This window comes from Trifolium pratense, linkage group LG4 (assembly GCF_020283565.1).
Source record: "Trifolium pratense cultivar HEN17-A07 linkage group LG4, ARS_RC_1.1, whole genome shotgun sequence".
In the NCBI taxonomy this organism is placed as follows: domain Eukaryota; kingdom Viridiplantae; phylum Streptophyta; class Magnoliopsida; order Fabales; family Fabaceae; genus Trifolium; species Trifolium pratense.
Genome location: NC_060062.1, coordinates 28,814,429 through 28,927,256, shown reverse-complemented (window position 1 = coordinate 28,927,256; position 112,828 = coordinate 28,814,429). Strand labels below are relative to the sequence as shown.

The following is a 112,828-nucleotide window of genomic DNA, read 5'->3' as shown; positions in this document are numbered from 1 at the left end:
TATGTTATAAAAGAACGGACAAACGTATTAATCATATTAATATGAGTAAAAAACATAGGCCCCGCATAAATCACACAGAAGATCGGGTTATCATATATTAATATATGAGTATAAATATAAGTTCACAAAAAATAGTTAAAAACTGTAAATTTTATTAATAAGAGTAAAAACATAGGCCATGCGTACGTGTATGATATAAACTGTTGTTGTTTTGTTTGGCACACCTTGTGCCAATCAGGACTCATTATTAATAATAAAATTCATTTTAGTTTGTTAAAAAAAAAAACAGGCACCGCAGAAATCACACAAAAGATTATATCCTTCTGTTAATGCATGAGTATAAATATATGTCAAGAATGAGCAACCTTATTAATATATTAATAAAAAAAAATATATGGCTCGTAAAAATGAACAAAATAATTACGTCCTTGTATTGATATTTGATCTAGTATAACCCGTAAAATTATAAAAAAATAAACAACTTTATTAATATATGATTAAAATTATAAGTCTCGTACAAATAAAAAAAAGGTTATCTTATTAATTGATGAGTATAAATATATATAATCCTACATAAATTATTAAAGAACATGAAATCTTATTAATAAGAGGAAAAACATATGTCACTTTTTGCTTTTTCATAGCCGCCCCACAACAACAACGTAGTAAACCCTACTTTTTGCTTTTTATTCTTGTTCATCTTTCAAAGAGGGGTGATTTTGGATCAATTTTGATCTAAAATCACCCATTTTTTATTGTTTTATATTTTTTTTTATTTAAAGGCTTTAATGCAGTTTTGGTCCCCCTATTTTCAATTTCTTGAAGTTTTGATCCCCCTATTTTAAAAACCAACTTTTTGGTCCCCCCTATTTTAATTTTTCTTGAGTTTTGATCCCCACTCCATTTTAGGGTCAATTTTGATGACATGTCAAGGTCATTAATGACATGACATTGCACACTTTGCAAAAACATTATCCATGTCATCAATTTGGTATTTATCTTGTTTTATGGATTAATGTTTGTTCTTCATTTATTTTCTGCAACTCAATATTAAAAATATGATCTTCCACTCTTTGGGTTTTAGGGTTTGTTGTTGTGGATGAAACTTATTTTGAAGGAAAGGTTAATAGTAATGGAGTGAATGAATGATAGTGTTGATAGAAACATATGACGAAGGATGGCGATGGCGTTGAAGATATAATTAAAGAGAGGGATAAAAAATATCAATCACTAATTAATATATTTAACTTTTTTTTATAAATTCTTTTAATTTTCTTAATATTTAAAATATATTTATTGAAATGGAAGAAAAAGTTTAATGACATGAATATTGTTTTGGCCAAGTATGTCATGTCATTAATAATCTTGACATGTCATCAAAATTGACCATAAAATGGAGTGGGGGACCAAAACTCAAGAAAAATTAAAATAGGGGGACAAAAAAATTGGTTTTTAAAATAGGGGGATCAAAACTTCAAAAAATTGAAAATAGGGGGACCAAAACTCCATTTAAGCCTTATTTAAATAAGTGATTTTTCACACATTCTTATGTTTCATTTGAGTTTTCTTTTGTTGTTCTTGTCTGATGTTGTTTTAATCCCGTCTTAGTGCAGAGTTTTTTTGTCTTGAGTTCGCGTCTTGGTACGGTGTCCGGTTTAATTCCGTTGTAGTACAATGTTTGTTTTGTTCAGATTTGCTCCGATTCAGATTCAGTGCAGATTCACATGTACTCTACTTACTTGAATAAATGAATATTGTTTGTTGTTAGTGTAACACCCTAACCCATACTACCCTTAAAAACGTAATTTTAAAAACTTTTCAACAAGTGTAAAGGCAGAGTGCCACGCGGTAATTAAAACACAATCATACACACAGAGCGTCATGAAATTTAACATGAAAAGCAACAGCGGATTCAAATCAAACCAAGCATGCATATATATACATATATATATACATAAGCCATATTCATCCCTAAGGATGTCACTTATACAAGAACTAGCATATCAAAAAGGTAACACCGATATACGATGAAATCTAAGCGTAATCCCCGACTCGATGTTACATTACCAGAGCATTTACTATTTACAAACTCTAGTCAAAAGCTAGTACTAAGAGGAGTAATCTATGCTAAGTCTCCTCACCAAAAGGTACTTCAACACCACGCTAGAACAGCAGTCTAAACGTCGGCACAATCCTCAGCCTGAATATCTGAACCCCCAAAGGTCCAGCAAATAACACAAAGCAGAGAGTTAGAAAACATAATCGCATATCATACGAGCATAAGAAAGACCTTACACTTTCGAACTACATCATACATATTCTAACTCACGCCAAAACATCGCACTAAACGATTATCAATTAATAAGGTTCAACACAATTCAACCAAATAATGTCACGTAACATTTATCAAATATATGCGCATTTACCCTAAGGTATCTAATGCCAATTAATTCACTGTCATGCCATCCCTAGACATAACTAAATGCATGTGGTACCAAGATGTCTCACCAACGGTGGACCAAGAACAGTTTTATATCATGCTGGATATGTCGGAACTTACCGAACCATCTTATCTCCCTTGGATAAGCCAAAACAGTTTTATATCCTGTTGGATAGCAGCTCCGGACTCATGGATTCATCTAATCCGATCCTCGGCTTCATTATGGACACATAATCCATTTTCGTTATTGGAACCCAAGTTTCCAATGTTCACATACAATCATGAATGCATGTATGCATACACATATCAACCATATGATATTCTCTAGCTCGAAGCTACTCTTTTATGAATGCGGGAACACAAATCCTAACACATTCACTTAACATTGCACATTAATGCCAAAACATAACATTGCTCATTTTAAGCTACAACTTATTGCATACACGTTTTTCATTCATATAACGATTAACAATAAGCATTAACAGTATCAACATGTATCAACAATCATGTAAGGATACTCTTAAACCATGTTACAAGTGCCTAACCACACTTACAAACATCAACAAGAATTGCTGTCACAGAGGCCTTCGCTAAGCGAAGCCTTAGCGAGACATGGCGAACCACACCAGGAAGTCACCTGCTCATGGCGAGCATTGGCGAGCTTCAACGAACTATTCGCTGAGCGAAGGCTTAGCGAGCCTAAGCGAACCTCACCCGGGAATCACCTGCTCATAGCGAGCTTCGGCGAGATCCAGCGAACCTGTTCGCTACAGCGAACTCCTGGTCGCTTAGCGAACTACACCAGAAAGAAAATATCTGTTCTTGAGTTTCTAAGGCGGTTTAACATTAAATCAACTCAAAAATTCATTCAAACATGTTATAAATTCATATAAACAGCCATTCCAAACATATATGGTATCAAGGAACATTAATCATCCCTTCCAAACATCCAAATACCTCTAACAATCAAAATCATGCCAATTACTTGAGTTTTAAGCAACTTTCATAAACTTTTTCAACATGATCCAAATACATGCATATTTTTCATGAAATCAAACTAGTGATTAACACATACAAAGTGATGATGAAGAACATCATACTCACATACAAAAGCTTAATCAAAGTCTAAAAGAAATTGAGTGGGAGAGTTCGGGAACGGAGACATAGACAATCTCCCCTCTCCTTACCACTCAAGAATCATGAATTCTAATCTCTTACCTTAAGCAAAGATGATGATCCAAGCCTTCTCTTGCTCAAGCTTTCTCTCTTGATCAAACCCTAGCTTAGCTCTATGGTTTTGCTCTTGCTCTACTCACTCAAAGCTCAAAGAAATGAAGTTATGATACTATTCATATGTTTGACTTGCTACTTATACTACTTCTCATGTCATGAACCAAGCCCAAATGGCTTAGGCCCATGCCTCTCACGCCCCTTTAAGCCCAAAACAAGGTTCTCGCGCCTAATAACTTACGTTCGGCTAAATAATTATTCGCCGCTCACTAAAATAATAAAAGCCAATTAATAAATAAAATAACATTTAATACAATATACGAATACGAAAAATGGGTCGTTACAATCCTACCCCCCTTAAAAGAATTTCGCCCTCGAAATTACCTAGAAACAGATCGGGATAAGAATCTCTCATCTTGCTTTCCAACTCCCACGTCGCATTCTCACCAGCCGGTCCTCCCCACACGACTTTCACGGATGCAATCTCTTTGTTTCTCAACCTCTTCACTTCTCTTCCTTCGATTCTCAAAGGCACAGTCTCGATGGTCAAGTCATCCCTCACTTGAACATCGTCCGATTCAATCACGTGTGTCGGATCAGACACATACTTGCGCAACTGTGATACATGGAAAACATTGTGCAAATTCGCCAATGATGGCGGTAATGCAATCCTATATGCAACTTTCCCAACTCGCTTCAAAATCTCAAACGGCCCAATAAACCTCGATGTCAACTTCCTTGACTTCAACGCACGTCCTACTCCAGTAGTCGATGTAACTCGTAGGAATACATGATCCCCCTCTTGGAATTCAATGTCCTTCCTCCTCTTATCATGATAACTCTTCTGTCGACTCTGAGACACTTTCATCTTCTCACGAATCATCCGAATCTTCTCTGTTGTTTCTTGTATAATCTCTGGTCCAAGAATTGCACCTTCTCCAGTTTCATACCAACACAGAGGTGTCCTACACCTTCTCCCATACAAAGCCTCAAACGGTGCCATCCCGATACTAGAATGGTAACTGTTGTTGTATGTAAACTCTACCAACGGCAAACAAGAATCCCAATTCACGTTTTGCTCCAAAACACACGCCCTCAACAAATCCTCTAAGGATTGTATCGTCCTCTCCGACTGACCATCTGTCTGAGGATGATAAGCTGAACTCAACCTCAACTTCGTTCCTAAAGCTTCTTGCAAGCTTTCCCAAAATCTAGAAGTAAATCTCGGATCTCTATCCGAAATAATACTTGTTGGAATACCATGTAGCTTCACAATCTGCTCTACATAAATCTCGGCCAACTTAGGCACCAAAGTACCTTTCCTGATAGCAATGAAGTGAGCACACTTCGTCAGACGATCTACCACTACCCAAATCACCTCGTTACTTTTCTTGGTCTTCGGTAAACCTCCCACAAAATCCATTGCAATGCTATCCCATTTCCATTCGGGTATAAACATTGGTTGCAACAAACCAAACGGCTTCTGATGTTCAATCTTCGATTTCTGACAAGTTAAGCATGAATAAACAAATTCAGAAATTTGCCTCTTCATTCCCGGCCACCAAAATAACTTCTTCAAATCCTGATACATCTTGGTTACTCCAGGATGAATACTCAAACCACTTCTGTGACCTTCTTCCATGATCATTCTCTTCAATTCGGGTACATCCGGTACACAAACTCTTCCGTGAAATCTCATGACTCCACCTTCGTCAATCTTGATATTGGTCTCCTTGCCTTCATTGATGAGTACCATCTTCTCCATCAATTTCTTATTCGATTTCTGACGTTCTTTAATATCTTCAAGAAAAGGATTCGTCAATCTTAACATTCCAAGCTTCACACTTGTAGAAGTAACCTCGCACACAAGACTCAAGTCTCGGAATTCTTCAATCAACTCTAACTCTCTCACCATCAATGATGACATATGCAAAGTTTTCCTACTTAATGCATCGGCCACTACATTGGCTTTTCCTGGGTGATAACTCAATTCAAAATCGTAGTCCTTTAAGAATTCGAGCCATCTACGTTGCCTCATATTCAACTCCTTCTGGTCGAATAAGTACTTCAGACTCTTGTGATCACTAAACACTTCAAACCTCGATCCATACAAGTAGTGTCTCCACACTTTCAAAGCAAACACCACTGCGGCTAACTCCAAATCATGCGTCGGATAGTTCCTCTCGTGAACCTTCAGTTGCCTTGAAGCATATGCTACCACATAACCCCCTTGCATAAGCACTCCACCAAGTCCTAACTTCGAAGCATCGCAATACACTACGAACGACTCTTTGGCATCAGGTAAAATCAACACGGGTGCAGTAGTCAACCTCCTCTTGAGCTCTTGGAAACTCTTCTCACAAATACCATCCCAAACAAACGCTTGATCTTTCCTCGTCAATTTGGTTAACGGCAAAGCCAACTTCGAAAAACCTTCGATGAATCTTCTATAATAACCGGCTAAACCAAGGAAACTTCTAATCTCTGAAACAGATTCCGGCGTTCCCCACTGTGACACAGCGTCAACCTTCGCAGGATCTACCGCGATTCCTCCACTTGAAATTATATGCCCCAGGAAACTCACCTCTTTCATCCAAAATTCACACTTTGACAACTTGGCATACAACTTCTTCTCCTTCAAGACTTGTAAAACAATCCTCAAGTGCTCCTCGTGCTCTTCCTCGGATTTTGAGTAAATCAAAATGTCGTCAATGAACACCACCACGAATCTATCCAAAAATGAATGGAAAATTCGGTTCATATACTCCATGAAAACTCCAGGTGCATTGGTCACACCAAACGGCATAACTGAATACTCGTAGTGCCCATACCTCGTCCTAAATGCAGTCTTAGGTATGTCTTCCGTCTTCACTCTAATCTGATGGTATCCAGATCTCAAATCGATCTTACTAAACACACAAGCTCCAACTAGTTGATCCATCAAGTCATCTATCCTCGGAAGTGGATATTTATTCTTGATCGTCACTTTGTTCAACTGATGATAGTCTATACATAATCTCATACTTCCATCTTTCTTCTTTACAAGCAATACTGGCGCTCCCCATGGCGAAACACTCGGTCGAACAAACCTCTTCTCAAGCAGCTCTTCAAGTTGCTTCTTCAACTCATTCAACTCAGATGCTGACATTCGATACGGCGCCATCGATATCGGACTAGTTCCAGGTACTAGGTCGATAGAAAACTCTACCTCTCGCTTCGGAGGCACGTCAGATATATCATCCGGAAACACATCTGGGAATTCACAAACGATCGGTAACTCTTCTATCTTAACTCCTCCTTCGAGTTTCAATGATGCAAACATCATGAACATCTCGGCATGTTCTTTCAACGCTTCCGATACTTCCTTCCCGCTCATCAAATGCAAGTTCTCCTCCGGCCTCGGAAAAACAACGGCTTTCTCACGACAGTTGATATGAATCCGGTTGAAGATTAACCAATTCATACCAAAAATTACATCCATACCACTAAGTGGAATACACACTAAATCCATACCAAAGTGCCTACCAAAAATGGTTACGGGGCAGTTACGACATACTTGTCGGGTAATCACTGAACCATTAGCAGGAGTTTCTATTTCCATCCTACCCGTCATATCCGTTACTGGAATACTAAGACGTTTCGCACAATCCAAAGAAATAAAAGAATGCGTCGCTCCTGTATCTATAATCGCAATTAAAGGAGTGTTATAGATGAAACACGTACCTCTAATGAGATTGTCCTCAAGGCTAGCATCCTCTCCACTCAAAGCAAACACCTTGCCCATCACCTTCTTGGGCTTCTTACAAGTCGGACTCTTGTGGCCTTCTTCACCACAATTGAAACACACCACTTTTACTCTGCAAGCCTCGGTCTTGTGGCCCAGCTTTCCACAATTCTTACACCTATCTCCCTTCTTCGGGCAATCATAAGACATATGACCCCTTTCTCCACAGTTGTAACAATTCCCATTCACCGGCTTCTTACCACCACTTGTATTCCCTTTACCGCGGTTGTCATAAGGTTTTCCGCGCTCTTGTCCTTTCCCTTTTCGGTCATTCACAGCCTTGTAGTAGTTCACCTTAGCTCTACCATCTTCATCACAAATCCTACTCTTGTTCACAAGGGTCGCAAAATCCCTTATCTGCGAAAATCCAATCATATGCTTAATGTCTGGACGTAGACCACTTTCAAACTTCACACACTTGTCGTTCTCCGCTTCCATAGTGTTGTAATGCGGGCTAAACGCACACAAAGTTTCAAACTTGACGGCATAGTCAGCTACCGTCATATTTCCCTGTTTCAACTCCATGAATTCCACCACTTTCTTGTTCTTCACATCCACAGGAAAATACTTAACCAAAAATTCTCTTTTAAACATTGCCCATGGTATAGCCATACCACCGGGTCCTAGCCTCAACTTGGCGTTCTTCCACCACACGTTCGCTTCCTCACGCAACACATATGTCCCAAGGGTTGTCTTCCCTTCCTCGGAACAATCCATTGCTTCAAAAATTATCTCAAGTTCCTCCAGCCACTTGTGAGCTCCATCCGGGTTGTAACCTCCGGTAAATGTTGGCGGTTTCTGCTTCATGAACCATTCCAACCTCATCTCTACCTCTCTTCCAGGTTGGTGATCTCTAACCACAATGTTGGTGAGTGCGGCCAAAGCCTCCGCAATCTGAGCATTCGTTCTCGCAGCAGCCATGATTCCTGAACGAATCACAACTAGACGTTAGAAAGTACTAACAGTGTTCCCTACACATGCTCATACGGGGAAAAGAAAAGTCCTAATTGGTTCACACGAACCGACCTGCTCTGATACCACTATTGTAACACCCTAACCCATACTACCCTTAAAAACGTAATTTTAAAAACTTTTCAACAAGTGTAAAGGCAGAGTGCCACGCGGTAATTAAAACACAATCATACACACAGAGCGTCATGAAATTTAACATGAAAAGCAACAGCGGATTCAAATCAAACCAAGCATGCATATATATACATATATATATACATAAGCCATATTCATCCCTAAGGATGTCACTTATACAAGAACTAGCATATCAAAAAGGTAACACCGATATACGATGAAATCCAAGCGTAATCCCCGACTCGATGTTACATTACCAGAGCATTTACTATTTACAAACTCTAGTCAAAAGCTAGTACTAAGAGGAGTAATCTATGCTAAGTCTCCTCACCAAAAGGTACTTCAACACCACGCTAGAACAGCAGTCTAAACGTCGGCACAATCCTCAGCCTGAATATCTGAACCCCCAAAGGTCCAGCAAATAACACAAAGCAGAGAGTTAGAAAACATAATCGCATATCATACGAGCATAAGAAAGACCTTACACTTTCGAACTACATCATACATATTCTAACTCACGCCAAAACATCGCACTAAACGATTATCAATTAAAAAGGTTCAACACAATTCAACCAAATAATGTCACGTAACATTTATCAAATATATGCGCATTTACCCTAAGGTATCTAATGCCAATTAATTCACTGTCATGCCATCCCTAGACATAACTAAATGCATGTGGTACCAAGATGTCTCACCAACGGTGGACCAAGAACAGTTTTATATCATGCTGGATATGTCGGAACTTACCGAACCATCTTATCTCCCTTGGATAAGCCAAAACAGTTTTATATCCTGTTGGATAGCAGCTCCGGACTCATGGATTCATCTAATCCGATCCTCGGCTTCATTATGGACACATAATCCATTTTCGTTATTGGAACCCAAGTTTCCAATGTTCACATACAATCATGAATGCATGTATGCATACACATATCAACCATATGATATTCTCTAGCTCGAAGCTACTCTTTTATGAATGCGGGAACACAAATCCTAACACATTCACTTAACATTGCACATTAATGCCAAAACATAACATTGCTCATTTTAAGCTACAACTTATTGCATACACGTTTTTCATTCATATAACGATTAACAATAAGCATTAACAGTATCAACATGTATCAACAATCATGTAAGGATACTCTTAAACCATGTTACAAGTGCCTAACCACACTTACAAACATCAACAAGAATTGCTGTCACAGAGGCCTTCGCTAAGCGAAGCCTTAGCGAGACATGGCGAACCACACCAGGAAGTCACCTGCTCATGGCGAGCATTGGCGAGCTTCAACGAACTATTCGCTGAGCGAAGGCTTAGCGAGCCTAAGCGAACCTCACCCGGGAATCACCTGCTCATAGCGAGCTTCGGCGAGATCCAGCGAACCTGTTCGCTACAGCGAACTCCTGGTCGCTTAGCGAACTACACCAGAAAGAAAATATCTGTTCTTGAGTTTCTAAGGCGGTTTAACATTAAATCAACTCAAAAATTCATTCAAACATGTTATAAATTCATATAAACAGCCATTCCAAACATATATGGTATCAAGGAACATTAATCATCCCTTCCAAACATCCAAATACCTCTAACAATCAAAATCATGCCAATTACTTGAGTTTTAAGCAACTTTCATAAACTTTTTCAACATGATCCAAATACATGCATATTTTTCATGAAATCAAACTAGTGATTAACACATACAAAGTGATGATGAAGAACATCATACTCACATACAAAAGCTTAATCAAAGTCTAAAAGAAATTGAGTGGGAGAGTTCGGGAACGGAGACATAGACAATCTCCCCTCTCCTTACCACTCAAGAATCATGAATTCTAATCTCTTACCTTAAGCAAAGATGATGATCCAAGCCTTCTCTTGCTCAAGCTTTCTCTCTTGATCAAACCCTAGCTTAGCTCTATGGTTTTGCTCTTGCTCTACTCACTCAAAGCTCAAAGAAATGAAGTTATGATACTATTCATATGTTTGACTTGCTACTTATACTACTTCTCATGTCATGAACCAAGCCCAAATGGCTTAGGCCCATGCCTCTCACGCCCCTTTAAGCCCAAAACAAGGTTCTCGCGCCTAATAACTTACGTTCGGCTAAATAATTATTCGCCGCTCACTAAAATAATAAAAGCCAATTAATAAATAAAATAACATTTAATACAATATACGAATACGAAAAATGGGTCGTTACAGTTAGTCTAAAAAAAATGAAAAACATAGGTCCCGTAGAATTCATACAAAAGATTATGTCCCCATATTAATATATGACTATAACTCGTAAAATTATAAAAAAAAAATAAACAACTTTACTAATATATGAGTAAAAATATAAGACCCGTAGATATATCCATAAAAATTAGGTTTCCGTATTAATTTGAATATAACCCGTAAAATTATTTAAAAAAAAATAGGCAACATAATATTTTAGTCCTTTTTTTTCTCCAATAATTTTCTTCCGCATAGAAAAATCTCATAAGAACGAAAGTCATATCTTTCTTATTATATCTTTCTTGTGTGATTTGTTTATGGTTTTGTTTCTCTAACTCTTTGTAAACTTTTGTAATCTACCTCGGTACGTCTTGTGTTGGGGAGGTTTTCAATGTTACTATATCTCATTTTGGTTTGTTAAAAAAAATATTAGTCCTTATATCAAAAACAAAAAATCTTTTTAAAAAAAAAACTTCTAAAAAATGTCATTTATTTTTCAACTATTTTCAACTTTGTATTTAATTTTTACTGTTTTTTTTAAACTAAATGTATCATTCACACGCAACTGTAGAGAATAATCCTCTTGAGGTAACTGACAATTTTTATTGTTTTTGTCTCACCATTTTTTTACGGGAGTTTTTCAGTTTTTCTCCCACCATATTCTTGTATTAAATTAATTAAATTTATTGAGTTGAACTACAAATTGAAAATTAACTTAATTAAATATTGGATTGAAGTCCATAAATCAAGTTGAGTGAATCTAAAATAACGAAACATAAACAATAAATGATAAAATTACACTAAAGAAAGGGTTGGACTCAAATAAAATATCATAAATAAATGGAAACAACACCGTGTACCTCTATATTGTAAAAAAAAAAAAAAAACATTTGTTGTCTTATTTGGTATAATGCACTTATGACGTTGAAATAAAGAATTTCATTGAATCTCTCATTTTATTTGTACATGAATTTTACTCTCTTATTATAAAAAAGAAAAAATATAACAAATTAATTCATATGGCTTAGTGGTAAATCTAATAAGAAGTGTAACTAATAGGTTAAGGGTTCGATTCCTACTAAGAAATTTTTTAGCATTTTTCTACTAACTTTTTTTAATAAAGACACAAAATAACCTTGAATTGATTATGTGTCAAAAAATGAAAAAAGGACAAATTAGGGATTTCATATGTACCTTCTTTTCTTATATAGTAGATTTTTTATCGTGGTTATATAATTTTATTTTAAAATTTTTATACGGGATTTCATACTTTTATTCATATATTCTTCATACATGGACCTATCTTTTTGTATTTTTTATGGGGACCGTGTTCTTCTTTTTTTTGTTATTTACATATGACCTATTTTTGTTGTTGATGTATATGACTATATATTTATATTTTTATATTAATACGGGAACCTGTTTTTATTTATGTGAGACTTTTGCACATGTATTATCTAGGGGATATACTTACCCGACGGTCGAACTCTGAATTATCAAAGAATTCTTCCCTTGTGAATAAGATGGTTAATACCTAAAAAATATATTAATATAGGGATTGTATGTTTGTTCATATATTAACACCGAGCCATATTTTTTATTTATAATTTATATGAGGTTCTATATTTATTATATTCGGAGGATATTGATGTAAAAATTAACTAATATAAAATATATTTCGATAATTTCTTTAGGGTATTTTTGTTTCATATTTATTTTACTATCGAATTTAACTTTTTTTGTTTGTTTGGGGGGTTTTTTTTTTTTTTTAAAGTGTACACACGAGTCTATATTTTTACATTGTGATTTACACGGGAACTACATTTATATTTATATATTAATATGGTATCATATGTTTTTTTTGTTGACTAATACGGGATCCTATTATTTTTTTATGTTATATTTTTTCATTCTTTTTATTTGAGAATTATGAAAATTATAATATTAAAATTTTATTTTTTGTAGTCTCATTTTACCTGTGTTTGGTACGAGTCCGGATAATAGTTATATATAATACGTTCAAAAAAAAAAGTTTAAACGTTGGTTCACCCAGTTTGACATATTAAAATATGAAATTATAAAATCTAACCATTTAACTAATAGACAAAAAAACCACGTTGCAATTATGACTATTGATAACAAGCTCCTAAATTTTAGAGGACAAGCTCCTAATTTTATTGTCTCTAGATGAGCAATTGTTAGGATTTTGAAGTTGAGATACCGTTGCAGAGACCTCTATATGTTTTTATTGTCTCTAGATGTGCAATTGTTAGGATTTTGAAGTAAAGGAGTTTGATAGAGTGGTTTGTGCATAAGTACCTTTAATATGATGACTGAAAAGTGCTCCATGCCATGTTATAGTTTTCCCTGTTTCACAACTGTTACATTTTATTTGCTGCTCTCTATGAAGTATTCTGAATCTTTTAAGTTTTAAAGGTAGCACAACTTTCCTGGAGAAAGTTTATTGGTTCAATTTGCATGCTTTCAATATGCATAAGCGGTCATACTTTTCATCATATAAGAAGTACAATTCCTTATTTATTAGTAAAAGAATAAATTAATTATGTCTCGATAAAACCTTCTCAATTTAAAAATTTGGTGGGAAAAAGTTTGAGAAGGAAAAAAAGTACAACATCATTATAATATATAAGTGAAAATAAAATTTTAGCTGTTACATTCTACAACTTGAGTATAACTTATTCATCTAATCTAACTACGAGTGTGATATGAAGATCCAGCTACCTATGCCAACTACAATATTTTTCTATGAAACACCGGACCCATTACTTTTCCTCTGAAGAGTAGAAAAACAAAAATTAACCTACTATCTAAAACATATGATTGTCCTCTTTATAAGGAAGGACAAAACTAACTACGGAGATTATGGTATATACTTTTTTTTTGTGTGTGCATTAATCCTCTAGTTTGTAGGGGAAGGGTCTCGGTAATTCAGAGTTCAGCCGCGTGGTAAGTAAAATCTGACCAATAATTATTCCCATCAGGAATGAAACTTGGGTTCTCCTGGACAAGTCGTTCTAAGGGAAGTTTATTAACCACTTGAGTCCAATGTCTCAGTTTATGATATATACTTTTTAGTCGAGAATTAACATTAATAACAATAACTTCGTATTAACTGTTATTTAATTTTAGCATACAAGATTGAACCTTGATTAAAAATAATAAGAATAATAATAAATCCACTTGGGTTGGTCTGGTGGTATTGGCTTGAGACTTGGAGGGAGTGTGCTCCTCCTTAGGTCTCAGGTTCGATTCTCTCTGGTGTCAATTTGGGTGGGCTAATTTAGCTTCATTGAATATGATCAAAAGTCAAAACCATGCCCACCAACCTGCACAAATAGGTTGTTAAATTACTCATTGTACCAGTCTTGTTTTTGAGCAGTGATTTTAGGATGTCTAAGGCCAAATCCATGGAAAAATAGTAGTTTTAAGTTTAAAAAAGAAAGTGTTAAGTTGACAAGGGAGGTTGTCTACCTCTGATGTCTGATCTATACGAATACCTCTAAGGTTTACTTCTTTCTCAATGTATGCTCTCTTAATTTAACACAACAAATAATAGTAGTGGATAATTTGGAGGCACTGGAGTTCAATGTTTTCACTATGGTTTAGTTGATTCGGAATTCACATTGTGTACTATTTTCTGAAGCTTGTGACCTTGAAGTAAGCACCTGCTGTAATACTACTTCAATGGCCGGAGTCGATGTTCATGACCATATTGAAATAAAGAACTCCTGTTGTATATTCGTGTCTCGACTTCTGGTAACTTCACTCTGTTATACATCTTTGCCACCTTAATTAGATGCACATGACCTACATATTAATAATAAGGTTTTGTTGTAGAAATTATGGAATCATACTGGTCATAGCGACGAGTATAAGCCGAAGATATGTCTGGAGTTAAAGGTAGAGTTCAAGAATGCGTGCGAAAAAGTGGTTAATGCTGTAAGCAACCTTCTAGGTGTGTCTGTACCTTCACTGAATGTAACTGAAGCTGTTCCTCCTAACCTTGGACCAATCACCTTCTGTGATCACTACTTGTTTGGACTACTGGTACCTTCACTCTCTTATTCTGTTATTCATCTTTGCTACCTTAGATTGATGACGCTCATGACCTACAAATTAATAGGTTTATGCTGTCTTTATTTGTTGTAGAAAATGATGAAAGGGTCTGGTGAAAGCGACGAGCACCAGCATAAGATAATTCTGGAATTAAGGGAAGAGTGTATAGAGGCGGTAAAAAGAGTGGTTGGGAAGGCTGAAATGGACGCGCAATATAACTTGGGACATGCTGGAGGCTCATGATGAACTTTCTTTCCTTGCATCAAATTTTGGAACTGCTGAAAGGGTTCGTAACTGCTTAACTCTGTTACTTTGTCATAACACACAACACAACCCAATTACTGCATATATAGCTTTAGCTTTATGATGTATTAAAATAATAAAGCTGCAAACTGATTTACTGTGGATATCTTTTATTCTTTTGCAGCCTAGGAATATTATGTGGGTACTTTCACTGCCAGATTTTTCCTTTGATAAAGATATTAAAACTTACATGGATAAGCTTAATACCATAAAGCAAGGAATAAAAGATTTACAGAACATAAAGAGGGAGAAAATGATGAAGATTCAGAGAGATATCCAAAACTTATGTGAAGAGATAACTGAGAGCATCCTTTGTGATGAATTTACTGAAGTTGAGCCAACTGACCTGTCCACCAAGAAGTTTCAAGATTATCTATCAATCCTTGCTTCAATCCTTGTTACCAAAATATATATGCTTTCAGTTGTTTGTAATTTTTGCATATTGTGGTTGTCTCACAATATTCATGTTTATCACACATAAGTGAACTTTACCTTTTTAACATTTTTTATTTCATTTCTGATTGGATTTTCAGTCTATGATATATAATTTTATTTTACTTTAACCTTTGCAGCTCCAAGAGTTAGCTTTTCAGTTAAATTTTCATTGGAATCTAATGGATATTCCACCAGAGAAAAGGAAACTGTTTGACCATGTTACTTGTAATATCTCAGCTTCTGCGGATGAAGTCTCTCTTCTTGAAGGTGCCCTTGCTATGGATCTGATTGAGAAGGTACTAAAGAACTTCTGAAGTTTAAAGGTTCTGGCTCCAAAAAAGTTATGCTAACTGATTTATTTTTTCTCTTCATGAAGGTTGAAGTGGTAGTTAAGAGACTTGACCAGCTTTATGCGAGCTGGATTGCTTTCAAGAGGCAAGCAGAACTCAATATGGATGGAGGCTTTACAAGAGAATGCTAAGGCATTTGTTGATTCTGGAGAAACTGAAACAACTGAGTTATTTGTCGACCCGGCCAATCTAATAGCGAAGCAGAAAGAAGAAAAACACAATATTGAGGGTAAGTTTCACAGATTTGATGATTAATTAGTATGAATGATTTTCAGATTAACTAGAGCATTTTCTAGTAATAAGATCGGGGGACAAAATTAAACTATCAGTTTACTGACCTGCTATAGCCCGTGGTTGGTACTATATAGGACCTGACGAAATTTCAGTAGAAACAACGACTATGGAACCAAAAAACGGAATCAGAATCAGAGGATATAAGCAGGTCCATACCAAAAGTTAGATAAAGAGATAATACCAGAAACTGGATTCCATGTTTCTGTGCTACATGTATGTATCCCAGCAACAGCATTACCCTAATGATAGTTTATCTTTGTTGCATTGTCATGTACATCTGAGTTGTGTATGATATATTATTTTCCATTTGGAAATATTAAGTGGTAGTTGTTCTTTTTCTTCTTCCAAATCTTAGCTTCTGTTAATTGGTTGTGACCATAGATGTAGTTAAATAGTGTTTGTGACCATTATTACCACAAAACAAACATCTAATGCTAGAATTTGTACATTTTGAATTAATAGTCTCCGACTCCGCTTTCCTCCCATCCATCTTCGAATCTATTAATAACAATACGCTATATACTAGGGGTTCTCCCGAACAATTCGTACTAAGGGGAGCTTAATAACCACTCGAGTCCAATTTCTTGGTTTATATGGTATATACTTTTCAGTTGAGAATTAATATTAATAACAATAACTTCATATTAATTAACTGTTACTTAATTTTAGCATACAAGATTGAACCTTGATTAATAATAATAAATAATAATAGTAATTATTTTTTTTCAGTTTTGTCAATTTCAACAAGTACAGTTTTATCAGGTGAAGAACTTGGTCCTACAACAGCAGTTGATTGAGCCTGAAAAGAATCATCAGTTGTTATGCTTGTTGATAATTCACCAGCTGCTACATTTGTTTGAGGCAAACGTGGTATCTCATTCTTTTTACCCCATAAAAAGAAATACAACCCCAATATGATCAAAACCATGCCAATCAACCTGCACAAATAGGTTGTTAAATTACTCATTCAACCAAGATTCCAATATCTCATTAGTTTCAACTTTGGTTTGATTTTTAAAACATTCACTAAATAACTATAAAGGAAAACTGAAATTGTTTATAATTAATTAATAAGAAGGAAAAGTATTCATACGTTCCAAGTTTTAGTGGTTCACCAAGTATGATAGCCGCTGATATGGCAACGAAAACTAGAGCCAATGGATTGAACATTGGAGGGTAAGTTGGTCCTTTGATTGTAATTGCCCATGATAGTAAACAAAATGTTGCAGCAGTAGCTATTGCTCCCTGCACAATTAAATTTAAGTCATTAGTGTTCATGGTCCTCATTCAGATTAGAGTACATTTTCAAAACAAATCTATTCTTAAGATATTAATTTATTGTTAAGAATTTCACATTGAATAGTAATATGGTCCACATTCATCTTCTTCTAAGCCAAATAGTTTTAATTCACTTGGTGTATACTAGTAGCTTCAATTTGAAAGGAATTCATAAATTGATCTTACCGAGTAGAGTATAGTAATGAGTTGTAGATTCCACTCCAATCTCCAAACTTCTTTTCTAGAATCTATGCATACACCTATTATTGATGATTGAATTGCTGCCATAATGCATGATATCATTGTTCCCCAATACCTCAATGGAAATACTTTGACCAATTTGACCTGGTTTAAATTCAAAATATAGATATACTTAATAAGTAGATAGCATGAACAGCTAGCTAGTTGTTATGAAAGCTTTCACATGACAACAAATTGTTAATTTGTTAAGTGGCAATTGACGCTAAATTTGGTAAAGACAGAATTGACCCCGAACTAAATTAAACTGATGATGAAAGGTAAAGACCGAAAGAAAAAAAAGCTTAGAAACTTTAAGTGTCACTAAATATTTCACATACCAATTTATTAATTCTAATTATGAAAACTAAGTACTCAATCAAATAGTACTACATAGACATTACTACTTCTCCTACAAAGTTTTAACGCTCTTATATTGTTAAGAATTAATATTCAAACTAAGGAGTAAACTAAAGACTACTATTTAAACAGAAAAAAATAAATCTAAATCATCTTATTCAAACGTTGTTAGATACATTCATTAAAAATTATGGAAAATGAGGTGGAGATACCTGTAGAATAAACCAAGATGTATAAGAGAAGCATGATGCAATCAAAAACAATGTTCCACGAAACATGTTGGTTTTATGTGCTGCAACAACGTTTCTCTGAGCAGAATGGTGAGCATGATGATGAGAGATATAAAATTCCTTTCCTTTATATAAACCAGTTACTAAGGCTCCACCAACACAGAGAAATGCTCCAATGCATTTTAGCTTTGCCAACCCATGTTCCAATCCTTACACTCTCCATCCTGCAATAGTAAACCAGAATTTGTTTTTTATTATTATATGGTAGATTAATTCATTTATAAAATAATTTTTTTCTTAATTTTATACCTGCATACTAGGGGTGGACAACGGGCCGGTTTGGGTCGGTATGGGCCCAAAACCTCAAACCGGCCCAATCCACGGTTGATGAACACTGGCCCATTTTGACCCAATTTCTCATTCGGATTTGACGGGTTTCGGGTCTAACGGTTTCGGGTCTGGTCGGATAGTTTCGTACGGGTTCACAAACAAGCTTTTTTTTAGCAAAAAAAAAAATTCAAAATCGAGCAAAATAAAAAAAAATTTGCGAAGATTAAAAACTTGGATTGAAAAAACCAGAACCTTCAGATTTGTATCATCAACTAACAAAAACATGAAACAATTATGATTTGAGAGTAAAAAAAAGTGAGAAGTATCTCTTAAATAATGATATTGAGATATTGAGAGAACATGTTCTTCTTCACCTATGAAATCCATATTCTCCTTCACCTATGAGAATGAAAAATAAAGTAGTAGAATTCATGAAAAAAGAAGAGAGAACATGAAAAAATGGTAGAAGATGCAGGACAAGTATGGTGTGAGATCTAAAAAATGTATGTAGGTAGTGGTTTTAACGGAAAGAGAGTTAATGGTAAAACAAGTGGTTTTATTTCCCCTTTTCAAGGGCCAATTTATTGTTATTGTTATTTTCAATAATAAAAAAAATTACTAATACTAGTTGTGTGTCTCGAGACACAGTTTCCACCACATACCACATATATTCCCAATGAATAAAAGTAACTTTATAGTACTACGTGTATTATTAATTAACAAGAATAAGACATGGGTTGGGTTGGTTCGGTTACCCATGGATGGAGAAAAATAAACCGAACCCGATCATTGCTAACCACAGAAAACCGATATTTTGGACTTTTGGACCCGTTTTGCTTGTTGAACCCGACCCGTTTCGGGTTTTTAATCTCGGTTACAGTGGTTTGGTTCGGTTTTTCGGGTCTTGTCCACCCCTACTGCATACGATGGAGGTCAAGAATGTGAAAATAGGAATCATATTTAGAAAATTGACGGAATATGTAGCTGACGTGTCTCGAAGACCATAGTAGAAGAAACCTAGAGCCATTGTCATCCTGTCATATGATTTTTATAACTTTGTTAAAAATTGATATAAAATTCACTTGATTGTTCACTACCATCACCAATCAAATGTTAAATACCAAAATAAAAAATTACATGATCTTGCTATCTTTAATTGTTCACGAGCGTAATACCCGTGTGTGTATTCGCATGCATATTAATATATGAGTATAAATATAGATACGTTAAGAAATATATGAATATAAATTTAAAATGATTATACATTGTACTAACATGATCACTTATATATATAATTAATTAATTATATATATAATTAATTATTTTTTTATCACTTATAAATTTCAATTTGTCGCATGTCCAAATCCAATACTAAGCCTTTCTCTAAAAACAAAAGTCTAAATCTTATATATAAAAAGACAAAACACATTCTTCTTTTCACATATATACACGGCATCAGACATGTTATTTTCCTATTTTATTTAGTTTTAGATGCCACGTAAATTTATATATTACCTCGTGTTTATTTTTTTAAAGGCCATGCTTGCGATGTTGTAATCTTTCTCACTAAATAATTTCTTTTATTTTTTAGAAAAAGTGATTTTTTTTAATTTTATTTTGTAATAGTATGTGGGTCAACCGTTTAAACCATGGACTAATGCGGACCTGACTTAGACCAACTTATCATAATGCGTTTTTATTTGCTGATGGGAGAGCCCAGCTCGTTTAAAGTGCAAGTTTATACGGAGTGAGTTAAATGAAATGGGCTATCCTGCATATCCAACTCTATACTTAACTAGTGTTCTAGAACATTATTTAGTACTATTTCCCAAATTTTAAAAGTGTAAATATTAACTTTTAAAATAAATATTTGCTATTTTTAAAATCTTTAATATGTGCCCTTACCATTACCCATAAAAAACAATAATTGTTAAAATAAATAATTATTTTAAGTATATCATAGTGAAAGATGTTTGAATTGCATGTAACTAAAACTTTGTAATGATAATAGTACTCGTAAGAAGAGACTTTTTTTTTTTTAGGATTGTAAGAAGAGACGTTAATCACAATATGATCGATTACTTGTAGGGTGCGTTTAATTCATAAAATAGCAAAGACTTGACAGAACAGTACAAGACATAATAAGATAATACATGTCAGGACAAATCTGTACCGGAAAGATATAGGACGATAATATTTTTATATTAGAAAATAAAATGGATATTTTCGTATTTTTTATAGTTGTGCTGTGGACAAAAGTTGTCCCGTGATTTAGTGAGGGACAAAAAATCTTGTTTTTTGTTCTGTTTCTTGCTACCTAATTTGTCTAGTCTCATAATCAATTTCAAATCAACCAAAGTATAACAAAAGTTGTCATGTACGGTCCCCTTATTTTTTAGCAAATCAAACACACCCTTATTCTTCTTCCACTCGTGTATTCTATATGTATATAGTATGAAACATCACATGTGCTTATAAAAAAAGTTTTTTATTACTTTAATTTGTCTTGTGCAATTCTTATAAATTTTTGTTCAACACATAAAAATGTCGTAATTGATAGATTTTCAATGATTTATTTATTTATTTATTAATATCTCAATCAATATACTAATTAATTTATTCAAAAAAAAAAAAGTTAAACAATATAAATTAGTTACTTTACAAACAAGTACTAGAACATTTTAATTTAGTATATAAAAGCAAGCAAGTTACTTTACAATAATATGTTTTTGTATATTCATTACTTAAGTATTGTTTAGACAAAAGAAACATTATTATTCTAGAGGTATTATTATTTTGGAGTAAACTTTCATTACTCAAGGAATGGGAAACTTTTCCTACCAATCTTCTATAAGAAAGAGTTTATAAAAAAGAGTTTTTCACGTCAAACTCACATGTTAGATATAGACATCTAATTAAATTATAAGTAATAGGGGAAATGAAGATTTGTTGTAAAAATTATAAAGGTCAAATGTATATTAAAACAAGAAAAAGTAAAAACAAAATAAAATAAAACAAAAAATAGAAACAAAGAATATTAAGCTTACCCCACTAATCCATTAAGGAAAAGCCAAAACCAAACTCTCCAATTGAACTTCTTCTCCCTTCCTCTGCAACCATAAGTAAACAAAAGTAGAGATTTCACTCATCATGTTAAACATTGTCTCGAGATAATAATTAATGAAACAAAATAAAGATTTTACATAGAAATTTTTTTAAAAAAAATGCAAGACATTAAATGTACAACTTTAAGATTATATTACCTTTTTTTTTTTTTTTAATTTCTTAACTATGAGCACTGGTTAACATTTCCCAAGCAAATTGATCAAATAATTTAATAAATTTTTTTTCCAAACAAAAATAAAATATTTTGACGCCAAAAAATAGTTCCTTTAGCACAAAATGTATCAAGAGACCATTACAAATTTACAAAACGTCAACCGATGTCCAAATTAGCCGATGCCCAAAAAATAAATAGGTTAAGGTAGAATTAACATTCTTTGCCTTCATCAACCATAAGGAGTAAAGTTTAACCTTATTCAACATTTGAGGTATGAACTTCGCGAATTTTGAAATAATTTAATATTGTTTAACTACATCTAGGCTTGGTTTTTGGGACCGCCATTCAATGCCCTACATTAAAAATCGTACATAAAATGAAAATGAATTAAGCTAAAAAAAAATCAATCGCTTACCTTTCAAAATATATTGCAAATGGAGCAACACAAATGGCAGCTACAATATGTCGATAGGCAATGAGTGAGAAAATATATTAGTGCAAGTTTTTGCAACTGGGATGCAAGTCCTCTCAGGCTCTTCTGAGTATGTTATTAGTGCAAACACTTGCACTAAGTGTGAACTTGCACTAATATATTTTCTCACTCATTGCCTATCGACATATTGTAGCTGCCATTTGTGTTGCTCCATTTGCAATATATTTTGAAAGGTAAGCAATTGATTTTTTTAGCTTAATTCATTTTCATTTTATGTTCGATTGAGAGGACTTGAACCACTCCTTCATGCTTACAATATTTGTCTAAAGAAAAAGATATAATAATAAAAAGAAAATATTCAAAACAAACAAAGTGTGAGGAAGAGTGACAAACTAAACTAAATCAAGAGGGGAGGGGTGTGTAAATATAAGATTGATATTTGAATGGTTAGCTATGAGAAAAACAAAAGAAAAATGCTTAACATTAATTCCACCCTTGATTTCCGCTTCACACTATTTGAATGGTAGTTATTTGGTGCTTCACACTATTTGAATGGTAGATATTTGGTGACAGATAACATGCATTATACGAGTACACTCTTTGTGTCATCATGCATGCCAATGGTCTTAGTTCTACTCTCAAATGGTGTCACTCCCTACTGATCACAGTTATGGGGATCGACATGATCGATTATTTTATACTATAGTTAAAAATTGGATAAAAGTATAGGAATTAGGATCCTAGCGTGGATGGAGAGTATTAAAAACTGCACTTAAGTTCTCCGTATTTGTGGTTCACCTAATCCACCTTTTGCGCCTCTCTCACGCTCATGTTTGTTTCAAGAACTGATTTCTCCACAAACCTAGTGTCACACAATTAACCTATCTCTTCCATCATCTTTTTTTTTTTTTTTTTGTTAAATCGATCAACCCTTTTTATTTGAACATAAATTTCTGCACTATAATTTGTCCATCTAACATATCTTTAGAACATAAAATCATTTTTTCTTAGGGTATGATGATAGTATACTATAATCATCAATGGAGTCATTATATATATATATATATATAGAGGATGTATCACATGAGAATGATATATTTATATGAGAATATGAGAATGAATTTTTAGCCTTTAGATTAAAATAAATGGTCCAGATTAAAAACAATAACATGTGCTCTTTCTATTCTATCCATTCTCCTTCACGGCAAAAGTTAATATCCATAAGTCCAAATTTATGTATGATGCATAAGTGAATTACAGCCACTTGATCATGAAATTTTTTTTGCCACGTGTTATGATCTCAAGTTGTCACACTGTGAACCTGAGTCACAGGATCCACACATCTCTCACTTCTCCACTTCCCCACCGTCTTTCTTCTCCACTTCTCTCACTTCTCCACTTCTCCACTTCGCCACCGTCTTTCTTCTCTTTGTAGCCACCGTGTTTCTTCCGTTCATCGCCACCGTGATTCTCCGTCGTGTTCTTGTTTCTTCTCTGTATCGTCACTGTGACTTCGCCGTCGTGTTTGTTCTGTGTATCGTCTTCTCCGTCACTCAGAAGCTGCGATTGAATTCTCGAAATTGGAGATTCAATTTGCGCCTAACTCTAACAATATTCTAATTTCATCTTGGGATTATGTAAGTTTCGTTTTTCCTTGTTAATTTGATTTTGTTTCTGATATTCTCTTAGCTTCTAGGTTTTGATTTTTTATTAATGTTCATGATTTTTAAAATAGATTCATTAGTGTTACATAATAGAGCAATGAGGAGTCACAGTGAATTGATTATCATCATTGAAATTTACTTGTCAATTATTGTATTTCAACCATCATGAGGAGCAAGAATTTCATTCTTCTCATTTTGATTGTTCATATAGCACCTTTCATATTTCATATCTAGATGAGATAGATTCAGAGGCACTGTTAGCTGTTTGAGCAGCTTGTGAGTAGAGACATGGTGGAGCAACTTGTTGTAAAATATCAAGTGGGAGGCTCCAAGGGATGGTTGTGGTGGAGTTTTAAGAGGAGAGCATGGAGAGTGGATTACTGGATTCTCAAAGTATTTCGGTGTTTGTTGTGCATATGTTTCCCAATTTTGGAGTGTACTTGAAGGGTTAAAGCTAGCTCAAGCCTGTGGGTTTCATTCATATAATTACCTAGTGGTTGTTAACAGTTAACACACTTAAGACAGCTAGAGGTGGATCTTCGGATGGCCGCACTTTAGTGCCAAACATCAAGAGGATTTTAGATTTCGATTGAGAGGTTACTGTACTATGAGTCATACTTATCCGGAAGTATGATCCACCTCAAGAGGATTTTAATCGAAAATCATGAATGCTTTTATTTATTAATATTGAGCTTTAGATCATCCTTTATGTTGAATGCATATTCTAACATAGTTCCTAAGCAACCTCTTGACGACAGGTTTGTTTGGCGCTCTTCCAAGGACGGTAATTTGACTGCAAACCAAGCCTATGAATTCTTTTTTCCGGCACAACAGCGGGTAGATTGGACTGCTTGGCTTTGGCATGTTTGTGTACCACCATCTGCATCATTTATTGCCTGGCGATGCTTCCATAATAAAATGCCTACAGAGGACACACTTAAGACAGCTAGAGCTGGATCTTCGGATGGCCGCACTTTAGTGCCAAACATCAAGAGGATTTTAGATTTCGATTGAGAGGTTACTGTACTGTGAGTCATACTTATCCGGAAGTATGATCCACCTCAAGAGGATTTTAATCGAAAATCATGAATGCTTTTATTTATTAATATTGAGCTTTAGATCATCTGTTATGTTGAATGCATATTCTAACATAGTTCCTAAGCAACCTCTTGACGACAGGTTTGTTTGGCGCTCTTCTAAGGACGGTAATTTGACTGCAAACCAAGCCTATGAATTCTTTTTTCCGGCACAACAGCGGGTAGATTGGACTGTTTGGCTTTGGCATGTTTGTGTACCACCATCTGCATCATTTATTGCCTGGCGATGCTTCCATAATAAAATGCCTACAGACGAGAACCTCATGCATGCACAGGGGCTGTGTCGTAGTTTCTGGCTGTGATCTCTGCCTTGCGCACAACGATTCCACTCCTCATCTATTTCAGAAAATTGATCACATTTGTTCTATAGTTTAAGGCGAAAATGGAAATGCATTTGTGAATAAGTGTGTACTATAGGTTGTGAATAATGGTTTGAATATTCAGGATTTAAAAAATCTATTTTACTCTCATAGTCAATATTAATGGGTTCACAACACTGAAACCATTTAACAAGACTAATGGTTTTAGTGTATAACGTACTGAAACCATTTATCAAGCATAATGGTTTCAGTGTATAACTTACTGAAACCATTTAACAAGAGTAATGGTTTCAGTGCACAAATCCATCATGGGTTAATAATATTCGAAATCAAGGTTATAATATTGAAAATCATAAGTATAAAAACCAAAATCAAGAGTTTTTTCAAAATTGAGATAATTTTCAAATGGGTCTGCTTAATAGTTAATGTCGTTCAAATGCCTTTATAATTAAGTTGAGAAAGATTAAAATGTATTGGATTCGAAGAGAGGAGAATTGTCTTCGAATCAACCCATGAACCTAAACCTCGGAAGAGAGGTGATATGTTGGATTCAAATGCACGTCCTTCAAATGGGTTGATTCGAAGACCATCCTTATCTTTCTCATGTTGGGAGACCATCCTTAAGTAGGTTTCAACTAATGGAAGTTCCTGAACCTTTTATCAAAAGTGTATATATAACTGAAACCATTTAACAAGACTAATGGTTTCAGTGTATAACTTACTGAAATCATTTATCAAGCATAATGGTTTCAGTGTATAACTTACTGAAACCATTTAACAAGAGTAATGGTTTCAGTGTACAAATCCATTATGGGTTAATAATATTCAAAATCAATGTTATAATATTGAAAAGCATAAGTATGAAAACCAAAATCAAGAGTTATTTCCTTTCACCGAGAGTGGTTAGAGGCACACAAAAGAAAAATTAAATTTCTAAAGTGGCGAGAGGTTTTTTCAAAATTGAGATAATTTTCAAATGGGTCTGCTTAATAGTTAATGTCGTTCAAATGCATTTATAATTAAGTTGAGAAAGATTAAAATGTATTGGATTCGAAGAGAGGAGAATTGTCTTCGAATCAACCCATGAACCTCAAACCTCGGAAGAGAGGTGATGTGTTGAATTCAAATGCACGTCCTTCAAATGAGTTGATTCGAAGACCATCCTTAAGTAGGTTTCAACTAATGGAAGTTCCTGAACCTTTTATCAAAAGTGTATATGTAACTAAAACCATTTAACAAGACTAATGGTTTCAGTGTATAACTTACTGAAACCATTTATCAAGCATAATGGTTTCAGTGTATAACTTACTGAAACCATTTAACAAGAGTAATGGTTTCAGTGTACAAATCCATCATGGGTTAATAATATTCGAAATCAAGGTTATAATATTGAAAATCATAAGTATGAAAACCAAAATCAAGAGTTTTTTCAAAATTGAGATAATTTTCAAATGGCTAGAAGCACACAAAAGAAAAATTAAATTTCGAAAGTGACGAAAGGTTTTTTCAAAATTAAATTGAGATAATTTTCAAATGGGTTTGCTTAATAATTTATAGTTAATGTTGTTCAAATGCATTTATAATTAAGTTGAGAAAGATTAAAATGTAACTGAAACCATTTATCAAGAGTAATGGTTTCAGTGTATAACTTACTGAAACCATTTATCAAGAGTAATGGTTTCAGTTAATATGAGTGCTCATCTTTATCCAAACTACAAGTAATATGAGTGTATAACCCACCAATAGATAAACACAACAATCGCAGAACTTCATCTTAAGTATATCACATTCCACAGTTAATATGAGTGCTCATCTTTATTCAAACTACAAGTAAAATGAAAATGATAGATTACTGATTTTCAACAATGTGAAAGTCAAATTCTTCCTTTTTGGTGTATAATAGTCATGCTCAATAATATCAAAATGACATAACTCATAATAAATAACAAATATGCTTTCTCCACCAAATTGGGAATTAAGACATGATCCACCAATTCTTCATACACCAACTCACATGTCAGAGACTCAACAATGAATACATAAAAAAGTTTCAACCTGGTCTCTGACTCTTGGTCACTCATTATATCCTCTAGAACCTATTTGAGCAAGGCATTTTCAAAAATTCAAAAATTCAGAAATCTATCATAAACTAACATAACAAGAAATTCAAAAATTTATCTATATACAAATCCAAAAACTTAGTAAGACATCATCTAGAACCTAGACATCATGTTGCAGCTTCTTGTCCAATTGCAAATGTGCAGCATTCCTCCAAACCCGTATTCGTTCAATACCTCAATTATCTTCTTTTTTGTTTTTTTCCATTGACAGATTGCATAATATTATACACTTTAGGTATGCTCAATTTGTGTCTCAACCTATGTTCAGCCTCGGTAGGTTTCTGCTTCTATTCAGTTGCTTTTGCAGCTTGCATTTTCCCCTTTGTTGTCGGGTAGTATGCGAAGATGAAGCCTTCGAGTCTGATGACTGCGATAGGCCAAGGCTGAAGCTTGGTCCTGACTCGTCAACCTGCATTGAATGAAACCATTATCAATCAAAAATCCTATACTAACAGATCAACAAACATTGTCATATCACATATTCCCACTGAAACCAAAATCCTTGCCTAATGGTTTCACTTAGATAGCAGACATTATAAAATCTAGATTGTAACTCAAATCATGGAGAATCAAATGATAAATCAAATAGATTCCATCAAACAACAACTTAACCAAGGAATTCACATTAACAACAACTTGTCAACCAAGCAATTCACATTAGAAAAATGGTTTCATAGAAATGCAGGTTGACGATCAAACAAACATAAGTAGCCAAAATACAATCATGATTACTGAAACATACTAGAGTGAAACATAATTAGTCAAACATTAAGCTTCAGGTCATCTGCATTAATTGAAACCATACTAACAGATCAACAAACATTATCATATCACATATTCCCACTGAAACCAAACACAGAACACATTCACTATACAAAACACCTAAAAAAAGAGAAATATAACATTGAAACCATAAGTATGGTTTTATGGTTTCAGCAAGTTATACACTGAAACCATTTACCAAGAGTAATGGTTTCAGTGTATAAACTATTGAAATCATTTTCAAAATCAAATTAGAATCAATACATACTCCAAGTATGACGGCACATCAGGATGGCGAATATGTTTCTCAGTATCAATAGCAGAAGCTTTCTGAAAGCATAAAATATCACCATTTTCTAACTGCATTCATGGAAAAACAAATCAATCAGAAAATCAATGGTACATTAACTTGGTGAGCATCAACTGGGTATGTACTATACCTGGTTTCCGTTAAATGTTAAGTTCTCGTCAACAGGCTCACACATGACTTTTGGGATAAACTTAATTTCCTGCACAACAATAATTAAAGTCACTAACACTACATAATTAAAGTCATCAGTAGAGTCAGAAGATTAAAAAATTGAAGAAGCCATTAGAAAATGATTTTTCCATTCTGGTAAGTCACATGCAAGAATGATAAATTTTTCATAGAACACGATGCACTTTATTAGCCATTCATCACCAGCAAAATTAGTTACTAAACAACTGAAACCATGACTGCTTCCCAAGCTTAATAACTTTTTTCATGCCATTAATTACTACTACTATCTATAAACATTTTCAAACATCTAGCCTATAACATGGATCTTAATTATTATATATGCTTCACTTATATATATCAGGCCCAAAAGAAGCACTAGCACTCCTATGAGGCTGCAATGACACCAGTCCAAAACCAAAACAAAATTAAGCTAGCACTCCCCTACCTAACACCTGCTCTAGCTACAAAAGAATCTTAACAATACAAAGCCAAGAGATACTGATAGCAAGGCTTGCACTGCACTAAAGGCACTCAAGTGACATAGCAATGAAAACAGAAAAACCAAGCTAGAGTGTGGCACAAATTAACATTTTAGCTTAAAATCATTGTCCAAACAATTGCTGAAAAGATTGTACCTCACAAGACCATTTCCAACCAACTAATTGCTTAAAATCATATACACATCTAGTTAGAAAATCATGCAACAACAAAACCATTTCCAACCAACTAATTGCAATTACTTGAAAGCATTTTTCAAACTCAACAACAAAATTAAGTACATCTAATGGTTTTGGAGTACAACTCTTTGAAACCATTTCACAGCAAAATGGTTTTGACATGATTTTAGTTTAAAACTACACTACTACAAGAAATGTTGAAGTCTTCATAATCAATACTACGCAAGCCTATTAAATTAAGTTCCAACTAATCCACATTTGGCATACATAACATCCTAAAACATGAACCATTTCCAACTAACACAAATTAAACTGTCAATTAGGGTTACACTTTCAAAACTAATTGCAATTACTTGAAAGCACAAGAAATTTGAGGAAGAAATTAAGTACAATAAGCTCGAACCTGTTTTGTTTTCATCATTTGAGGAAGAAACTTGAGGAAGAATGGTGATGATGATGATACCCGTGATGATGTTGTGGTTTGGTTCGCGGCGATGTTGATGAAATCAGTGATGGCGATGAACGGTGACGGTTATGATGATGATGAATGATGTTGTGGTTTGGTTCCCGGCGGATGAAATCGGTGATGGCGATGGCGATGACAGTGAACGGTGACGGTGATGGCGATGACAGTGAACGGTGATAGTGATGGCGATGGTTTCTGCGATGATGATGATGATGTTGATGATGTTGTTTCGTGTTGTTGTTGATGAATGATGAATGGTGATAACCATGTTGTTGATGAATGAATGATGAATGAAACGAGAGTTGGGAAGAGATCTGTTGGGGGTGTAGAAGCAATGGACGGGGTGTGATAAGCAATTATATTGGGCTTATGCACGGTGCATAAGCTTTGGCTTATGCACCTTAACCGGACCCCTCCTTCACACCAATTCTCTTCTTCTTCTTCTTCACATCGTGACTATTGTCTTCCGTCATCGACTATTCATTTCTGGCCGCCGTCTTCCCATCTCATTCTTCTCAATTCCGGCCACCGTCTTCTCATCTCATTCTTCTCAATTTCAGTCACCAATATTCAGAGCCCCTTAATACAACACCTGAATTCTCAAAATTCAAATTCAGAGCAACCAATTTTGCACAACCACACCAAATCTACGATGCATTAACTCTGAAATATGTCCAATATTATAAAAAATCAAATGAATTTCACAGGTCTTCATTGTAACATGATTTTTTTTTAATTAATCGTAACATGAAATTAGATTGGTTATTTATAATCTTATACAGATCCAAACTATTAAAAAATCCTCAACATAAAATTGGATTGATCAACAAACAAGAGGGCACGATAAATCAATTTTATTGGTTGAAACCCCACAATCAGGTTGGGTTCTTGAAGATAGAAGACAAATAGATTTTTTTAAACATTCAACACAAAATCCCCAAATCTCAAGAAGAAGTCGAGAAACTATAGTAAAATTGCAATCCAAAAGAAAAGAGGGCGGCGGTTGCCCGCCGTAAATAGAGAGACGGTGGAAGGAGGAGGAGCATAGGGACGCAAGAAAGTAGAAGAAGACAAACGATGGAGAAGAAGCGAATCCTAGAAACAAGATGGGTATACAAAAGGTTTTGTGATATTCACGTGAGGTTGGGTTCATTTGACACATAACTCACTTAATTTAATCTCAACCGTTCTTTTTTAATCTAATGACTATTATTCATTCTCACATTCTCATATATCTTTACCATTCTCATAATATACATCCTCTATATATATATATATATATATATATATATATATATATATCATCAATGGAGAAGATAGGTACTAACCTCTTTATCCAAAATTAGAATTGGGTAACTTCAAAAGAGGAGTGCTAGCAACACACATTCTAACACATTATCTGGGTCCATATTTTTTATGGGACCCATGTGAATTTCATCCGATAAAAGAGAGTGTGTTGGAGTGTGTTTATTAAAGAGTGTGTTGCTAGCATTATTCAACTTGAAAATTCTCAAGATCTTGAAGTGATGAATCCCAATTTTTCAAACACTAATTGCTTGAAGAATCAACTATTGATTAATCAATCTGTACTTGTAACAACAACAAAAGAATCATCAATAGAATAATCGGTAAATACATGTTGATTCTTAATTTCTCGAAATGTAAAATGATCATACATCAAGTATTTATAAAAATGAAAGAAATTTAGGATTAGTATTATTAATTAATTAAAATAAAATTATACCTTGAGACACTACTACAAAAATGAGTTTTAATAGCGTCCATTTAATAGCGCTTTATTAAAAAACGCTATTAAAACTTAATCCGGAGCCCTTATGATAGCGCTTTTACAAAAAGCGTTATTAAAGCCTTGAACCAAAGTACACTATAATAGCTCTTTGCTGCAAACCGCTATTAAAACCTCAAAGGCGGAACTCTATAGTAGCGCTTTTGAAATTACGCTATTAAAGCTTATAGCCTATAATAACACTTTTTACAAAACCGCTATAGTAAAGGAAATTAATAAATAAAAACCTGTGGTGGGCGGGTATCGAACCTTTGACCTGCTTATAATAATAAAAGTAAAAATAAATGAATAAAAACAGAGAAAATTTCACACACTTCTCACTTGCAATTTCAAAACCACTTCCCAGCAAAGGTTGAACTCAAACCCTAGAAATGAAATCAATCTTCTTCTAGCTTCTTCAAACAATTCCCAGCAAACATTGAACTCAAACCCTAGAATTGAAATCGATCATCTTCTAGCTTCAAACCCAAAGGAATCGAACTTAGAGAAATCGTTCCTCTATAATCAAACTCACAGCAAACGGAACTCGAAGTTAGAGCAATCGTTCCTCTTCTCCAATTACAATTGTTTCGTGCAGTAGATATCCTTCTCACACTATTGTCAATCCTAGCTAATATCCAAGAACCCAGAAACCACTGTGAACCCTAACCCATAACCCATAAATCTCTTCTCTCCAAGAACCTTAATCCAATTACCCACTACTTTCACTGTCAGAAGTTGTACTCGTTCGTCACCGTTCATCGCTGTCCGTCGCCATGCTCTCACAACTCAAACTGTCGTCATTAAGGTATGCTTAGGGATAAGTTACAGTATATGTTGCATTATAGCTCACATTATAAAAGTTTGAAAAAATTGAATTTGCAAAATTGATTTAAATTAGAAGGCTATATCATCTATTTATCCAGGATACAACAGAGTATAAGAGAATGGTCAAGCTACAGGCAAAGCAGTACCCCTTATTCTCTAGTACTACTATCAGCTTAATTAAGAAACTATATATTCTTAGTGTGGTAGATGTTTGTTGGTTCCTTCTATTGTTTTTGATTTATAGGTGAGAATGGAATAGGGATTATAGAGCTTGTAGGCTCCTGTTTTTAGTGAAGATGCTAAATATTACTTACAACATTTGATATCTAAGCTATCTCCATTATGAAATCATGAAATCTGCTATTTTGTTGTTAACCATTGCAGCTTTTCTTTTGTGTTAGAGTTATTTAATGGTGTCTTATTCTCATAATAATTATACTTGGCAGTTTAATGTGACCTGATCTTTAACATTTGTAACATTTAAGATGATATAGGGCAAGAATGGACTTTTGTGCAGGCTAAATCCGAAAATGTGCAAAATGTGTGTGACATAGTCAAGAAACAATTGTCCCTGCTAGAATATTCAAATGTTATCGGAGAGTCTAAATTTACTACACTTGTGAAGTTAGTTATCTACTGGTATTTCATTATCTCATTTTTCTAATGTTCTGAAGATTATTATCTCCTTTAAAATGAACTAAAATCTAGTTATTATTATGAAAAAAGGGAATAGTCTCCTATATATATTTGACAAAAGTGAAGTTACTTATCTCTTGATAAATTCATGTGCTTGCAGTACCCTTTAAATCATATTTAATAATTTTTATTTTTTTAAATTCTTCTACTTTAAGTATGTTCTTATATTCAGTATTACCTTATTATCAGATATTTTAAGGGTTTCTGAAAGAATGGATTGATGCAAAACCAAGGGCATAGTGACTATGACAGAGTGCAGTTTGGAAGTTTGAAGCCTAATCTTATGTCTTCTTTAGGCACTACAAAAAAAAATTACTGGCCGGAACAAATTGTCACATGAAGTCTTTTAATTCTGTTCTACAATTCTATATAATGATCATTGTTCTCCACTGCTCGTTCTAATGAAGCAACGACATAAACACAGGACATGATGCTAACAATATTAGTAACAATTTGAGAAAACAAAAGTGATTGAATGTAACTATATATGTCGGTGTCAAACAGCGACATGTCATACACTAGACATGCCTTTAATAAAAAATGTACATGCTACATTACATAATGTATAAACCATTGTAAAAAGACACAAAATAACATTTGATCCGTTTACCTACACTTTTTGTACAGTTTTTGAAACAAATATGCTATAACATGTTTCTTTTCATTCATGTACTAATATTCCCATTCCATTTCTTTTATATTCTAAGAGGTTAAGTCCAATCTTACATAAGGGGTTTGTTGAAGCACAGGGACTAAATGTGTATTGGCTAATCTTTTAGCTACTTGATATTTGAACTAGACATACACATGTCTTGATGATCCTGTTATTTTTGTTTCTCTTTCTCTCATTTTAAGTTGGAGCTAGAACTTATTTCTCTCTATATGACATACATTTCTTGAACTTGGAGAATCGTTCATTATGTTTGATGCAACAGCTGCACTGGATGCATTCAAAATTGTAAGGGGCTAAAAACTTACCATTTCCTGGTCTTTTATGGTTAGCAAATATTATCCTTTTGAAATTTAAGAAAACACTTCATGGTTCAAGTTTTAGAATCTTTTGTTGTAATCTAGATTTTGCAAATCTGATGCAGGCTCATACTCTTTTAAGAAAGGAGGTCAGGAAGTCCCAATTGAATTACTCAATAATATTGGTGTCCTTGAGTCTTAATAGCAAGAATTTGAGGTTTGTACTACTATTTCACACGCAATATTCCTCATGTTATGTCCCTTTCTCAGCTCACTTACCATAGTTAGGTTTCTTATATAGTAAAGTTAGGAAAGCTTACCATATTCGATTGTAGAAATATCCATGGAAGAATTAGCTCCTCTTTTTATGTATGTGACATTGTGACTCAAATTTGAATTTTAAACTATTAATTATCTTTGCATTCCTTAATATAATTCTCACATTATTTGTAGTCACAATCTTCTACTAAGAGTGGTCTATTTAACAAAATATATTACTACAATCTTCTACAAAATTTATTAGTGCCAAAATTATCATGTTATAATGTGGGGTGTTTTTGTAGTATTAAGTATCTAACTATTGTGGTTGCTATTTGAAATTTTTAGCCCTTACAACTAAATTTGTGATCTCAGATGCAACATTAGCTGGAGACACTTCTTTTTTTTTTTTTGGAACTGAGCTGGAGACACTTCTAGTTGAAAGAGCTCTCTTTTAGCTAATGAGAACGAGACATACTTTGCATTATGGGATTATAAGCATAATTTAAGAGAATGATCTTGATCCAATGCACAACCAGCTAGAGATACTTCCATTATTCATTACTAGTTTTCTGCTTTTTTCAGTACAGATGTTCGGTATTCTCCCTGAACTATTTGTGTTATGTGCTTGAAGTTAGCTTGCTATCACGCTTGGAACTGTGGACTGATGCTTCTGTAGTGTTTCTTGTTCCCTGCTCTTTTGTAGTCTATTGATATACATCATAGGTTTGGTAGGTGTTTGTGGAATGTTGGTTTGTTTATTCGAGTTACACTACTAGACATGTGTTATTGGGGTGCTTTTTCTAATTTTGGGGTAGATTGTTAATTAGTGGGGGGTCAAAGTAGTGTTCTCGATATGTTGGTTGTGTTCTCAGATTTGTCTTGTACTCGGATCAATTTTGTTTATGAAATGAATTAATGTATTTCAAGAGCTTTTGTTTATATTATAGAGTATGTATAATGGAACAGCACTAGTTTTTAGAAAATTAATAATTAATAATATTATATATTTTGAAAGTATAAAATAAAATTACAAATTACGGTAAAAAAAAATACAAGGACTTATCATAGCGTTTTTAGGCACGGGCGCTATTAAAGGTTGACATATCATAGCGTTTTTAGGCACGGGCGCTATTAAAGGTTGACATATCATAGCGTTTTCAGCATAAAACGCTATAAAACACCTGTTTCTATAGGCCCTAATGGTCATGCCAGTTTACATACGACAGCGGTTTTTTCCTGAAGCGCTATTAAATGTTGATATTTGATAGCTCTTTAAAAACGCTATTATAGGCAGCGGACTTATAATAGCGGTATCAGTAATAGCACTTTAAAGCGCTATTAAAAGCCAAAACAAGCGCTATTAAAGGCCTTCATTTGTTGTAGTGAGAATACATGCATTATGTTGGAGCGCATGCGCATAAGCTCATTTGTAACCGATCAAACACATATGTATGTACATGAAAATTGTGTGGGTGTACAATATAAAGGAAGAGATCATGTACGTCTCTGTTTAGGCTTTGTCTAATGTGTAAGAGTGACTTAAATCTTGCACCATGAAAGACATTATTTTATCCGTTAGATGCATCAAGATCTATCATACCATCTTGCGACCTCAATACCACATAATTTCTAATATTTTTAGTTTTTCTCTCATCCAATTATTTTCTTTCCCCTCTCTCATCCAATTAACCAAACGTCCACACCTCTCTCAAAAAGTCTCTCTCTCTCTCTCTCTCTCTCTCTCTCTCTCTCTCTCTCTCTCTCTCTCTCTCTCTCTCTCTCTCTCTCTCTCTCTCTCTCTCTCTCTCTCTCTCTCTCTCTCTCTCTCTCTCATCTCCGATTGCAACACAACACCTCACCAACATATGCCTCCAGATCAACAAGGAATATCAAGATTCACGAATGTTTTTTTTGAGCAAAAGGATAACAACGAAGAGATGAACTTTTCAAGTGACAGAGGAGAGAGAACTAAAAATTAATTCTTTAACTAATTAATAAAAAATTGAATAAAAAACTAAATAATATGATACTACGGTACATGTAACAATGTTATAGGTTAATTTGATCCAATGGACATAACAAGTCTTGCACGGTGCAAGACTTAACTTACTCTTGCACAGTAGACTTCGCCCTCTGTTTATACATGTTTTTTTTTTTTTGTAATAACCAGCTTGTAAGGTGAGAATTGCCTCTTACTTATAAATCATTGTCCAGACCATGGAACTTCTTAACAAATTCATACACTAATCATTCCAACGACTTAATTCTTTTTTTTTATTTTGCAAATATTATTTTTTTTAGGAAATGTTGCAATATTGGTTGTATTTATGTTCTTTTATTTATTTTGATAAGTGATAATTACCTATTAAATTTACATTGTGTAATTTCCATTATGTCAAAAGTGGTCTTTTATTTTTTATTTTTTATGTCAACATTAGGAGTGGCAAAACGGGCTTGGCCCGTTTGACCCGCCAGTTTTGACGGGTTAGGCTGAGGTTTTCAACTCGTCATCTTATATCTTCATATATTTTCTAGATTTCTAGATTTGTTTATAACTTCAATGAAAAAAATATTTTTAAAAATAAGATTATCAATGAAAAAAAAAATTCAAAGAAATTGTCTTAATTGCATATTTGGTCCTTTACGTTTATTTTAGATTTCAATTTAGTCCCTTACATTTAAAAATTTTCAAGTTAGTCATTTTAGTCAAATTTCTATTTAAATCATCAACGTGGCTAAGAAATTTGCATACGTGACAACTTAGCAGGGTACCACATGAAAATTTTAGATAAAATTAACTCAACTTAGCATGTGTCTTTGCACATACCACGAGAGAAAGCTAGTAAGGCAAGGTAATATGCTTAAAATAAAATAATTCGCCAAATAATAAATATAAAAATAACTAATCAATATATATATAAAAAAAATAACTAAACAAATAATTAATTAATAAAATCAAATCAAAATATTTAATAATTAAGCTTATAGTTATTTTATCATCGTCACATCAAATTGGTTAAAATTATATAAATAGAATATAATAGAATTGATTAAAATAAATAGATGAGTAGAATAAAATTCCTTAAAATCTCATATATAGGTTGCCTATAAATAAAATAATTATATTTTAGATTATAATAAAAAAAATTGGGTACATTTTTGGTTATAATAATTTACTTAGAAGAAAGGTGCTTCAATATGAAAGAAATAGGTTGTTGTATAAATAATAAATTAAAAAATTACTAAAAAATATATTTAATTTTTTTATAAAATATATAAAAATATTAAAATGTTACAATATGAAAGAAAATAAACCTGGAATCTTAAACTTCACCTTTAAATTCTTATTCGATCAACTTCTAAATTAGAATGTGTTTGCGTCTCACTTCTTCCTTGAATCTAATAGGATTTTTCTTTTGGAACTTTAGGCCATTCTTTATGGTTTGAAATTTAAGTGACAAAAGGGATTTACAAACATTGCAATGCTTCTTACTTAGAATTGTCTTTCATCTTATTTAGAATGGATGTGAACTTAATCATCCTTATAATTTTCTATTGTATGTTATTGTCACAACCAGACCATCCGGAAAAAAAAAATTAATCACAGTAAATATTAATTTGCTTATGAATATATTTTAGTAAAAAACCTAAAATTATTGATCTCGAACTAGAAATTGAATTTGCAAATGGATTCGCAAGTCGATTATGAGTATGGAAGATATTAGAAATTAATTGGTCTGTTAGAAACATTTGCCTATAATTAATTAATTGTACAAGAATTACATTATTATTTCTAACAATGTAGCCGATATATGGTGTTTGATACTACTTCCTTTTCTTTTTTTTTAGGAAATGGTGTTTGATACTTTCCATTTTTATTTTTGAATGACAAATTGTTGTAAGAATTAACGATTAGATATCGACATATTATTTGAGATTAGAACACACTTACTTGATAATGAACAATTGTGTTTACCGAAGAGCCGATATCGGAATCACCGATATGTTAGACAAGGTATTCCTTTGCATGATCACATGTTACAGTTTCTGAGGTTCTCAATGGGGCAAACCTCATACAAGCTTATTTTTCAGCGTGGCGGCTGTGATGACGTCGTGATGGCAAAGGGGACCTAGCCTATCTATTTATAAGATAACAACCCTAGCCATACTACCCATCATGTACACTAGAAGTTAGGCCTTACATTTTGTTTCTACACAAATCAGAATTAGTGTTCAAGCCCATTATTACTTATCATAATTATCGGGCTTAAGCATCATAAATGGATCAAAATAACATCAATCCGTTTTTTTAAAACCAAAATCCACAATTGATTGCAGCCCACACAATATTAGAAAACATTCTAACAATTGTTAGTATATATTACAATGTTATGTTAGTTTTCTCCTAGCGAGGACTTGAACCCTAGAACTTCAACTTCTTAACCCTTAGCTCAATTAGCTTAACCAGTTGAACTACTCATCCCACCCGATACTTTTCATCATATAAAAAGAGCAATTCTCATTTATTTATTAAAAGAATAAACCTAATGAGTACATAAGCCAAATATCCTGCTAGAACATATTGTTGCCCTCTTTATAAAGGAGGATAAAACTAACTATATAGAGATTAGTGGAACATAATTTTTAACTACCTTCTTAATTAATAATAATCAGCTTTTTTCAATTTCAAGATGTACAGTTTTATTAGGTAAAGAACTTGGTGTTATCACATCAGTTGATTGAGCCTGAAAAGAATCATCAGTTGTTATGCTTGTTGATAATTCACCAGCTGCTACATTTGTTTGAGGCAAACGTGGTATCTCATTCTTTTTACCCCATAAAAAGAAATACAACCCCAATATGATCAAAACCATGCCCACCAACCTGCAAATATACCATTTTTAAATTAATGATTTTTCTAGTTTTGATTATCCAATAAACTTTGAATTTAATTTTCCCTCTACCTTTATAATTATTTAGACACATTCAAATAAAATATTAATAGTTAGTTGGTCCAGTGGTGATTAACACTAGACTTGATAGGAAATATCATAGTTCGATCCCCGCTTAGCTCAGTTGGCAGAGACATTGTATTATACTCCCTCCGGTCCTTATTATAAGGAACAGTTTGACAAAAACACACAGACCAAGGAGACCTATTTTTTTTATTAAAAATTCTAAAATGTTATGTTTAATTCCAAAAATAACCTTGGTCTTAATTGATTGTTGTCTCTTGTAAGTATTAATATACTAAACCACTATTCTTAATTTCAATGTAACTCATACATGAATATATAGATTGAATGGTGGTAGACCATTTACGTGACTCTTTATTTACTAAAATTTGCCTCCAATTTTTTTGTATAGGAAATGTGTGTGTAATTAATGCTAAGCATTGGAATAGGTTATATTGGAGTATACAAATCAATTCAATAAGGGTATAAAAGGAATTACTTATTTAATAAAACATAGATTTAAGGAGTGTTCCTTATATAAAGGACTAAAAAAAAAATTCAAACTGTTCCTTATAATAAGGACCGGAGGGAGTATATGTTAGGGACGGTGGTTCGAACCCCTATCATCTCACTTATCAACTTTAAGAGTGGAATTTCTAATCACTATACAATAATAAATAGAAATCACCATAGAAATAAAAATGAAAATAGTTATAATTAATGGGAAAAAGGAATAGAAATCATACGTTCCAACTTTTAGTGGTTCACCAAGTACGAGTGCTTCTGATATGGCAACAAAAATTAGAGCTAGTGGATTAAACATTGGAGGGTAAGTAGGTCCCTTAAGTGTAATTGCCATCGATAGTAAACAGAATGTAGCCGCAGTAGCCAATGCTCCCTACATAAGAGTTTTATGTTGAATAGAAATATAGCTCGAAAATAGCAGTTATAAATGCAAAAATCTAATTATAAGTGATTATGTTAAAAGTTATAAACATTTTTAATTTTCTGATGGTTATCATCAAATGACGCGTAAAAACTCCTAACACCAAATCGTGTATGTCAAATAAATCCATTCTTTTAAGTCAAGAGATAGTAAGCCATAATTAAAATCTTACCGAGTAGATTATAGTAATAAGCTGTAGATTCCACTCTAATCTCCAAACTTGTTTGCTGGAATCTATGCATACGCCTATTACTGCCGCCTGAAGTGCTGCCATAATGCATGATAGCATTGTTCCCCAATACCTCAATGGAAATAGAGTCATCAACTTTGCCTATTAAATTCGAAAAGAAAAACCTGAATCATCTTATTCAAGCGTTCTTAAATATATATATATATATATATATATATATATATATATATATATATATATATATATATATATATATATATATATATATATATATATATATATATTCATTTAAAAAATATCAGTGGTTATTTTCCTAATAAAAAGAATTAGGCTAAGATCAATAAAAAAAGATCACAAACATATATATGAAAAATGGGGGAAGACATACTTGCAGAATAAACCAAGCTGTGTAAGAGAAGCATGATGCAATCAAAAAGAAAGTGCCACGAAACATGTTGATTTTATGTGCTGCAACAACATTTGTCTGAGCAGAATGGTGAGCATGATGATGAGAGATATAAAATTCTTTTCCTTTATACAAACCGGTTACTAAGGCTCCACCAACACAGAGAAGTGCTCCAATACACTTAGCTTTGCCACCCCATGTTCCAAACCTTAGATACTCCATTCTGCAGTAATTCAAAAAGTAATATGTTGCTAAATTTAGTATATGAAAAATTATTTTGTTTATATATCTATATTTGCTAAATTTTTTATTTAATTTAGATACCTGCATATGATAGAGGTCATGAATGTGAAAATAGGAACCATGTTTAGAAAGTTTACAGAATATGTAGCCGATGTGTCACGAAGACCATAATAGAAGAATCCTAGAGCCATTGTCATCCTGTCATATGATTTTTATAACTTTGTTAGAAACTGATGTAAAATTCATTTGATTTTTGTAATTTCTAAATTATATACCATGTTAGTAATTATCAAATGGTTACTTTAATTTTAATTAATTTTAAAAAACATGCATCACATTATTTGTGATTGATTATAACAATGACAGAAGTAGTATACGTGTGCATCAATTAGGAGTCGAATCTCGAACAAAATATAGTTGTCCAAGTATCTATATCCATCATTTGTGTTGTACTATGTTCAAAAATATTTCTAATTTTATGTTACCCATTAGAGTACTACATAAATTTTTTCAACTAAAGATAATTCTATTTGAGACACTATGATGTAAAATATAGTGTGAAAAATATTATTCCTTCATATTATATACTTAAATTACATGTGAGAGTGTGTAAGAATTAAAAGGTAATTGTGTAGTACTTCAATATTCTGAATTCTATTTTGACCCTATTATCTAAAAACTTCGTCGGAGAACATCACTTTCTTTTCTTATCATCGTGACCTATGCATCATAGTTTTTGATCCCGGCGGAACAAATTTGTTTCCATCTTCTCTGTTTACGTCGAATGTATTTTTCCTTGCAATGATGTTATCGATGCGCTATCATTCTTTCAAATCATCGCACTTTGTTTTTAATCCTGGAGGCAACGTTCTTTCAGTTTTCATCTCATTGTGCTTTGGTATTTGGAAGTTGCTTGGATTTGAAGAAATATTTGAGGCACTATTTAGCAATGAATCCAAGTTTCATCTTAGAGAAGCTCATTGTTTCTGTTTGGTGTGGTTCCTTTTTGGGTTTCCTGCATTACTATTATGGTCTATGGAAACTCATATGTTGGAGTTCTTTGGATTCTTGGTCCATTGCAACAGTTGCTTAACAGTTGGCTGCATTATCTCTCAGCAGTTGCTTTCATTAGTAATTGATTCATCTTTTGGTGGACACCAAAATTTGGTGATTTTGTAATTCAAACTCAAATTGGTAAATTTTCCAATGTTGAGTTTGAAGGAGGGAGTTCAGTTCAATGGACCTTCTTGGATTATCAATTGTAATAGTTCAAACTTCAGTGTGCAATTATCATTGGATCCTTGGCTTTTGTTTCTAAGTTCACTTGTTGCAAAATTTGGAAGGTCACTTGCTGCATAATCTAGAACATGATGTGTGGCTAGTTGTGAAGGTTTGATTTTTGAGGCTTATGGTTTCTTGGTATGTTCCTATCATGCTTTGTGAAGGTTTGGTGCAAATTCAAACAAAGCACCTTCATTGGAGATCAGCTTTATGAAGAAGCACTTGCTGAATTATATGTTTGCAGCATTGGTGGTAATACACTAATGACAGAGATTCTTACAAAACCTTGTCTTGCTGAAGTGGATTCAAACAAACACTTGTGATATAGCCATTTTGTTGAAGCCTTGTGTGAGTTTTGCTAAAAGACCTGCGTTTTGGATTTGAAGTTTGTTGAACTAGTTGGTGGCTTGTGTTGGACATCATCATGATGTTTGCAGCAATGCAATTTTAGATCTTATTTTTCACACAACAAACTTTGATAATAATTGTAATCCAAACTCAAATTGGCAAATTTTCCAATGTTGAGTTTGTTGGAGGCCGTTAAGAATATAGCTCTTTAGTTAATCAATAAGAGTTAGTTGATAGGTTACTAAGTTGGTTAGGTGGTTAGAAAGCTAGTTAAGGGGTTAGTTACTCCAAATAGTCCTATAAATAAGCTATTTCATTGTACATTTTACTCATTCTTTTATCAATCTATATTCATTCAATATGAATTTCTATGAGTATCTTCCTTGTAAATACTCTTATACACTCTATCTTGCCGACATATATGATTTTTATCCCTTCAATTCCATGATTCATAACACATAATTTTAAGTATATTTTGGTGAAAGATTTGAACTATATGCAACTATAATTTTGAATAATACAAATAGACGAAGAGACGTGGATCACAATACCACTCTTGTATTGAGTATATAATTTTGGTTTACGATGGAGCAGAACCCACCCACGACCCACTATATATGAAACTTACTTTGCTTATAAAAAAAGTTATCTATTTATTTATTATTTACTCTCTCCGTCCCAAAATATAAACAAAAATGAGTCAAATAAACTTGATGTATTTAGTTCAAAATTTAGACCAAATACATTCATGTTTATTGACCAATTTTTGCTTATGTTTTGGAACGAAGATTGTGCAATTTGAACTCCCTCTAACTCAAATTATAAGAAAAAAATATTAACATATCTTTTTTAAGAAGTATTTTTATTTATTCTCATGAAATTTAATTTAAATTGTACTTATTGACTCATTCTCCTCTTTTTTCTAACAATAAACAATGAAATTTTTTTTTGGGTACAAATGAAAATTGTTTTTACATGCTCCCAAAATACTTATTTCAATGAAAATATAAAAAAGTAATTTATTTGGTACATTTAGAGTTTTGGTTGGGTCCGGTACATAGGGCAATATTTTTTTTTTGTTACAAGAGAGAAAAAAAGAGAAAGACAAAATAAAAGGGACTACTCCCTAATAAAAATCACACCCCTAGCGTCAGCGTCAATAAGATTGAGCAACTCGGTAGGGGGAACTGTTAACAACACTAGAGGAGAATTCGCTGAAGCTCCCAATTTAGCCAAAAGGTCTGCACACTTGTTGCCTTCCCGAAGAGTATGGTCAATCACTACCCTCCAATCTCTTCTTAATAGTTGCCGAATTATGTGAACCTCATTTGCCAAACTGTGACAGTTTGAGACACCCTCATTTATCAACTTGACAGTAAGCAGAGAGTCAGAGAAGCATACAACATCACGGAACCCCTTATTCCAGCATAACTCCAGACCATGTAACACTGCCATGATCTCAGCATAAAGGATGTTTGGCTGACTCGCGGTACCATAAAAACCCTCAAGAAATGCGCCGACATTATTACGAATCAGTCCACCGAAACCCGCAGTTTGCGGTGAGCCCAATAAAACAATTGAGCATTGTCTGTTCCATTGTGTTGAGGCCGTTTGTGTTTGGAAAGCCTATGGTTTGGATTCTACTCTTTCCTTTTTACAGGGTGGTGACCCTTTCGCATGGAGTAGAAGAATCTATTCTTCTCATGGGAGTATCATCTTTATTATTATGTGGGTTGTGTGGTGTGCGCGGAATGACTTTCTCTTTAACAATCATAGATCCAACGTGCATGAGAGTGTGGCGAAAATTCACTCCTTGTTGTCCTGTTGCACCTCTGCCTTTGCCACGCAGTTACTGGAGTCGACCCCGTCTATTCATCCTCGACAGGTTTCCTGGTCTCGTCCAGCTGAAGGGACGATTGGTCTTAATGTTGACGGGAGTTTATTGGGCTCACCGCAAACTGCGGGTTTCGGTGGACTGATTCGTAATAATGTCGGCGCATTTCTTGAGGGTTTTTATGGTACCGCGAGTCAGCCAAACATCCTTTATGCTGAGATCATGGCAGTGTTACATGGTCTGGAGTTATGCTGGAATAAGGGGTTCCGTGATGTTGTATGCTTCTCTGACTCTCTGCTTACTGTCAAGTTGATAAAGGAGGGTGTCTCAAACTGTCACAGTTTGGCAAATGAGGTTCACATAATTCGGCAACTATTAAGAAGAGATTGGAGGGTGGTGATTGACCATACTCTTCGGGAAGGCAACAAGTGTGCAGACCTTTTGGCTAAATTGGGAGCTTCAGCGAATTCTCCTCTAGTGTTGTTAACAGTTCCCCCTACCGAGTTGCTCAATCTTATTGACGCTGACGCTAGGGGTGTGATTTTTATTAGGGAGTAGTCCATTTTGTTTTGTCTTTCTCTTTTTTTCTCTCTTGTAACCAAAAAAAAATAATATTGCCCTATGTACCGGACCCAACCAAAACTCTAAATGTACCAAATAAATTACTTTTTTATATTTTCATTGAAATAAGTATTTTGGGAGCATGTAAAAACAATTTTCATTTGTACCCAAAAAAAAATTTCGTATTCAAATTTGAATTTATTTTAATAAAATCAATATAAAATATAACATGACATTTAATTTTTCCTATATAAGTACAGGTATCCAACTAAATTTTAGAGTACTCCAAAATCCAAAATCATTATATTTTAGTCATTCTCAATAAGTGTGAATTTTTCTTTTATAATCTAGGATGAATATTGACGAAAGGAGTATAATATTCTTCAAATGAATCTTTTTTATTTTGAATCTTTTTAATTATTTTGTTTTCGTGAGTATAATATTCTTCAAATGATTTTTATTTTTTTGAACAACTCAAATTATTTTTATTGAGTTTTTCACGTCAAACTAAGGGTCTGTTTGGTTCGGGGGTTTTGGAGGGGAGAGGAGGGGAGGTGAGGGGATATTTTAATTAATTGTGTTTGGTTCAATTTTTAGGAGGGGAGGGGAGGTGAGAGGAGGTGAGCAAAATACCTCTAAATCCCAATTTTTGCTTCCCCAAAATTGGGGGGATTTGGAGGGGAGGGGAGGGAAGGAGAAATATATCATTACCATTTTAATTATTTTGACATAATTGTCCTCATAATTATTTTAAAATGCCAAAATTATCCATTTTTTAGTTCTAATATTTTTTTTTCAAACTTTTTTTTATTGTTACGCATGTCTTTTTATATTCATAAACTGTTGTGCTAATTTTTTTTGTATTACATTGTTATTTTGTAAAGTTCATATAATTTTTTGAATCAACGTTGTTACTTTGTACCCGCATCATATTAGTATTTATATGCACTATTATATTTTTTAAAATATCATTAAGTTTGTTACGTTATAACTTATAATACAAGAGTTTTTTTTTTTTTTTTACAATATTAGTATTAGTACAACTACAAGATCTTTATACTTATAAATAAATATTACTTTTTTTTTGTGCAATATTAGTATCAGTACAAGGTTTTTTTTAATAATTATCAAAAAATTATTTTAAATATATTTATAGGTAATTTAAACTTATAAATATTATTTTTGGGTTAGATCAATCATAAAAATTGAGAAAATATTGTGGATATATAGGTTAATTCACACCAAGTAGCTATAAAATTGTCGGACTACATGAAAATTATAAGGATAAAAAAGTAAATTAGTTTTAAAATCTCTCCCCTCCTCCTCTTGAACCAAACATATATCTAATTAAAATCTCTCACCTCCCCTCCCCTTCCTTCTTTTGAACCAAACATATGTGTAAGTACAAATTTCACCTCCCCTCCCCTCACCTCCCCTCCCCTTCATTAAAATACCTCCCCTCCCCCTATGTTGAACCAAACAGACCCTAACTGGCTAATAATATAAGCTTGTTTGGTAAAAATATATGATTTATAATATTTGCTTATAATATATAGGCTCTTTTTGGAAAAATTAGTGGATAACTGATAAGTTAGTTGATGACAGCTTATAACTGATAGCTTGTAGCTTATAGCTAGCTAATGGATGATAGTTTATAGCTGATAAACTAACTTAAGTGTTTGGTAAAATCAGCAGTTCAATTAGTTTACTTAGCTTATCTTTTATATGCTATTTCAATTAACTTTTGAGTTGAGCTTATAGGTTATACTTATAGCTTATCATATTTTCTTCCAATTTTACCCCTATCATTCTACATGAAAAAATTAAATATTATAAATTAAATTTTTTGTTTTTATGTCATTTCATACTTATAAGCTAGTTCAACAACTAATTTTACCAAATACTACAAACTCAATCAACAAGTTTATCCGTTATAAGTTAGTTTATCTGCTATAAGCTAGCTTATTAGTCGTATGTTGTAAGCTAGTTTATAAGTTTATGATGAAATGATAGTTACCAAAGAGGTCCATATAAGCTAGTAAAATAAGTTATAAGTTCATGGTGAAATGATGGTTACCAAACAGGTTTTTTTGATTCATACAAGCTAATTTTAAACTTTGTTTTGATTTTTAAAAAAAAAAAACCTTGTTCGGTAAAATCGGATTTTGAGCTTATAATAACTTGCTTATAAGTTCTTGCTTCCTTGTGTGACTTTTGCAAATAGAAGAAATGACAAACAGAACAACGAATATTATTATGCTTACTATTATAAAAAAAAAATAAAAATATTATGCTTACCCCACTAATCCATTGAGGAAAAGCAAAAACCAAACTTTCCAATTGAATTTCTTCTCCCGTCCTCTGCAACCATACGGAACCAACAAACTTCATATCACCACAATAAACAAATTGATCCAATAGTTCTTAATTAAGCATTAGCGTCCCAAAATATAAATAAATCAACAAAAGGTAATGCAGTAGTTACAATTAATTGATGATTTAAAGTAGTATTTTGGAGAGTTTGAAATTTGAATGAAGTATAAACAAATGGAGTAAATGTTTTTTTTTTACTAACAAATGGAGTAAATGTTAAGCCACTAAATTTGATCTAGTGGTGAGGGGTTTAGGTATTAAGTTCTGAGTTCGATCTCTAACTCATTATAGATAAAAAAAAAATGGAGTAAATGTTAATAATCTTTTAACTACTCTTGTTTCATAGGACTTAGATTAAATGCCCCAAGGAAAACCAGCTGGTCTAGTCTGCCATTAAAGGCATAGCCATATATTCTGGAAATACATTAAAAATTGTACAAATAATATAAAAATAAAAACACTATATTTAGCTAGTGTGTCAACAATTTGATTTGTTTCCTAGAAAATATGGTTCCAAATGATAACGTCTCTATCTTCAACATGGATTCTATGCATCATGTACTTGGACCACCTTGGAGAAAATACATGTATTTGCTCTAACATTTGGATCAAATACATTTATTTATATTTTTTTTCCAATAAATACATTTATTTATATTTAAGATAGTAGTACTCATTTTGTCCCATTACATTTATTTAATAATAATCATTATAACTGTTGTCAAAAAGAAATTAATAATCATTATAACATGTTTAAAAATGATAGCTCAGTTAATAGTTACTCTCCTTAGTCTTAAATATAAGAGAATATCTACTTTTTAGATTCACTGAGAATATAATATATTTGGTCTATATTATAGATAAATACATTAGATTCTCAATGTATCTAAAAATATGATTTTCTCTTATATTTAGGACCGAATGGAGTATTAGGGATATTATTAAAGAGTCGGATTTCTGACTCAAGTTACCGGACAAAAAAAAAATACTCCCTTCAGTTCTTTTTATAAAGAAGAATGAATCAAAGAAGCATATTGTACATCGTTATTTTTATTTACTATTATTATAAATTTACATAAATCAAAGCAAAAATCAATAATAATTAATAGATTATAAATCAATGCAAAATCACCCCATATCATATGGTATACCTTAATCATTAACTTCTTAATTTCTTAATAATAGTTGCAATAAATAATTATAAGAAAATGTTAAATAGTGTCCCGAAGCATTAATTAAACATACTAATAAAAAAAATTATCTTAAAATTTGTGCATTTAATACTTTAAAAACATACGAATATATCTTTATGATATTAATTTTATCTTTAATTTCCTTTTTATAAATGCTTAACAAGCACTTCGGGGAACTATTCAGTACGACCCTTAATTATAAATGTTAAGAAGTCCCCCATCGGTTTCGAGATTGTCTGAATATGTGTTTATAAGGTAGGGACAATTCTCACCTTAGGAGCCGATTTTGTAAGGATAAGTTAGGTTAATACTCTAAGATGGTATAACTATTCCGTTGGGCCGTCTTCTACCAATTTATGATCGGGTCATCCATCACGCCCCAAACCCAATAGCATTGGGCACGAGGGGGTGGAAGTCCCACATCGGTTGCGAGATGGCCTGAATATATCTTTATAAAGTAGAGACAATCCTCACCTTATAGGCCAGTTTTGTAAGGATGAGTTAAACTCAATACTCAATTCTAAGTGTCCGTTTGGATTAGCTTATTTTTGAGCTTATGCAATATAAATTATGTTTTATGCTATTTTATAAGTTCACACTAGTGAAAATTGTATTTTTATAAGCTATTTCATCATAAAAATTGCATAAATTATTTGCATAAGCTCAAAAATAAGCTAATCCAAACATGCCCTAAGAAAGAATAAATGCTAAATGAAAACTAAAGGTTATGAAAATTTGAGATAACAAACACATGTTATATAAATATATACAGAAAACAACAAGGGAATTGTGAAGAACGATGGAAAGAAAAAGTGCTACAACTACTACTAGATTAATGAAACAATCAAATTAATAATGATAATGAATTAAGCTGGAAATAAATTGTCTACCTTTCAAAGTATAATGCAAATGGAGCAACGCAAAATGCAGCAACTATGTGTCTATAGACGAGTAGTGAAAATACATAGGTCCCTTGCACTAAGATGACCCTTGACAATAGTTGCATTCCAGTGGCAAATAATTGCACTAATAACATGCTCATAAGAGCTTCAGATGACTTGAACCATTCCTTAATACTCTTTGTCGTAGTGTTACTCATCTTTGCAATATTTGTCTAAAGAAAAAGAGAGAACACAAACAAGGTTTTAAGAAAGAGTAATATAAAATAAAAATAAAAAGTGATAAACTCAACTTAAGGTTGTAAGGAAGAGTGACAAACTCAAACTCAACTTAAGGTGTAATTAATGTGGTAATAGTAGAAATAAATGCCAAGAAATAAATGGAAAAAATACTGTAGATACGGTGACAGATAACATGCAATACACCCCTTTCTGTCACAATGACAAGTGTCTTGTTTTTGGTCACCGTTACATGTTCACCTATTCTATCTCTATGTTTTTTTTATTAACAATTTGTTTCTCAGAGTTCCGATAATTTAGAATTCCATAATGAAGTAAATAAAATTTAATAAAAAATTGTTTTTATTGAAAATTAAATTTAAATTCTTTTGAATAATCTATTGTACAAAAACTCATTAACCATTGATTTGTTCACATATTCTCTTTCCTTCTCGTGGGAAGGATATAATATAATATAATAGCAATAACATTAAACATACACTCAATTAAAACATTTGTTTGTTAATGGTAGGACCGTTTTAAAACCACTAAGTTTGATCTAGTAGTTAGAAGTTTGAATAATATGTTATAGATTTTGGGTTCGATTCTCAGCTCATTGTAAACAAAAAAAAAATAAAACCAAATAATTTAATTTATGTGATTAAAGGATTTTTTTTTCTAAGACAAATTATGTAAGAGAAGTTGAATTCGGTTGCCGAAAAGAACGATTTCCAGTAGAATTTTATTTATCTCACAGTCTGACTTTTAATTATTGCGTCTCCTTCTCCTTGCAACTAATTAAAGGGTTTGCATAAAATACAATTTTTTTTTGCCTAATTTATAAACTTTCAAGATATACTCTATTTTGTCTCAAATATAACAAATAAATTATACTCTATGGGTCTCAAATTATAAATAAATTGTTTTATATTATCATATTAGCTGATTGAGCAGTGAGAACAAGTCATATACATGTGAAATAAAAATGGAAAATGTTAACATGTGCACCAAGGGCACATATTAAGAATACAAATGTAGTAATATTCTCTTGTAACTTGTGCATTATACTTTTTAAACATTAAATTTTTTTATGTTATTAAATGCATATTTCTATTTTTAGATACTTTAACATGTGCCTTTGATGCACATGTTATTAGTTGTGAGTATCACATGTAAATATATTTATGTGATTTGTTCTAAGGTCTGAAATACACCTAAAATATATGTTTTCTATAATTGTTGTGCACTTCTATTATTGTCTGCCGATTTCTCATAAATGTTACTATTCGTTTATTGTTATAATCATAATGAGTTAGGAATCATCTTCATATCTCAAAATAAAGAACTCCATTAGTACTATATTTTAAGTGTACAAATGTCAAATTATATGATATTATCCTCTCCATTTTTCATTATTTTCATTTTTATCATTACTAATGTTTTAGAATAAAAAGTAATAATGTGATATTTATTGGGTCCAACTATTTAATATATATTTAAAAACTATTCAAAACTATAGTAATATAAAGGAAAAAATAAAGAGAAAATAGAGAGGATTCCAACTCCTAATACATGTTAGTAGTTACCGATTTTCAAGAATCGATCCACTCATATAATTAAGACTTATTCGTCTCTAAATATAAGATTTTTTTATCAAGTTATCTAATGGCTAAAATTTCACTTTTTTAGAATGAATAGTGAGAGTATCATGGTTTGAACCCCGATCCATGCATATTTCATGCAATGTCTATGTCAACTGAACTATGTTCACAGGACAACATAGTTGTTAAATATAAGATTATTATGAAGTAGTATTTACAATGCTGAGTACCACCGTTATTCGTAAATAATTTGTGGTTGGGTTATAGCCAGGGACGGATCCAGACATAAAAAACTGGTGTGGCTAAAATTAAACATTTTTAATATAATTTTGAAGTTGATGTCGCACCATCATTTTTGGCTCATCTACAAAATCACTTGGATAAATTAAGCTCAACTATTCTCAATAATTTTTCACATCTAAATATCCAAATGACAATGAGGGACTCAAATTTGGTGAGTGGTGGCTATGGGGAGGGTGGGCGATGTTAAGAAATACGATGATAATTTTTCACATCTAAAGCTCCAAATGACAATGATTTATTTATGAGTAATATTGGTAGGTGTGTTAAGGGACGATTTGTAACGTTAATTAGTTAATGCCCCAATATGAAACCCATAAATAGTTAAGCGACCAATTGTCCAATTTAACCTTTTTTTATGAGTCATGCTAAACAGTACTTGGGGGCACTTGTTAAACATATTAAAAGAGGAAGTCAAAGATAAAATTAATATTGAAAAAATAACTTTGTAGTATTATTTTTAAGGTATTAAACACACAAAATACAAGATAAAATTTCCTTATTAATATATTTAACTAGTATCCGAAGACAATATTTAACACAATACTACTCTGTCCCATAATATAAGCAAAAAAAAAATTCACACTTATTAAGAAAAGTAAAATATGATAATTTCAAGGTTGACTTTTTGTGTGTTTGTTGAAATAAGTTTCATGGGAAGATGTAAAAACAATTTTTATTGGTTATTGATTATGGGGAAAAGAAGAGAGAGAGTAAATTAAGTAAAAGTTTATCTTGAAAATGATAAAAGTTAGTTTTTTTTTGTTTATAATTTGGGACATGAAAAAGTGATTTTTTTTGCTTATAATATGGGACGGAAGGAGTATATATATCTATATATATGTTTATAAAAAAAATATCAAAAAATCTGGTGTGGCTTTGTTGTGCACAAATAGTAACAGAAGGTAATAATAACGAAATTGCAAACAATAAGAACACAAGAAGTTTGATAACGGAGTTCCCCTTAGGTACGTCTCCGGCTGCAGAATTCGCTACAGCTCGTTTCTATTAGATGAAAGAATGAATTAGGATTTCAGTGTTACATCAGGCTTTAGCCACACCATGTTCCTTAGTGCATCCGTCCCTGGTTATAGCACATTTCGTGAAGGGAATTGTTATTTGATGTCGTTTCTATATATGTTCTAATCTAACTAGACGTTAATATTATTCTAAATAAGGAAAGTATTTTATCATTTAAAAGTTTTCTAATAAAAAGGTTTAAACGTGAAGAAACCACATGGAAGTAAAGAATGAATGGAAACAAGTGTTGGTGGCATCTTGAACCAATATAGTTTAATATGGCCAAAATAAGCAATGTCATTATAGAGGAAATGAATGATATGCAGTCAAAATTTTAATGCAGTTGATTTATAATCGTCCGATTACAATCGCACGGTTTAAATAAATTCAGTTAATAAATACAATTTTAAATCATAATCGTCCAATATTGATCAGATGACTAAAAATGAAATGATTGCACGACTGCACCCAAAAATCAACTGCATGGAATCCTGGTCCAATTATAGAATATAAGTTTTAGCTAGGCTTACACGACTGATAAGACTTTTCTTATTTTTTCTTTCTTCGTTTTCTTTTTACTTTCGGCATATGTTTTCTTATGTTTTTACTTTTACTTATACGAAAATAATAATAAAATTGAAAGAATCTATTGAGAATAAATTTGCATGAGATAACTTACTCCTTAAGCCCCACCAGAACACGTTTCTTTTATGATGTTTAAGTGTTTGGATCGTATTATTGTCAACAACAACAAAAAAGTGTTTGGATCAATTAGCACAATTATGTGCTTAAAAAATGTCAAGATATAAAACAAAGCCACAAAATAGCATGATATTTTATATTTCACGTTTGTAACCGTTAAACATTTTAAGTTTTTTTAGATAATAAATAAGTCATTTAAATTTATAACTTGTTATACTGTTATTATCCTTTCAGTTATCTTTTGTTACAATTTTTTTTTTTTGCACCATTATGTTCCGGTTAATCTCCTTCAATATATATATATTTTTATTAAAATATCTACTATGATAGAAGTCAATGTTAATCGAGGTGTATACAACTAGACCATTTATGAAGAAAAATAAAAACTACAAAATGAATTTATTGATTCAATCGTTGAATTAAATTTTTTTATTGGATAGATTTACAACTTCACAAATTTTTATAAAAGTTAAAAAAAAAATATTTGGTACTTTAGTTTATTAAATTTTTTTTTTTATTAAACTCAAAATAAATTATAGAAAAGAAAAGTGGAGTACAAAGAGGGGGGACCAAACCAAACCCTCAAACAACATTAACATATTCTAAAAAACGGGAGGCCGAGCCTATTTCTATCAAGATCCTCTCTAATGATGATAGGAGAAATATTCCACCAAGCATAATCGTAGTTTATTAAATAATTGCAAATGAACACATAATAAACTTTGGGGAAGAACACATAATAAACTTTGAAAAACATAAATAATAATGATAGTTTTATATTGTCATTATATATATTTTTAAAAGATAAAATTACTACACAAAATAAGATAAAGGATCAATATAGATAAATTTATTATTTTTATAGTTAAAGCGTAGGAAACATGTACTAATATGGGTATTAAAGTTTTTACTTGTTATCTAGCTATCCACGATGAATTGGTTTAAGTGGTAAGGGTCTCGGTTCTCTTAAGTATGTAGTCATTGGGATCGGTTCCTGACTTATGTGTATGGAGAAAATTCTGCTGAAAGGGAGAGAACACATCTTGTGTGCCCCAAAAGTTCTCCGACAGATTAATCATCGTCAGCAGCGTTAGAAACTTCATACCAATATTATGGTAACTAAAATAAAAGTTGTTATCCAGCGAATAAAGGTCTAGATATGAATATTTTTTCAATAAAGGTCCAGATTAATTGGAGGCCCAAGACGAATAATAAAAATGAACCCCTAATAAAAAATGTAAAACGTTTATAGAATAATTCTCTATTTAATTTGTAAATAACATCAATAACATAAATAAATAAAAAATAGTTATTTCTATTTTGTCTTTTAGGATTAAATAGGAGTTGATATGTTTATTTTTCTACGTTCATCTCTATAGGGTAAGGCTTAGTCCCCTCTTGTAATTATCTTATTTTTCTTTTTTTTTATTTTATAATAATAAGGTGGAGGACGGGGACGGATAGGGTCCTCCCAATTATGTTAGGAGTTATATCCCTACTTTAATATCTAGATGCTCTTAATTTATATATATATATATATATATATATATATATATATATATATATATATATATATATATATATATATATATATATATATATATATATATATATATATATATATATATATATATATATATATAAAAACATAAAATAGTTAGTATTCATCTGGACAGCCTTGCATAATGCTCTCCCGGTAACCTTTTCAAAAAAAGGTGTTAGGTGCGACCCTTTGTGCCCTAGATGCCTTAACCATGTGGAAACTACTTATCACGCCTTAATCGATTGTGATTGGGCCAAGTTGGCCTGGTTTGCCTCACCTCTCACTATAAATCTCCAAAACAACAATTTCATGGACTCAACGACGCTATTGACATGGTTGAAAAGCTTGGTATAAGCTCGGTGATTTTTGAGACCGATTTGCAGATCCTTGTTAACTCTGTGAAGAAGAATCGCCAAGTTCGAAAACGATGGGGTTTGATAGTGAATCGTTGCTTTCAATTCTTATTGATGAACCCTAGCTCTCAGCTAGTGTGGATCAAGCGTGACAAGAACCGGGTCGCTCATCAGTTGGCTTTGTGGGCTTAAATGGAGCCGAATATGGATTGGCCCAATTTCTATCCCAATTGCATTTCTTACCATATCCAAAAAGATATGGGTCGCTTGTAATACCCTTTGTGTTTTAATATATTTGTTTGTTTTTAAAAAAAAAAAAAAACAATAATAAAATAGTTATTCATCTTTTTTTTGGGTGAATAATAGTTTTTTTTTTTTAACGAAACAAACTTAATGCATTTCATTAATCACCAAAAGTTCAATAATGAAGGAATAATCTCAAATCTATGGAAACTCGTGTGAACAACCAAATTCACTTGTCTCCTAATAAACTTAACTTCAAAGTTCGAACATAACAAGAATATAATATCATTAACGATCGAAAGAAACTCTGAGTTGCCTCGCCTCTTTGGTGAATAATAGTTATTCATCTATTTTGACCGGAAAAAAAATTATTCATCTATTTAATTTAATTTAATTTAAGTTTTATGAGTTTGAGAGATTTTTCTGAAAACCCTGAACTGTGGGTATGCTTGCCTAACACCGGCCTTAAGGACGAGTAGCAAAGTACTGTAATTTTATTTTTTTAATGGCACCATAATATCTTAATTAGCATCTCTAAATTGAAATTAAGGGGCCAGATCATTTTCTAATTTTGAAAACCGCACATGATTTTTATTCTCCGTGGCTATAGCTTAATTACCATCTCTCACGCTCATTCTTGTTACATTTTTGTTTCAAAGAACCGATTTCTCCATAAACCTAGTGTAACACAATTAACCTATTTCTTCAATCATTCCTTTCGTCACTTTTTAATTTGAACATAGACTCCTAGCTACACTAATTTATACACCTAACACATTTTTATAACATAAAGTCATTTTTTCTTAGGTTGGGAATAATATTCATACAAAAGGGCTAAGTTATTTGTAGCTCATAATTTAGCACATTTAATTTGTATGATGATAAGTTGTTTTTTTTTTTTCATAGAAGGTATGATGAAAGTATATAGTATATACTATTAAGCTCTATAGAAAAATATATATACAACAAATGGAAAAACAAACAATTGTTTTTTTCAGAAGATAGGGACTAACCTCTTTTGCCAAAATTAGAATTGGGACAACTTCAAAACTCTCAAAAACTGGTTGATGTTGAAATCACGAGATCCAATTTTTCTTAAACACTTTTGCTTGAAGAATTATTTCCAATTAACAATATCAAGAGTTAATCAATCTGTATTAATTTGTCACAACAACAACAACAACAACAAAAAATCATCAATCAGTAGCACAAGGGGTCTTAAAATGTTTAATCAATACCTCAACAGTATATCAAAATGAAATAAATTTATGATTAGTATTATTTAATTAAAACAAAGTGATTACTATACCTTGACAATATATACATAGGGCATGCGAATGAGCTCTTGATTTTGTTGTAACTGATCAATACATCTGTATGTACATCTCAATCGTGTTGGTGTATGATATAAATGAGTTTACAAGAAGAAGAGATTGTTTATTACTATTTATATCTGTATTTGGTGTTTCTTTCTATTTATATTTGTATTTTTTTCTTTCTATTTATACCTGTATTTGGTGTTTCTTTAAAATCATTAATATAAAAATATTTTCTATTTATGTCTGAATTTTATAAAGAAAAAATCACTTTTTAGTAGAGCTGTCAAAAAGGGCTGGGCTATCGGGCCGGCCCATTAGCCCTATCCTTTTACACGGGTCGGGCTTCATAAAAAGGGGGCCGGGCCTTATCGGGTCAGACTTTTTCATTGGCCCTCATAGGCCGACCCATAGGCTTTTGGGCCGGTCCCTTAAAGAATTTTAAAAAAATTATAATTTTTTTATTGTTATATTTTGGTCCTATTTTTATGCATAAATTCATATATAATTTTTTTTTGTTTTATTGTTATTATTTGTGTTTTGTTCCTATCTATACTGTTTTATTTCTATTTTTAAGCATATCATCTTTTTATATTTTTTTATATTTTTTTTGTGCAATTACAACGCATGATATAAAACTTGGAATATGTTTATTATAAGCCTATCATCTTTTTATTATATTTATTTTATATTCTTTCTATATTTTATTTTTTTTTACTTAAATTACAATGGATGAATGAAAGATATAAAACTTGAATTTTTTTTTTGTAGTAATAATAATAATATGACAAAAAACTTATTGGATTAGAATGAGATTATTTGTTAGAGATTTGTTTGTTTGTTTGATGAGGATAAAGAGGAAGATATTGTTGTTTGGGAGATTATGTGAGAAAATATAGGGATACGAATTACCTTCTTGAAGATTTACTTGAGAAATATAACATAAATTTAGTAGAATATGTTTTTTTTTTTTAAAAAAAAAAACTATGAAAATTAGTAGGCCGGCTTATCGGGCCATATAGGCTTTTGCTTATCGGGCTGGGCTAAGCAGGCCGGGCTATGAAGTTGACGGGCCGGGCTGGGCCGGCCCCTTTATTTGACCGAGCCCCTCCAGGCCGGGTCGGCCCCTTTGACAGCTCTACTTTTCAGTATAAAATTATTTCTTTAGCAAAATAATTATTATTTTAAAAAATCAATTTTATAATAATTTTAAACAAATTAACACTTCTAAATTAATTAAGGGTTTAATATAGTTTTAAAAACTGGTTTGTCCACAAGCCTTGTAACACAATTCACCTATCTCTTCCATCCTCCCTTTAATTTCAGTCCCTTTTAATTTGTACTTCAATTCCTGGTAAAAAGATAAAATAATGCACTTAAATTCCTACACTAATCATTCCAAAACCGAATTTCATAGGGAATTAATTCTATTTTTTATGTTGGAATATTCACATAAAATGGACCAAATTATATGTTTTTTATTTTTTTTCAAGTAGATTAGTGGATAGAATTTCACATTTTAATATGAATAAAAAGGGATATTATTAGATTGTAAAAAAAAAGAAATATTAGGGTATTAGAATTGAGATTTATGATGGGGTCATCCACCATTTATATCCGCGCACCAAGTTCGATAGTGCTAGGTGTGATGGGGTGTGTTAAGTGAAGTACACATCGGATGCGAGATGGCCCGAATACGTGTTTATAAAGTAGAGACAATTTTCACCTTACCAAATTGACTTGTAAAGTGAGGATTGCCCACACTTTATAAACACACATTCATGTCATCTCGCAACCGATGCGAGACTTCTTAACATAGGGTTCGAACTCCTATCAATGCATATTACATGTAATGTTCCTACCAACTGAACTATGCTACACGAACTGCTCATTTATTAATGATTTAAATATGGTTTTATTCTCTATAAAACTATGCATATATCCGGACAAAAAATATAAAAACATAAAAACTTTGAGCCAAAAATATAAAAACATAAAAACTTTGAGATATATTCTATGTATTGTGATTGAGTGGAGTGGACACGATCATCCGACCGATATGAAACCTAGCTTATCCGATGAGGAAAAGAACTAAACGAGTGGTTGATTAAGGCTCAACGGATTGCAATTTTAGTTTGTTCCGGATTTTGACGATCGATTTCAAATTGATAAAATCAACCCATTGAAATTCAAATTTGACCGAATTGTTGACTGTCGTTGGATTAAAAATAACTAGAACGGTTGAGAATGTAACGATTTGTGTTTGTTTTTGTGAGAAGGGTGTGAATCTCTCTGCTCTAATTTATTCTCATTCCCATTTCTTTGATTTCTCTCTCGTTTTAGTGTCTCACTTTCCTTATTTTTTTTATTTTTTTTGTTGCGAAGATTCACTTTCCTTATCTTGTTCCTTCATCATCTCTACATATCATAATGTGTTATGTGTGACAGTGTGAGAAAGTTCGGTCTAGTTATTTTCATATTTTATTTTCATTAAATAACTTCAATGAAGTTTTTAAAGTATAAAATTTGGTAATTTATTGTTTGTGTATAGTAAGATATTTGTGTTGCTAACTAATAACTATACGCATGATAGCATGTCAAATATCACTCCCCCGTTTTTGAAAAATAAAGCAAATATGGTATCGATCTGATTAATGATCGTGTTGATATATTATATTTTATTTCCAGGTTTTAGTTATGGATCGTACTTGGATGTACGATAAAAATTATGTTGAAAAGAGAGGAATTTTAAAAAAAAATTATGGGTTGAATTATTTATCAATACCATAAAACGGAGTTCCGTCATCGTAAGTGAAGGGGAAATTAGTTGACTGTGTGATTTATCAATGTAGACGTATTTGCAGAGAAGATAAAAAAAAATATCTAGAGTAGTATATACAGGGTCCGTTTGATTTGCAAAATATAAATACATGACAGAACAATACAGGACAATAAAAGACAGAACAGCACAAGACAAACGTTTAAGGTATTGAACAAACTTTGTGTTGTACGATGTTTGGTGGACAAAATGTTATTTTGGAATTTTAGACAACTTGTGCTGAGGACAAAAAGTTGTCACGTGGTTCTGTTGGGGACAAGAATTTCAAGTTTTGTCCTGTCTCTTGGCCCCCACCAGTTTGTCCAGTACCAGGAACAATTTTAAAATCAAACACATTACAGCAGGAGTTATCTTGTCCAGTTCCTTATTTTTTAGCAGATCAAACGCACCCTTATGATTCAAACACAAACTATTGAATTTGGTCAAGTCATGGTGAATCAATTCTATTGGATCCTTCGAGTGCTAAAAATATAGGTGTTGTTAATGAAGGTGCTTCCAGCAGCACTAAGCCAATAGTAGCTGCACAAAATTAATCAGCATTACTCCTACAATGCGATGAAGATGATAACTGATACTAAGGTCAATTTACTCATTTGTGATATTAGTGTGCTTCAATCATTAATTCAAGTTCCCTTGAGCTTCAAAAAATGGTTTGTATATAGCAAAGACCACTAGACCAACTCAAGCAAATTTATTTAGTGTATAAATTAATTAATTTTATTTTTAATTTTTTACAATAAGAAACAAAAACACTAAATTAAATAGGCATCCTTCCATTAAAATCCTTCCATTAAAATAAAATAAAAATATCTTATGGAATCCAATTTGGTGGAGTGTGTTAACGCAATTACGAATCTCAATCAAACGATTGAAATTGTGTAAATGAATTAAATCTGATGTAAAATTTAGGTTTTTTGATCTCAAATGAACGGATACGATTAAATACAAGATCGAACTGCGTGAATAAATACAACATATCTCAATCCCATCCTTATGGATAATGGTAGCTTAAAATAAATGTTTAATTGTATTTATGTTTATTTGAGTTGTTTTTTTTTTTACCGCTGTTTATTTTAGATTTTAAGTTGGTCCTTATGTTTTTATTTTTTTTTACAAATGGTCCCTTATGTTTTAAACGTTTTAAATTTTTCTCTTATATTTTAAACATTTCAAGTTGGTATCTCAAATTTCTAAAATTTGAATTAGTTTCTAAAACTTTCGCAAGGGGTAAAATTGGAATTTCAGTGGGAGAAAAGAAACATTTGGGGGCGATGCCCAAAATCCACAAAACGGACCCAACAGGCCCAATTAAAGTGACCCAATGACAACCCTTTCATTCTCATATTTAAAACCCCTCTTTCAATTTTCTAAAACCCTAACCCTAAAACCCTTCAATCAACACCAAATTTTTGTGTGCGGTTTCCGCCGGCGGCGAGATCGTACACGATGAAAACCATTCGCTCGTCCGAAACAATGGACATTCCAGAAGGTGTAAGCATCAAGGTACACGCCAAAGTCATCGAAGTTGAAGGTCCACGTGGTAAACTTGTTCGTAATTTCAAGCATTTGAATCTTGATTTTCAACTCATTACCGATGAAGAAGGGAAGAAGAAATTGAAGGTTGAAGCTTGGTTTGGAACAAGGAAAACTTCTGCTGCTATTCGCACAGCTCTTAGTCATGTTGATAATCTCATCACTGGTGTTACTAAGGGTTATCGTTACAAGATGCGATTTGTTTACGCTCATTTTCCTATTAATGCTAGCATCACTAATAATAACTCTGGCATTGAGATTCGTAATTTCCTCGGTGAAAAGAAGGTATTTTTTTTTTAATTTCATTTTTATGTATTTTTTTAAGAATTAGTAGTTTCTTTTGTCTTGATTATATGATTATTAGTTTTAATTATGTTATTTTAGTTTGATTATTAGTTACTGTGTTTTTTATTTGATAATGGTATTTAATTGTTTATGTTTTTTGTTAATGCATTATGGTTGCCATTGTGTAATTGTGTAATTAATGTTACTTTGATGTTGAGAGGATTTAATGTTGATTGTTAAATTATTTGTGAATTGGTAAAATTTGATTTTTATTTAAAATTAGTTTGGACAAAATGTGTTTTTATGTGATTTTAGTTTTTTAGATGATTAGTGTTTTTATTTGGTATATAAGTGTGAGTGATCTGTATTTCACAAGAACATTTTTTTTTTCCATAATCTTGGTTTGAAACAACTGTATTTTTGTTTTGGTTAATGTATCATGTTTTTGTCTATGTGATTGTGTTAATTATTTATTTGTTTAATTTTTTACTAATGAAAATGATCTTAGAAGTGGTTTTCTCTGTGATGATGAACAATTGATGACGAATCTGAATTATTTTCCATTCTTAACCCTGATGACATATTGAGGCATTTGTCTGAGAGGATTCCACTTTTTTTCTTCAAAATATTTTGTGCATTTCACCTCATTTTTTTACTCATGTGTAGTGTAGATGATATTTTAGTATGAGGTTTTGATTTTTGTCATTGCCCCATTTTATTAGTTATCGCTTTCTTAGATATCATATGATTAGTAGTTTCATAGTTGATTAATCTTATTTTTATTAGATGAAGGTCTTTACATGATTTTTTAACTTGAGAGGACTCCATGATTTTGACTTGATTACACAATTGTTTGTTTTTTATTTGGTGCATAGTTTGATTGGTGTGCATTTCACAAAAGTATTTTTCCAAAATCTTAGTTTGAAGATATTTTCTTTTTGGTTTATGTAACATGTTTTTGTCTTCTATTTGCTTGATATTTTACCAAAGAAATGGCTTAATAAGTGGTTTTCTCTGTGATGATGAACAATTGATGACGAGTCCGAATAATTTCCATTCATAACCCTGACGACATATTGAGGCATTTGTCTGAGAGGATTCCACTTTGTCGTGCAAATGTTGTGTGCATTTCACAACTTTCTGATTGTATCCAATTTTTCTTTTCCAAATATTTTATATGTATTTTTAAGATAAGCTTTAAGCTATATTACCTCTAAGATTATTTTTGGCATACTTGGGTAAATCAAGCTAAAGAATTCACTCAAGTTGAAACATTAAGATGGAGTTTCTTGCAGATTAAATTTTGATATGTATATTTGGTTTTTGTATTTGTAGGTGAGGAAAGTGGACATGCTTCAAGGTGTTACCGTCCTTCGATCTGAAAAGGTGAAAGATGAGTTGATTTTGGATGGAAACGACATTGAGCTTGTTTCCAGATCCTGTGCTCTCATTAACCAGGTATGTGCTTTTCTTCTGTGAATGCTGTGCTTTATAGTCATTTCCATACTCTTTGTTTGATTGAAACTGTCTTGATTTTAATTTAAATTTCTCTCTTGGATTGCAACAGAAATGCCATGTTAAGAACAAAGATATCCGGAAGTTTCTCGATGGTATTTATGTTAGCGAGAGGGGGACAATAGCTGAGGAATAGATGGTTGGCAAGTAGGAATTTTGATGAGTTTTGTTTTCTCATATGCCCAAATTGTTTAGTAGAGTTATCTTTTTGGAAGTTTTTATTTAAAAATTTTAATTGCTATTACTATTACTATGATTTTTTTTGTAGCAACTATTACTATGAGTCTATGATATACAATATTCCATTCATTTGGTACCACATCAGAACATGTTAAAGTGATTGTCACTTGCCACACACCCAATACTTTGTCATCTACATTTCGCACTAAAATATAAGGCGTTAAATTATTTATTTTCTTTTTATTATATAGGGAAAATTACACCGACCTCCCCTGAGGTATGTTGAAATGTCACTTACACTCCCCTCTATTTTTAAGCTTGACAATGACCTCCCCTGACCTATGTTGCACAGGTGCGGGTACGGTACCGGTATCCGGTACCGGTACGTGGTACGGTATTTTTAGAAAAATTAAGATACGGGTACGCTTGTATAATTTTTTTTAATATAGTTATATACTTAAAATAATAAAATTATATTCTTAAAAAAATAATTAAACATAAAAAATAGCAAACTTTAAAAGTATTGTGGTTTACACGTTTAGGAAATTAGGAGTAGTAGTAAGACTACGCGGCTCTACTTTTAAAAATAAATAAAAAGGGAAGGAGACTGAATTGATTCTAATTTTAAACTAAAATGAATCTTTATTAAAAAAATAAACAAATAAAAGAAGAATGGGATTGGAAAGTGTTGCAAAAAAAAAAAAGAATAGTTTTTGATGAAATATGTACCACGTGTGTACCCTGAGAGTACCACGCGCGTACCCCGGAAGTACCACGCGTGTACCCACATGAAAAAACAAACAAAAAAACTCGGTACTTTGAGGGTACGTACCATGGGAGTACCATACGCGTACCGGTACCTGACCTTAACGGTGTTAAGCATCTGTTAAAAAAAATTCTAAAATTTTAGCAAACAACAATAATGGAGTGAAGGCATATAAAATGTAATTGAACCGTTGATTAGAAATTGAGTTGTATAAAGGAACAAAAGAGAAATGCTAAAGTGCACGAGGCACTGTTGTCGTGCAAGTTGCACGATATGTTTCATTTACCTTGGGCCAAGGTCCTTGGCTATTTGGTTTTCTATTCTAATTTCAATTAATTCATAATGATTTTAACCACTAGTGCATTAATTAATATATTATTATGTATTGAATCCACTTTGGTTGGTCCGGTAATAATAGTTTCTCCTTAATGTTTCAAGTTCGATTCTCTCTAATCTAATAATGTTAATTTGGATGAACTAATTTAACTTCTTAAAAAAATATAGAATTATTAAATCATCAAATTAAATTACTCATTGACGGTGGTTCGGGGTTAGTTAAGGTATCCAACGATAATCATCACTAAACCAACTAATGATTGGTGTGCTCCATTCGGTTTTAATTATAAGTAAAAAATTACTTTTAAAATTTATTGAATAATTGATAAATCTAATCTATAATTATTAGTTATTTGGCCAATGTAAAAAGTTATTTTTTGTTTAGATATGAAATCAGAGAATATGAACAAAGTTATTTTTTTCTTAAAATAATTATTTTTGTGGACTAGTCCCCTTGTTATATTTTTGTTAGACTAATAAATATTAATTACTGTAAGAATACGCACATGCACTTTGACAAACAAATACTAATATACCTGCACCGAATTTATATACAAAAGACCATGTCGTGCAGTTCGTCGCTGGGTGCCGTCGTGCCATACAGCACGGCTCGGAACAAAATTGTAATCTTTCGTATGATGACAAACGCAGACCACGACTCAATTTGCGGAACAGGAATAGCATCCAAACATTGAAATAGAGGCAATTGCATGTGTAAATCTCAAATTTCCTCAAGTTTTAGAATTGTCAATACCTATTTTAATGAAAGATTGCAAAAAGGAAAAGGAACAAAAAATTGTTTGTGTTAATGAAAATGTGAATTCTTCGGTATACATATTATGTGGATGTGTACCGGTACACCGCTGAGGTGGTTAATAGGTGTCAACCATTTAATGTAGATTTCGTTTCTTTATTAAGTTTTCATCATTAGACACAACTTTTTAATATTTATAAATGTATCATTCACATAAATATAGTCAATCAATCATGTTCCACAATAAATCAAAACATGCATCAAATCTTTTAATCTATGTCACATTTTTTTAACAAGATTCAAATAATTTAATATTATTTAATATCCTTTAAAATAATATAATTTTAGTATTTTAACAACACTCAACACATTGTATTTTCTATAAAAAAAAAAAACGTATTATTTAAACAATTTTTTTATATTATTATTTTCTTTCATTTTTTTTAATATTATTAATTTACAAAGTTTAATATTTATTTACTGTTTAACCATTAACACATATAATTATTTTTTTGTACAAAAAAACTTAAATTTTTTAATATGCTTAAATATTTTATTGTAATAGCTAATCTAATTAGTTGATGTTGAACCGTTAGATTGTCGACATTTAAATTCTTAAATATTTTTATTTCAATTTGGTCAATTTATTTCCTTAGTTCTTATGGTAGAATTGGTAGAGACTATTGACAAAAAAAAATGAATTGGTAGAGACTTAATTATCAGTTCTTGATAACTAGGTTTTTTGAATAACAATTAATCAAACTAGTTGATATTGAAGCGTTTATATTGTCAAAAATTTGAATCATACGTGTGTCATTCCAACTAGGTGGTATTGAATTGTTTCATAGAAAATTGATTTCCCTTGTCAAAGTCGTTATGCTTGTATCGAAATTCTTTCTGCCATCATTCCATTTCAGGTATTTACAGAAATCCCGCGGATGGTACCACAATCTGTTCGACTAACCATTAGATTATCAAAATTACAATTTCTAAGTATCTACTGTATGTCATCCCAATTAAGTGATTTTGAACAATCTAATTGAAATATGATTTAATATCGGCGTTAAGAGTTGAGTTAGGATTTTTGAAATTAGTAGGTTTGTAGGGTTAAATATGATTTAAGGATAAAACTTATGGACTGTTGGATTGACTTATTTTTAAACTTGGAAAAATAAATAAGCTCTTATATATTATTTATAAGCTTGTCAAAGAATTTATGAAAAATTTGTATGAATGATCTATATGATATAAACTTTCAATCCAACGGTGAATTTTGTATAATTTTAACAAGCACACGTGCACCACTTAAGACATTTGTGCATGTTAGCCTTCACCATTTTCACTAGGGAAAACTTGTAAATTAATATTTTTTTAAGCAACTTATAAATCAAAGTTTAGTTGTTTGTAAAAAATATTTTTCATAAGCTAAAAAATAAAAGCAAAATAAAAATTGGTTCATGAAGAAATTTTAAGTAACTGTTACTTCAGTTATAGTTGAGATTTAACAATTATTTATTTGCATAAGTTATTTTTTTTTATAAGTTTAGAAATAATTTAATCCAAATAGACATTTTTACCACTACCCCATGACCTCAAGCGACTACCCAAACCTTTCACCACTAGACCAAAAGATTCTAATTTTGTAAAGACTAAAAATTTAGTAAAAAAATAGTAAAACAAAATTTGGCCTAGGATGGATTAGAAGGCTAATGCTATGGTGGACCGCCTTCACGAGTGGTCCACCGTGGACAAGTGATTTACCGAATACATATTTTACAAAACTTACCGTTAGATTGAAAGTTTATATCATATAGATCAGCTATAAAAAAAATTAGAAAAATTGAAAATCATTTTATATGTTATTGATATATATATATATATATATATATATATATATATATATATATATATATATATATATATATATATATATATATATATATATATATATATATATATATATATGATATAAACTTTCGATTTTTCTAAATTTTTTTATGGATGATCTATATGATATAAACTTTCAATCCAACGGTGAATTTTGTAAAATTTATATTCGTTATAATGTTATTAATGACTGGTCCACCATGGACCACTTAATGAAGTTGTCTGTATTATAATTTATCTGGATTAGAATCAGAACCCATGACCATACGTTAACAACACATACAACTTACCAACAAGACAAATAATCATCTTGTTAAAGTAATAAAAGTAAAGATGTAAAACAAAATCCCAACTTTATTCCTTAATGTCATTCTGCCATCATAGTAAACAAAAATTAACATATTTCATTTTTGATTTTCTTCAGAAATACTACCATTCTAAAAATCAACAATATCTTTCAACTTCGATTTTCTTCAAAAATACTATATTTCTAAACAAAAATCAACAATATCTTTCAACTTTGACTTTCTTTAAAATTACTACCTTTCTAAACAAAAATCAACAACATCTTTCAACTTCGATTTTTTTCAAAAATACTATCTTTATAAACAAAAGTTAACAACATCTTTCAAGTTTGATTTCTTTCAAAATTACTATCATTATAATTATACTTACTTTCATTAAGGATTTCTAATATTCTCAATGAAGTCGTTCAATATCACCTAATTGAACTAACAATAACTTATGAATTTAAATTTCGACAATCAAACATTTATAGAACAATCTAAAAAGTTCATTTACAAAACTTTAGCATTTTTCAAAATAAAATGAATTAAATATGAGTTTTTGAAATCAAAATATGAAGATAAAAGTAACAAATATTTTGACTTAAAAACCAAATATTGAGCTCCTTATTTTTGAACAAACTTTTTATAATGTTCAACATGTATTTGCAAAATTATCATAAATACACATCAACTTAACAACATGGCGATAATTGCATGCATCAACAATTTGTAGGGATGAAAGCATGACATATTTTTATGAAGACAAAAAATTAAATTTATTTAACCAATAAAATATATTAGGAAACACTAAAAATTAACAGTATTACAATAATGTATAAACATATTAAGAATTATAAGTTTTTTTGTAAAAAAAAATGTATTTTAATAATTATATATATTAATGGTTCAACCGTAAATATATATTAAAGTTTATGTGCAAATAACTAATAAATTCATATTTAATTCATCTTTTGTTAAAGAAAAATTAAACTTTAGTAACAAATATTCATATAATGTACTAATCATGACCGCGGAAAGAAAAAATTAACAACACCTTTCGACTTTAATTTTCTTAAAAAATACTATTTTTCTAAACAAAAATTAACAACATCTTTCAACTTTGATTTTCAGAAATACGACCCTTCAATATATAATCATGGTATCATGGCAAATATACGGTTTCTACTCTCAAATTTTTGTCTTAAACTAAGCCAGTTCAAATTTATCATGAGATTTCTATTCTCTTTAATTTTCGGTTTCAAAATTCTTTAGTTTCGTGTTTCATCCTAACCCCACTAGAAAAAACAAAAATAAGGGCAATTTTCTATGACCCCTAATACTTAATAAACCTAAAACAAAAAATCCAACACCCATAGCCTAAAAAAAAAATCCATTGGTCAGACATTGAAAAATCACGAAATTGCAGATATCAAATAAAAATATAAACTTAATGGAAAAAAAAGAGATCAGACTGAATTCAATGGGTGCTATAATTACAAAAAAAAATAGAAATTGATGGAAAAAAAATACATATATTAAAAGTTAAAGGTGAGCACTCCGGTACACATCTTATGTGGACGTGTACCGGTACATTGTTAAGGTGTATAATTTTAATTGGTCCACATGTAATAATAATTTAACATGTCATTTCAAGACTTCTTTCAATAGAAATTTCCTAAATTACTCTTTTAATTTACAAAAATTTTAAAATGGAAATTAAAGAAATTTCCTAAATTGCCTTTTGTCAAAATAAAAAGAGATGTTTTGTAAAAAAAAAAAAAAAAAAAAAAAAAAAAAAAAAAAAGAGATGAGATGAGATGTTTTAGATGAGATGAGATTTTTAATTTACAAAAAATTCAAAATGGTTTTTTTTTTTTTTGTGAAATTGACAAAAGGGTTTTAATATGTATAATTTTTTGCTTGACATCCTTATCATATTTTTATTTCATATATGTAATTTCGAGGTTTTTCAATTTCCGGCGGTTGGATTTTTTTTGTTTTAGGTTGTGGGTATCATTCTTCTTTTTCTTGCATCAAAAAATTCTTACTAAATACACCCCCTGTAACACCCTTAATTTACCCCTTTATTTTATTTTCAAAAAAATTAATTTCATTTATTTAATAAGGATGTCACACTTACTCCAATTAACTAATTCGTCAAATGATTAAAAATCATGCAGCGGAAAATACAAAAATAATATAAGTTTCAAAGTCCGAATTGAAAATACTGAATCAAGTGACATAGTTCAATTGTTATAAAAATTTAACAACATAATTAAATAAAAGTTTCTCCCAACAACATCCTAACAGAGCGACTCCAAATAAATAGCAAAGCAACAGCGATCCGAACACACCATCTATGATTCGTATCCTACTTGAAAATCTACGGTTGCACACCGTAGGGCCAAGCCAGAAGGGGGAATGTAAATGTGAGTCAAAATACATCAAGAAAGTAACTGAATTAAAACAACGCAATAACTAACAACATCGTAAACAACAACAACAAGACCACCTAAGCGGATGACCACGCACATTCATCAGTCAACCACAATCATCAATCGTTAATTAACTAAAGAGAAATAACAACAACATTTAAATAAATAAATATAATTAAAATGCATGCAATGCGCCTAGACTCGCTACATGCATGTGGTACCAATAACAACGTCATTTCTAGTTTTACATCATAGAGGATCAACATCATTATAAGCAACGTCATTTTCAACTTCATTAGGCAACGTCATTTTCAACATGATTTATACAACTTCAATAAGCAACGTCATTAGACATATGAATGAATGCATGTCATGTTATAATAAGCAACGTCAATAGACAACATCATTTAACAACTTCGATAGACAACTTCATCATCATTATAACAACATCAATAAACAATGTCCATAAGCAACTACAACAATAACAATTACAACATCATAATTTCGGCAGAACTCCAACATCATTAAAATAGATAATTCAACATCGTTATAACCACGTAACTCAACATCATTATTTAACGAAACGACAATTCAAACAACACAATTACTATCAACGAGCAACGACTTAAACAACACCGATACACAACAATTATTAGCAACTTCGATTACAACACCAACTAAAACTTCATAACTCAATTAATCATTCACTCCTCTCCAAAACAACAACCTATTACTCCTTTTTAACAATACTCATAACCCAAATCATCTTGATTTAGTTTACCGACGAAAGTTATGAATTTTAAGTCAATTTAATTAATAAAAATTAAGAGATAAATTCAAATCTTAATAGCATATAAAACCAGGGAGAGTGAGGTATACCAGAGGGTTCCAAAATATTTAAAATACCCTTCATAAAATTTTGGGAAATTTTCACAAGATTATAATATTTTTAATCATCTTTTTACTCCAAATAATTAATTAAAAATAGCTACAAGTGTCCAAAAATTACCAAAGAGGTACCAAAATTTCAAGAAAATTATTTACTATTTTATGGAAAAAGAATAAAAATATTTCGAAATCTCCTGAGCTCCCACGTGCCCTCACGCGCCGGTGCTGCGAGTGGGCGAGGCCACTCGCGCACTGTTCATCTCCTTCACCCGTTTCACTGCAAAACGGGTCGCTCGACCCGGTTTCTCGACCCGACTCGTTCTCTCTCATTCCTCAACGAAAAACAACCTTCTTTATACCGTTTTGATCCCCACTCAATTTTAGAAAGATACCCGGTATTTATTTTTAGAAAAGACACTCGAATCAAATGTTTTACATAACAAAAGCTTCACACGAATTTTTACACAAAAACTCCATTGATGGTTGTTCAAAAGCTTCGGTTTTGACATTCTCTCGACCTAGAAAAATCCTAGAATTGCCTTAGAATCGTATTTGATGCTCAACACGTTATGAAATGTTTCTTTAGAATTATCATCAAATTCCCAAAAACCTCATTATTTGAATTTCTCAAGAACAACACCAATCCATAGTTTTATTTTACTCAACATCGGAACACGAATTGCAGCAACAACAAAAGCATAAAAATATTATCATAACAAATTATGAAATCGAAATTAAGAATAAGTATTGAAACAACAACAACAACAATAACAACAACAACATCACGTAATGGTAGGAGGAAGTATAAGAACAACAACTTAAGCACATACATAATCAATACAAAGTATGCCTATTGAATTCAGAGTTTTCAAGAGTATAAAGCTCCCTTACTTGGATTGTAGTGAACTCCATAAATTGAGGTTAAGCTTTTCCTTCCTTTGCTTCTCTTCACTCTCCCATGAGCTCTCTCTCTTTTCTCTCACCCACTAGCACTATTTTTTGTGTGTTTGTTTTCTTGTTTGTATCACTATCCTAACTCTTCTTAACCTTACCCACTTTAAACCACTTAATTCTAAGAAACAAACTTTTTAATACAATTAAAGTGAATTTATTAAAATTAAAATCATGGTTTTTTTTTATTTTTATTTTTACTACTATCTTATTCACACCCCCTCTCCTCATTGCTCTCAACACCTCATTATCTAATTTTTCTACTTCTTTTTCTTTTATTTTATTTTAGTTCACCAACATTATTCTACTCATTTATTTTCTAATTAGCAACGTCATTATTTTCATCTATCAATTATTTAATTATTCGCCACAAAATAATTAAATAAATACCGTCAATCAACACCACATAAACATCGTCAATCAACACCACAACAACTAAATTAAATAAAATGAATCCTAATTTTTGGGGCGTTACACCCCCCCCCCCCGATCCTATATATAAGAAAAAATTTATTTTTAAATTCAATGTAAAGTTGATGTATCTAGACTATAATGTTATCTAGATACATCAATTTTACAATAAATCTAATAAATAAACGTTTTCTTATATATAGGATCGGATGGAGTAGCATTTTCCTTTAGAGTATGTTTGGTTCGACGTAGATGGAGGGAAGGGGAGGTGGGGAAATATTTGTAATAAAGGGTAATTTTGGTAGAAACTCTCAAATATCTCAAATGTTATATATTTTTTAAAAAACTCTCTCAAATATTATATATGCGGTACTTTTTTTTTTTTAAACTCTCTCAAATGTATATATTTTTTTTGTAGAAACTCTCAAATATTTTTTTTGTACAATATTTGAGATATTTGAGAGTTTCTACCAAAATTACCCTTTACTAAAAATATTCCTTCAAATTATTTTATTGTTTAATCAAACAAACTTAACGTCTTTCATTAACTAGTAAATGTTCAATACATAAGGGAATAATCTCAAATCTACGAAAACTAGCCCAAGAATTGGCCGCTCGAGCAAGTGAATGAGCAACCATATTCGCTCGTCTCCTAACAAACTTCACTTCAAAGTTTATACACGATAACATAATTTGGATAATATCAGCAACAATTAAACTAAATTCCGAATTACCACTACGCCTCGTTCGAATAGCTTCAGTCAACACCTACGAGTCGCTTTCAAATTGAACCCTATCCAGACCTCTATTAGGTAAATGAATATTATATTAGATCGTTAAATTATTAGGTAAATGAATATTTTTCTGAAAGAAATCATTTTTTATCATTTAAAATATTATAATAACTAAATACTATTTATCAAAATTATAAAAAAAATATAATTTTTATCACTCATGATAGTCAATATTGATTTTTTTTTATGAAAAAATGTAAAAACGTTTGTGTATTGCTTATAAAACATTGAAATTGTGTCTTTTCTTATGAAATTATTATCTCTGTAATACAATAGTCGGCAAATAATTTTTTGATTTAATAAATAATTATTAATTTATTAATTAATTGATCTAATGTACCGGTAGATTGAATTTTTTCATATGTACCATAGAAACCCCCTAATAAGTTTGAGGACTTTTCTTACTTAATCCCTCAACAAGTTTTATTAGAAAATTGAGGTTTTCATGTAGTGTGTGATTCTTTAAAAAAAAAAAAAAAAGATTAATTCTACCAATTATGATTAAGGGTGCGTTTGATCTGCTAAAATTTAAGGGACTTGACAGGACAACTTCAGTTGTATTGTACGTGTTTGATTTTAATTTTTTTCTCAAACAATTCAATACCACCTAATTAGAACGAGACACATGACATTTAAATTTTTAGCAATATAACATTTCTATGTCAACTAATTGGATTACCTGTGAATCAAAAACCTAGTTATCAGAAAAAAATTATTAAGTTGCTACCAATTCTACCGATAAGAACTAAAGAAATAAATTGACCAAATTGAAATGTAAAACACTTAAGAATTTAAATGTTGACAATGTAACAGTTCAACATCAACTAGTTAGATTAACTATGACTCAAGAAACGTAATTCATATAAAATGAGTGTTAAGTCTCAACTAATTTTCTCAACTGTGAGGGAATCAATTCATCTCAATTAATTTATTCAACTTGACCTAATTGAAATGATAAACACTTAAAAAGTTGAATTTCAACATTCTAGCTAACAGTTCAATCTCATATTGTTGGACGAATTATTACACCAAAAACCTAGTTATTATGAAAGGATTGTTAAGTCACAACCAATTAGACTGAAAGGAACTAAGGAGATCAAACATTCTCAATCTCACTATTCAACTTGACCAAGTGGGAATGAGAAACACTTAAGAATTCAAATTCTAAAATCAAACAATTCAACCTCAACTAGTTAGATTAACTATGACTTAAAAAAACTTAGTTCAAATGAAATGACTATTGTGTCAACAGAAATAAAAAATTTTAGATCAAACCCTTCAACTTAAAACATAGTTCATAAGCAAACTTAACTAATTATACTTACTTTATTAAGTAATTCAATTTTTATCATTCAAGTCGTTTAATATCACTTGATTGACAATAACTTATGAATTTAAATTTCGACAACCAAGCATGTCGAACAATATCAAAAGTTCATTTACAAAACTTTAGTATTTTTTAATATGAGACGAATTAAATATGAATTTTCTAAATCAAAATATCAAGATAAAAGTAATGGATATTTTGACCTAGAAATCAAATTTTGTGCTCCTTACTTTTGGACAAACTTTTTATAATGCGCTATACATATTTGCAAAATCATCAGAAATATACATTAACTTTAACTTTACAACATGACCAAAATTGCATGCATAAACATTTTGTGGGGATCAAAACATGACATTTTCTTATGAAGATAAAAAATAAATTTAGTAATTTTGTATCGATAACAAACTTATTTAACCCTGTAAAATATAACGAATCACTAAAAATTAAAAATATTACAATAAAATATATAAACATATTAAAAAATTAAAGTTTTTTTTACTAAAAAATAAATATTTTTTAATAATTATATGCACTAATGATTAGGTGGTAAATGAATATTTATCTTTATAAACTAATAATATCAAAAAAAATGAAATATTAAAATCGTAGTTGGATCAATCATATTAATAATTTTAAAAGTTTTTTTTTTGTTTGAATAATTAAAAAAGTTATTAAAATTATATTTTAATTTTTAAGAAAATACAAAATACTAAATTAATATTATTTATAAGATATTAGAATAATATTAAAATATTTGAACTTGTTGAAAATCATATATAAGTTGAAAGATATGATGCATGATTTGATTTATTGTGGAAGGATACATTTGCCAATATTAAAAAGTAGTGTTTAATATAAAAAACTTAATAACGAAACAAAATCTGCATTTTTTTTTTGTTGACAAATCTGCATTAATTACTATATTACTTGTTAACCACATCAGCAGTGTACCGGTACACATCCACATAATATGTGTACCGAAGAATTCACCAAAGTTAAAACCAGAATCCAAGATTAAAGGAGAGAGAGAGGCGAGATATTTACTTTCTTTTTTAAGGTTTCTAAATTACAATAATCTTCATTTTGAAATTTTTGTAAATTAAAAGAGTAATTTAGAAAACTTCTATTTAAATAAGTCTTTAAATGACATGTTAAATTATCATTATACGTGGACCAATTAAAATTATACACCTCAACAGTGTACCGGTACACATCCACATAAGACGTGTACCAAAGTGCTCACCTAATGAAAATAGGGAAATTTTGAAGTTTTAGACTTGTCGATACCTATTTTAACACCTATGAAATTTCCTCAAGTTAATTTGTTAATGAAAGAAGGGAAATTTCAAAGATAGTAGTTTCCAATGTGTGTAGCTTTCTTTTCATCTTCCTGAACAATGTTCAAAGAAAAAGTTATAATTTATTTTAACGGAGTATAAACAAACAGTTACCTAGAAGGGGATGTTTTTGTTACATGGAAGACTAAATAGGGGAGGTCATTGTCATGTTTAAAAATAGAGGGGGTGTGAGTGATATTTCATCATAGTTCAGGGGAGGTCAATGTAATTTAACCTATTATGTATAAAGTGATTTTAAAAGTGTTATTGCAAGCCATACAAAAGTTGCCACATATGGTTCTATTCTTCTACATTATCTTCGGAAATTGAAGAACTTGTGTATGTCAGTTATTTAAAATGTAGGATACAATATATTTAAGATATGTAAATTAAAATTAGATTTTTTAATTTTTTTTTTAAGATAACGATGGTATATTAAAATCAGTTCAATTATATGGATTTGGAGTAACAGGTTAGCAAATAATATGCTTCAAAAAAAAGGTTAGCAAATAATAATTGTCAAAAAAAAAAATTAGCAAACTATGTAGCATGGGTATTCCTAAAATGGTGAAGTACCCGTACCGGGTACGTATCAGTACCGGATACTCCATGGTATTCGTATGGTACGCACCGATTCCGTACCCATTTTTATTTGGTTGATTTATGATGATGAATACGGAAAAAACATATTAGCTGTTGAAAAATCTCTTAAAATATTATAATTTTTTATTATACTTCAATTATATCTCATTTTTGATGAAAATAGTTGAAACGGTGGATCAAAAAAAATTAAATCTTCAAAATAATAATTCACTTAAAAATAATTTTTCTAATATTTTATATTAACGTACCCATACCTTAAATTTTCTAAAAGTGTCGTACCCGTACCGGATACCAGTACCGTACCCGTACCTAGGCAACATTAGCAAATAATATACTCCCTCCGTCCCAAATTATAAGGGAAAAAAACCTCTTTTTTTTGTCCCAAATTATAAGGGAAAAAATTCAAATTTGACCAATTTAACTCTAAAGTTCCAGATATACCCTTAGTTATGTTTTCCAAAACAATTCAATTTATTATGATTACTAGAATTTATTATGGTCAAGAATTTCTTGGTATTAAAATTTGAATTAATGGATGACCCTTCTTTCCCCTCTTTCTTGGTATTGAACCCATGAATTAACCAACTTTACGTATTTCAATTGCTTCATCAACAACATTTATTCCTTTATAGAGTCACTCTAATTAATATTATGATTATCATTTGATTTTTCATGTGATAAGTTAATAAGGGTACTTTTGGAAACAAAATTATGTTTTTGACAAATTTTAGAATATTAAATAATTTTCTTAATAAGTGTGTTTTTTGTTTTTTTCCTTATAATTTGGGACGGAGGGAGTAAATAAGAGGTTAACCCATCGTTAAATTTAAAGTAATTAATATTGAAAGTATCAATATTATCTCATTAACCAAACTTGACAAAAGTGATGAAGTTGGGCTAATGATAAGCAAGGTTTTTAAAACGGTCCATTACTGCGGAAAAGGCCGTGATAAAACGGTGGGAAAAAAAAAATCACGTCGATAGGAACCATGACAAAAGGCTACTCCCTCCGTTCCAAATCTTTATTCCTTTAGTATTTTAGTTTTGTCTCAAAATTTTGGTTCTTTTAAGAAACTAAAGTGCAATTAATGATGTTTTACCATTTGTACCCTTGCAAAAAAATTACTTATCGAAAATTTATTAGAACATGTTTACTCTGGTTCTTAATAGTTGGTGGTGGTGTATTCAGGACTCGGGTTTAGGGGATTCAAACATGTGAATTTTTGCACCTCTTAAGCAACTGATGTAATATTACCTTATGCTTCCAAATGTGAAAATGTGGGATAAAGATAAAATTGAGTCTCTATTTCCTTCCCTTGTATGTAGCTAACCGCATTCTCGTTATTTGATGAAATTGAAGAGGACAATCTAATTTGGTTTGATAACACACTTGGCCAATATAGTGTTAAAAGTTGATACTATATGATGCTTAATATAACAGGAATGGGAGGTAATGATCTACACCAAGATGGTTGGAATAGCTTATGGAAAATACATGCATCTCCAAAGGCCAAACACTTACTTTGGCGTATATGTAAAAGCTGTTTGCCAACCCGCTTTCGGCTACAAGAAAGGTGTGTACCTTGTCCTATGGAGTGTCCACTTTGTAATTATAGTATTGAGGATGATTGGCATGTGCTATTTAACTGTGTTGGTAGTATCCAAGCTAGACAAGCTGCTGGATTAGAGGTAGTAATAACAGCAAGTGATTTAATTCTGGACATGTGCAGTACCGAAGACAAAGATGTGGCAGGTAGAGTCGCTATGCTAGTCTGAGTCATTTGGAACAACAGGAATAATATGGTTTGGAACAATGAAAAAGAAGATGGAAGAAGCTTAGGCGTGAAAGCTAGACAGCTTTGACAAGAATGGAAACAAGTTCAAAATACTCAGCAAGGCAGACACATTACCGAACAGCAGCAGCGGGTATCTCAGTGGCAAAAATCCCTATGGGATGGTATAATGCAACACCGATGAAGGATTTCATAGCGACATAAACAAAACAAATGCGGGATGGATTTTGCGAGATCAAACGGGTCAATTTGTGGTGGGGGGGAATATCTTGGAAACAAGGAAAATGCTCTATAATTGAAGGTGAGGCAATAGCTTTACTTGAAGCGATGAAAGAAACGGCGCATAGAGGCTTTACACATGTCATTTTTGAAACGGACTCGTGGAATGTGGTAGATAGACGCTATACACAATTTACGCGTTGGAAACTCCGAATTTAGCTCCCTCATTTGTAACATTAGAAATGTTTTGTCTTTAAATTCAAACTTTGTGGTAAAGTTTATTAAGCGACAAGCAAACATGGTTGCTCACACGCTTGCTAGGGAGACCATCTCTTGGGTCACTATATCTTTGAGTTGTTACCTCTATGTATTATCTCTTTATTAAATAATGAAATGACATGAGTTTTTGATTGTCAAAAAAAAAAAGTTATGGAATAAATATAAAAAAATCAAGAGATTTAAATGGCAAAATAGGTTAGTTGTTAGTACATTACATAAATGTTATGTGTTTGCATACGGCTGACTGGGTTTTTCTAGTCTCTAACCATCGGGTAGAATAAGAATAATGTGCAGAAGAAAGAAGACCATTCTGCACATTAATATCTCTGTACAACAAAAATGTCGCGGAACTTTGTATAACATAGACTCTGCCAATTCAAATGAAACAAAACAAACACGGTGTAGAATTGAACATAGTCATAGTCAGTGAATGGTGTAACTTCTGCAATGGAAAATCTGACTTTTGAAGAGAAAAAACATTGTAGCAAACAACAGTAGAGTGACTGACAGTTAAGAGCATAATTGTAATCAACCAAAGACATGCCTGTTTAGGAGTTAGGAGCATAATTGTAAATATAAAATGTACAGATAATATCATACACACCATTACCACTATCAATACAAACATAGTTTACTCGCATTTACTCATTTTATCTTTTGACTTTGGTACTTTCTTAGTTAATTGGTTCGCGACATCCGTCCATCATATAAAATTAACTACTATCGTCTCGTCTATATGTATGTAGATAGTAAATTTTGCATATTGTTGAGTCAGGAGAGTAGTATCATTGCAAAATTATATACACTACAAGCAAAGCTTCCTGGTCAATCGAATCTATGACAAACTATAAACACAATGCTGAACAAGGTGAATGCAGAAAAATAATCCTACCACAAGCTACCTTACAAATTAACCATCAATGAAAATCGTAAAATTGAATAGGAAACTTCTGCAATCATGTACTAATAATAATAAGTAGCTTCAAAGCATAGAGCATATCAAGATCATCGATCAAAATTCTGACCTTTATATGCCGCCAATAAAAGTAGCAAATCTTTCTGAAATGGGGTCACATATCTCTAAATTCAGTCATCATAATAAAGGTACTTATGCACAAAGCACTCATTATCAAACTCCTTGACATCAAAATCCTAACAATTGCACGTCTAGGGATAATTGTTTTCTCAAGCTGCAGTTCAGAATCCCAGAGGTTCTAGCAACGTCTTCCCAACATAAAGTTGACGGTCGTCTGATACCATTTCCTTCTCAATGATTCATTAGGATGCATTCGTCATAATCATAATTTATGTAACTGAAATTGTAGATGCAATAAAAAAGTTTAGAAGTCTCTACAAGACTACAATGGTATCTCAACTGCAATTGCGGCTGCATCGGCCACATTTAACAGTGTAACCACATTGGTAACCGCGATTTAGTTCAGTTTCTTTCTCTCTCTCTCTCTCTCTCTCTCTCTCAACGCACCAGGTAGTCATACTTAGCGGCGAGAGAACAAATGCAAGGCATAAAGCATTTTAACATTTCAACCCAGCCAATCACAAAACTAAACCACTAGGCAGTAACATGTTATTTCCTTTAGAAAATTAATGACTAACATGTATGGTGGGAAGCTCTACAGAGAGGGCGAATAGGATGAGCACTAAGCCATTATCCGAGCACTTGTTAGCATGGCCAAGTCACAAATAGTTTCCCTTAAATAGTTTCTGTTTAGATTACAAATGGTTTCCATTGCATCAGACTTACCTTAAACCATTTTCCATTAAATAGTCTCTTTAGGTTACAAATCTAGGCATTGCATCAGACTTGTGTTTGTATTGATGTGAGATCATGACTACTAATCCTATGATGGCATGAAACAAAATAAAAAATAAAAAATCATGACTACTAATACCTAAGTGTTAGAATTTAATTTCACTATCTTTACATCATTTGGTAGGATATCTTTCCTGAGAGCCTCTTCATGATAAGGAAATCAGGAGCAACTTTTGAGGCAAATTCGTAGTCACAACTTTTGAGGCAAATTCCTATCTCTAGCGCCACTTTATCAGCCTCATTAACAAAACACCCGCTGTTGGTGCAAAACCAGGATCCTATGCGTTCATACACATGCTCTCTACACACACACAAACAACTAGGCCAAAAACCCAATCCAGTCTAACTGCTTAATTAACAGAGTAAAACACACAGCTGAAAAACACAATGACTATATTTGTGACGCAAGTCAGACCTACCTATGTCATACTTGCACTTAGGAAGTAAATGAGAATTATATTTATATTTATTGCCAAAGAGTGTATAAAAAGAAGAAAATAATTTAAAAGCATTTCGTATAACTACAAAGAACTCCTAAGACAGTTCTAATTGAACTGAACCAAATTTTTCTATTTTTAAGAACCAAAAAACCAAACTGATTATGTGAAATGCAGTGAACTGATAAGAACCATGAATTGTAACTGCAAGCTAACTTTGTTCTAATGTTATGCAAAAGGTGAAATCAAGAAAAGACCAATGGCAATAAAAAAGTTTAGAGGTCTCTACAAAGGTATCTAGACTGCAATTGCGACTGCATCAGCCATATTTTAACCACATTTTACAGTGTAACCACGATTTAGTTCAGTTTCTTTCCTCTCTCACATCTCTCTCCCGACGCACCAGGACTGATTTCTCAAACATTTTTAACATTATGGCACTACATAATTCATACATAGCATGAGTGCACAAAGAAGATTAAGATGAAGAAATTTGGAATTTTTCTGGGTTTACACAAAAATCGAACCTGTGCGAATGGAAACATATCTGATATAGCAAAGTTCTGGGTTTTAATTTGACATAGCCATCCTTTTTGTGCATTCAAGTTTGTTGTTAACATCATCTCCATAATGTTTGTTAACATCATCTCTATCGCAGATATTAATACACATTTCATTGAATTCTAACTTAGAATGAGCCACCACATTACTTGTCTCTTCACAAAAACAACATTGTATCAGTAATTAACTTGGGTGTGGTCTCGCTACTGTTAGGATTAGAATTAATTGCCCCTTATATAGGCTTGTACAACAAGTAAACCTCAAAACTAACAAACTAGAGTCATAGGCTCAAGCTGCACCTAAGGCAGATGCCGGACCAGAACATAGGCGTGCGCCTGAATCCTTCCTGGGAACTAGCACATGAGCTCAACATTTGTGATGAGCCTAACAATTACTGTGTCAGTTTTAATATCCCATTTTATAGAACAAGTTCATGTAGTATTTTTCTCATAATTTCCATATTTTAAGGATTTAAAATTATTGAGAACAAATGATATAGTGATACTTAATAATATCTCAAAATCAATGTCATCATTGACTTCAGAGTTGCTATGATCTGCATAATAGCCTCAAACTCCAGTCCCTTCACCTTCACATTTATTAAGTTACTATACTAGGAACTAGGAATTAATTTAAAGCTATTATATAGCACAAGCTGTACAAGTGAAAAATGCACTATTAGTCTATTACAGAACAACAAGATATACATTGCGAGTTAGCAATCAATTTTTTGAGGTTTCATCTCTTTTGCCTGAATAAACTATAAATAGAAGTGGTACTCCAAATCATGTTTATTTTTAAGGCTTTTTTTTTCTTCTGCAGAGTAATTTAAGGCTAAAATCATGTTTGGAGAGAAAAACTCCAAATCTCAGATTTAAGTTAGAATATTTGAATCAAAGTTTGAATTCCCACTGGAAGAGAGAACCTATGGAAACCAAAGAATAATGTGTGGAACGAAACAGTTTTGGAAAGCTAGTGATTGCTTGGAAAGAGATTCTGTTAACTTGGCTAAGTCATTGCTTGGAAAGGTATCATGTTCTGATGATAGTCTATGAAATTTTCAGATAAAGCTAGTGAACAATCTAATGCATGAACTCTGCAATCCTATTAAACCAGTGGAAACTGTAAGCAGTTGTCATCAGGAGGATCCAACCATTAGGCATCAGATTTGAATGCAGAAAATCCAAGTATCAAATCTGAGTCACCTGGGAGATATTGTGAAACCAAGAATGTCATTGGTGATAATAGTGAACAATTTTCTTTGACAAAAAACTTAATGCTAAATGGCCTTGTCAGATCACTTAAATCTAATGAAAGATGCGCAAAGGTGAGGTTTTGCGCATCTTTTTCCTCAAGTTTGTTCGTTAAGTTGATTGTTTCAAGCAAATGACAACACTGACCCAATATGTTGCATCTTTGTTTGAATGTGGTTCGCGAAAGTTCAATGTAGAACTAATACTAGTTGTCTACACTTCAAAATCCTCTCCCAATTTAATGTATAACAGGGCTTGGTTTTTCTGGTTAGTTGTCTGATTCTCTCCCCTTTTTCATCTTGTTTGTATCAAACAAGTTGCTTTATATAAGCAACCCTTAAAATAAATCCAACATAAATCACATTTCGTGATAAAAATAAGGAATAAGATCAAGAGTATTATATATTTTCTTTACACAGCCCATAATGCTCGGTAAAATTGCTCAAGTTGAGAGCTATGACACAAGAATGTTATCAAAACTCAGGGCATAGGGCTGCAAATGTTTACGTTAAATGGCCTAAGTTTGTATGCATAACCAACAAAAATAAGAAAACCAACAACTTGTCTAAATATCCAAAACAAGGTATCACCATCTTCATGTAGATGTACAAGTCATTAAGCTATGTTTCTGTTCAATGATATCCTTTGCATTCATTTGATTACCTTTAACTTCTCAGAGCCCTTCTCGTCTGGATTGGTCCCTTCTGTGTCGTATCTTGAGTGGTCTCTGGTATTTCTTGGGCAACAATATTTTCAGCACCCGAGCCTTCAATGCTTTCCACAGAACGACGGGTCTTAATTAGATAATGAGCAACAGATTTGAATCCCAATTTCACCACCTTACAAACATAATGAAATGGAAACAATCAGCTTCAGAATACACATACCTTGACCCTCCATTCGAAACCACAAAATTACAAAGAGAAAAGTTAAGGGGAAAGATTCATTTAAAGTATTTGAAGCAAAAATTGTATTCATTTATGAAAACCTGCAATTACTTTTTCAAGCACACTGAAGAAGATAGAACTAAAGAGGGGGGAACAAAATGCAAATGTCAAATCATGTAACTAACCTTATTGTATATATTACCAGTAGGCATCCAACCATTTTTCCTACGGCAACTATTGCAGTTGCAAATTTCTCGGCAACAAGGGCAAGTCCACTGGGGATTGAAATCAGCTTCTCTCACGTTTTCTCCATATCTATATTACAGTAGTAGAAAATGACTGTTATTAAAATTGGCAGTGACAGTTGCTAATACAAGGCTACTTTTTAAGTTTTATATGGAGTTAACACCCTGAGGAAAAATATTGACAAACTGAAACCTTTTCACAGTCCAAATATCAAACTGAAACAATGTTACCTTGTGTACAAGCAATCTCCACAGAGCTGCCCTTGGGGTAATTCGCATTTGTTGCAACTCGTCAGCTGACTAATAGTTATAAGCCTACAAGAAAACAAATGATTTTAGTAAAACTTCTCTATGGTCAGAGAGAAACAAGTAACAGAAGAATTTATGTGCCAACTTTATGCATTAACTACGGAAACGAGACAAATGAGTTCTGCAAGAAAAACACGTGCATAAAACTGTTTTACCTAAGGTAAAACCATTTAAAAACCATAGAACAAATGTTGTCAATAGTGGGGTGGCACGGCCATGGCAGGCATCATCTGTTAAAATTTTCGATAAAGTTTCCTGCAACAAGTTTCCTCCTTGGGCTTTGTTTCTTTGGTTATGGTGCTTGTTGGTTTCCAATTTGTCCTATGTTCTGGTAACTATGCTGCATCACCAACTCTTGTCTCTTATTTTTCTTAGCACCCTCATTTGAAATATATTTTGTTTTCCAAAGGAATGAATTCTAAGTTTCCTAGAATTGTGTTGAAGCTTCAATTTTATTTTTTTTTTGAGCAGCAAAAAAATGATATTATTAAGCCCACCAAAACATGAGGAATGTTAAGGGGCAAACAGCAAAAACTGGGAAAATACAAGTGCATAAAAAACAAAACTGCTAGGAACATAACAGCAAGCACAGAAAACCTGCCAAACAAAAGGCCTATAACAAAGGAGGAGAACGCAGGAAAAAACACAAAGGAGGACTACAAGTCACTCAACAGCAAGTAGAGATTAGCGCTGCATACACTCCAACGGACACCAAGCTTCAATTCAGCTGTTAATCATTGTGATTTTTATGTATTGGTTATTTAGTTGTTTTTGTTATAAGATTCTCTGCAATCATGCATTCACAAAGTCATTGATCTTGACCTTTGATAGAAGTTCTGAGCTCTCATTGATTTCGTAGAGTCATAATACGATATCCAATAGCTCAGGTCCCTTGAATACGTGATTCTCCTTACGATAGGGAATTTGGAATATCCTATGAAGCAATAACATAGACACGAACACCAGACACGTCGAAACTGATAATAATTTGAAAAATAATGAAATTGAATATTTTAACTTTGTAACAATACATTTATCAGCTTGTTCAAAAAACAATAAATTTAGCAGATTCCTTGTTTCAAAATAAATTGTAGTGCACACATAGAAACTAACAAACCATGTAATGGAGAGATCATATATATATGAGAGAGCAATGTGAATATTTTACCTGCATTGATGACATTTCTCTCCCTTGGTTGGATCATATATACGCTCCCCATCCTCATCATATCCATCCACATACAATTCCCAAGCAGTCTCACAATCTCCCAGAAGCTTCTCATGCTCTTCAGTGTAAACTTCAGGGTTTGTACCTTCTGGTATATAAATCTCCAATTCCTTCTTTTTCTTACTTGATGATGAATGTTGTTGATGTGGTGCACGAGGTCGCTTTGAACCATAGTCAACCGAAGCCAGGGTCATTATTCTGTAAACCCATCAAACATAAAACAGAAATAATAAACTAAATTTTAGGGTTTCCCAATCACAGTATAAAATGCTGTAACCTAATTAATACATGAATTTTGATATCAACACAGTTGAGATACTAATAGAAGAACACATACCTAGAAGAACGTCTTTGGGGTTGAATGGATGGTAACGAAATTTTCTTGATCTGAGGGCGAGGGGTTTTCTTGAGCTTAAGAGAAAGATTTAACAATCCAAGTTTATGCATTCTCTCAGCGTTCTCTTTCATCCTTTGTTCCCTAATCTGTTCGTAATGCTGCGATGAAGCTGAAATCACCACGACAGCGCCGCCGCCATCTTCTTCTTTGCGATGATTTCGTTGATTTCCCATTGTTGTTGTTGTTGTTGTTGTGATTGTGAGACTGTTGGGTTTTAAAAGCTAAAGTGAAAATGGCGGGATTTTCAAATCTCTATCAAAATAGTGAGCGCTGTAAGTAATTTTTCTCACTAAAATATTTACCGCTCAAAACACAAAATTTCAATTTACCCATGTTACCTAAAAAATGTATATTTTTTTTAATCGATAATTATATTATGTTGCCTAGATACGGGTACGGTACCGGTATCCGGTACGGGTACTGGTACACGGTATGATATTTTTAGAAAATTTAAGGTACGGGTACGTTAATAATATTAAAAAAATTATTTTTAAGTGAATTATTATCATTATGCTTTAAAGATTTAATTTTTTTTGTCCACCGTCTCAATTATTTTCATAAAAAATGAGAGATAATTGAAATATAATAAAAAATTATAATATTAATTTGAAGAAATTTTTTAACAGTCAGTATGTTTTTTCCGTATTCATCGTCATAATTCAACCAAATAAAAATGGGTACGAAATCGGTGCGTATCATACGAGTACCATGGAGTATCCGATACTGGTACGTACCCGATACGGGTTCTTTACCATTAGAGGTGGGAACAGGCCAGGCCGGCCTACATGGCCTTAAGGCCTAGCCTACATAGGCTCAGGCCAGGCCAGCCTATTTCTTTAAATAGAGCAGGCCAATGCTTTTTTATAAGCCTATTTAGCTAAAAGGGTCAGGCCGCAGGCCATTAAAAAAGCCTTTGAGGCCTACTAGGCCGGCCTATTTAAGTTAACATGAATAATATTTTTATTATGATTATTATTTATATATTAAAATTTATACTTTGATTAAATTATAAATCTATTAACTTTTTAAGTAATTTAAGTTTATTAATCTACATTAGTTATTAACATATATAAATGTATTATTATAAACTAGAATTGAAATATGATGACATATATAGTCAAATTCTCTAAAATATCAAATGGAACATTATTTTATTAGTTCATAAGTATATTTCAAAATAAATATAATTATTTATTTAAATATGTTCATATGAAATAGGCTTTTAAACAGGCTAACAGGCCACATCAGACTTTCAAAAGGCCAGGCTCAGACCTAGAATTTAAGCCTATGATAGGTCACAGGGCAGACTCAGACCTTCGATTTTTTGACAGGCCAAGCTCAGGCTTGGCAAAGCCTAGCTCGGCCTAGCCTATTCCCACCTCTATTTACCATTTTAGAAGTATCCATACTATAGTATATTACTAAAGTTATTGGTTACTTGTTAGAAAATTACATGTACAAAAAAAAAATTACCGGTCTAACAAAATTAAATGACAGATTTTTATACTTTTCGAAAGTGTTTTATTCTCGGTTTAAAAAATTAATCCCTATAATGATTTTTCCAAGCATAATTTTTTTAGGAATAGATTTTTTAACAAAGTGATTGGATAATTTTTTGAGTTCCTAGAAATCTTTTATTTAAAATTTATTTTTTATCACACTAGAAAAAAAAATGGGGCATAAAGTAAGTCAATCTTTCATTGGCGACTTTTTTCCTTTTGTTTGGAACAATGTGTAGTAATGGACTAACAAAGGAGAAAGAAATAAACAAGCAATTGTGCAATCTATGGCTCATTTAATTCATTTTAATTTCATTTCAACAAAAACCCCTCTTAAAAGTTATAAGTTAAAATGGACTTTGTTTTTTTTAATTAATCATCTGGTTTCTAGGGGAATGAGTCCCGATAATCCAGAGTTCTGTTGCGAGGTAAGCAAATATGATGCACTAACTTTTTGCTACACATTATTTTAAATCTCAATTATTGTTTTTGATGAATTTTTTATTTGGTCTGCATTTTTTAGAACTTATATATCTCAATTATTACAGACAATTCTTGCCAATGCCAACAAAATACATACCATGCATATAACATAGTACATAAGATTCCTTTACCACGTGTATCTAGATCTTAGTTTTTATTTTATTTTTTATTTACATCTAAAAAATAAATATTTGCTTCCTTTCATTTTCATTTAATGATAAAAAAAATCACACACGTATCTAATTACAATGAAATCAAATTAGTCCATGAATTTGTAAAAATCAAATATTTTGGGTTAAACATTTGCGAATAACCAAAAAAAAGACATATTATAATCTAACACCAAATATTCATCACTACATATTATCATGCGTCTAATGTAGGTGAATGATTAGTGTGCAGTGTGTGAATGTTGTAAATTTTGAGATATTGAATTTGATTTTTTTTATTATTATTATATTGGTACGACGTTTTCATCGTCATTAACGATAACTAGTCTCAGTCGGAGAACTTCTAGGACACACAAGATGTATTATTTCCTCCCAGCCGAAATTTTTCCATACGCATAAATCAGGGATCGAACTCCTGACCACATGCTTAAGGGACCTATTGAATTTGATTTTACTAATAAAAATTTAATAGAAGACTTGTACCAAAATTTAAACGTGTGTGGACCATGAATATCCAAAACCAATTTTGCACCTCATATACTTCCTCTGTCATACTCCACACAGGGAGTAGGTTATCCATTTTGTAGCTATTACCATTTGTTTGTTTCTCACTTTCTCCAAATATTAAAGAAATCATCATTCAAAACTTAAAGTTGAGATTTCAAAAATCCTATTTTAAATGGTTTGTGTACACAATTTATGTAGTAATAAGAAGATCTCAGATTGATCTCCAAGGAACACGTACATTCTTATACCGCGCGGTAAAACATTTTAAATACACAAACATATTCAAGTATCATATATAAAATTTCAAAGATTGAAGCTTGTGAAGATACTCTGAAAACTAAATATCATAATTTCATTCGGTCACTAGTATTATTATTTTTATATAAAAAAGTATTAGTAAGTGCATGTGCATGCATCTTGGTCTTTTAAGAGTCCAATTAACTGTCTAGTCAGATTATTTGTATTATTCATTTTAACTTCACTAATCAGTGGTTAGTACTACCTAATTTCAAACCTTCTTATCTTAACTTAAGCATTAGAAACAATTATAAACTATCCACTGAATCATTGAAGTTTTCCATTATCCTCTCTCATACAATGGCTTCTATGAGCCATATTCTCCTCTTATTTTGCTTCTTCAATCTAAGAACATATCTAGTATCATCAGTTTATTCAGCTAGTGATGTTCCAATCAATGTAACCAAACACTTCTCTTTCCTAGATTTCAGCTTCACCAATAACTCAAGATTAGTCCATGATTTAAAGCTTCTAGGAAATGCAAAGTTCTCAAATGAAAAGGGTTCACTTCAAATTCCAAATGAATCACAAGAAACAGATATAAGACATCAAGCAGGTAGAGGTTTATATTCCTTTCCAATTCGTTTGTTAGATCCAATTACCAAAACACCAGCTTCTTTTCAGACCACCTTTTCTTTTCAGCTTAATAATTTAACTACTAATTCTGATTTAAGTGATTATGGTGGTGGTAGTGGACTTACCTTTATCATTGTACCTGATGAATTCACTGTTGGAAGGCCAGGACCTTGGCTTGGTATGCTTAATGATGCTTGTGAGAACGATTATAAAGCGGTTGCAATTGAGTTTGATACGCGAAAGAATCCGGAATTTGGTGATCCAAATGATAATCATGTTGGTATCAATTTAGGTAGCATAGTATCCACTAAAATTATCAATGTTTCTGATGTTGGAGTTTCACTTAAAGATGGTTTTGTTCACCATGCTTGGATCGATTATGATGGTCCACGAAGGAGAATCGACATTCGTTTAGGACTAGCGAACGATGAAGTTTATCCTATCAAGCCTATCTTCTCAGAATTTATGGATCTGTCACCTTACCTGAATGAGTATATGTTTGTAGGATTCTCAGCTTCAACCGGTAACCACACACAAATTCACAACATACTCTCTTGGAACTTCACTTCAAATAGCCAAGCTTTTCTTCGCTACCCTTCATCTGAAACATGTCAAGGTAAGATCATGCTTGAGAAAACTACAGAAACAACAGCAGCTACCGATAAGAACTCTAATAGGAACAAAACTCCGCGAAGCTTTTTGATTTTTGTGGCTGCTGTAGTGTTGGCTTTGGTTGTTTTAGTTGGTTTTTACTTTATCAGCAAACACAGAAGAAGTGTTTCTAAATCAAGGACTTCTATAGAGGAAGATATTCATAGGCCAAGGCCTCCTAACAAACCACGTCGCTTCGCTTTTTCTGCAATTTCCTCTTCGACTAGATCATTCAGTGAGATAGAAGTACTTGGAAGTGATACTAGAGGAGTATACTACAGAGGAAAGCTTAGTAATGGAAGCCAAGTAGCTGTGAAAAGATTCTCAACTGAATTTCTCAACACACACGGATCTGATAAGAAACGTTTGTTGAAAGAAATCAAAGTCATTAGTCATGTTCGTCACCCGAATTTGCTTCCTATAAGGGGATGGTGTCAAGACAACAATGAAATCATTGCAGTCTATGATTTTGTCCCTAATGGAAGCCTCGACAAATGGCTATTCGGAGCTGGTGTTCTTCCGTGGACGCGTCGGTTCAAAGTCATCAAAGATGTAGCCGACGGCTTGAGTTTCTTGCACAGTAAACAACTAGCTCACAAAAACATGAAATGCAGCAGTGTTTTTCTAGATGTAAGCTTCAGAGCTGTTTTGGGAGATTTTGGATTTGTGCTATTGGGAGCAGAATCAAAACAGTTTGAGGCAGTAGTGTGTAATGGTGCTGATGTGTTTGAGTTTGGTGTGATTGTGTTGGAAGTGATTGGTGGAAGGCCAAGGGTGGAGGAAACAGATGAAGGAAATTCGGAAGAGAGGAACCTATTAGATTTTGCATGGAACTTGCATGAGACTGATGAGAAAGTGAAGCTGGTTGATAAAAGAATGGGATCGTTGATCAATTTGGAGCAAGCGATTCGAGTTATGGAAATAGGGTTGCTTTGTACTTTAAACGAGAACAAAGGAAGACCTTCTATGGAGCAAGTTGTGGAGCTTCTGCATAACATGGAGAAGCCTATTCCTGAGTTGCCAAAAACTAGACCTGTTGCTTTATTTCCTTATAACAGTGCCAACACTGGACTTTGCAATAATTACTCCTGCACTTTGAAGCTGTGATGATGTTACTGGAAGATGATTATGTGGTGATTTATAGATAAGTTTTGTGTGTATTATTCTTCTTAGGCTTGTAAGTTGCAACAAGGGATTCAATTTCCAAATGCAGCAAATGTTTTAGATTTTAGAGTGATGTGTGAATGTGTGAAGATAGTAGATAAATATCTCCTATTGCATTATTATTCTTGGGGGGTGTAAAGATAGGTTTGTGAATATGGGATAGTGCAGGAGAAATGGTGATTATATGTTTTCATTATCAGTATGCTTTAGCATTTCTTTGGAACCTTCACAGCCTCTATGGAGGATGTGTGATTCTTTAGAGTCTTCTTGTTATGTTATGTTGTGTTATGTTGCAAGTGAAAATTGGTAAACAGGGGAAAAGAAGTATATTTTATTCTTCTTTATGATGTTTCACAGGAAAAATGAGCCTGATATGGATCTAACTCGGAGAATATAAACTAATGATGAATCAAATTAGATTCTCTTTAGAAACATGATGGATTCACCCTGAACAACAGGGGAATAAAAAGCTTGTAGATGTAGCAGCTTACATTGTGAGACGAGAAATGGACTGCGCGCGGTTCCAAACATGCACTTAATCTCCAATAAAAGGAGAAAAAAAGGTCATATTGTATGGCAAATGTGCACAAGTTAAGAAATTTAAAATAGGAAAATAATATCACTGTATTAAATAATTTTTTTTCTCTAAAACTATACTTTTTATTGATATGAAGCATCTTTAAATACAAAAATTGATAACAATCTCCTAAAACAGAATATCTTAAATTCTTAATCTACTAAAACAGAATTGATAATATGTAAATCTCCCACTAACAAAAGATCTTAATCTACTAAAACAGAACATAAGGCTTGGTTAGCTGCTGCTAGGAACTCACCCTCTGCCGCCGTCAATTGAGCATCAATTTCTTTCTCTTGTTAGCACCATGAATACATTCCAGAACCAAATGAAAAACAGTAGCCAGAGGTGCTTTGCATATAATCAATAGATCCAACCCAATCCCTATCTGAGAAACCATGAATATATTGTAATTACATTGATAGTAACACTCTTTGCTGCCTTGAGAAGTTCCTCACTAGCATAACGCAGAAATCTTGAAAGGACACAAACAGCCTGACGTAAGGCACATTAACTAAGCTTCCGTATGCTTCTTCAACTCTTCTAGACCCATTTTCTTTGCTAAGCTTCTCATTCTCATCATGGGCTTGCTTTTGCTCATGTTGAACTTCTTTAGGATCTCATCAGCAGCATATATCTCTATCGACATATAAGGATTCCTGCATCTGATTGCTTAAGCCTACATTCCCAAGAAATATGACATCTCTCCAGTATCAGTCATTGTAGTGCTTGCAGAATCTGCCCAAAATTTCATAGGCGTGTTTGAAATGAGATTCTTCATTTCAAACTGTAATGATGTTTATAAAGATTAGAGCAAATTAGAAGCATTTTAGTCATGATAAAATAATAACTTTGTTGTTTCTAACCAATCATAAAGTCAGATATGTACAAAATTCCCTCAATCTTTTTTCTTTCCCAAGTGATTGTTTTGTATAACCTGTAATTAGTCAGAATGCTTAAGTTTCATCTCTTTTCAGGATCCGAGTACCGCTCTTAGAAAGAAGAAGGTCTCTCATTTCTCTATAACTCCTTAGCTCTTCGAGTGCATCAGTTGTCTTTCGAAGCATGAAGAATCCAGAAGCAGTAGCAACTCCTCCATCGACTTCAGCCTTCAGGGAATGCGATGAATAACAACTTGAATCTTGGCGTAAAGGAGGTGCTGTTCTAAGCATGTGCACAAGAACACAAACAGCAGCATCTTGTGATTTTCTCCCTATTGGTAATGATGTTGAAGGGGACTCTGAAGCACTCTTCCCATACACATTATGGCTATTTACACATATAATTAACAAGGAAAAAGGCATAACATTATTAGAATAGATACTTTCGTAAAAAAAACAATTATTAGAATAGATACTAAAATACAAACACAACTCATGAACATTGAGAAAGGCAGGTCATAATCAGAAAGAAATTTAAATGAGAATAGTATAATAATACAGTGTTTCCAAAAATCTAACAAAGCAGTAATCTTTGTCTGTACATTCAAATATGAATCCTTCATCTGACTATACATACTAAATCTACAAATGACCATGGAACAACAAAATATAATCCAACAGGTTATTAACTTATTAGTTTCCAAAAGGATCGATCAATAGTGTCAGGATTTTAAAAAAGAAAGGAGGTCTAGTCTAGGAGCATGTTACTGGTAGATTAAAAACACACAACTGTTAAGAGTCTGACATTACATGAGATATGACATGAAAATATGTTTATAAGTGGTTGGTCCTCACCTTACAACTCAGTTTTGTAAGGGTTGAGTTATGGCCAACCCAAATTCTAAGATGGTATCACTTATCAGAGCCTATCTAATATCCATTGGCTCACTTACTATTAGGTCACCGCTATCAGGCAACTTCAGTCGCACTCTAGATGTGTCCAGTCATAGGCATGAGGGGTGTGTTGAGAGAACCACATTAGATGAGATATAACCTATATTTCTAAGATAGGTACTTTGAGGGTTTTGTAAGGTTACGTTAGGTTCAACCCAATTTCAAAGATAACTACATATCAATATAGCAAGCTACCACTAAGCAAGAAGCAAAAGTAGAATCCATCATGTTAGATTTCAGGAATAGAGGATGCCAGGCACAGACCTTAGCAGGACACTCACTCGACTCCACCCAAGTCATAATTGAATACGGAAGAGCTAAAAGGCAACCGTGGTTCAAGAGAGAAGATGAACATGGAGCAATTAGAAGTTAACAAAAAGCAACTTAAAATAGAATACCAGACAGGGAAACTACCCTGGCCCCTCTAATTTATATTTTTCTAAAAAAGAAGTAACCATATGCTGATGTCCACATGGAAGCCATCCTACAAAAGACATTATCTGCTTCTCTTCAAAAACAAATGGTATTGTAGAATCTTATTATGGAATTCCTAAACTTAAGGAGATAGAAGACAACAACTCTGTGATGACAGAAGATCCAAATTATGTCCACAAGAGGATAACCAATAGTTTTCAATCAGAATAGATAAATCAACGAGCATAAACGTATATCCATCCCAGGAACAATAAAGATATCACTGACTATTATTGAGTATTGACAAACTTTATATCCATGTCTAAACTTGATAGAGCGAAAATTGGAGATTTATGGGCCATTTCATAAACAACTTAATTGAGCACTTTTATACAAAAGTTTACATATAAGATATCTCTACAATCGAGGAGGAAATGAGGGTAAACTGCACATATGCTCTCTATATAAGTCGTTTTATAAGCTATCTTGAAGAATTTATAAATATAAGCTGAATACATCTTATGAGCATGTTGTAAACCATTTTTATAAACACTAAAACAAGAGCTATGTTATAATATAAGTCCACATAAGCTTTTCTAAACACTCCTTTCGTGAGTGGCTATGACAAACTTGGCTTTTAGGGATGAATTATTGTGCCATAAGATAATTTTGATTGTTAGAATATACAAAACAATACTGCATAAATATCTTTAACTGTATGATTGTATCTTAGAGTAGTTTAGAAGTATCTTAGATCACTTAAAGTATCTTAGATGTCCCTCGGATCAGTCGGTCCTTGGGCCGAATACCGAGTATTAAAAAAAAAGACTCAAAGGACAGGTTGCCATATTTCTGTCTTCCATGATTTGTTTCCTTATATAGGTTGAGAGTCGATCAAGTACTAGTATTTTGCTTATATTTTGTCATGGAGGGAATAAATAACACCTAGGAAATACATCTACAAAATCCTTTAAAAATAAATCCACAATATCAAACAATCTTCAACTCTTTTTGGTTTCTCATTCATTGGTAGAATATCCATAAATTCTTTTCTCCTTTTGAAGGCATATGTCTAGAACCTTGTCAATGTTAAAAATATCTATCCAAAAAAAGCAGATTTAGACCTTGATTCGTACTTTCTTTTACCATTCCAATCATGTAAGCAAATAAAATAGGGTCATACCAAAGTAATTATAAATTTAATTCACAGTAAGTCAAACATTTTAAATATTATCGTTGAGGGATGAGGTTCTTTTAAAAAAAATATGAAAGTAATTATGAAATCACAGTAAGTCAGTAAGCTTAAACACGACTATGAGTTCAGTTGTGATGGTGAAGTCTATCAAAGTACCTTGACAGAACATCTGGAGGGTCAACATCATCAACATCAAAAGGACATGAAAAGTCATTATCGTCCAATTCATCCTGAAAAGATAATTTGCTTGAGGTTCTAGAAACTCCAACGCATAGTGAGTCACTAGAAGATAGCAATCCTGAGAACCGCCCTGAATCCTCCTTGCTATCTCTGACAATCTATGAAGCAAACAAAAGACTTATCAAACAGATAAAACACATTTGATTTAAACTTTAGGGAGTAGAAATGGAGGACCAATTAAAGTTACCTTTTGACCAAACTTTAGAGATTCTATTTTCCTGAATGACCTGATTCCAGATGGAGACTCGTTTGACGATGCATCATTCCGTCTGGGAGATAAAGGGGGCAGAGAACTTCTATTTGGATCAGAAAAATTAGGACAAAGATTTCTAGAACTTTTTCCCATTATTGGATGAGGTATAGACACAGGCGCTGTTTCAGAGCGCATACGAGTATGCATTGTATTGCCACTATGTATAGGTCGTGATGGAGATAGAGAGGATGAGAATGGTGGAGAAAGTTGATGCTCGTCATAACTTGTAGACCTTGACTGACTTTGTATTCGATGGTTATGATATCTGATATTGAAATTATCAGTAGGTGGAGATGTAAAATCAAATGGCTCGAGAGAACCACGATGCACCGGTGGTGATCCAACATACTGATGGTTCTGTACAAAAGGCACTGCTTTGTGAAATCCAGGCGTCCAACTATGAGGACGATCAAGTGGCGCAATAGACGGAGGCACACGGACACCCTTTACTGAAGAACGGAAATACCTCAAAGGATCTGTATTCGGACTTCCAACATAATCAGTAATTATTTTTGTTGGTAATGATGTTGACCACTCAAGGTTGAAATCAGATAATGTAGAAGTAGAACGATAAGTCACGGATAAGCTAAGACGGCCTGGAAGCGCATCAACGGGCGAGAAAATATATTCTTCCATCATCGCTCCTTCTTCCCTAGAAAATGGATCACTAAAGGAAGAGACTTTGTAAACAATATCAAAATTACAAGTGTAATTTGATGAACTGCCTAAATATCTTATGAGTTGGGAGAAGCCTCATTTGAGAATAAAGAGTGCGAAACAGTATAATCGATTTCTGGTATGTTTTCTTGTAAGATATAGTACTATCACTAATTTGAGGAGCCATTACTCTTGGACATTCATATTGAACATTCCACCTCTCTATAACTGTCTCAACAGAAGAACCATTCTCTTCATGAACTAATATAATGTCAATTATCATCGGATCCATCAAATTCCTATGCCAAAAGTTCAAGTTATCAAGAGCAGAAGGTCGATCACCCTAAGGCAAAATTAAACCATTTATCACTCCTCCAATTTTCCCAATTCAGGCTGCATATTAATTATTCTGAAAATCCATCCTAAATCCTAATCAATTCCTAATTAATCGACCAATCTCTTCCTCCAGCAAAAACCACTACTTTTCAAACTAGTACCATGTCTTTATCAAATACCAAATTCCAAAAACACATTAGATAAACAACATATCATATACACCTAAAACTAACTAACATTAACACCTAAATCATTAATCAATCAAACACTTTCACCAGTCAATATGATTTCAGCAACCACCATGGATCATTCTGATAAAGCAAAAAACAACAATCAATAAGCATAAACATGTTAACACAGCAATATTCCAACTATCAAATTTCAACTACAATGCAGATTTAAACATGCCCACGAAAACAAAAACCTACAACAACAAAAAGAAAATCAACAAGATTCTAAGTTAAATAAACACAAACCATCATTTTCACAACAAAAAACACATAAAGACATCAATGTAACAAGAGGAATCAAACAACAGTACCAGCAACTGAACATTAACAACACGGCATAAAATCTTCGATGGTAGATTGAAATGAGGAATTTCTTGGTTCAATTCTTGATCAGTAGATGCTTGAAGCTGCAACCAAAAAAAGACCAAAAGACCATAAAGTTTTATATGTAAGTACAACAGAAAAAGTTGCTTGGTTTAGACAAAAATTGAATATAACTACATCACAAAAATGGTTACTAACCAACAAAACAAAACAAAAGCGTCATAGAAAAAGATACACACTTGTTTGTTCCATGTGACCTTGAGGAAAGTAGAAAACTCTGTCACTAATATTAGGAACATCCACCAAAGGTCCTGCGCACAACTTCCATAACTCTTGATACAGATCATCATTTTTCACACATGCAAAACAGAACAAAAAAAAATATTTTTTTTAATGCCCTTAACTTGTCTGAGAAAGTTAAAAACTTAAATCATCAATTTCACTTCTCATCCCTCCCTCAGTTTGCTCCATGTTCATAAGGTAAAAGGGTCACTGAAAAACATTCTGGAACTTGAAAGGCTGTTAATTAAGATAAAATGAAACCTATATAGATGACCTACAAATTAGTCAAAAGTCGAAACACGAAAACACAATCAAGAACATAAATGATCAACAAAAAGAATAGAACAAATAAACAAAAGCCACATTTTGTGAAACAAAAAATAGATAAATGAAATTACCCAAATTAAAACCACATAACTAAAGACACAATTTTTATAACCTAAAAAGAAGAAAGTTAAAAACTTTATAGAAATGAAATTGAAAACAAACCTATTTCCATATATTGAAAACATTCTGGAAAGGCTGTTAATTAACATAAAATGAAACCTATATAGATGATCTACAAATTAGTCAAAAGTCCAAACACGAAAACACAATCAAGAACATAAATCATCAACAAAAAGAATAGAACAAATAAACAAAAGCCACATTTTCTGAAACAAAAAATAGATAAATGAAATTACCCAAATTAAAACGATATAACTAAAGACACAATTTTTATAACCTAAAAAGAAGAAAGTTTAAAACTTTATGGAAATGAAATTGAAAACTAACGAGCCTGAGAAGGAGGAAGTGGCAATGAACTCACCTATTTCCATATAGAAAGCATGATCTATATATTATGTCAAAAAATAACAATGGAATCTTACCCTTTTTCCTTACCCATTTTGATATAGAAAGCATCTATATATGTCATATCTGAAAAGGAATAATAAGAGAGAAATAATTGTGAAAGGGTTACTATCATCATCATCATCATCATCATCAATCATCATCATCGAAGTGACATCAAAATTTTGATTTTTCTCTTTCTCTCGTTTTCCATGAGTTGAGCGGTGTTCTGATTCCTTCGATACTCAAGCAACCACAATTCACCATCTTGAATGATTCGATCCATTAAGCGTAGCATCGGGGTAGAATATATCATTCGTTGCTTATTGCTTTTTTTGGGTGCACGAGGAGGTGAAGGAGTTACCGACGACAGGGACGAAATCGGAGTGCGAGGTGAAATCGGAGGAGTATGATCCATCATCGGAGATTCACAGAGAGGAGTGCGAGGTGAAGGAGTTACCGACGAGAGGGACGATGGCGATGAAATCGGAGTGCGCGGTGATTCCATGAAGATGGAAAGTGGGAGCGGAGATGAAATCGGAGTGCGCGGTGATTCCATGAAAACGAAACAACAGCAAGAAGAATGAATCAGAGAGAGAGAGAGCTTTCAGAAAAGAATGAGATTATTATTATCAGAGAGAGAGAGAACAGAGCAATGAATGAATAGTTAGGGTTCCCGGATTTGGGCGCTCATTATTTATAAGATAAGGACGTGAGATGTACGCACTCAACAACGGTCGGTAACCTTTTTTTTCTTTTAAGAATAAAAAAAATTACTTAGGCGGTGTATATTTTTTTAAAAAAAAATTAACGTTATACTAAGTATTGTATTATATTCCTTATTAAAAATGTAGACTTAACAATTTATTTCTGTAAGAAAAAATAATAATAATTTATAGTATAGTATTGTATAAGATTTATTAAAAATGCGGACTTAAATGACTTCAGATTTATTGTATAAGATTTAGGCTTAAATACAGTTTTGGCCCTCCAAGTTTCACAATTGCTTGATTTTGGTCCTCCATGTTTCGATTGCTTGATTTTAACCCCCTAAATTTCACAATTGCTTGATTTTAGCCCTTCAAGTTTCAATTGCTCGATTTTGGCCCCCTAAATTTACCCCATTTTGCATTTGCTAGCCCCCGTTGAATATTTTGATTAAAACTTGGTTATGTGGCATTTTAAAATTAAATAAGTATTTAAAAATAAATAAATAAATTACAAATTATTTTTTAAAAACTAAATTATAAAATATATTCTTTATTATATGTAGTTTATAAAATAATTTTGTTATATAAAAAAGTAAAAAAAAAAAAAAACATTTTATGAACTATTTTTTAAAAACTTTGTAAATTTTTTTTAAATAAAAAATAATTATTAAACCTGTTATTAAAAAAAAAATTCTAATAAAAACAAATATTATTATTATTTTTATTTAAAACATATTTTAAATTTTTTTACAAATGTCACATAAGCAATTTTTAGTCAAAAAAGTCAATGGGGGCTAGCAAATGCAAAATGGGGTAAACTTGGGGGGCCAAAATCGAGCAATTGAAACTTGAAGGGCTAAAATCAAGCAATTGTGAAACTTAGGGGGTTAAAATCAAGCAATTAAAATGTGAGGGGTCAAAATCAAGCAATTGTGAAACTTGGGGGGGCCAAAACTGCATTTAAGCCTAAGATTTATAATAATTATTTTTTGAATACTTGTCCGGCACGTGTCATACAAGTGTTTTACAGGTGTCAGACACCGATCAAAGGAGTGTCAAACTAAAAGAAAAATAGAATTTTTTCCGACATCGATATGAGCTATCCGACACGTGTCGGACGAGTGTCATACGAGTGTCGGACAGTGCGACACACCTAATCATAGATGTGTCGGTGCTTCCTAGAAAATGGCACATTATTTAAATGGAATGACACATGATACTTACTTATGGAACTAACACATCATATTTACTTTTTTTATTTATTATTTCTTATATTAAAAACATAAATTAAGAAATTAAAATTAAATTTAAGAGTCTATGTTCTTTGTTGTTCATTCTGTTATATAAACATATGTCATTTAAGGAATACTACGGATAAACCCGTGCGTTGCACGGGTTTGATTAAAATATAAAATTAAAATATTTTTATAAATAAAAAATAATAATTGCGATAACTATAATCACATATAGTTAAATAATAGATATTATTTTAAAATATGATTATATTTAATATTAGTATATGAGTAAAAAAAAAGTTGTTTAGAAATATTAGATTTTTTATTAATTTATATCGTAGTTTGTTTACATTTTAATGTAATAGATCTCTTATAATATTTCATAAGTTTGAAAGAATGTATCATTTTTTATTTTTTTTTTTTTTTTTTTGGTATCATTTTTTTTTTATTAGTGTAATAATATAAGATTTTAGTTTTCTTTATATGAGTTGCAATTTTATAGTCAAATGTCACTTTGTTTTTTATTTTTGATGTATCCCTTATTTTATTATTTTCAATAAGAGTTGGAGGCATACCTAATTATACTTGTAGACAATATTGCTCATGAGAAATGTTAAAAAAAGTTTTGATTATAGAATATGATTCATATATGGTGGCTTTGACTATTTATTCCACGTGTTCTCATTTTTTGAAAATTATGTATCAAATAGCATATTTTGCTTACTACGTTCTATGCAATTTAAGGTTCCAAATAGCTTATCTACTTACTCATCTCTCGTTTTCTTGGAGTTTATTCTCACTTATTCACTTGGTGAAATTTTATTCCAACTTTATTAGTCCCAATTTTTTAGTCTATTGTTTGGCTCACTTTTTTTTTTTGCTTGGTCCTTTTGTTTTTGGTTTGTTTTTCTTTTTCTTGGTGAGGTTTGTGTCTCTTCAAAATTATTGTTAGTTTTTGTCCCTCTTATTTAATATTTTCTTGAACATTTATTTTCTTATTATATTATATAAACTTGAATATTTATTGTTGTCAATATATAAGTTTGGACGAAGATTTCATATATTTGAATTTTGGTTAAGGTAAAGAAAGTCTTATAGATGAATTTAAGATTTAACATGTGTCATCTTCTTATTTGCTTAAAAAAATGTCATCTTATTCTTATAAATATTCCACTATTTTATTTTCAGCCGTAACGTAAACATTCTTTTAGAATATGTACTTAATTTATCCAAAAAGTTATATTATTATGTAAATTAAATTAATAATTTTTGAATTGTTGGTGAATTTTAGTTGTGTGTAAATATGTTTAAATATATGTGTGATTATATTTTCTAAATATATGTAAATATATTTTAACATCTACGGTTTTAATAATTTCTAAAATTTATTTTGACAAATGAGCATCAACAATTTTTATTTAATAATTTTTGTCTTTTTTTAATTTAATTTAGAAAGTTTTTAGTACAATTCTAAGTGGGAGGAAAAAGTATTTAGCACAATTTCTAAACTAACATGTTTTTAGCACAATTCTTTTCATCGATTCATTTTATGGTTGTAAGAATAAGATGGCATGCGTAGATTAAAATAGGACCGTCCATTAAAATTCATCTATACTCATATTGAACCATCCAGATTTAGGCAAGTGTTATACGATAAATGCATGAAGATTATATATTTGACAACCTCTAAGTCAATTTGAATCAATATAACTTCTTGCATGTATTACAATTATAAAAACCGCAAGACTTGAGTGTCAACTACAAAAAAAAAAAAAAAATTTATTTTAATTTCTACTTTGTTTTTGTTTCTATATTTCTCTTGATCGAGATCAAGTAGATCACATACACATTGTAGACAATATAGTATTTAAAAATGAGACACATATTTATATTTCTAAATTATTTGGATTGTCCTCTTTTAATTGAATTCCTCCAACATCAATATACCCTCCATCTATATAAATTTTAAGGCACTTCAAAATCAATAAATATAAGTCTCTTTTATCCTCTTCAACTTATTCACATAAAAATAATTAATTATATTTCCATTAATCAACAGTTTTTTATACAAATCTTTTACCTTATATAAAATAATAAATGAAAAAGAAAATAAGAAACAAATAAGCTAAAACATTAGATTAATAAAATAATAAATGAAAAAGAAAAGTTGTCTAATTACAAACATTATATCAATAAAAAAATGATGGTTTACAAACTACCATTAGAGTTAAATACACATCCTTACATGAGGTGTCATTTCATAGGCTTTATAAGGAGCAAAGATGCAACGTAAGCAAAAATATAAGTATGTTTTATCCTGTTCTCCTCCTTCACATGAAAAAATAGTCATATTCATATTAATCGATTCAACTCAAAGTTTAATTAATCATCGAACAAAACACTGGTTGATATTTAAAAAAATATCCAACCTAAAAAAGAAATAAAAAAATGATTAGAGATGTTCTAAACTCAGAATAATAGAAAAATTTCAATTTACAAACATATTAATAGGCAACTATCACATATATGTATATCAATTTATTAATCAATCACATGTAGAAATACCTGATATTCTAAGAGGTTAGACACCATCACATACCAAGGACAAAAACCAATATACTTATGATGTAACTATATATATGCACACAATAGCTTTTAAATCAATTCAAGACACTATAATATGTAACTTTAAGATATGGAAGGTGAAGATTGATGAATAATTTAGCAAGTGAACTAAATTGTCGTCAAGTAATAAAATTTATAAGATTCGTATCCACAGGGATTGTTTCAATCTCGACAAAACAATTAAATTAATTTAGGATTAATAGAAAGTGTGCGAAAAGGGGGGATTTTCAGCTTGAAGTAGTAACAATGACAATAATTAAAAGTGCAAGATATCGGAACGTGAACTTGTTAATAGAGAACGGCGATTAGGAATTATTTTGAATCATCTCTTTGTCCCTAACTGGTACTCTAGGTTCTAGTTCTCAACGATGAAATTCTTATAATTACGACAATATAACAAAATAGACCGAGTCCAATTCCTTGGCTCATCAATCCCGTTTATCTAATAAAGTACCCTAATTCCTTAGGCGAAACTAATATTATCAAAAGCTTTAACAAACGTTATATTAACAATCATGTCAATTAATTCTATATTCCTATAGCAATTACGATTGACAAACAATTAATCTAGTTCCAGTATAAACCCTAGGGTCAATAGTGATTTATAACTTAAAATCAATTCGAAAGTGATCAATTAACGAAAAGCAATAAACACGAGATTAACTGAATAATTATAAGTTTTCATTGAATAAACTAGAACACGTAGTTACATGGCTCAGATAGTTTCAAAGAGAATCATCTATAATTCCTAATCTAATGAGATTAGTTACTCATAATAATAATTGACATAACAAAAGAGTTTAAGAAAATTATACATGAATAACCGATGAATTGCTTGACGGCGAAACCCTGCTTTTCTTCCCTTGTTCGCTGCTCGTCCCTTTTCTCTCTCTCCGGAAGTCCTCCCTGATCAATATAGCTGCTGCCTTTATATATGCATAAGAAAAGCCAAATCCCCTCCCTCACGTGACACATCGCATCCCACTAACTTGGTTTAATTGACACGTCATTAAAATATTGGTTTGTATCACTTTGCTTATGCTTTGATGACGTCACATGCTATAACATAGTAACAAAATCGCTGCACGATTGGATCATGGTGGGGGCGCGATAAAAACAGAAGTGCAAGCCTTGAATGAGCTCAAAATCTTGAAATATTTTCTAAGTCTTTTTCTTCTTTGGTCTTTTGTCTTCAAACTCTTTTATGTGCTAATTTCTTCATAAATTCTTCTCTTTGACCATGCAATACTCTAAAAACTTATAAAAATACTATAGAATAATAATTAAAATTAACAAATGATTGGCTGTCATCAAAGATGCATAACTTTTTCTCATGGAGATGTTAGACAAAGAAACCATAGAGTTTTTGCCATGAGATAGATAAATTAAAATTTTGTTAAAACATAGAAGGTAGACTTCCTGGTATGGTGGTGGTGATAATTAGCTTTTGGGTTAACTTTATATAGAGCTTGTGTTTGATAATTAGCTAAATTTACATATTCAATATTAGTGTCTCCAAGAATTCTTTGTTTTCAATTGCATTAATAGGAAATTGTAACATACAATATATATTTTAATAAGATATTGCAATGCAATTAAAACAATAACATGATGCATCATTCCACCTTTCATTACTTGCAATTCATTTTTGTCTCAATTCAACAACAATAAATTGTGTTAGTTTTTTTTTAATATATTATTATTGTTTATTATTTATTATTAGAGTAACTCTATTATATGAAATATGAAAAGGTTTTAATAAAGATTGTAGACTTTTCTTATAGAGTGTCACATCATCACAATAACTTATATGTCTAATTAGAGTTATAAAATTAGAAGTATGATCCCTTTTAATTCATTAGGCTAAGTAGAAGTATGATCCCTTTGGTTTCAAGCAATCCCTTCTAAACAATATAAGTAATGAAGAATGATCCCTTTTTAATTCATTTAGTATTGAAAGAATATATTTCAATCAAGAGAGACACACATTTTTTTTATTATTAAATTCAGTTCTTTAAGGGATTGATCAAAGAGGTTTGGAATATCAAAGTGAGTCACTTGCTTGAAATATAATGATTCCTTTTTTTATTAGTATTGAAAGAATTCCAATAGTCATGAATATTTTGTGGTTATATAAATCTTATATATTAGTTGGTCCATTTTAATTTAATAATTTTTCATTTTAGTTAGTTGGTCCCTTGTAAGAAGTTATATAGTGATAATTTGATATATTGATAATTAAAATAAAAATGATTTAATTAAAGATAATTAAAATTAAAATGATTTAATTAAAGGAGATGATGAAAAGGTTATATAGTGATAATTTGATATATTGATAATTAAAATTAAAATGATTTAATTAAAGATAATTAAAATTAAAATGATTTAATTAAAGGAAATGATGAAAATGTTTTTTAATAGAGATTGTAAACTTTTCTTATAGAGTGCCACATCATCAAAATACTTGATTGTGAGCAACTCAACATTCCTTTTACTTTTACTTGTAAAAGATATGTAAAATCATCAAAATTGAAGATTAAATGAAAATGGAATCAAACGTCTGAATTTTTTAAAATAGGGCGATCAAAATTGCACAAAACAAAATAGGGGGACCGAAATTATACATTTTGTAAAATATGAGGACCAAAATTGCGTAAAACAAAACAGAGAAATTAAAATTGCGCATTTTATAAAACAGGGGACCAAAAAATGCATTTAAACAAAAAATGTATAATTATGTTAGATAATAATAAAAAAAAATGGTAGAAGATAATAATAGTTTTTTGTTGTGTTGTCCTGGTCAAGTATATATAAAATTATTGTTTGTTATGTATAACTTCTTAAGTAAAAAAAAAAAATTCTATTTCTTTTTTAATAAAATATTTTTATTCATTTAAACTTATAAATTACATTAAAAATTAATTCAATTTCAACATTATTAAAAATAAAAAAAAATGGATATGTAAACAAACTCAATTTTGAGTCGGATATATTTTAAAAATATGAGTAGTTGACAAAGGACCTAAGGACAAACTATTTTGGAAACAAGGAACTCACCAAAGCCCTTATTTCCCTTTTCAATGTTCAAACTCTGCCAAAAATTTCAATGTTTCTTCATCTATTGGAAGGTTGGTGGTATGAATTAATAGAAAAATATAACTTGTTTTTTTTTTTGAAGAAGCTAAAATGATATATATATTAACTAAAAATAGTCACCTCAACACAAGGTGTGCCTAGATGAGCTACCAGAGTTTACAAAGAGACAGAAAAGAAAAATATAAAGATCAAAATCATACAAGGCCCAAACATAACAAAGGACTAGACCACCAGCTATGGTAGTTTAAAGCCAAAGTAACATTCTTCGACTTCAACCACCTATACGAAAATAACTTGATCTTGTCCAATAACTTGTTGTTTTTACTACAAACGAGAGTCTAACATGGTGGTAGATTTGTGATAAATTCAACCAGAGAATTCTAAACAGATTCAACTAAATAGTATTTTTCAATTTTGCATATATGTGAGGGTTTACAATAGATAGCCTAGAAACTAGCCTAGAACTCTAAAAGTATGGATCATGATCAGAAACAAAAAGCGTGGATAAGTTGGGATAATGTTTGTAAATCGAAGGAAGATGGTGGCCTTGGGGTTAAGAATCTTGAACCGTTTAATTTGGCTCTTTGCGCGAAGTGGAAATGGAGGTGCTTAGTGGATAGTAGTGCATCTTGGGAGCCTTTGTTGCGTTTCAGGTATGGCATTGGCAGGAGGTCTGGAATTTTGGATATTGAATCGCTGGCAGTTAGCAGCATAGTGACTATTTGGTAGAGAGATTTAATGGAAGTCGATAAATTTCCTCCTTCGTGTGTTAGCTGGTTTGAGGATGTTGTGGTTAGGAAAATCGGTAACGGTGAAAGCATGTCATTCTAGTTGCAGAGGTGGGCAGGACGCACTATATTGAAGTACAGATTTTGCAGACTCTTTTCTGTTACGATTGACAAAAATGGAACAATTTTGGAAATACTTAAGACCGATGGAAATAGGAGGGAGTGGTTGTGGAATTGGCGTAGACCTCTCTTCGCATGGGAGGACGAACATTTGAAGGAGTTACTAGAGTTGTTGAAGGATGTCACATTAACCCATGGTATAGAGGATAAATGGGCTTTCACAATTGATAAAACAGTAGGTTTCACTGTAAGGACAGCGTACAGTCACCTGCATAATTTGATGAAACAGGATCAGATCAAAGCAATATTCTGTCCGGTAGATTGTTTAAGCACTTGTGGAGCTGCTCGGCACCATCGAAATATTTAATCCATGGTTGGCGCGTCGTGCTCAACAGAATTGCAACTAAAGATTGCTTGATTGCATCAGGCATTCAGTCAATTAATAGCTCTTGCTTGTTTTGTAACGTAGAGGCCGAAAGTTGTAATCACGTGCTTCTCTCTTGCCACTTCGCACACAGCGTCTGGATGACAATTTACCGCTGTCTGGGATTTGAAGGAGCTTATGCTGGTACAATACAAGATCATTTTGTGCAGCAGGTGGTTGGATTGAAGGAAAAAAGTGGAAAAGGAACAAGTGGGTAGTTTCTCTGCTATGATGCTGAGTTTGGACCTCTCTCTTTGTATATGGGTTGGAGTACCCCTTGTACTCTTTCCAATAACATGTAAATCTCCCACTAACAAAATATCTTAATCTACTAAAACAGAACATAAAGCATCCTCTTGTTGAACTTCCCTCAAAAAGTATAGCTTCATTGGAATGTTTGGTCTCTTTCCATAAAACACTGGATTGTTGAAAATTGAGATACTATCCACATAAACACTTGGAACATCTTTTAACAACTTCCTAATCAACAATGCTTGGTTAACTGCTTCAGCTGCTGCTAGGAACTCAGCCTTTTGTTATCGATTGAGCACAATTTTTTTGCTTTTTTTAGCACCATGAATCCATTCCAGAACCAAATGAAAACAGTAGCTAGAGGTGCTTTGCATGTAATCAATAGATCCAACCCGGTCACTATCTGAGAAACCATGAATATCTTGTAGTTCCATTGATAGTATATCAGTTCCATTGATAGAATATCTTGTAGAATTGATATACTATATCTTAACACTCTCTTCGCTGCCTTGAGAAGTTCCTCACTAGCATAACGCCAAAATCTTGAAAAGACACTAACAGCCTGATGTAAGTTATGTTAATTAAGAATCCAACTAAGCATATGTATGCTTCTTCAACTCTTCTAGACCCATTTTCTTTGATAAGCTTCTCATTCTCGTCATGGGCTTGTTTTTGCTCATATTGAACTACTTTAGGATCTCATCATCTCAGCATACTTCTTTTGACATATAAGGATTCCTGAAAATGGTTTTGCTTAAGCCTACATTACCAAGAAATATGACATCTCTCCAATATCAGTCATTGTAGTTAGTCTATTGAGCAAAAAATACTGCAGTGCATGCAGCAGCTGCCCAAAACTTCTAGGCATATTTTTCTCATATAGCAAGCATCACAGTCCTATTCTTCCTTTCACTCACCATTCTGCCGCGACCAGTAGGGAGCAGTGAGTTGATGTGTAATTCCAACTTCTTCACAAAGCTAATTGAATTTTTTAGGTGTATTCTGTGGTATATTTTGATCTAAATAATTTATTTTAAAGTTATTTTAATATTATACAATTATTATTATTATTATTATTATTATTATTATTATTATTATTATTAATGAAATGAGGTTTTTATTAGGGTAAATGATCATTTACCCCCCTGAAAAATAAGCGAATTTTCGTTTACCCCCCTGTGTAGATTTTTTTTCTATTTACCCCCTTGCAAAACATAGATTCCCTCATTTTGCCCCCTAGATGTACATGAGGACATATGACTATGCACATATGTTGACGTGGCTTGTACACATGGAAAAAAATCATTTATATTTTTTTTAAAAATTCCACGTCAGATAATATATTATTTTTTTTTAAAAAAAATCCTAAAATAACAAAAATGAATTTTTTTTCTTCCAAAAATAAAAAAAAACGAATTTTTTTATTTTGCACCAAAAATAAAGATTTACTCCAAGACTTACTCCCAAATAAAATTTATTTTTAAAATAAAAATTTTAAAGATTTATTTTCAAATCTTTTTTCATTAAAGGAAAATAGAATCTTTATTTTTCAAAAACAAAACCATTTTATGTTAATATTTTTGAATTAAAAAAAAAAAGTACCGTAAAAAAATAGAAAAAGAAGTTTCAGTTTTCATCTTCTACCAAAACTATTTGCCCTAGAACTAGAGATAACGAAGTAGAAGAGGACTCCGACGATTGAAGAAGACGATGATGAATACGATCACGACGGTGGAAACAAATGATTTTCGGCGAAGCCTGAACCATGAAGAAGAAGTAAAGTAAAGTTATGCAGAAAAAAGTAAAGTTTGTTTTTAAAAAATAAAGATTCTATATTTTTTTAATTAAAAAAGATTTGAAAATAAATCTTTAAAATTTTTAATTTAAAAATAAATTTTATTTGGGAGTAAATCTTTATTTTTGGTGCAAAATAAAAAAAAAAATCGTTTTTTTTTTTATTTTAGGAAAAAAATTTAAAATTTATGCAGAAAAAAGTAAAGTTTTGTTTTTAAAAAATAAAGATTCTATTTTTTTTAATTAAAAAAGATTTGAAAATAAATCTTTAAAATTTTTAATTTAAAAATAAATTTTATTTGGGAGTAAATCTTTATTTTTGGTGCAAAATAAAAAAAATACGTTTTTTTTATTTTAGGATTTTTTTTATTTATTTTTTAAAAATAATATATTATCTGACGTGGAATTTTAAAAAAAAATATAAATGATTTTTTTCCACGTGTACAAGCCACGTCAGCATATGTGCACAGTCACATGTCCTGTTGTACACTCAGGGGGCAAAATGAGGGAATCAATGTTTTGCAAGGGGGTAAACAGAAAAAAAATCTGCACAGGGGGGTAAACGAAAATTTGTTTATTTTGCAGGGGGGTAAATGATCATTTACCCTTTTTATTACTTAGTAAATATACGTTTATCCTTTAATATCCTTTATGTAGTTTCAATCCTAATAGGTTTTACGTTATGCTTTGCAACGACATTAGTGCAGCATGATTAATTGAGTATATATATAACACATGATTGAGGGAAAAATATAAAGAGAGAGGAGTAACTAGCCATATAACTGTTTTCTATCTACGGCTCCTCCTTCTTTTGTTTTCATGAGATTATTTATTTTCCTCTTCCCCACAAATTGAGTTATTACTTCCTGAGTTACATCACCGGTGCCTATTATATCTTGCTAGTTCTGTCACCTCGGATATGATTCATATCCGGGAAGGACCTGTTGAATTCTGGATGATTTGCGCTTATGAGGCGGATAAATCCTTAAGGACAGTGCGATCAACACGCCTCAGGTATTGCATCACGGTTTGATATTTTGCAGGTCTAATTAGCTGTTTACTACATCAAATTACTACACTCACAAGAGATAAGTTCCTCTGAACTCTATTTGAATTTATTCTTTATAATATTTGTTGAATTACTTAAATTAATATATGGTTGAATATTGTGATTAGGTTCAATTTTTACAACAATCTTAAGGATTTATTAATGAATTTTGTTTGTGCCCTAATTTTGAATTCGTCTCGGAGAATGGCTTTGGTTAAAGTACCGTGTGAGTGTGACCGTCGGCTGTGCCTAGGAAGTTTTGTCACAATTGCAAAAGTCGTAATTCACTTGAAGAATAATTTGACCGTCCTAATTTGAGTCAAGGAATACTCCAGGTTACATATTTCTATTACTTAGACATATAAATATATATAGTGTTATGATATCATGCAATTCTTAGTTTCGTGTGCAAATGTTTGTCTAAATGATTCTAACATATACTTTTCACAAGGTTTGAGATATTGGCATTTTTTTATAATTTGAACATAAAGAATTTTGAGACACACGATTTCTAGGATGCTTCCTAACATATACCAATTATATTTTGGAAATTATATGCAACCATTTTGCATCTATGAATGTTTTGTTAGAATATTTCCTTTCACAGTTTTATTGATACAGGGGCTTATCTCATACTGTCAAAATTTATTTTGACTATAATTGAGGAGTTTATGCATAAGTTTTTCTGTGACGGTTTGAACTTTGATTTCTAAATTCGGTGGTTAACATTTTATTGTGTTAATTAAACAATTCAATATTATATTGTTCACTATTGTTATTCAAGGGAAGTGATGTGGTAATATTTGTTATCACTGAAGCATGTAAATTTGGAGAGTTGAAAGTAAATTGAGATGTTTTATCGAGAAATTTCATGACTTTGAGGTATTCATATAGATACCTATATAGTAAGTGTGATAAAAAAAAAATTGTCGCTTAGAAACATTCTAAGTAGACCTGAACATAAATGTGATTCATGAAATATTTTCGAGACACCATAAATTATAATATGGTATATTGTGGATTATCCATTGTATTAAAATAAATACAATGATGTTTAGTGAAATTGTGGATTATCCATTGTATTAAAATAATACAATGATGTTTAGTGAAATTATGAGTTATCCATTGTATTAAAATAATACAATGATATTTCGTAAAATTTGTTAATGAGAAAATATATCTCAATATGTGAAATTATAAATTGTCCTTATTGAGGGGACACTGTCACTTGAAATAATTCAAGTAGACATGAATAAAATTCACCTATGTTATCAAATGTGGGGGTGTTGTCGCTTGAAAACTAGCTTTCAAGTAGACCTGATTTATAAATCTAATCATAGATTTAATTTTCCCCTTTTGTGGAGATGTTGTCGCTTAGAATTTATCTAAGCAGACCTGATGAATTATATTATAAATGTCGATTCGACAATATGTGTTATATTATTTATAGTGGATGAGCCATTGTATTAAAATAATACAATGATGTTAATCAGATATAAGAGCCGATGAAAATAAAATCAATAAGTGAATTTATTGTGAGGAACAAGTTTATTGTTATAGACTTGAATAAATATTATATTAGATTAAATGACTTCGAGACGTCTTAGTCAATATTACTTGATGAAAGAAAATTATCTTCATCATTTGTGTATAAAGTAGCTACTAAACAAAGCCCCTGGGAAGAAATAATTTTGTGACACATCGAGGGGAATTGGACTTTAGCCATTTGAAATCAACAAGTGATAGGAACCCAACCTTTGTGATTGGAGATCCCATGAATAAGGTTCATATGGGTAAGAACAAGTTACTTGTTAGATCTGCTAGCACCAAAAATTAATTAATTAATTTTTGTTTAGTCCTTTTCCTATGGTGTGAGTGAGAAAGTGCTAGATACTGCATTATTGAGAGGGTAAGCGATAAAGTTTTTAATGAATTTCATATCCCTTATGGGTGGTGTATAATTTGCAGCATACACTTGATGAAATCACCTATCTGAGTGTCAAGTGGGGCCGCTTGTATGAGATCTTGGCGAAATCTCTAGAGCACTCATGAAAGAATCTAGGCACGCGCACGGCCTATTAGCGCAACACAGCGGCAACAGCAAGAAATGTGGGGTGTAATGCGATTGGTAGACCGCTAACATACGCTAAGTTTCATTGGTTCATATAGCTTGCTACACCAATGTTACTGTGTGTTAAGTACTATCAGTCTAGGACTGGTTCATATAGCTTGCTACACCAGTTTGATGCATTACATCAATGATGTTAATCCAGGAAATGATTTTGAGTGTTCTTCTAAACTTTAAAATAAATTGTGGGGGATTGTTGTATATTTTGATCTAAATAATTTATTTTAAAGTTATTTTAATATTATACAATTATTATTATTATTATTATTATTATTATTATTATTATTATTATTATTATTATTATTATTAATGAAATGAGGTTTTTATTACTTAGTAAATATACGTTTATCCTTTAATATCCATTATGTAGTTTCAATCCTAATTAGTAGGTTTTACGTTATGCTTTGCAACGACATTAGTGCAGCATGATTAATTGAGTATATATATAACACATGATTGAGGGAAAAATATAAAGAGAGAGGAGTAACTAGCCATATAACTGTTTTCTATCTATGGCTCCTCCTTCTTTTGTTTTCATGAGATTATTTATTTTCCT

General features: G+C 31.8%; 5 protein-coding genes, 3 long non-coding RNA genes, 2 other non-coding genes and 2 pseudogenes across 10 annotated transcripts; 6 read left to right on the top strand and 6 right to left on the bottom strand.

Annotated features, from left to right (window-relative positions):
- Positions 1–15,164: 15,164 nt before the first annotated feature.
- On the top strand, positions 15,165–16,646 carry LOC123924600. Its single transcript, XR_006814770.1, has 3 exons — positions 15,165–15,872; positions 15,953–16,155; positions 16,295–16,646. It is a non-coding gene; the product is annotated as an uncharacterized LOC123924600 (long non-coding RNA).
- A 289-nt stretch (positions 16,647–16,935) lies between these two features.
- Positions 16,936–22,421, bottom strand: LOC123922422 (annotated as a pseudogene).
- A 1,151-nt stretch (positions 22,422–23,572) lies between these two features.
- Positions 23,573–25,606, top strand: LOC123882322. Its single transcript, XR_006799763.1, has 2 exons — positions 23,573–24,005; positions 24,791–25,606. It is a non-coding gene; the product is annotated as an uncharacterized LOC123882322 (long non-coding RNA).
- A 1,699-nt stretch (positions 25,607–27,305) lies between these two features.
- Positions 27,306–30,362, bottom strand: LOC123881695 (U-box domain-containing protein 57-like). The gene is made up of 4 exons (XM_045930419.1): positions 29,893–30,362; positions 28,772–28,840; positions 28,600–28,691; positions 27,306–27,978 (listed from the first exon to the last, which is right to left on the bottom strand). The coding sequence occupies exons 1-4, from the start codon at positions 29,908–29,910 to the stop codon at positions 27,861–27,863; spliced, it is 297 nt and encodes a 98-aa protein (XP_045786375.1). The 5' UTR covers positions 29,911–30,362; the 3' UTR covers positions 27,306–27,860.
- Positions 30,363–39,165: 8,803 nt separating this feature from the next.
- On the bottom strand, positions 39,166–49,924 carry LOC123881694 (WAT1-related protein At1g43650-like). The gene is made up of 7 exons (XM_045930417.1): positions 49,716–49,924; positions 47,558–47,620; positions 41,317–41,433; positions 40,975–41,215; positions 40,569–40,727; positions 40,197–40,348; positions 39,166–39,379 (listed from the first exon to the last, which is right to left on the bottom strand). Exons 1-7 carry the CDS (start codon positions 49,922–49,924, stop codon positions 39,166–39,168), a joined length of 1,155 nt encoding a protein of 384 aa, XP_045786373.1.
- Positions 49,925–61,222: 11,298 nt separating this feature from the next.
- On the top strand, positions 61,223–63,512 carry LOC123921759 (60S ribosomal protein L9-like). Its single transcript, XM_045974422.1, has 3 exons — positions 61,223–61,678; positions 63,014–63,136; positions 63,246–63,512. The coding sequence occupies exons 1-3, from the start codon at positions 61,307–61,309 to the stop codon at positions 63,327–63,329; spliced, it is 579 nt and encodes a 192-aa protein (XP_045830378.1). The 5' UTR covers positions 61,223–61,306; the 3' UTR covers positions 63,330–63,512.
- Positions 62,196–62,283, top strand: LOC123882614. Its single transcript, XR_006799930.1, has one exon. It is a non-coding gene; the product is annotated as a small nucleolar RNA SNOR75 (small nucleolar RNA).
- Positions 62,690–62,776, top strand: LOC123882613. Its single transcript, XR_006799929.1, has one exon. It is a non-coding gene; the product is annotated as a small nucleolar RNA SNOR75 (small nucleolar RNA).
- Positions 63,513–69,603: 6,091 nt separating the features above from the next.
- On the bottom strand, positions 69,604–71,767 carry LOC123924535. The gene is made up of 2 exons (XR_006814746.1): positions 71,618–71,767; positions 69,604–69,786 (listed from the first exon to the last, which is right to left on the bottom strand). It is a non-coding gene; the product is annotated as an uncharacterized LOC123924535 (long non-coding RNA).
- Positions 71,768–82,947: 11,180 nt separating this feature from the next.
- Positions 82,948–85,769, bottom strand: LOC123881971. Its single transcript, XM_045930745.1, has 5 exons — positions 85,532–85,769; positions 85,135–85,392; positions 83,889–83,972; positions 83,598–83,727; positions 82,948–83,364 (listed from the first exon to the last, which is right to left on the bottom strand). The coding sequence occupies exons 1-5, from the start codon at positions 85,762–85,764 to the stop codon at positions 83,191–83,193; spliced, it is 879 nt and encodes a 292-aa protein (XP_045786701.1). The 5' UTR covers positions 85,765–85,769; the 3' UTR covers positions 82,948–83,190.
- Positions 85,770–88,265: 2,496 nt separating this feature from the next.
- On the top strand, positions 88,266–91,259 carry LOC123881970 (L-type lectin-domain containing receptor kinase VIII.1-like). Its single transcript, XM_045930744.1, has one exon. The coding sequence runs from the start codon at positions 88,848–88,850 to the stop codon at positions 90,879–90,881; it is 2,034 nt and encodes a 677-aa protein (XP_045786700.1). The 5' UTR covers positions 88,266–88,847; the 3' UTR covers positions 90,882–91,259.
- A 260-nt stretch (positions 91,260–91,519) lies between these two features.
- LOC123922421 lies at positions 91,520–96,684 on the bottom strand (annotated as a pseudogene).
- Positions 96,685–112,828: the final 16,144 nt, after the last annotated feature.

What these genes read in the sequence shown, in the direction of transcription:
- LOC123921759 (XM_045974422.1), top strand. Translation starts at nt 61,307, where the DNA reads ATGAAAACCATTCGCTCGTCCGAAACAATGGACATTCCAGAAGGTGTA. An exon ending in ATTTCCTCGGTGAAAAGAAG is followed by an intron (nt 61,679 to 63,013) that starts GTATTTTTTTTT and finishes TTGTATTTGTAG; the next exon opens with GTGAGGAAAGTGGACATGCT. An exon ending in CCTGTGCTCTCATTAACCAG is followed by an intron (nt 63,137 to 63,245) that starts GTATGTGCTTTT and finishes GGATTGCAACAG; the next exon opens with AAATGCCATGTTAAGAACAA.
- LOC123881971 (XM_045930745.1), bottom strand. Translation starts at nt 85,764, where the DNA reads ATGGGAAATCAACGAAATCATCGCAAAGAAGAAGATGGCGGCGGCGCT. An exon ending in GAGAAATGTCATCAATGCAG is followed by an intron (nt 83,973 to 85,134) that starts GTAAAATATTCA and finishes GTTTTCTTGTAG; the next exon opens with GCTTATAACTATTAGTCAGC. An exon ending in GGAGATTGCTTGTACACAAG is followed by an intron (nt 83,728 to 83,888) that starts GTAACATTGTTT and finishes ACTGTAATATAG; the next exon opens with ATATGGAGAAAACGTGAGAG.
- LOC123881970 (XM_045930744.1), top strand. Translation starts at nt 88,848, where the DNA reads ATGGCTTCTATGAGCCATATTCTCCTCTTATTTTGCTTCTTCAATCTA.
- LOC123881694 (XM_045930417.1), bottom strand. Translation starts at nt 49,924, where the DNA reads ATGAGTAACACTACGACAAAGAGTATTAAGGAATGGTTCAAGTCATCT. An exon ending in CAGCTTGGTTTATTCTGCAA is followed by an intron (nt 40,728 to 40,974) that starts GTATGTCTTCCC and finishes CGAATTTAATAG; the next exon opens with GCAAAGTTGATGACTCTATT. An exon ending in TTATTACTATAATCTACTCG is followed by an intron (nt 40,349 to 40,568) that starts GTAAGATTTTAA and finishes ACTCTTATGTAG; the next exon opens with GGAGCATTGGCTACTGCGGC.
- LOC123881695 (XM_045930419.1), bottom strand. An exon ending in TAACATTTAACGGAAACCAG is followed by an intron (nt 28,692 to 28,771) that starts GTATAGTACATA and finishes CCATGAATGCAG; the next exon opens with TTAGAAAATGGTGATATTTT. An exon ending in GATGTGCCGTCATACTTGGA is followed by an intron (nt 27,979 to 28,599) that starts GTATGTATTGAT and finishes CATTCAATGCAG; the next exon opens with GTTGACGAGTCAGGACCAAG.